The following is a 142,834-nucleotide window of genomic DNA, read 5'->3' as shown; positions in this document are numbered from 1 at the left end:
CTATATGATAACAGTCACCAAGTCTTGGTGGGAGCAAGAGACATTAGGCAACTAACTCTCTGATGTCACACCTCATGTAAATAAAGGGGAAGCCAATTTGGTTTCTATTTTATTCGTTTGCTGGGATTTAAGAAACATTTTAGATTTTTAAAAATATGTTATTGAAGTATAGTTGATTTACAATGGTGTGTTAATTTCTGCTGCACAGCAAAGTGATTCATATATACAGTATATTCATATACATATATACAGTATATTCTTTATCATATTCTTTTCCATTATGGTTTATCAGAGGATACTGAACATAGTTCCCTATGCTGTACAGTAGGACCTTGTTTTTTATTCATCCTATATATACTAGTTTGCATCTCCTGATGCTGAACTCCCAATCCTTCCCTCCCCTGCCCCCCTCCACCTGGGCAACAACAAATCTGTTCTCTATCTGTGAGTTGGTAAGAAACATTTTAGATTTTTGACTGTTTCTTTTTTCTATGTTGTCTAACACGTCAGTTTCTTAAGTAAAGCGTCTTTTGGCTTCTTTTGGATAAGATGATTGTAAGCACCTATATGTCTTTATTTATTTATTGCCATGACATGTGGCATGAAGGATCGCAGTTCTCCCACCAGGGATGAAACCTGTGCCCCCTGCAGTGGAAGTGCGGAGTCCTAACCACTGGACCACCAGGGAAGTCCCCATGGCTTTTAATTTTAAAAAATGACCTTTTTTCCTCCTTATAAAAGTGAGCTATGGCAGCAAACTGCTCATTGGATAATGTAAAAATCCCTCCCACAACAAACACCTAGACATGTTTTATAAAATATAACATCACAGGACTTCCCTGATGGTGCAGTGATTAAGAATCCACCTGCCAAGCCAAAGCAATCTTGAGAAGTAAAGATGGAGCTGGTGGAATTAGGCTCCCTGACTTCAAACTATACTACAAGGCTACAGCGATCAAGACAGTATGGTACTGGCACAAAAACAGAAATATAGATCAATGGAACAGAATAGAGAGCCCAGAGATAAACCCATGCTCATGTGGGCACCTTATCTTTAACAAAGGAGGCAAGAATAGACAATGGAAAAAAGACAGCCTCCTCAATAAGTGGTGCTGGGAAAATTGGACAGCTACTTGTAAAAGAATGAAATTAGAACACTTCCTAACACCATACACAAAAACAAACTCAAAATGGATTAAAGACCTACATGTAAGGCCAGACACTATAAAACTCTTAGAGGAAAACATAGGCAGAATACTCTATGACATACATCAAAGCAAGATCCTTTTTGACCCACCTCCTACAATAACAGAAATAAAATCAAGAATAAACAAATGGGATAGTGTGCAGGGCCCTGCGCCCGGAGGAGGCTGCCTCAGCGGGGCGAGACGCGCGGAGCCTGTGGAGGGCCACTCACCTGGGAACTGCTTTTCCTGGATGATTGCTGATAGGCAAATCCTGGTGGCAGAGACCTTAGGTAGCTTCACAATCATTCTCACTGTTCTGCTGAGGCAGCTTCCAGCAACTGATTACCACTTATAGGTAAAAACACAGAGAATGCAGAAGAATTGCAAAGGTGTCATCTAGTGACCAGTATGCTTTGAAATCTCTCTTCTGAGAGACCACATCCACAGATATCCACAGTCACTCTTAAGATCTGTCAGCCCTAGGACACCGTGGCAGCATCCTCAGCAATTAGCATTTTTCGCACCTAGTTCACCATTTATAAAGTGAAGAGTGTTGGTTTGACTCAACACTCTGCCATTAGTCTGGGGGTTGGACAGTCTTCTTTAAACCCCTTTATTGCCGGGAAAAGCAACCTCTGAAGTCTGGACTACTCCATCAGAAGTCAAGGAGGAGGCTCTGGGGAGGGAGCCCTGAATCCAGGGTGCTAGACTACTAGGGAGTCCTCAGACACAGGGAAGATTAACTGCAGGGTACTTTCACAGAGCCCTGTATCAGAGTCTAAGACCCGGCTTTGTCCAACTGTCTGCAACTGCCAGTGCTGGACACCTCACACCAAACTACAAACAAGACAGGAACACAAACCCACCCATCAGCACATATAAAGCCATATTAACCTCACAGGCACCCTAAAACACACCACCTGACATGGCCCTGCTCATCAGAGAGAAAAGACACAGAGCCACACATCGGAAAGCAGACACCACACCCCCCACCCCACCAGGAAGCCTACTCAAGACACTGGACAAACCCCACCACAGGGGGCAGAGGGCACAAACAAGAGGAATTACTACTAGGCAGCATAGGGAAAGGAGACAGCAAATCCTATAAATTAGACAAAATGAGAAAACAAGAAACACCATGCAGGCAAAGGAGCAGGAAAAAACCCACAAGACCCAAATAAATGAAGAGGAAATAAGAAAATTGCCTGAAAAAGAATTCAGAGTACTAATAGTAAAGACAATCCAAAATCTTAACAACAAAATAGAGAAAATACAAGAAACAGTTAATAAGGACTCGGAAGAACTAAAGAACAAACAAACAGTAATAGACAACAAAATAACCGAAATTAAAAATACTCTAGATGGTATAAACAGCAGAATAACTGAGGCAGAAGAATGAATAAGTGAGTTGGAAGATAGAATGGGGGAAATAACTGCCACAGAGCAGGAAAAAGAAAAAAAGAATAAAAAGAATGGAAGACAGTCTCAGAGAACTTGGTGACAACATTAAGTGCACCAACATTTGAATCATAGGCATCCCAGAAGAAGAAGAATAAAAGAAAGGGTCTGAGAAAATATTTGAAGAGGTTATAGTGGAAAACTTCCCCAACATGGGAAAGGAAATAATTAATCAAGTCCAAGAAGCTCAGAGAGTCCCATACAGAATAAACCCAAGGAGAAATACACCAAGGCACATATTAATCAAACTAAAGAAAATTAAACACAAAGAAAAAATATTAAAAGCAGCAAGAGAAATGCAACAAATAACATATCAGGGAAAACCCATACGGATAACAGCTGATCTTTCTGCAGAAACTCTGCAGGCTAGAAGGCAATGGCAGGATATACTGAAAGTCCTGAAAGAGAAAAACCTACAGCCAAGAATACTCTACCCAGCAAGAATCTCATTCAGATTCAATGGAGAAATCAAAAGCTTTCCAGACAAGCAAAAGTTAAGAGAATTCAGCACCACCAAACCAGCCTTACAACTGCTTAAGGAACTTTTTTAAGTAGGAAACACAAGAGAAGGAAAAGACCTACAAAAACAAACCCAAAACAATTAAGAAAATGGTAATTGGAACACACATGTCAATAATCACCTTCAATGTAAATGGATTAAATGCTCCAACCAAAACACACAGACTGGCTGAATGGATACTAAAACAAGACCCTTCTATATGCTGTCTACAAGAAACCCACTTCAGACCAAGGGACACATATAGACTGAGAGTAAAGGGATGGAAAAAGATATTCCATGCAAATGGAAGTCAAAAGAAAGCTGGAATAGCAATACTCATATCAGACAAATTAGACTTTAAAGTAAAGAATATTACAAGAGACAAAGAAGGACACTAACTAATGATCAAGGGATCCATCCAAGAAGAACATATAACAATTGTAAATATCTATGCACCCAACATAGGAGCCCCTCAAGACATAAGGCAAATGCTAACAGCCATAAAAGGGGACATCGACAGTAACACAATAATAGTAGGAGACTTGAACACCCCACTTACATCAATGGACAGATCATGCAAACAGAAAATAAATAAGGACACACAAGCTTTAAATGACACATTAGACCATCTCAATTTAATTGATATTTATAGGACATTCCATCCAAAAACGACAGACTACACTTTCTTCTCAAGTGCACATGGAACATTCTCCAGGATAGATCACATCTTGGGTCACAAATCAAGCCTCAGTAAATTCAAGAACATTGAAATCATATCAAGCATCTTCTCTGACCACAACACCATGAGACTAGATATCAATTACAGGAAAAAAAGTGTAAAACACACAAACACATGGAGGCTAAACAATACTATTATAGCTATTAAACAACCAAGAAATCACTAAAGAAATCAAACAATAGCTATTAAACAACCAAGAAATCACTAAAGATATCAAACAATAGCTATTAAACAACCAAGAAATCACTAAAGAAATCAAAGATGAAATCAAAAATATCTAGAAACAAATGACAATGAAAACACAACAACCCAAAACCTATGGATGCAGCAAAAGCAGTTCTAAGAGAGAATTTTATAGCAATACAGTCCTACCTTAAGAAACAAGAAAAATATCAAATCAACAACCTACCTTACACCTAAAACAATTAGAGAAAGAAGAACAAAAAAAAAAAAACCCCAAAGTGAGCAGAAGGAAAGAAATCATAAAGATCAGATAAGAAATAAATGAAAAAGAAAGGAAGGAAACAATAGCAAAGATCAATGAAACTAAAAGCTGGTTCTTTGAGAAGATAAACAAAATTGATAAACCATTAGCCAGACTCATCAAGAAAAAAAGGGAGAAGACGCAAATCAATAAAATTAGAAATGAAAAAGGAGAAGTAACAACGGACACTGCAGAAATACAAAAGATCATGAGAGATTACTGCAAGCAATGATATGCCAATAAATTGGATAACCTGGAAGAAATGGATACATTGTTAGAAAAGTACAATCTTCCAAGACTGAACCAGGAAGAAATAGAAAATATGAACAGATCAATCTCAAACACTGAAATTGAGACTGTGATTAAAAATCTCCCAACACACAAAAGCCCAGGGCCAGATGGATTCATAGGCGAATTCTATCAAACATTTAGAGAAGAACTAACACCTATCCTTCTCAAACTCTTCCAAAATAGAGCAGAAAGAAGAACACTCCCAAACTCATTCTATGAGGCCACCATCACCCAGATCCCAAAACCAGGCAAAGATGTCACAATAAAAGAAAATTACAGGCCAATATCACTGATGAATATAGATGCAAAAATGCTCAACAAAATACTAGCTAACAGAATCCAACAGCACATTAAAAAGATCATACTCGAGGATCAAGTGGGGTTTATCCCTGGAATGCAAGGATTCTTCAATATAAGCAAATCAATCAATGTGATATATCATATTAACCAATTGAAGGAGAAAACCATATAATTTCAATAGACGCAGAAAAAGCTTTTGACAAAATTCAACATCCATTTGTGATAAAAACTCTCCAGAAAATGGGCATAGAAGGAAATTACCTCAACATAATAAAAGCCATATATGAAAAACCAAAAGCCAACATCATTCTAAATGGGGAAAAACTGAAAGCATTCCCTCGAAGAACAGGAACAAGACAAGGGTGCCCACTCTCACCATTATTATTCAGCATTGTTTTGGAAGTTTTAGCCACAGCAATCAGAGAAGAAAAAGAAATAAAAGGAATTCAAACTGGAAAAGAAGAAGTAAAACTGTCACTCTTTGCAGATGACATGATATTATACATAGAAAACCCTAAAGACTCTACCAGAAAACTGCTAGCACTAACCAATGAATTTAGTAAAGTAGCAGGATACAAAATTAATGCACAGAAATCTCTTGCATTCCTATACACTAAAAATAAAAAAGCAGAAAGAGAAATTAAGGAAACTTACTCATTTACCATTGAAACAAAAACAATAAGATACCTAGGAATAAACCTGCCTAAGGAGGCAAAAGACCTGTATGCAGAAAACTATAAGACACTGATGAAACAAATCAAAGACGACACAAACAGATGGAGGGATATACCATATTCTTTGATTGGAAGAATCAACATTGTGAAAATGACTATCCTACCCAAAACAATTTACAGATTCAATGCAATCCCTATCAAATTACCAATGGCATTTTTCACAGCACTAGAGCAAGAAATCTTACAATTTGTATGGAAACACAAAAGACCCCGAATAGCCAAAGCAATCTTGAGAAGGAAAGGTGGAGTTGGTGGAATTAGGCTCCCTGAGTTCAGAGTATACTACAAGGCCATAGTGATCAAGACAGTATGGTACTGGCACAAAAATAGAAAGGAAGATCAATGGAACAGAATAGAGAACCCAGAGGTAAATCCAAGCACATATGGGCACCTTATCTTTGACAAAGGAGGCAAGAATATACCATGGAAAAAAGACAGCCTCTTCAATAAGTGGTGCTGGGAAAATTGGACAGCAACATGTAAAAGAATGAAATTAGAACACTTCCTAACACCATACACAAAAATAAACTCCAAATGGATTGAAGGCCTAAATGTAAGGCCATACACTATAAAACTCCTAGAGAAAACATAGGCAGAACACTCTATGACATACATCAAAGCAAGATCCTTTTTGACCCACTTCCTAGAATAATGCAAATAAAATCAAGAATAAACAAATGGGACTTAATGAAACTTGAAAGCTTTTGCACAGCGAAAGAAACCATAAACAAGAAAAGAAGACAACCCTCAGAATGGGAGAAAATACTTGCCAACAAAGCAACGGACAAAGGATTAATCTCCAAAATATACAAGCAGCTCCGGCAGCTTCATACCAAAAAAGCAAAAAACCCAATCCACAAATGGGCGGAAGACCTAAATAGACATTTCTCCAAAGAAGACATACAGATGGCCAACAAACACATGAAAAGATGCTCAACATCACTCATCATCAGAGAAATGCAAGTCAAAGCCACAAGGAGGTATCACCTCACACCGATCAGAATGGCCATCATCAAAAAATCTAGAAACGATGCTGGAGAGGGTGTAGAGAAAAGGGAACCATCCTGCATTGTTGGTGGGAATGTAAATTAGCATATCCACTATGGAAAGCAGTTTGGAGGTTCCTCAAAAAACTAAAAATAGAACTACCATATGACCCAGCAATCCCACTACTGGGCATATACCCTGAGAAAACCATAATCCAAAAAGATATTTGTACCACAATGTTCATTGCAGCACTGTTTACAATAGGCAGGACATGGAAGCAACTTAAATCCCCATCAACAGATGCATGGGTAAAGAAGATGTGGCACATATATACAATGGAATATTACTCAGCCATAAAAAGGAATGAAATTGAGTTATTTGTAGTGAGGTGGATGGACCTAGAGTCTGTCATACAGAGCAAAGTTAGACAGAAAGAGAAAAACAAATACCGTATGCTAACTCATATATATGGAACCTAAAAAAAATGGTAGTGATGAACCCTGTGACAGGGCAAGAATAAAGATGCAAATGTTGCAAATGGGCTTGAGGACATGGGTTGGGGGGTGAGAGGGAAACTGGGACAAAGTGAGAGAGTAGCATTGACATATATACACTACCAAATGTAAAATAGATAGCTAGTAGGAAGCTGCTGCACAAAACAAGGAGATCAACTTGATGATGGGTGATGACTTAGAGGGGTGGGATAGGGAGGGTAGGAAGGAGTAGAGGAAGGCAGGGGATATGGATAAATGTATAAATACTGTTGATTCACTTTGTGGTACAGCAAAAACTGGCACAACAGTGTAAAGCAATTATATTCCAATAAAGAGCTTTAAAAAAAAAAAAAGAATCTATCTGCCAATGCAGGGGACATGGGTTCGATCCCTGGTCCAGGAAGATCCCACATGCTGCAGAGCAACTAAACCTGTGTGCCACAATTACTGAGCCCATGTACCACAACTACTGAAGCCCATGAGGCTAGAGCCCGTGGTCTGCAACAAGAGAAGCCAGTGCAATGAGAAGCCAGTGCACGACAATGAAGAGTAGCCCCCACTTGCTACAACTAGAGAAAGCCCACGTGCAGCAGTGAAGACCCAATACAGCCAAAAACAAACAAATAAATAAATAAAATGTTAAAAATATGCAATAAACATGAATAAAATATAACATCACAAGTAGATATTTCATACCATCTCCCTTCTCCTCAAACCTCCAATTTCCTCTCTACTGTGTCACTGTTAGCAAGTGAACTTTCTTCTGATTTCACTGAAAAAATAGGAATCAGTAGAGAATATCCTCATCTCCCCTGTTGCCAAATCTGCTAAGCTCCCTGCTGCTGTTCCTCATGATCTCATCCAATATCATGGCCATGTATATGCTGATGGCTCCCATATATTTGTCTCCAACCCAAATGTCTCTAAACTCACAAATTCCATGCCCAATTATATCATGTTCTCTCCCCTCTCATATCACAAATTTAACCAAGAGTCAAAACAGGACTCTTGATTTCCATCCCCCAAACCTGCTCTTTTCCCAGAATTCCTCATCTCAGTAAAAGACATCACCACTCAATCAGTTGCTCAGGCCAGAAATAAGACTTGGGTCTATCACCTCTCTTCTCACAGCTTGCCTTGATCCTTCAGCAAATACTTTTGGCTGTACCTTCAAAATATACCTCTAATTTTACCCTTTTCTTGTCACCTCCATTACTACCATCCTAATCTGAATAACTTTCATCTCCTGCCTGGCCAACCACAGTTGTCTTCTCACTTATCTCCCCGCATCCACCATTTACTACCTTAGAGTCTATTTTCAACTCTACAGCCGAACTAGTCTTTTAAAAACTTAAGGCAGATATGACCCAGCAGTCCCACTACTGGGCATATACCCAGAGAACACCATAATTCAAAAAGACACATGCACTCCAATGTTCATTGCAGCCCTGTTTACAATAGCCAAGACATGGAAGCAACCTAAATGTCCATCAACAGATGAATGGATAAAGAAGATGTGGTACATACATACACTGGAATATTACTCAGCTGTAAAAAGCAATGAAACTGGGACATTTTTAGAGACATGGATGGACCTAGAGACTGTCATACAGAGTGAAGTGAGACAGAAAGAGAAAAACAAATACTGTATATTAACACATATATGTGGACTTTAGAAAAATGGTACAAATCAACTGGTTTGCAAGGCAGAAATAGAGACACAGATGTACAGAACAAACATATGGACACCAAGTGGGGAAAGCAGGGAGGGTTGGGGGGGGAATGAATTTGGAGTTTGGGATACCAAATTGTACACTCTAAATATATGCAGTTTATTGTAAAAAATAAAAAAAATTTAAAATAAAAAAAAAAAACACAAAAAACCAAAAAATCTTAAGGCAGGGACTTCCCTGGTGGTCCAGCAGTTGAGACTCCACACTTCCACTGCAGGGGGGACTAAGATTCCAGCATGTGGTGTGGTACAGCCACAATAAATAAATAAATAAAACTTAAGGCAGATCATGGCATGCCCGTCTGTTCAAATCTTCCAATGGCCTCTCTTCTCACTCCAATAAAAGCAAAAGCCTGTGAAGTTCTGGCAGGTACCTCTGGTGTACCACTGCTCTCTCTCTCTCTCTCTCTCTCTCTCTCTCTCTCTCTCTCTCTCTCCACTTTCCCACCATGCTCTAGCCACACAGGCCTCCTTGATATTCCTTGAACATACCATGCCTACTTTGAACTCAGGGCATTTGCACTTGCTCTTACCGCTGTTTGAAATGCTCTCACCCAAAATAACACCATAGATTTTTTCCTCATTTCATTCACCCATATGTCAGTCTTCCCTAAATTAATAACTGAAATAATAACTGCTCACCCCATTCCCAGCACTCCCCATCCTCTGAGTAAACATGCTTTACTTTTCTCCATCCCAATTCATACACTCTGACATTATTTCTGGTTTGTTTGTGGTCTGCCTCCCTCAATTAGAATATAAGCTCCATGTGGGTAGGGCTTTTATCTTTTTCACTGGTGTAACTCCTGCTCTGAAAACAATTCCTGGCTCCATAGTAGATGTTCAATAAATATTTATTGAATGGCTGTCTGAAAGGCACAGTTGAGAGTACAAGAAAATAAGGTGCCAGAAAGGGTGAGAGAAATAAAAACTAGAGAGGTATATGGATAACTTGTCACCTAACAACTTGAGATTTGACCACTGTGGCCAAGACTGTTATCCCTAAATATCCATTCTCCTCTGTATCTATAACAGAACTCCTAATCTTTAGTTGGACACAGTCACCCAGAATAAAGACTATGATGACTAAGTTCTGATCGATGGGATATAAAAGAAAATATCATTTGGAAGTTACTAAGAATCTTAAAAGACAGCTGCCATGTCCATTCTTGAATTCCTACTCTTTTCTGCTGGCTGGAATGTAAATGTGAAGGCTAGAGCTGGATCAGCCATCTTGGACCACGAGGTGACCAGAGATACAGAGGCCACAGAGGCTGGAACAACAAGATAGAAAGAGCCTAGGCACCTGAGAACATGGTAAGGATGAACACTCCATGCCAGCATGGACTGTCTTTCTCTGGACTGCTTTATGAGACAATTTTTCTCTCACTGATGCCTCTATTATTTATAAATATAAAAGAGGAAATTGACAGCAACACGATAATAGTGGAGGGCTTTAACACCCCACTTACACCAATGGACAGATGATCCACACAGAAAATTAATAAGGAAACACAAGCTTTAAATGACACAATAGATCAGATAGATTTAATTGATATTTATAGGACATTCCATCCGAAAACTGCAGATTACACTTTCTTTTCATGCACACGGAACATTTTCCAGGATAGATCACATCTTGGGTCACAAATCAAGCCTCAGTAAATTTAAGAAAATTGAAATCATATCAAGCATCTTTTCAGACCACAATGCTATGAGATTAGAAATAAGTTAAAGGACAAAAACTGTAAAAAACATAAACACATGGAGGCTAAACAATACACTACTATATAACCAAGAGATCACTGAAGAAATCTAAGAGGAAATAAAAAAATACTAGAGACAAATGACAATGAAAACACAATGATCCAAAACCTATGGGATGCAGCAAAAGCAGTTCTAAGAGGGAAGTTTATAGCAATACAATCCTACCTCAAGAAGCAAGAAAAATCCCAAATAAACAATCTAACCTTACACCTAAAGGAACTAGAGAAAGAAGAGCTAACAAAACCCAAAGTTAATAGAAGGAGCGAAATCATAAAGATCAGAGCAGAAATAAATGAAATAGGAACAAAGAAAAAATTAACAAAGATCAATAAAACTAAAAGCTGGTTCTTTGAGAAGATAAACAAAATGGATAAACTATTAGCCAGACTCATCAAGAAAAAGAGGGAGAGGACTCAAATCAATAAAATTAGAAATGAAACAGGAGAACTTACAACGGACTCCACAGAAATAAAAAGCATCATAAGAGACTACTACAAGCAACTATATGCCAATAAAATGGACAACCTGGAAGAAATGGACAAATTGGTAGAAAGGTATAACCTTCCAAGACTGAATCAGGAAGAAATAGAAAATGTGAACAGACCCATCATGAGTAATGAAATGGAAACTGTGATTAAAAATCTTTCAACAAACAAAAGTCCAGGACCAGATGGCTTCACAGGTGAACCTTACCAAACATTTAGAGAAGAGCTAACACCCATCCTTCTCAAACTCTTCCAAAAAATTGCAGAGGAACAAACACTCCCAAACTCATTCTATGAGGCCACCATCATCCTGATACCAAAACCAGACAAAGATACTACCAAAAAAGGAAATTACAGACCAATATCACTGATGAATTTAGATGCACAAATCCTCAACAAAATACTAGCAAAGAGAATCCAACAACACATTAAAAGGATCATACACCATGATCAAATGGGATTTATCCCAGGAATGCAAGTATTCTTCAATATATGCAAATCAAAATCAATGTGATACAACATATTAACAAATTGAAGAATAAAAACCATATGATCACCTCAATAGATGCAGAAAAAGCTTTTGACAAAATTCAACATCCATTTATGATAAAAACTCTCCAGAAAGTGGCATTGAGGGAACCTACCTCAACATAATAAAGGCTATATATGACAAACCCACAGCAAACATCATTCTCAATGGTGAAAAACTGGAAGCATTCCCTCTAAGATCAGGAACAAGACAAGGATGACCACTCTTGCCACTACTATTCAACATAGTTTTGGAAGTCCTTGCCACAGCAATCAGAGGAGAAAAAGAAATAAAAGGAATCCAATTTGGAAAAGAAGAAGTAAAACTGTCACTGTTCGCAGATGACCTGATACTATACATAGAAAATCCTAAAGATGCCACCAGAAAACTACTTGAGCTAATCAATGAATTTGGTAAAGTTGCAGGATATGAAATTAACACACAGAAATCTCTTGCATTTCTATACACTCACAGTGAAAGTTCAGAAAGAGAAATTAAGGAAACAATCCCATTCACCATTGCAACAAAAAGAATAAAATACCTAGGAATAAACCTAACCAAGGAGGCAAAAGACCTGTACTCAGAAAACTATAAGAGACTAATGAAAGAAATCAAAGATGACACAAACAGATGGAGAGATATACCATGTTCATGGACTGGAAGAATCAATATTGTGAAAATGACTACCCAAAGCAATCTACAGATTCAATGCAATCCCTATCAAATTACCAATGGCATTTTTCACAGAACTAGAACAAAAAAATCCTAAAATTTGTATGGAGACACAAAAGACCCCAAATAGCCAAAGCAATCTTGAGGGGAAAAAAAAAAAAAACCAGAGCTGGAGGAATCAGACTCCTTCACTTCAGACTATACTACAAAGCTACAGTAATCAAGACAATATGGTACTGGCACAAAAACAAAAACATAGATCAATGGAACAGGATAGAGAGCCCAGAGATAAACCCACACACCTATGGTCAACTAATCTATGACAAAGGAGGCAAGGATACACAATGAAGAAAAGACAGTCTCTTCAATAAGTGGTGCTGGAAAAAATGGACAGCTACATGTAAAAGAATGAAATTAGAACACTCCCTAACACCATACATAAAAATAAACTCAAAATGAATTACAGACCTAAATGTAAGGCCAGAGACTATAAAACTCTTAGAGGAAAACATAGGAAGAACACTCTTTGACATAAATCACAGAAAGATATTTTTTGACCCAACTCCTAAAGTAATGGAAATAAAAACAAAAATAAACAGGTGAGATCTAATGAAATTTAAAAGCTTTTGCACAGCAAAGGAAACTATAAACAAGATGAAAAGCAACCCTCAGAATGGGAGAAAATATTTGCAAACAAGTCAACAGACAAAGGACTAATCTCCAATATATACAAACAGTTCATGCAGCTCAATAACAAAAAAAAAAAAAAAAAAAAAAAAAAAAAAAACCAACCCAATCAACAAATGGGCAGAAGACCTGATAGACATTTCTCCAAAGAAGACATACAGATGGCCAAGAGGCACATGAAAAGCTGCTCAACATCACTGATTATAAGAGAAATGCATGGGACTTCCTAGGTGGCACAGTGGTTAAGAATCTGCCTGCCAATGCCGACATGGGTTTGATCCCTGCCCCAGGAAGATCCCACACACCATGGAGCAACTAAGTCCATGCATCACAACTATAGTGCCTGTGCTCTAGAGCTCATGAGCTACAACTATTGAGCCCATGTGCTGCAACTACTGAAACCCGCGTGCCTAGAGCCAGTGCTCCACAACAAGAGAAGCCACCACAATGAGGAGCCTGTGCACCAAAATGAAGAGTATCCCCCACTTGCTGCAACTAGGGAAAGCTTGTGTGCAGCAACGAAGAGCCAGCGCAGCCAATAAATAAATAAATAAATAAATAAATAAATTTATTAAAAAAAATAAGAGAAATGCAAATCAAAACTACAATGAGGTATCACCTCACACTGGTTAGAATGGGCATCATCAGAAAATATACAAACAATAAATGCTGGAGAGGGTATGGAGAAAAGGGAAACCTCTTGCACTGTTGGTGGGAATGTAAATTGATACAGCCACTATGGGGAACAGTATGGTGGTTCATTAAAAACTAAAAATGGAATTACCATGTGACCTAGCAATCCCACTACTGGGTTTATGCCCAGAGAAGACCATAATTCAAAAAGACACATGGACTCCAAAGTTCGTTGCAGCACTATTTACAATAGCCAGGTCATGGAAGCCACCTAAATGCCCATCAACAAATGAATGGATAAAGAAGATGTGGTACATATATATAATGGAATACTACTCAGCCATAAAATGGAACAAACTTGGTACATTTGTAGAGACATGGATGGACCTAGAGACTGTCATGCAGAGTGAAGCATGTTAGAAAGAGAAAAACAAATATCATATATTAACGCATATATGCAGAATCTAGAAAAATTGTACAGATCAACCGGTTTGCAAGGCAGAAATAGAGACACAGATGTACAGAACAAACCTATGGACTCCAAGGGGGGAAGCGGGGGGGTGGGGGGGTGGGATGAATTGGGAGATTGGGATTGCCATATTTACATTATTAATAAGAAAAAATATCAAATTGTACACTTTAAATATATGCAGTTTATTGTATGTCAATTATATCTCAATAAAATTCTTTTCTTTAAAAAGAAAACAATATATAATTAAAGGCCAAATAGGCATATGGATAATTATGAGTCCAAAGAATTGACCAAAGTTGACTGAGGTGGTTATGAACTGGGTCTTAGAAAAAAGATTTAAGTAGTTAGTCATAGGGGAAACTGAAGAACATACTGGGATGTGGGAAGTAGAAGGGAAGGAGCAAATGGTACTAATCTGGAAAAGGGCAAAAGTTTAGAATCACAGAAAAATATATATATATAATTCTGAATGACGAAAGACACCATAAAGGAAGTTAAAGACATGACACAGAATACATAAGCAACAAAGTATTAGTACAAGAAAATATGAAGAATCCTATAAATCTGTAAGAAAAAGACAACCTAGTAGAAGAACAATGGGGAAAGGACATGAGGAGGTACTTCACAAAAAAGAAAACTTTTAATGACCAACAAACCAATGAAAAAGTGTCCAACCCATATTGATAATGCAAATGATAATTAAAATAATAATGCACCTTTACTGAGACCCTACCATGTGCCAAGCAACAGTCTAAATGCTTTACATAAGATATCTTCTCACATCCAACAAAACTGGCAAAACTTTTAAAAGCACAACAAATAACTTTTGGCAAGGATGTGAAACAATGGAAACTTCCAGACACTGCTGGTGAGATTACAAGTACTTTACAGGGCAATTTAGCAATATCTGGTCAAGTTGAAGATGCAAATATCACTTCTAGATGGACATTTAGAGAAATCTGTACATATGCCCAAGACTTTTCAAGAGCAGCCCCATTTGAAAGAGCGAAAAAAAAAAATGGGAACAATATAAATGACCTCTATCAAGAAAATGGATAAGTAAACATACACATTCTGGAATTCTCTACAACAAGGAAAACGAATGAACTTGAGCTACACGTATCAACATGAATGAATCTCACAAAGTGCTGAATGAATAAGGCATTTCAGAATGATACATGTACACATTACCATTTGTATATAGCTTTAAAATATGCAAAAACCCCTATATTATTTATGAATGCCTTCATTGTAGTAGTATAGAAATATTCAAGATAATGGCACTTCTAGGGAGAGATGGTGTTGGAGAGACTGGGAAAGGTGCGTGCAGGGTGTCAACTCTGTAATATTTTAATTCTTAAGAAAGAAAATTCAAGTAAATAAGGCACAGGGTTACAGTTTAATAAAGCTAAGTAACGGGTATATGTGTGTTCACCATGTTGGTCTCTATAAAGTTCTGTCAGCTTGAAATATTAACAATAAAAATATATAAACAAATAAAAGTAAGCCAGTCGTTTTGAGAAAAATATTAGAAAGGGGTTAAAAAATGACGTAATTGCATCATCCAAAAATGTTAACATTTTAATCTAAATTTTTCACTGAACTCTAGTACTTATTGAACCCCTACTTTGTGCCCAATCAGGATACTGGACATTCTAGATACCCAGAGCCAGTAAGACTGTGACATTTCTTTTTTTGGTTTTTAATTTATTTATTTTTTATTTTTTAAATTTATCAGTTGCATTGGGTCTTTGTTGCTGCGCACAGGCTTTCTCTAGTTGTGGTGAGCGGGGGCTACTTTTCATTGTGGTGTGTGGGCCTCATTGCAGTGGCTTCTCTTGTTGTGGAGCACAGGCTTTAGGTGCATGGGCTTCAGTAGTTGCAGCACGTGGACTCAGTAGTTGTGGCTCACGGGCTTAGTTGTTCCGTGGCATGTGGAATCTTCCCGGACCAGGGATTGAACCTGTGTCCCCTGCATCGGCAGGCGGATTCTTAACCACTGTACTACCAGGGAAGCCCCAGGCTGTGACATTTCTGAACGACACCCTGCCTTATGTGTTGCCAAAATCTCCAGCGAGAGGGTTACTGCTCTGTTAAGAAATATCTTTAAAAGGTATGTTTAGGGGTTTCCCTGGTGGTCCAGTGGTTAGGACTCTGCACTTCCACTGCAGGGGACCTGGGTTCGATCCCTGGTCAGGGAACTAAGATCCCACATCCCATGGCCAAATTTAAAAAAAAAAAAAGTATGTTTACGATTTTTCTCTGGGCAAATATTCAATATTCATCAAAGGGATTACCCACACTTTTCTGGAAATGACAGTAACTAATACTTCCATTGAGCATATACTATATGCCAGGATCTGTTCAAAGCACTTTACATGTATTAACACATGGATTAACACAACAGCACTCTGAAGTAGGTGCCATTATTATTATAATCATCCCCATCTTCAACAGGAGGATGCTGAGGCACAGAGAAGTTAAGTAACTTGCACAAGGTCACACAGCTAGTAAATTATGGAGCCAGGATTCATACTAGACAGTCTGGCTCCAGAGCCCTTGCTCTTAACCACTGTGAAATCTTATTTTCAGTACCACCAATTTTACAATAATAATGCTTTCGGTTGGTTGTGTGTGGGGAGTGGACATGAGTCAATGATTGAACTCCAACATGGCATTGACTTAATCTCATTTCATGTGTATATGGCTTGTCTCCTTAATCAGAGAGCAAGCTTCTGAAAGGCAGACACCATGTTTTTGTTTTTGTTTTGTTTTGTTTTGGGCTGCACCAGGTCCTCATTGCTGCACACGGGCTTTTCTCTGGTTGTGGTGAGCAGTGGCATCTCTTGTTGCGGAGCACAGGCTGTTGGTGTGTGGGCTTCAGTAGTTGTGGCACGTGGGCTCAGTACTTGTGGCACATGGGCTCTTGGGCTCAGTTGCTCTGCAGCATGTGGGATCTTCCCGGACCAGGGCTCAAACTTGTGTCCCCTGCATTGGCAGGTGGATTCTTAACCACTGTGCCACCAGGGAAGTCCCCTAGACACAATGTCTTAAGGCAATTTTTTTTTGTAAATCACTACATATCTTCAATAGTGTTATTTGCCCACAGAAAATTTCAATAAATATTTACTGAATGATTGAAGGGAAATACAGGAAACCCCATGAACTTTTCCACACAGAGGCATACAAGTTTAATTTCCTAGGTCACTCCAGAAAGATACTCCTCAAGAGTCTTTTCTATGATTTTGATTTTCATTAACCTTTTTGTTAACAAAAGGTTTATTGAACTATAACTCACTTGTTTAAAGTGAATTTAGTGATTTTCAGTATAGCCGTTGAATTGTATGACCATTACCACAACCAACTTAAAACAGGATCATCGTTCCACCTCAAAAACCATGTGTCAGGAGGGTGGGAAGGAGTCTCGGGAGGGAGGGGATATGGGGATATATGTATAAATACAGCTGATTTACTTTGTTGTATAGCAAAAACGGGCACAACAGTGTAAAGCAATTATACCCCAATAAAGAGCTAAAAAAACCCCAAACCAAACCAAACCAAACCAAAACAAACAAAAAAAGCGTGTCCATTAACTCCTTTAGCAGACTTTCCTCTTTTCCTCCCATGTCTCCTCCCAGCCCTAGGCAACCACTAAATTAGTTTCTGTCTCTATAGACTTGCCTCTGCCGGACATCTCACGTAAATGAATCCTACAATATGTGGTCTTTTGTGACTGGCTTCTCTCAGCGTAACATTTTTAAGGTCATATATCCCTACAATGAACTATTATTTGGCAATAAAAAAGAATGACTCATTAACAATTTTATGCAACCAATTTACTTATGTATTGTAAGATTTCAGACATATTTACCCTTAATTTTTAAGAACTTTTTGTGGTAAAATATTCATAACATAAACATTTCTATTTTAACCATTTTTAAGTGTACAATTCAGTGACATTAAGTGTATTCACATTGTTCTGCAACCATCACTACCAGCCATCTCCAGAACTTTTTCATCATCCCAAGCTAAAACGCTGTGTGCATTAAAAAATAGCTTCCCATTCTCCCCTCCCCCCAGCCTCTGGCAACCATCACTGTAATTTCTGTCTCTATGAATCTGACTATTCTAGATACCTTGTATGAGGGAATTAATATAGCATTTGTTCATTTGTTACTGGCTTATTTCACTTAGCATAATGTCTTCAATGTTCATCACTGTTGTAGCATGTGTCAGAATTTTGTTCCTTTTTAAGACCGAATAATATTCCATTGTAGAGATACACCACATTTTGCTTGTCCATTCAGCTGTCCCTGGATATTTGGGTTGCTTCCATGTTTCAGCTATTGTGAATAATGGGCATATAAATATTTGTTCAAGTCATTGCTTTCAATTCTTTTGGATATATACCTAGAAATAGAATTGTTGGATCATATGATAACTCTATGTTTAACTTTTTGAGGAACTGCTAGACTGTTTTCCACAGCAGCTGCACCATTTTATATTCCTATCAGCAATGCACAAGCATTCCAACTTCTCCACATCCTTGCCAAAACTTGTTCTTTTCCTTCTTTTTTTAAATAATAGCCATCCTAATGGGTGTCAAGTGGTACCTCATTGTGGTTTTGATTTGCATTTCCCTAATGATTATACCTTATTTTCCATAAATCCTATTATCCAAGAAATACCTTAAGAGATTTAAAAAATCTATTTATAAAATGAATAATCCCCACGAGTGTAATTAAATTTAGTTTGTTTAAAGTCAAATATAGGGCTTCCCTGGTGGTGCAGTGGTTAAGAATCCACCTGCCAATGCAGGGGACATGGGTTCGAGCCCTGGTCCAGGAAGATCCCATATGCAGTGGAGCAACTAAGCCCATGCACCACAACTACTGAGCCTGTGGAGCTCTCGAGCCACAACTATTGAGCCCGCGTGCTGCAACTATTGAAGCCTGTGGGCCTAGAGCAGGTGCTCTGCAACAACGGAAGCAGCCACAATGAGAAGCCCGAGTGCCGACGTAATGAGTAGCCCCAGCTCGCCACAAATAGAGAAAGCCTGTGTGCAGCAAAGAAGACCCAACTCAGCCAAAAAAAAAAAAAAAAAGATTAGACTCTCATATTTGTGTGCAGCCCATTCAAAATATGGATGTTCAACACCTTTGCTTATTTCAGTGCAAGTATGGAAACCACCAGAGAACAGAAAGACACCCAAAACGCTACCAAGTTCCAATGTTCCTCCGGACATATCTCTCTTGAAAGAGTGTCATGCTACAAAGGGCATAGAAAAAGCAAAGATCTGAAGTAAGTGGAGTGAGGAATCGTCATGGCAATCAAATACCAGATGAGAAAATGGCTTTCTTTTTGGTCTGGGGAGTTTTTGCTTTTTGGAAAGATAATGTGTTGCTTTCTCCAAGTACCGCACGCACGCGCGCATACACGCACAAAGTGCGTAGCTTGCTAAATTTAGTTGCAGTTCTGTCACAATGATGACAAAATTTCCCTCTGACCACAATGTGTTTGAGTACAAATGGTTCCTCTTTCCAGGCTCTGGTTAGTACATATACAAATTCCTAGTGAGGTGACACCTCCTCTCCCACAGCAGGACTCCTTTTTGAGAGCGGACAGTGAGGATCTGGCCATCCTCTCTAGGCAAAGGTGCAAAAGAATTAAACTGTATCCTAGCTGGCAAGTTCTGTGGCCTTATACCCATTTCACAGAAACTGATGATCGCAGTTGATCCAATTTCACTGTGGCCAGCCGAGAGCGACACGCAGTTTCGGCCGCGTGCTGGGCAGTACATTTGTCATCTTGTGGAACGGGAATCAGTGGACGAGGCACCACTGTCTCTCCTGCTGCCCCTGCTGTGCCACGCTGACTGTCATCCCCAAGGGGCTTCACCACTGCAGCTTGCACACAGAGCTGGGTTGGGGATGAAAGGGTGAGCGGAAACAGGAAATCAAATGGCAGGAAAGGAGAAATGAAAGAAAAGGGACTGAGAACAAATGGGATATTGTCAGCAGAAAGGAGAACAACAGAAGCGGAACCGCAAGAGACAAGGGAACCCTAAAGATGAAAGACTACTAGAACTTCTAATAATAGTTCCCATTTAGTAGTGCTTACGATGTGTTAGGCACTGGAAAAACATTTTGTTTCTTCATCTCATTTAATCTTTACAACAAACCCTGTGGCAGGCAGTATTATTATGCGTATTTTATGCAAAATAAAACATGCTCTTGCAATGAAAAAACACCCCCTCCTCACACACAGCATTTAAAAGAAGTCAAAAGAGAAGAGGATAAAAAGAAACAGAAAAAAATGGGACCAACAGAAAGCACAGAATCAGATGGTAGAAATAAGTATAAACATAGGAGAACTAAACCCTACCATTAAAAGACAACGATTGAGACTTCCCTGGTGGTGCAGTGGTTAAGAATCTGCCTGCCAATGCAGGGGACATGGGTTCAATCCCTGGTCTGGGAAGATCCCACATGCTGCGGAGCAACTAAGCTCGGGGCGCCACAACTACTGAAGCCTGAGCGCCTAGAGCCAGTGCTCTGCAACAAGAGAAGACACTGCACTGAGAAGCCCGCGCACCACAACCAAGAGTCGCCCCAGCTCGCCACAACTAGAGAAAGCCTGAGCGCAGCAATGAAAACCCAACACAGCCGAAAGAAAGAAATTTGCACTATGTGTCCTTTCCAGGAGCACATCTAAAATACAATAGCAGAGACGGGGAAGTAAGGATGTGGGGAAACATAGCAGGCACATACTAATCAAAAGAAAGCTTATGAAGTTATACTATATTAGTCAAAGTAGGCCCTGAGGCCAAATTAGTCAAAGTAGACCCTGAAGCCAAAAGCCTTCATAGATTAATGAAAGCTACTTCATAATGATTAATGCTTGGTTTACTGTGAAGCTATAACAGCTCTAGATTTACATGCATCTGATGAAATAATCTCAAAAATACATATATATAAAGCGAAAATCAACAGAATTATAAGGAGAACATAGTATGATGGTGGGAGATTTTAACATGTCTCAGTAACTGATAGGGCCAACAGGAAAAACAAAACAAAACAAGCAAACAAAAACCTCAGCAAGTACATGGATCTGACCAACACAACCCACAAACTTGATATAATGGACACACGTAGAACATTGGGCCCAATCTTTGCAGAATTGTTCTTTAAGCACTCATGAAACATTTACAAAATAAACTATACATTGTGTCATAAAGCAAAATTTATCAAATCTACACAAGGCTTGGTACCATCCTGGGAAGTGAGGATGCAGAGAAGTTAAGTGCCGGCCTTTGCTTCCGTGGCTGAGAAGCGGGGAGGCTGACCCAGGGTGCACACAGCCACGGCCCAGCTCCAGGAATACGACCCGCTACGTGGTCGTGCTGCAGTCATTCTGCTGTAAGCTGCACAGAGTTAGAAAAGGTAGTTCAGGTAAAAGGCTGTGGGCGATATGGCGCAATTTGGAAGCTAAATCAAGATGGGTTTTGCTGCTCCCCCGCCCTTCCCCAAGCCTGGTGTTTTCCAAGCGAAAAGGGAGCCCTCACCTCCTTGCTTGCTGAGGGAAAAGTCCAACAACCAGATAGGCAAAGTGACCTCTGGCGATGTGCAAATTAGAGAATTGATTCCGTGGGCGGTATCACAGCTATGCAAAGAGCCCGCTCCTCAGGAAGGCACCGTGGATTGAGGCAAGAAGGACTGGAGGCTTCTGTTTTCAAATGTAAATAGTAACTACCCTACACAGTCAAGACAAACAATGGAGACTTTTCAGGGTAAGAAGGTGCAAGCGACTAACATGCAAATGATGCATTTGAATCTTTAAACTAAAGAGTCCTGAGGGGTGAGGCACTTTTGAAGGCTGTGCTTGACAGTGTGGAAAAGATTGGTCCTGCCTGGGCCAGGGAAGGGATGAGGACCTAAGTAGGGTTTTACACCCAGGGTGGGGAGGGTGCAGTGAGAAGGTTGCAGGGATCCCGGTGGAGCCCTGGGGTAGCGGCCCCAGTGACAGCACCTCAACCTGAGGCCAAAGGAGGAGCCTTTGGATTGCCGATGAGGCACAGAGGCCCTTCCTCCAAAGTGTAGGAAAGCAGAACAGGTCCAGTTCCATAGAGGGAGGGTTTGTGGTCTGAAAGGAGTGAGGCCACAGAGCCCCTGAAGGGGATATTGAATGCTCTCAAGGCGGGAGAGAGAGAGAGAGTAGGGGTGCCAGGGCCCAGGTGTATGCTTTTTTGCAGCACAGCGCCCCAAGTCTTTTGGCCCAGGGAAGAATCGGCCTCACAGCCTCTACGCTCTGATGGTGGAGCCCACAGTTTGCCAGAGGCTGTCCCTATCCCTGACTGCCCAGCCTCAGTCTTTTCCCCAGCCTTCTTCCCTCTGGGCAAGAAGTAAGAAAGTCTCGATGATTCATCCTAGACAGCCAGATCTCTCAAACACCACTTTTATTATGCATGTCATCACCTTGATCATAAAAGTCTTCTTATTGCTTCTGACATCCAGCCTTAAGCTGACTGCTGTTCTCTTATGTGCTCTCTGTCCCTCCCTTCCTCCCCCCACCCCCGTTCTTTCTCTAAGTTCTGGTCATCCTTCAAGGTCTAGTTCAACTCCCATCTACTCCAAGAAGACTTCAAAAACAATTCTAACTATATTGGTCTGTTTCCCCTTTCTCTGAAACCTATGCCACAAGATAGCATTTTTGCCATTTATGTTTGTTTCCTTCTCTCTAATTGTTTTATATAGCTTTCCATAACTTAGGCTGGAAGTTTCCCAAGGGCAACAGCAAGAACTGTAGCCTTTGGTGGTTGGTGGGTTGGTATCCCTCATAGCAACCAGCAAAGTGTAATTTATTCATTCATTCAAATATATTTATTGAGTATGTGTCAGGCAGGTACAGTTCTGAGTGCTGGGGATACAGCTGGGAACAAATCAGAAAAAATTCCCCGCCCTGCTGAAGCTTACATTCGAGTGTTAGAGAGACAGATGACCCAGGAAGGGAGATAGGGAGGGTTGATGGGATTTGCAATTTTCAATGAGGTGGCCAGGGCAGGCCACAATGAAGATCTGAATGAGGTGAGGGAGTGGGGCAAGTAGCAGTGGAAATAGGCAGGGCAAAGGCCCTGAGGCAGGAGTGCACTTGGCCTGTGTGAGGAACAGCCAGGAGGTCCCTGTGACTGGAGGAGAGCGCACTGGGGGAGGGCAGTGGGGGAGAGGTTAGAAAGGTGGGATGGGAGAGAGCCTTTGAGGCCATTGGAGAGTCCTGAGCAGAGGAGTGCCCGGTTGAATTCAAGAGTCACTGTAGGGACTGCCCTGGTGGCGCAGTGGTTAAGAATCTGCCTGCCAATGCAGGGAACACGGGTTCGATCCCTGGTCCGGGAAGATCCCACATGCCACGGAGCAACCAAGCCCGTGAGCCCGTGTGCCACAACTACTGAAGCCTGCGCGCCTGTGCTCCACAACAAGAGAAGCCACCGCAATGAGAAGCCCATGCACTGCAATGAAGAGTAGCCCCCGCTCGCCGCAACTAGGGAAAGCCCGTGTGCAGCAATGAAGACCCAACACAGCCAAGAAAGAAAGAAAGAAAGAAATATATATATATATACATTTTTTTTAAAAGAGTGAATTTAAAAAATTAACTACTGTCAGATTTGAAGACGTAGAGGTGAATGGGCTTCGGGACATTGACCCAAACAGATGCGCCCAGCACTGTGCTACTCTGCCTCAGGCTAGACCCAAACAGTCCTGTCACAGGCCTCTTGTGCAAACAGCCCTCCCTTGAGTGCACCCTGCGAAACTTCTAGAAGAAAATCACTTGATGAAGAGCAAGACCCTTTAAGTCAATTAAACCCAAAGGGATCATGTTACATTCAGCTTCATATTCTCTGTGGTGCTATACAGTGTCCTCCCTCCAGCCACTCCAAATAAACCTATAACCTAGTCAGAGCAGTGTGCTTGTGTGCTGCACGCATGGCTTCCAGAGAAGTCCCCTGGTTGTTGTCCCTTCCAATCAGATTGCTGGCCCTAAGCTCATTCTAGGTAGAAATCCTGGAGTTACCCTGGATGGAGTCTCCGGCCTCCAGGAACTTGCATCAGTGGCAGAAACTGACATGTACACAAACCTCTGTATTATTTGCTATGGTAGAGGAATTTGTCAAGTGCCCTGGGCACACATACAGGAGAGACTAAACTATTTTGCACGTGGTGATTAAAGAAGCTTAAAAATTGTGACATTTGAGGAATAGAAAAGCTTTCTGAGCAAAGAGAACAGCAACAGGAAAGATTTGTATTGAGAAAATATCAGAGGTGACAAACAGGGGCCAGGCAAGTAGTGAGTAAGGGAAGCAGGCCAGGCCAGGGACCTTAGGGCCTGTGCAGACAGGAGGCCTGTGCCCTCTTGATAAGGTGGCAGCCCTGTTTGGTGCCCTTTGACAGCTGGCACAATGGAACGCAGGCCCAATGTTATCAGAACTTCTGGTTTCTTAAGAGCAGCTAAAGATCTGGGGTGTTACCCAAAATCTCCTGTTGTTTTGGTTTCTGGTTTTTTGGGTTTTTTTTTTTTTTTTCATTTTTAGCGTCTACATCGAAACCAATTCAAACATGAGGTGAACCAAACAAAATTGCCCACAAGGGACCTTCAGCCTGAAGGTGGCCCCTCAGCTAGGAGGGCTAGAGCTCCCAGGGACTTGGAAAGCCTGGCTGGAGGTGAAGCTGGGAAGAGTTTGCGGAATGGGTCAGGAAGAAACAAGCCTGCAGGCAAAGGAGTTGGGACTGCCTTTTGTGGCATTTGAGGGGAGGGGGTGTCACTGAAGAAGCTTAAGCTGGGAGTGACATGGTCAGATTTACACATTGGGAAGGTCTGTCTCCTGGAGGGTGGATTTGAAGACTGTTGTGATCTATAAGGACCTGAACAGAACAGTGGAGGTGAGGAGGGGGAAGGAGTAGATCTGAGCGATGTTTTCCCAAGTGACTGCATGGCTAATTGGTGGGGCTGGCAAACTACGTACACTAGATATAGGGAAGGGAGGTGTCAAGGGTAAGTTTAGCACTAATCTCTCACTGATTTTTGGTGGACATGGGGGCAGCTGGCTGGGTAGGGATGAAGTGCAGAAGATAACAGAGTATGCTAGCTCAGAATTTCTCAACTATTGTCATTTGTGCCAGGTAAGTCTTTGTTGTGGGGAACCATCCTGCGCATCGTAGGATGTGTCGCAGCATCCTTGGCCTCTACTCACTAGATGCTGGTAGCACACGCCCCCACATCTCAAGTCGTGACTGCCCAAAATATCTCCCGATGTTGTGTCCCCCGCAGAGGCAAAATCGCCCCTGTTTGGGAACCACTGCTCTAGGGTCAGGAGGGAAATTCCCTGTTTTGCTACTTCCCTTTTCTCTTTGCACTGCAGTCGTGGTGAGGGTCTGTTCTGGTTTTGCTTAGTAAAAGGTAGAAGACCTTTTGTGAGATTTTTGCCTAAGGAGCCAGAATTCTTGGCTAAGCCCTTGGTCTGTGCTGGGGTCTGTGTCCTTTATGAACTCAGGAGGGGGCCTTTAACTGGCTGGAAGGAGATCTGACTTTGGAAAGAGGGACATCATTCTCTCCTCCCAGATACTTTCTTGTTTGTGTCCTTTCCTAACTTCGCTTACAGAAAAGAAGAAAGCCTTGGTGAGAAGGGTAAAGATCAAGAAAGCCAACTGGAGGCTCCAGTCAGCCCAGAACTCCAGCCACACCCAGCCAAAGCGAAAGAACTGTGATTGGGAATCTCACACCCAAGCCATCAGGGCTCAATGGATTAAAGGTTAAAGCTAAACTTGACGTTGACTCATCAGGACTTTGATAACACAAAGCCCACATGAGAGCTCTTTGTTTATTGCAGTTCCTGGAAAGCCTTCCATTTTTCTTCATCTTCTTGCACTCCGAGGCAGCGGCCGAACTCAATCCAAGATCCTCTTTGAGTAAAAGTACACAGAGATTACAAATAAAAGTTTGATGTTGGAGAAACAGCATTCCTAACCCTCGCCTAGCCCTGCAAAATTTGTTTTTCAAATGTTGCTTGACGTATAGGGTCTAGAGGAAATGGAACTGACTGTAAGTCTTACTCATGACAGGAGGCCAGGACTGTCGAGGCCATGCCACCATGCTTGGTTTTCTTCCTCACAATGCCCACATTCTCAGGGCCTTTGCTGAAGGCTAATGAGAAGTCGTGAGCCTTATTTTTCTAATCATGTACTGCCATTACTGTTCATTTCATTAAGCACTCGCTTGGTCTCTGCCAGACAGTGCCCACGATGGCACTCGGCCAGTCCTCAGGGGCTCGTGTTCCAACTGGAGACTTCTTAAAAGGCAGATGACATAATCATTTTGGAAACATTATTATAAACTTATAGTATAATGTTTATAGCAAATGTCAACAAGTGTATGCGTGTGATGATGGGGGAGGGGAGATCTTAGGTTAGAGAGTGGCTGGCCTATTTGTGGGGGGATTTAGAAATAATAGCAATCTCTCTCAGTTCTGCTGTTTTCCATAGTTTACAGTATGTTCATAAACATTATTTGGTTCAGGAATATACATGGCAAGGATTTGTTCTGAACCTTGAACCACAAGACTCAATACTCAACATCTCAAAATTCAGCGCAGGCAGGCCTGCCTTCTGGAAGCCTCTCCTGCCTCTGCCCTCCCATAAATTGTCCCTTCTTTGTGTCCCACAGTTCCCTGTTCTTGCCCTATGATCACCCCTCACATTGGCTGCAGCTCTTTGTTGGCAAGGCCTGCTTTCTTTAAAAATGTATATTTATTCATTTATTTCTTTGGCTATGCCAGGTCCTAGCTGTGGCATGTGGGATAGTTACAGCATGTGGGATCTAGTTCCCTGACCAAGGATCAAACCCAGGCCCCCTGCACTGGGAGTGAGGAATCTTAGCCACTGGACCACCAGGGAAGTCCCAGGGCCTGTTTTTAATGTGTCTACCACAGTTTCTGGAAGGGCAATAACGTTTATTGAAATTGAGGGCCTTAATTCCAAGAGTGAGGTCTTTGTTTCAGATAGGTTCAACATCCCCATGCTCTTTGAGTAGGGTCTAGGCTAGGTGTATTATCAGCATTTTTATTGCTATATTTTTTTGCAACAGATTTCAGGTGTGTACATTGCCTTAATTCAACCAAAATACACCCGTTAGTGGGTTTTCTGATAACACTGGGCCTGCGTTCCACTGTGCCAGCTGTCAGAGGGCGCCAAACAGGGCTGCCACCTTATCAAGAGGGCACAGGCCTCCTGTCTGCACAGGCCCTAAGGTCCCTGGCCTGGCCTGCTTCCCTTACTTACTACTTGCCTGGCCCCTGTTTGTCACCTCTCATATTTTCTCAATACAAATCTTTCCTGTTGCTGTTCTCTTTGCTCAGAAAGCTTTTCTATTCCTCAAATGTCACATTTTTTAAGCTTCTTTAATCACCACATGCAAAACACTCTCTCCTGTATGTGTGCCCAGAGCACTTGACAAATTTCTCTACCATAGCAAATAATACAGAGGTTTGTGTACATGTCAGTTTCTGCCACTGATGCAAGTTCCTGGAGGCCAGAGACTCTGTCCAGGGTGACACCGCAACATTTTACATGACCTAATCCCAGACAACTGTGAATGTTTGTTACCTCATAAGTGACTTGGCAGTTGTGATTAAATCAAGGGTTTTTTAAAATTAATTTTTATTGGAGTATAGTTGATCTACAGTGTTGTGTTCGTTTCAGGTGTACAGCAAAGTGAATCAGTTATACATATACAAATATCCACTCTTTTTTAGATTCTTTTCCCACATAGGTCACTACAGAGTATTGAGTAGAGTTCCCTGTGCTCTACAGTAGGTTATTAGTTACAAATCAAGGATTTTGAGATAGGGAGATTATCACGGATTATCTGGTAGGTCCAATCTATTTTTCTTTCCTTTAAAATTTAAAAAAAAGTTTTTTAAATTTGTACACAATTTTAAAAGGTTACACTCCATTTAGTTATTACAAAATACTGGCTATATTCCCTGTGTTGTAGAATGCATCCTTATAGCCTATCTTACACCCAATGGTTTGTACCTCTCACTCCCCTACCCCTTTATGCCGCCCCCAACCACTAGTCCCTTCTCTATATCTGGTAGGTCCAGTCAAATCACAAGGGTTTTTATAAATGTAAAAGGAAGGCAGGAATGCCAGAGTCTGAGAAGGAGATGTGACGAGGGAAGCAGAGGTCTGAGTGGTATAGCAACCAGCCAAGGAATGCAGGCAGTCTCTAGAAGCTGGAAAAGGCAAAGAAATAGGTTCTCTCTTAGCACCTCTAGAAGGAACACAGCTCTGCCTACATCTTCATTTGTAGCCCAGTGAGACTTGTGACCTCCCGAACTCTAATATAATAAAACTTGGTTGCTTAAGTCACTAAATTCATGGTAATTTGTTACAGCAGCCACAGGAAGCTAAAGGGTTCCCGTTTTCCTCCACCCTCAGTGTCATTAATCCTCACAGTCACCCACTTGCAACGTATTCAATGTGTGTCCTTCCTGCTCACCTTCTATCTCTCAATGTATATCTGTCAAAAAGAAATCTGTAGGAAGTTGATTGTCAGCTTTAAAAAATCGAAGTACATATGGCCCTGTCCCTCATATTTAGAAATTTGCTTTTTTTTTTCCTTTGTCCTTCGACTCAACATTATGTCTCACCAGCTTTCAAATATACCTTTCGTCGCGTTCACAAGGCACGCTCCCGCCAAGACGCCTCCTTGGTCTTCCAAGTCCGCCCTGTGAGGTCAGGCCTGGGATTACTAACCCAGGAGTCAGAGTTTAGGAAACAGGGGCTCAGAGGGCAACGATCGGAAGCCGCGTCTCCAGACTCCCAGGCCAAGGCTCCTTCCCGGAGACCGTCCTGTCCCGGTGCCCGGGACACGTCCGAGGCTCCAGCAGGCTGCACAGCCCGCACCGGGCCGGGCGGCGCGGCGGCCGGGCCGCAACACGGTCGGGGAAGTTCCGTCTGGCCGGCGGTCGGCCCCCGGGGCCGCGGTGGCGGCTTGGCTGCCGGGGCCAGGTGTCGCGCCGCGGAAGCCGCCGCGTCCCGCCCCTCTGCCCTTGCCGGCCGAGCGGGGTTACCTGCGGCCGGTGGGCGGGGCTGCCCTTCCCGTCTGCGCCAGCCCCCGGGTCTCCGGGGCGGCGGAGTCGGGAAGTGGGAGAGGGAGCGAAGGAGGCGGAGACTGCCGCGGCTGCAGCCCCGCCGGGCTCCGAGCGAGGGGCTGCATGGAGCGGCCGGCGCGGCTCTGCGCACTGTGGGCGCTGCTGCTCTGCGCCGGCGGCGACGTGGTGGCCGCGCCCGCGGGTGAGTGCGGCCCCCGGGGCCCGGGGCGGCGGGGTCGGGGCCGAGAGGCCGGCCGGAGCGCCGCGGGGCCCAGGGCCGCGGCGGGGGTGGGCGCCGGGGGCCGTCCGCACGACGCCCCGCGCCCGCCGCCGTCTCCCCCGCCCGGCTAGAGGTGGGGGACCCGGAGCGGCCGGGCTTTCCCGGATCCCGGGCGGCGGGGGCGGCGGCGGGGCCGGAGGACGACGACTTGTCGCCGCACTTCCCTTGGCCGTCGGGAAGCGCCGAGGAGCCTGGCGCCGGGGCCCGGGGCCGAAACGAGTCCGTGGCGTCAGAGGGCCGCGGGGCCGGGAGCCGGAATGTCGCCGGTGCCCTCTGGAGGGGATGAGGGGCCTGGAGGCCGCGGGGACGGCGACCGAGGTCCGGGTGAGCCGGGGACGCGCCGGGGCTTCTTGCGCCGCGGGTGCAGCAAGAGGGTGGGAGTCGAAGGGACCCTCTAAAGCTGCTAGTTCCTTTAGTAGTAGGAAAAGGACGCGAGGGTCGCGGCCTCCTCTGGAGTGCAAGAAATCCGATAGGAATCCCGGAGCCACATCCACCTGGATGCCTTTCTTTTTTTCTTTTTCTTTTTTGTTTTCTTTATTAACCTTTATATTTTGGAAGAATTTTCGATTTACAGAAAAGTTGCAAAGATAGTACAGAGAGTTCTCGTATACCCCTCACACTTGTGCGGCAGTTGAAATTGATCAACCAGAGTTGCTGTGAAAAGTTGGGGGCTAATGAATTCCTCAGGGACAGCTTTTGCCATGAGCGGCCCTCTGGACATTTTTGGTGACAGTAGCTCCAGATTCGATAGGTTTTATTGTCTCATTGACACAGACACACAAGATGTGTTTATTGCATTTTCAACCAGTGTGTTGTGCTTTGAAACCCAGGTTGAAATGGTGATTAGGAAACCTCGATGTCCTCTATTGATTCAGTCAACAAAACATACGCAGACAGTGTTCTAGGGGCAGAGAATGTAGCAGTGAGCAAAACAGATCAAGTCCCTGCCCTTTGGAGCTTATATGCTGTTGGCAGTCAAAGGAAGGCAGAGTGAGTAAAATATAAGGTATGTCAGATGGTGATAAGTACTGTGAAGAAAAACAAAGCAGGGAAGGGGTTTGCCATTATAAATAGGGTGGAGTAGGAAGACCTACACTGAAAAGATGGCATTTGAATAGAGACTTGAAGGAGGTTTGAAGTTTGTCAGTGATTCAACTGCCTGCCTTGTTTAGTACTGAGCCAGGCTCTGTAGGTTGGCTTAGAGCCTTAGAGTATACTGCGTGATTGTTGCCCCCCAGGTGCCCCTCGTTCCCTTGAGGGGCCCTGATGGCCATAATCGTATGGGGAAGCTGCCCTCCACAGAAGGGAGGGGGTCACCCATCCTTCCAATCTCCTGATTTTCACAGTACTACTCCAACCCCCTCCCTCCTGCGGACTTCCTCCCCCACACACGTGGAACAACAAACAGCTGGCCCTCTAGCTAATACTGGCAACCCCCAGCTTAAGCAGTTTTGTCACAGAAGTTCATTGGTAACTTGGTTACTTAGAAATACAGAAGCTTTTTTCCCATTGGAAATATTGATAGAATTCCATGGTGAAGAAAAAAAACCCACCAACAACAGTCGGGGACTTGAGTTTTACTGATCTGACATTTCCCAGCTGTGGGACTTCAGGGCTGGTCATTTCCTCTCCCTTGTGCAGCAACTTTCTCATCTGTGACAGGAGGTTGAACTCTAAGTTTTAAGGGCTCTTCCAGCAAATCTTTTGAGTGTTTATAAAAATGATTAGGTTACCAGTTTAGTTTAGTCTATCTAGATTGGTAGTCCACATTGTGGCATGTCTTATTAACATTCATATAGTGTTTACTCTGTGCCGGGCAGTGTTCTAAGTTTTCCACTTGAACTATTTCATTTAACCTTTACAGAGAACCTCTCCTGTAGGTGCTGTTATTAGTCCTGTTTTGTATGGGAAGAAGCTGAGGCACAGCAAGGCCCAGAGCTCTCGTAGGTGATAGAGTGGAGGAGCACGGCTTCGCACCCCGGCCGCCTGGTTCCAGAGGCCATGCCCCTAACCAGTATATTCAGTGCCTCTCTCTGCAGAAGTGAGGGGAGTGCTTGGCTGAGAGAGGAGCTGGGCCCCTCCCAGAGCATCAGGGCAGGACTGGTGGGCACCCGTGCGAGTGTGTACAGGTCGTTGGTGTGAAGCGAATGATCATGTATTGGAGACTTGCTTTATAATTGCCAGACTGCATAGTCCAGACAATAAGTACTGCAGGTGTTCAGAAGAGGGGAAACTGAGGGCTGGTAGTTTCGTGGAAGAGCTAAAATTTGAGCAAGACCTTTCGGGTGGGTGGCATTTGAGTAGGTGGAGGAGACATTATTCCCAGTTTGGGGGAATAGCAGCTGCAGAGGCCCAGAAGTAGGGTGAGGGTGCACTAGGAGCCCGGCTTGGCAGGAGAGTGCATTGGCAAAATCAGTCCAGGCGGAAGGGCTTCATTTGCCCTTGAAGCTGAGCGGGGCGCAGCATGAGGGAAATGACATTGGAGGAGAAGCCAGCAAGGAGACGACTGAGTGTGCGGAATCACCAGAGTGCGAAGCTACACAAGGCTCTAGCGTTGGAGGTGGCCACCAGAAAGGTGTGCTGTGCACGCCTTCTGTCCAGGCCTCCGCCTTACTGCTGTGTGTGTGTCTGCCTGCCTCACAGGGCCCAGCAGAGCACGTTAGTGTGATGGGGATGATTAAGAGAGGTGTTGTAAAACAGCACTTAAGAGGTCCATGACTGAGTAGATGTAAAGGAAGGAGATGGATGACTCATGTATGACTCTTGTGATTTCCTTGACTTTTCCCGAAATATGCATGCTTCTGCCAGCTCCTGTGATTGAACAAGAGAGAGCAAAAACTTTTAGTTAAGCAACATGCCTTATTAGAAATAGCATCGATCATGTTAACTCCTAATTAGAATGGGATCTTGTGCCAGGTGGCCACACAGACTCACTTGAGGTTTGAAGTTTAGTTGAGGGAGCTACTTGAGCCCTTCTCGCCTTCCCTCTCCCCTTTCTGGTCAGTGATGAACCCCTAAGAAATGGTTGGAATTAGATGCCTAAGGAAAGCTTATCGGGCAGATAAGCTTGAAGGCCATGGACGCATATCAATTCCATAGAAAACCAAAGCAACTGTTTAGAACCGTTTTGTCTCGTCAAAAAGAAAGAAAGCACATAGCACACATTTACATAGCACTTGTTCTGTACCAGGCACTGTTCTGAGCTTCTTATCTGTATTAACTCATTTGAGCCTCGTAATAACCCTTTTTCGTTAGTTTATTGTTATCATCCTTATGTTATATAGGTGCAAACACTGAGGCAGAGGGAGGTTAAGTAACTTGCCAGCTAGTAAGTAGCAGAGCTGGCATATGAGCTCAAGCAGTCTGGCTCCAGAGTCCGTGCTCTTAATCACCACACTACACTGAAATGATGTGTCTTACAGATGCGTAGCTGTTAGAGACTTTTACAAGAAGCACAGTCTCCACTTATTTATGTATATATCTGGATGTATTATACCCACATACATACATTCAGATATAAACATTTGGAGATTGTATTTAGTTTCTGCGAGTGTGTGTGTTTTTTAAAGTATAGGGGGACTTCCCTGGTGGCACAGTGGTTAAGAATCCGCCGGCCAGTGCAGGGGACCCGGGATCAATCCCTGGTCTGAGAAGATCCCATATGCCATGGAGCAAGTAAGCCCGTGCGCCACCACTACTGAGCCTGCACTCTAGAGCCCGTAAGCCACAACTACTGAGCCCACGTGTTGCAGCTACTGCAGCCTGTGTACCTAGAGCCCATGCTCTACAACAAGAGAAGCCAGCCACTACACTGAGAAGCCCGTGCACCGCAACAAAGAGTAGCCCCTGCTCACTGCAACTAGAGAAATCCTGAGTGCAGCAGCAAAGACCCAAGGCAGACAAAAATTAATTAATTAATTTTAAAAAAAGTATAGGAAGTAGAAGAATCTTAGGAGAAATGGAAGGAACCATTAGGAAAAAAAAAAGGAAAAGGGTGGCAGATAGCCACAAGTAGCCTAAAATGCAAACCAGTTAGAAGATCTGACTAAAAGATACTTCAGAACAGATGGGAGAAAATGAAATCCATTTGAGAGATTGGAAACAGGGCAGGCTGTTGTTCTATTAAAATACTGAGGTTAAAAAATAGATTTAAAAAGGTCTTAAACTACCTTGAAAATTGGGGTGTGATTTAAGCGAACCATAAATAGGTAATATTTTTATTGTTAGGGCTTTAATTTCTGTGTGGGAGTGGGAGGTGGGTGGGAAGGCAGAGTGTCAGGAAGTGCTAAGCCAGCTCTCCTGGACTTCTGCTGCTGTGTTTCTGGAAACTGCACAGTAAGGGAGATAATCCTAAAGTAAACTGTAGGAACAAAGTTTTCATTAGTGACTCTGTACCTAATAAACGACTTGTGTTCGAAAATATCATTGACATGATGTTAGGCCAAAATGAAATAGCTGTACGCTCCTGTAATCACTTAAAATCCTAACTTTAATCCTAACTTAAATCACTTAAAATCCTAAGTTAAAATCACTGTCGCGTGAACCATTGGTGTTCCCTGGCACGGGCTGGGTTTTAATGCAGTGCAATAGGAACTCCCTGTTTCCATGAGGACTTGGCCTGCTGTGGGCTCCTCCTCCCCACGGTTGGGCCTTTGGTCTACCTTTCAGAAAGGCTCATGGTAGTGGGGTTAGGAAAGCAGGAGTGAATACTGAGAGCTCAGGGCCTGTGTAGGCTGCTGTGTATAAAACTGACTTTGGGGGGAATCCAACTACGTAGTGCCTGTGGGGTCGATGTTTTGGGACAAATGGCATTTTTTGTTCAGTTAAAGAGGAAGGTAATGGTATAAATATTGCAGATTATGTAAGAGGCCCAGAACACTCCAAGGTGTTGGCATAGAGTATAAAATACAACTACCGATTGATAAATTAATATAACTGTACTGCTTAAGTAATTAATAATGATTGTTTGCCGCTTTAGACAATTTCGGGGGATTGGTTTTTTTTTGTTTTTAAATATTTATTTATTTATTTGGTTATGCTGGGTCTTAGTTGTGGCAGGTGGGCTCCTTAGTTGTGTCATGTGGTCTTCTTAGTTGCGGCTCTCTGGCTTCTTACTCGTGGCATGTGAACTCTTAGTTGCGGCATGCATGTGGGATCTGGTTCCCTGACCAGGGACCGAACCCGGGCCCCCTGCATTGGGAGCGTGGAGTCTTATCCACTGTGTCACCAGAGAAACCCCAATTGTTTTTCTTTTCCTCATTTTATTTTTTTTGACATACAATAAACTGCATGTATTTAAAGTGTACAATTTTTTTTATTTCTCCATGTATTCTTTTTTTTCTTTAAGAACTTTTGAGATACAGTTGACATACAATAGACTGCATATATTTAAAGTGTACAATTTGATATTTTTTTTCTTATTAGTAATGTAGATATGGCAATCCCAATCTCACCCAATTGTTTTTTAAATTAGTTTAATACACTTTATTTTGGAATAATTTTTGACTTACAGAAAAGTTGCAAAGATAGGACAGAGAAGCCCTTATCCCTTTTCTGGGGGATGATTTTGGTAGTCCTGGCCTCAGGAGAGATTCTCGGGAAAGTTTGAAATGTTGTTTCCTTTCCTTCCTCTGTGTACTTCCCTACATATGGTAGAAGCATGAAAACTCCTTTCCCTGATCCTAGAGCTGGGTCCAAAAGAATAAAGCCAGTAAATATTTGATGGAAACAGTGGTGGGTTTTCTCCAAATGAAACACATTTTTTAAAGACACTGGTTCAGTTTCTCCTCTTCCCTCTTCAAGCTACAGTTCCAACTGTTTGGTGTCAGACCTCAGGGGAACAACAAGGGCTGTTAAATCTCTTTCTCAGTAGTTCTTTGGAAAAGTTATAAAAACAACTACCAGGTCACGTTAGCAAGCACGATTTAAGATAAGCTGCTAAAACTCACTCTCAGAACTGCTGGGATTGAAGTGTCTGTGTTGAGTGAGCCTTGGCACGCAAGTGTAGGGGACCTCAAATACCCACAGGAGGAAAACTTGGACATTTAAGACTACACTCTGCTCTGTGTTCACACTATAGCAAGTAGTTAAGAATGCGGCCTGGGAGCCACACTTTCTGGGTTTGCATCTCAGCTCTGCCATTTACTGGCCGTGAGATATGGGGCCAGTGACTCAATGTCCCTGTGTCTTGGTCGCCTCATCTTTACATGAGGCTGATAGTCCCTGTCTCATAACGTCGTGAGGACTGAGATTAACATGTGAAGAGTACTTAGAATGCTGCCTGGCTCAATAAATGTTACCTCTTGATAACTCAGTTTTATGATTCTTGGCCTCTAGGACTTGGAGGAATGGTTTAAATTAACCACTGAAAACACTGGATGATAAATTTGCTGTTGATAAATTTATGTCTTGTGCTTGATTTGAACAGAAACTCAGCCACCTGTGACGAATTTGAGCGTTTCTGTTGAAAACCTCTGCACAGTCATATGGACATGGAATCCTCCTGAGGGAGCCAGCCCGAATTGTAGTCTAAAGTATTTTAGTCATTTTGGCAACAAACAGGATAAGGTAAGTTTTCTGGAACATATTGGAGCTAAGAATAAGCCAGATTCTAATCTTACTTCAAAGTGGGATTTTTATTTTGTGCCCAAATTTTTTAACTGGGAAAATTATGGAAACAACTGTTGACAAAACTTACCATTAGAAAATATTTTCCAATCAAATACAATTGAGATTATTATTATTTTAGGAAATACTAGGTATCGTTGTCTAGTTGGCACTCAATTAATTATCTTAAAATTGGTTCCTATAGGCAGTCAGTGAATAATTAATTATGTTAAAATTGGTTTCTGCGTTGCTGCCTGAAGCCTTTGTATTTATAAAACACTTTCAATTTCTCAGGGTACTTTCACATTTACCATGTCACTAATCACATGCACAGATGGATATGCAAGAACTCTGTGACGCAAAAGCAAATGGCCATATGGAAAGTGAAAAAAATAAGATGTCAGTGGCAAGTGGGGTTGACCAGAAGGTTCCCTGGTGCTTGAGGAAAAATGAGAGAAACTTTCAGCCTTTCCAGTCAGATGTGTGACCAATTTAAGTGAATTTTTGTTAACAAGATTGGATAATTTTGAATTCTTTATGATAATCTTATTCAATGGAAGTTTCTCTTGAGCCTTATTGGTTGATAGCCCCTTCTAATTGACAGGTTCCTCAAAGCATCATATCGTCTGTTCAGAACCGTTTTATATCTTTATACAGTCCTTGGGTTCCACATCTTCGGATTCAACCAACCGCAGATAGAAAATATTTGGGGGAAAAAATTCCAGAAAGTTCCAAAAAGCAAACCATGAATGCTTCGTACTGGCAACTATTTACATGTCATACATTGTACTAGGTATTATAAGTAATTTAGAGATGATGTACAGTATAGGAGAGGATGTGCCTTGGTCATATGCAAACACTACGCCATTTTAAATAAAGGACTTGAGCACCCATGCATTTTGGTGTCTGTGGGGGGTCCTGGAAGCAATGCCCCCTGGGTGTAAGAGGGATGACTGTGTCTTCTTTCAGTGTGTGGGTAGGGGAGGTGGAGGATATTTGAGGTTGAATTTGTCCAGGATTTTGAGGAGGCCAGTGAAAAGTTGTTATTAATGACAGTACTTTGGCTCAGTGAACTGTGGAATCACCACGTTCATGCAGTTTGGTGGCAGGAAGAGTCTGGAGAACTAGTCAGTGCACCAATCAGCTAGCTCAGTGGCTTGGGGTAAGTTCCTTAACCTCTCTGAGCCTTCATTTCCTTGTGTGTAAAGTGTGGCTCTACTCACCTCTCTGGCTTGCTGGGACACCAAAAATAATGTATGGGAAACAATGAAGTGAGGATGGAATGGGCTCTTTCTCTAGAGGGAAACTTGTTAATCTGCCTTCCTGCTTTCCTGCAGAGGTGTTAGATATCATTTAGGTGTTGATTGATAAGGAACTGAGGCTGGTCAGAAGTATTTGTGTTTTAAAAGATGTCCTCCAAATGCGGAAGCCTGTGAAACTCTGGTAGGCCAGTTCCCCTTTTCACACTGTTGGCTTCCTCTTGTTCCTAAGGAGGGGCCTTAGACAGTTGGAGTCTTAGTGGCAACTTTTGGTAGTTCAGTCTTGAGAAATTCCAGGAAAGACCCTTTAGTGTGTCACCTAAGTATCTAACTGAAACCCCCAGGAGAGGTCACTGTCTTTCTAACAGGTTCTTATTCATTAGCCTGTCAGCCACGCTCAAGGATCAATCAGGTAGACATGCTGATATGCTAGCCTAGAAGTGGGGCTAATTCCTCAGTATAGTTATAGAAATTTAGACTTAAAAGTAACTTTAGGAGGCACTGGAATCAGATAGAGAATTGGGTTTGAAATTTTGTCTCTTCCCCTTTCAAGTTTGTGGCCTTGGGCAAGTCATTTAAGCTATTTGAGCCTGAACCTCCATTTCCTTGTTTGTGAAATGCTGGGGTGGTGGGGGGAAGGCTAGTAAAAGTACCTACTTCATATGAATGGTGTGTGTTTGCTAAAGGAGATGGTGTTTGTGATACACCTGGGACAGAGTTAGTGTTCAATAATTATTCGCTTTTATTATTATTACCGTCGTTAGATTGAACCATATGAAATTGTTGCCTTTAGAAGTCATATAACATGGTTCAACCTAATATTATCATTTAATTTTGGTCCCTCCATTTTGCCCCTGAAGAGACCAGATGAAGACAATAAAGGGTGGCCTCTGCCTAAGGCCTGTTCATTTATTCCAGCCATTAGACAGCGTTGAAGGCTACCAATGCAGCAGTTGTGATAAACACAGATTATTCCTTGCAGTCAGTGATGGGGGATTTCCTGTCTGGACCTTTTGAAGTTTACAATCCTGAGGCTGAGAGCCAACGGCAGGAGTGATTTTCCTTCCCTCTTTCTGTCCTTTGGACACAGCATTAATGTCATCAGACCACACTGGGCTGCATGTATGCTTTGAAGCATATCGAAGCAGTGGCGTGATAGTTTGTACATGTTACAGGGCTTTTGTGACCATCTAACGGTCCCAAATTGCTAAATGAGGTAAACCCTCGAGGTCATTTTCAATATTCAGATTGAAGAACCATTAAGATGAGAGATATGGAATCATAGATGATTTATAAAAAAAAATTTCAATATAAGACTAGCTTAAGTGGCTGCCCTCCACCATTGTTTTAGCAATATGTAATCTGGCAGTTTTTTTCTTGTTAGTCATCTATTTTGTACATATTAATGTACATGTGGCAATCCCAATCTCCCAATTCATCCCACCCCAACCCTCCCCTCTGCTTTCCCCCCTTGGTGTCCATATGTTCTCTACATCTGTGTCTCTATATCTGCCTTGCAAACCAGTTGATCTGTACCATTTTTCTAGATTCTGCATTTGTGCGTTAATATATGATATTTGTTTTTCTCTGACTTACTTCACTCTGTATGACAGTCTCTAGATCCATCCTGTAATCTGATAATTAGAAGAAGGATCTGACATCAGTTTTTAGATCTCTTTCATCACCAAGAGACAGGCAAGTCTCAGTAGGTGAATAAATTAAAAAGATGTTGTTCTGTCTAGGCTGAAGCTGAAGCTGACTCCCCTTTCCTTCTGAGAAAGAATTAGGAATTGGGAAAGCTGCGATCTAGCCAAATGAACATTGGTCTTGAGGGGGAGAGATCGGTTCAGGACTCTGGCCTTGATTTTTTTTTTAACAGACAATAAACTGCATATATTGAGAGTGTACAATTTGGTATCCCAATCTCCCAATTCATTCCCCCCCCAACCCTCCCCGCTTTCCCCACTTGGTGTCCATATGTTTGTTCTCTACATCTGTCTGGCCTTGATTTTTGTTAAATTTTCAAAGGAGCCCAGATTCTCTGAGGGGTGGAGCATGATGTCATACAGCAGCTACCAGTGGAGTGAGTCACCACAGCCAAAAGTCACATGGGAACCATCACACACACTTCATCAAGATCTGCTGGGAGGGATTTAGTTCCTTGTCTGAAACAGAGAGGTGCGCTTGACTTGGCGATCATTGGCAATTGCTGTTCCTACTTTATTCATGCCAATTTAATATTATTTGCCTTGAGCTTTGAAAGAGATTTTTTTTAAAGTATTGTATCTTTCCCCCACCATGTTTTTTCTAAGTTATTTTACCATTCATATGCCCAAAACCAAAGGTTCAGATTTAGGTACTAAAGTATGTTTTTAATTTAAGAGATTCCATTTATTAAAAATATTTCTGTAATAAAATCCTCAGCCCTCTGACTGGAGCAATATCTAATAAGAGAACTGGGATTTTTCCATGGTGATGCTAATTAATGGCATTAGACCATACATTTTCCCCAGGGTGTCCTCAAAAGGCAAATGCAGCTTCCACACCAGAATTATCAAGGATTCTTGGGTCAGGGTGGCTCCTTCAGGGGTATATGGGACTTTTGCTTAGTAAAAATGTGTGGTTGGTGAAATTTGCATTCAGAGCTTTCCTGCCACCATTACCAACGATCCTGGGACTGGTCTTCAGCTTCACAGGCTGAAAAACCTCATTTCCTCAGCACACATTCATCAATCAAGGGCCAGTTCCTTACTTCGCCATGAGAACTATAATGGTGAAACATTCTCGAGAGCCTTCTTTTGGCACAACTGGTATGTTCCATTCCTGTAGGCAGCAACTATATGGAAAGCCAAATGATAAGTAGGTTTCTTGGCAAGGAATCAGGAATTTGTTATGAAAATGTACTTGGCTCAGAATAGCTGGAGGCCCCACTGAGGGTAGGCATGGCTTTGCTGCTGGGACAAAAATACTCAACGTCCATGGAGCTGAATCACACTCTCCATTCTCACGGTCGGAATTTTGTTTGCAGACATTTCTTTTTCTTTCCTTCCAAGGCTGACCAACTAACTCCTTTTTTAGAGTGCTCTCTTGCCTGGGCCTAAGAGCTGTTGAGTCTCTATACAAAGTGTTGTTTTTACCCCCACGTCTTTGCCATGGCTCATTAATTAATGATTGGCTGGAGACCTCTCAGAGGACATCCTTGTGTCCTGGTTTTGAAAGTCTCTCACAGTTGCCCTCATGCTCAGCTGGCAGCAGGCATGTGAAATGGCAGATGAGCCCCTTAGGGTGGTAGATAGGTAACGCTGACAAAATTTCCCCTTCGTGGCCATCGGCACGTATATAAAAGGAAATGCTGTCTCCAACTTGAGTCAGAAACTATTGCAAAACAGGAAGCTCCTGGGAGCTCTGATTAAAAGCAGCTCCGTTTTCAATTATTCCAACTCTGTCACCTTGGAAAATGTTAATCTCCTGAAGAGCCCTTTGATGTCATTATTCTAAATCCTAATAACCAGGTTTGTGATCGTTATCCGTATGCTGTCTATAAGTTGGCTTTCTGTGGTTCCAGAAAGCTTATCTACCTTTCACAATAAGGGTGTGCTATACTCAGTGCATATAACGTCAGCCCTTATAATTCATGTGTGTATGTGAGATGGTCAAAATGGTCAAACAGTGCAGAAAGATGTTTCATGAAAAGTCCCTCCTCAGCCCTCAGGCTCCCCTTCTTTACCTCCTCTCCTCAGAGGTGACCAAGATTGCAAGATTCTTAAAGCGGTCCTTTTTACCTTGATCTTGATGTTATACTGCATCTCCTTGGAACTGAATTTTGATAATCTTACTGTGTTTTCTTTGAAGTTGCTCTTAGACACTTGGTGTGTTAGCAAGGTAGCTTTATAGTAGATGTCATGATGTTTATACACTGCAAATGTGGGAAGCTGTCTTTTATCTATACCAGGGTTTCTCAGCGGTGCCACTACTGACATTTGATGCAGGATACTTTTTTGTATTGGGGGAGGGGAGGCTGTCTTTTGCATTATGGGATGTTTGGCAGCATCCTTGCCCTCTACCCAGTAGATGCCAGTAGCAGCCCCCTCCCAAGTTATGACAACTAAAAATGCTCTTAGACATGAACAAATGTCCCCCAGGGATGGGAGAACAGAATCATCCCAAGCTCAGAATCGCTGAACTGTATACCTCTTGATAACTTTCCATTTTCTTTACACAAATGTTTTTCTGTGTGTTTGCTACAGCAATGCCTTTTTAAATTTCCTTACCTTAGAAAATTGCTCCAGAAACTCATCGTTCAAAAGAAGTGCCCCTGAACGAGAGGATTTGTCTGCAAGTGGGGTCCCAGTGTAGCACCAATGAAAGTGAGAAGCCTAGCATTTTGGTGGAAAAGTGCATCTCGCCCCCCGAAGGTAACAACTGAAAGCACTATCTCTTGGCATTTAGAGAATAAATCCAGATTATCCATATGCTTATGTTCAGTGTTCATTAATTTATTTAATTTTCAAACATCTGCTGAGTCTAATAAGTGTCAGGCTCTTGTACTAGATGCCGACAAGACGCTGATAACTGCAAGGACGTTCCTGCCTTCGAGGTGCTCACAGACAACTTGAATAACAATGCCTGATAGTTATAGAGCACTTAGTTTGGAAAGTGATACACACACACACACACACACACACACACACACACACACACACACACCCCTCCCCCCTAAATCGAGCTTCTCAAGCTTATTCTGTGAAATGAGCAAGGCATGTATTATTACCCGCATCCATTTTGTGAGGAAGAAGGGAACTGAGTGAGTTGCTGTGGATCTTCAGATCCCAGGTCCAGTACCTTAAAAAAATGAAAATATTGATACTATTTTACTCATTATTTAGAAAGATTAGATTGATATACAGGATATATTTGGGGAAAGATGTTAAAAAAGGAAAGTGGGCGTGCTGGCTGAGCGCTGACTCAAGACTAGCCCTAGGAAAAGCTGTCAAGTAGTCAGGTTGATCATTGTCCCCCAGCTCCCTTCCCACCCACCACCCAGTGTCCTTCTGGCTCCTGTGTTCCGTGCAGGGAGTAGCATATACTCATGAAGAGCAGGGCTACGAGAGCCCAGATGTCCAAGTTCAAATCTCAGCTCTGCCAGCTTCTAGTTGCGTGACCTTAGGCAGACCACTTGGCCACTTCCCTCTTCAGTTTCCTCATCTGTAAGAAGGGGATGATGATAGTACTTACCTCCCAGGAGTGTTGAAAGTGTTACATCAGTCAGTATACGTGAGGTGCTTAGAACAGAGCCTGGCGGAGAGTAAATGCTACATACATATTATGTGTTCACATTTTGTTGCCCTTGGGTTGGGCAGGGTCCCATCTCCTACCCCCAAACCTTAGCACTACATGACTTGCTTTCCAGACCATTCTCTCTACCTGTCTTGCACGGATCAAAAGTATGTGAAGTAATATTTGTAAAATTATAAAATTCAGTACTGCTAGGAAGCTGGAAGCATGGTTTACAACAACGTACCTCCCCTATTCTCATTTCTTGGGGGGTTTAATAATCTGAAAGAACCTAAATTGTATTATGACAAAAAGGTGGTTGGTGATTGCTCTCAGTACAGTACCTCTTTAAGGATCACGGGGGTTAACAGGTTTGAATTTTACGCATAGGCATTTAATTTAGAGACGTGATTTCTTAACAGGCTTTATAAAGATAGAGATTTCAGACCATCAGGCTTTTAGGACTGTTAAGGCCGTAACACACAATAGGCAACTACTAAGAGCTGTGTTTTGCTTACCTTTCCCCAAATTGCTTCAGGAGCAATGTTTGTTCAATCCTTAAAACAAGGTGTGTTAGTATTGCTCAGAAGACAGGAAGGTAAATTATAACTCAGTAAACTTGTTTTTTGTGTGAAGACTGTTAGATATAATGGTTGTTTATATTTTCACATTCATTTGGGAAATTCCATAGTCATTTCCTATTATTGAAATATTATTTGACCTTCAAACTCTCTCTCCAGTTAGGAATACAAGAGTTAGGGTCCCCCAGTGATAGTAAAGATAAGTTTTCTTAGTCTGAGGAGATGAGAGAGAAAGTTGTGAACAAGTTACATTTGGGGTTTCTCCCTCCTGGGTGCCTTCTGGGTCAAATGGGGTGAGAGATTAGGGATTCGTTTTCTGGAGAAGCAGCCTGAAGCACCCTCACCATCCCCCACCCCCTAGAATGATTGGCTCGCTGGCACTGCGAGGAGAGAAGAAGGGTTCTGAACTCTTGGCTGGATATTCCAGGTGATCCTGAGTCTGCTGTTACTGAGCTGCAATGCATTTGGCACAACCTGAGCTACATGAAGTGCACTTGGCTCCCTGGAAGGAATACAAGTCCTGACACTAACTATACGCTCTACTATTGGTGAGTTATGGACAGGAGACTTACTGGAAAGGGACTGGCTGTGATTGCGTTGGGAGCCTTTGGATCTAACCTAGTTAAAACAAAAATGAAAACCGAACAGCCTTTTCTTTTCTACAGTTTGCTTCGTTGGAAAATGCATCTGCTTTTGGTGTCTCATTTTTTAAAAAAACCTTAAAAAATAATTATAGATCCACAGCTATGTTGCAAAAAAATATACAGAGATCCCATGTACCCTTCACCCACTTTCTTCCAACGGTAACATCTCGTATAACCAGAGTACAATATCCAAACCAGAAAATTGAGATTGGTACAGTCCACCAACCTTATTCAGATTTCACCAGTGTTCTGTCCAGTTATTTGGGTGTGTGTGTATAAGTGTGTGTGTGTGTGTGTGTTCTATGCAGTTTTATCTTATACATAGATACAGAATAGTTCCATTGCCACAAGGATCACTTGAGTTGCCCTTTTATAGCCACACCCACCTCTCTCCTGCACCCCCTCTCCCCACACTCCTCTCCCCAAAGTCTCTAACCTCTGGCAACCACTACTCTGTTTTCCATCTGTATACTTTCGTCATTTCAAGGATGTAACTGGAATGGAATCATGCAGCATATAACTGTCTGAGGCTGACTTTATTTGTTTTAGCCTCTGCATAATACCCTGGAGAGCCATCCAAGCTGTTGTGTATATCAATCGTTCATTCCTTTTTCTTGTTGAGTAGTGTTCCATGATATGGATGTATCAGTTTGTTTAACCTTTTATTCATTGAATATTTTGCAATGAATTTTTGCAAATATGAATAAAACTGATATAAATATTCACATTCAGGTTTTTATGTGGACGTCACTTTTCAGTTCTCTGGAAAAAATGCCTTAGGGTGTAATTGCTGGGTCATATGGTAAGTGAATATTTAGTTTTATAAAAAACTGCCAAACTATTTTCTAGGGTAGCTGTACCGTTTTACGTTCCCACCAGCAATGTATCAGTGATTGGTATCTACCTTTCAAAAGGAAAACTATATCATTCCCAGGGTTAAAAAATAGTTTAGTTCCCCACAAAACAACTGACATTTCATGTTTGTGACTATATCTACAAAATTTGTTAAACTTTTCATTAATCTTTCATCATTTCCCTTCCTTTCGAGCCTAGAATTATTAACAACAGAACAGGGAAGGACGGACCAGGCTAATCAATTCAATTCAGTAAAACTTTAGCACACATTGTGCATAAAGCACTGAATGGGAGAAGAAACACACGTCTTTTCACTCCTAAAGCTTCACGTGTAGAGGAGACAGCACCAGACACAATTGCCTATATAGGAGTAAGAGTGCATGATGGAGGCTTGCAGAAGTGTAGGCAGACTCTGTGAGAAGCGACAGTGGACCTTAGGGTAGTGGAAGAGCAAGGCTAAGAGGCTTTGATGAAGGGGATGGACTGCCTGGATGGGGAGGAGGTCCCTGAGGCTGGAGGCTCACGCTGGGCAAGAGCGGTCTGAGGACTGGGGGCATTTAGTCTGTTTGATTCCAGGTGGGGAAGCGGGAGATCTCGCGTTGGCAGGCTGCCTGCACGTGCCCTTGTGCCCCTGTCTATCACTCATTCAGACTGTTTCTGAGAGAGTGGGGTGTGGAGGGCCATGTCCAGGACTTCTGAAACTGTGGGATAAGCATGGCCTTTATCCTGGAATGTCCATTTTGCTGATGACTTGATGTAAAGTGTCTTTGGTATATGAAAACACTCATGGCTATATCATGGAATAGAATGCAAAACAGTCACATGAATTTTTGAACAAAAACCTCCCAACTTGCCTGGGGGTTAGCGTTCACTCTCCACCCCTGTCCTCAGGGGTGCTCCCGGCCAAGTTGAGAAGCACTGCAGGCGGAGCCAGACGGCACTGAGACTGTGTGGCTCAGTCCCCCCTCCCCTCAATACAGATCATTCTCACTTGAGGGTTTGCAGTTTCACTTGACTGCTCGTGGTACCTGTTGTTTCTCCTTTACTTAAAACCCTTGAGTGGCTCCCTGGTGGCTGCGGGATAAAGTCCGAACTCATCAGCACAGCTGACAAAGCCTTTTATGCTTGGGCTCCTGCCTGTCTCTGTAGCCTCAGTCTCATCTCCCCCATGTACCCCCACCCCTCTTGCACCTACCACCCAGCCCACACTGAACTTCTTTCAGTTCCTCAAACTCGTTCTTCAAACACTCAAACAGAAGAGTGGCATCCAAACCCGTCATTCAGCCAGAATAGTGGAAGCATTCTGCGTTCCCTCACAGCACAGGCCTTGCCCTTTCATCTGGATCCCTCTTGTCTGTCCTTCTTATCTCAGCTCAGACATCACTTCCCTTCCAGAAAGCCTTTCTTGTGCTCTCAAGGCTAGATACATGCCCGGTCGTCATGTACCACGGTACCTTGCACTTTCCTGTGTCATAATACTCAGCACATTGTGTTGTCATTTCCTGTTTACTTAGTGGTCACCCTCCCCAGGCTCACATCCCCCTTGAAAGCAGGGGCTGTGTCTTGTTTCCCCCTGTGCCTGATACATGGTAGGTGCTTGGTAGGATCCAAAGTTAGACAACATTCAGGATTGGGGTGAGGACTTAGAAGGGAGGGATAAGCAACTCAAAAGCTTTATAGTTCAGAAATAAAAAGAGAGAAGGATTGAGTAGATCTGCCTCCCCAAAGAACCGCTAGTGAAAGGGCCCAAGAACTAAGCGTTAAAAGGAGTAGCCTGGCCCTGATGATGTTGTGGTGAAGTCTGGAGAGAGCTGTTACTATAGGCTTTTTTAAAAATTTATTTGTAATTGATGCTATGAGTTTTTGGAGCTGTAAATACTTTTTTTTGTTTTGTTTTGTTTATTTTTGGCTGTGTTGGGTCTTCGTTGCTTCACGTGGGCTTTCTGGGCTTTCTCTAGTTGTGGCGAGTAGGGGCTACTCTTCCTTGCAGTGCACAGACGTCTCATTGCGGTGGCTTCTCTTGTTGCAGAGCACAGGCTCTAGGTGCACGGGCTTCAGTAGTTGTGGTGCGCAGGCTCAGTAGTTGTGGCTAGTGGGCTCTAGAGCACAGGCTCAGTAGTTGTGGCACACGGGCTTAGTTGCTCCGCGGCTTGTGGGATATTCCCAGATCAGGGATTGAACCCGTGTCCCCTGCATTGGCAGGTGGATTCTTAACCACTGTGCCATCAGGGAAGTCCACTGTAGGCTTTTACGGTGTCCTATAACTTGGTAGGATCCCTGTGTTTATTATGCTATTAATTCCCCTTGCTTTTCCTAGAGTTGTTATTGGTAAAATCACAGGGAAAACTTTTAAAGAATCTGTCTATAGAAGGGGCAGGGAAAGGAAGGGAAGAAGTCTCAAAGTTGTATCAGTCTATGGTAGACTGTGTAGGAAAGTAACCCAAATATAGAAATCAGGGTGGCTCTGGAGGGAGATGGTGGCCTAGTCCTTGGAGTTCTTATGAAATAAAGTTAGGGAAGTGCCTTGAAGCATATACCAACACAAAATGTATCTTAGTGCTAATTAGAAAACCAGCATCCCCTCTGGATGAATAAATTATAAAAAACTGGCCCAAGTAGAAAGGCATTCTTCTCCTCTGGGCTAAAGCAGCGTCTTGCCAAAGCTGACAGCAGATGGTACTCAGGCTGACTTTTGGCCCTTAGTTCGTGCCTTGGTACAGGGGGTAATCTACAACCATGGGAGGTGGCACAAGAAGCCATCCCAAGAGGGTGGGGGTCGCAGGCATCAGGAACACCACTTCTTGTCATACACGTTCCCAGAGTCAGTCGTTTACAGGGATGAACTCTTTCTGTAATATAGACCTGTGCTGGCCAATGCAAGAGCCACTAGTCACACATGGCTGTTTACATTTTAATTTAAATTAATTAAAGTAAAATCAAATTAAAACTTCAGTTGCTCAGTCTTACTAGCCAATGTCATATATGGTTAGTGGCTCCTGTATCAGACAGCACAGATCTCAAACGTTTCCATAGTCCCAGTAAACTTTGTTGGACAGTGCTGGTATAAATTCTGTATCTCTTACCCTTACCACCCCACGGCTTATTCATTTCTGGAGCCGCACTGCCCGGGTTCAAATCCTGGCTCTCCTTCTTACTAGCAGTGTGATCTGGGGCAAGTCATTTCTCTCTGAGCCTCAGTTTTGTAATCTGTAAAATGGCGATAGTAATAATAGTGCTACTTCTTAAGGATATTGCGAGGGCTGTTATATGAAGAGTGTTTGGAGCTGTGCCTAACTGCTAATGTTTATAGAATAAGCATGCAATACCTGGTAGCTATATTGTTTTTTATTATTCATCCCCGCTCCCTTGCAGGCGTAGCCAGTACACATAGCTGGCCTCTTCCCCCTCCTCACAGAATTAACACCTAGCCCATACCTCTTCCTCCCTGCTCTCCCCTAGAGAGATCCTTTCCAATCAAAGCCACAGAAGAAAGACGCATGGCTCATTCATTATCAAGCACTCAGAATTGGTTTAGGTACCAGTTTAAATCGTGTCAAACAAACTGCCAGAGACTGTTTCCCTAATCTCCCGTCAGAAAATGTGGAGTCATTTTGAAGCCCCAGGGCAATGACTTGCAGTCCTGTAGGGATAGTCTGACATTGAAGGGAGTCTGACCTTAATAGCTACAAACTAGCCATGCCAATGAATTTTAGGGAATTTCTTACCATATTAATCATCTTCAGAGTGAGGGAAATAGTCTTTAATTTGTCCATTTCTTCCTTATGTCTGCAGTATGGTTCTGTGCCTCCTATCTTAGGGTATAATCTAATCTTTCCCATGATTTCAAAAGTTGTCTATTCAAAACCAATATTTTTCCTATTGTTTTTTCTAAAGAACAATAAAAATTTTTAAAAATTTCATATCTGGGGTCCATGAGAGTATATGAAATACTCAGGGTACAAAAGTGAAAAAGGAATCTCAGAGGTTACCAATTAGAGGAGTTCCTTTCATTATTGAAAAAAAGTTAACTTCCTATGCAGTTTTCTTTAGTTATGTAACAATAATGTCATAAGTTTCTTCAGTTTCTTATTTCTGGCTGTGGGTGGAAAACATCTCAGGCCTGTCTGATCTGAAAACTAGTCTGTAACTTAGTTTTTAAAAAACTGTTTCGTTCATGAACCACAGGGGCCTACGACTAGGAGAAAAATCTTATGTACTATCTCTTAAGGGACAAGGTCACTTTCTATATTGAAGCATTTCTTTGCACAGCCTTTGAAGAAGTAAATACATTAGATCTGAATTTTTGTTTTTTTTAAAAAGGCATTATTTAGAGCAATTCTAGGTTTACAGCAAAATTGAGAGGAAAGTGCAGAGATTTTCCGTATATTCACTGCCCTCACAATTAATAGCCTCCCCTGTTATCAACATTCTCCACCAATAATACATTTGTTGCAATTGACACATCATAATCACCCAAGGTCTCTAGCTTACATTAGGGCTCACTCTTGGTGTTCTACAGTCTATGGATTTAGACAAATGTATGACATATACCCATCATTATAATATCAAACAGTATTTTCATTGTCCTAAAAATCCTCTGTGTTCCACCGATTCATCTCTCCCCTACCCCAACCCCTGGCAACCAGTGATTTTTTTTTATTCTCCATAGTTTTGCCTTTTCCAGGATGTCATATAGTTGGAATCATACAGAATGTAGCAGTTTCAGATTGGCTTCTTTCACTTAGTAATACGCATTTAAGGTTCCTCTATGTCTTTTCAGAGCTTGATAGCTCATTTCGTTTTAGGGCTAAATAATATTTTGTTGTCTGGAGGTACCACATTTTTTTTATCCATTTACCTACTGAAGGACGTCTTGATTGCTTCCGGGCTTTGGAGATGATGAATAATGCTGCTTTAAACATTTGTGTGCAGGTTTTTGTGTCCACATAAGTTTTCAGCTCCTTTAGGTAAATACTAAAGAGCACAATTGCTAATCATATGGTAAGAATATGTTTAGTTTTGTAAGAAACTGCCAAACTGTCTTCCAAAGAGGCTGTACTGTTTTGTATTCTCACCAGCAATGAATGAGAGTTCCTGTTGCTCCACACCCTCCTCAGCATTTGGTGTTGTCAGCATTCTGGATTATGGGCATTCTAATTGGTGTGTAGTGGTATCTTGTTGCTTTAATTTGCATTTCTCTGATGACATAGGATGTGGAGCATCTTTTCATATGCTTATTTGCCATCCATATACCTTCTTTGGTGGAGTGTCTGTGAAGATCTTTGGCCCATTTTTTAGTTGGGTTGTTTGTTTTATTGTTGGGTTTTAAGGGTTCTTTGTATATTTTGAATAACAGTCCTTTATCAGATGTATCTTTTGCAAATATTTTCTCCCAGGGTGTGGCTTGTTTTCTTATTCTCTTGGTATTGTCTTTTGCAGAAGTTTTTAATTTTAATGAAAGTCAGCTTATCAATTATTTCTTTTAAAGATCACGCCTTTGATGTTGTATCTAAAAAGTCATCACCATACCCAAGATTGTCTAGGTTTTCTCCTATGTTATCTCCTAGGAGGTTTATAGTTTTGCATTTTACATTTAGGTTTGTGATCCATTGTGAGTTTAGTTTTGTGAAGAGTGTAAGGTATGTGACTAGATTCATTTTTTTGCGTGTGGATGTCCAGTTGTTCCAGCACCATTTGTTGAAGAGACTATCTTTGCTCCATTGTATTGCCTTTGCTCCTTTGTCAAAGATCAATTGACTATATTTATGGGAAAGATCTGAGTTTTATGGGAGTTTGTACAACTCCCCTTGTGATGATGATGTAAGGTTTGACTCTGTGTCTTCTGCCAGTTACTATAAAACAGAGTCCTTTGATAGTCTAGACAAAAAAAAGTGTAATGAGCGCATTCTGTCTGCTTGCATTGTGCTAGATGATCATTGGGGAAAGGTTTATGTAGAGGTTTTTGAAATGAGAAAGAAGATACCAGCATTTAGAGTCACACAGTGGAGTAAGACACTTAGAAAGCCATTGTGTCCTGGAACGTTGATCTGGCAGTGGTTGGAGGACACTAATAAAGTCAGAGAGATGAGTCTGGAGAAGACATGAAGCCTCAAGTGATTAGGACATGAAACGGGGTGAGGGGAATATCATAGGCGAGAATCCCAGAAGCTTTGCAAAGGAAGAAGTAACGGAATTTGGTGATAGAATATAGGGAAAGTGGGGGACGGAAGTGATTTCAAAGGCTCTAATCGAGGAGCCCGGAGAAAATGAGCTCAGACTGTTGGAAATTGGGACGGTTAGAAGAAAAGGCAGTTTGGCAGGAAAGAGGGGGCATTTGTTTTGGCTGTTGACTATGAGGCAAGAGTGGAACACTCAAGTGAAGCAGTTAGAAATCTGGGGCTAGCTCCAAGGCGAGAGGTCAGGATTAGGAATTCTCAGTGCAGAAATTCTAGTCAAGGGGTGGAAGTGATCATTGGGTGCATGCATGAGGGAGTAAGAAATAGAGAGGAATATGCAGGGGGCTGAGGACTGGATGTGAATCCCCTGAGAATAGGAGAAAGGAGAGGAGCAAGCCGAGAAAACAAGGAAGGAGCAGACAAAGGGACCAGAGGAGAACCATGGAATTGAGCAGATGAGGCATTTTCACAAAGCATAAAATTTCTCATCCTGGCCTCATACCATCTCCCATACAGAAGAGGAAAAAGAGTCAGGACTCTTACAGTTTCCATAACTGTTGAAAGTACCAGTATTCATGAAAAAGGAACATTCACTTCTTCTTAGAGTATGAAATGGAGCCACGTTATAAAATAGGGCTTTAGAAAAAGCTACCTTGCAAGTATGGCTTTTCGTGGACATCTTCGGTCATTTAAAAGCAAGCAAACAAATAAACTCTACCTTTGTTTCTTGACTGTCCGGTTAAAAATAATGCAGAAGGTTGTTTCATTTTATCTTGTAGGCACAGCAGCCTGGGAAAAATTCTTCAGTGTGAAAACATCTATAGAGAAGGTCAGCACATGGGTTGTTCCTTTGCTTTGACTAAGGTGAAGGATTCCAGTTTTGAACAACACAGTGTCCAAGTAATGGTCAAGGACAATGCAGGAAAAATCAGACCGTCCTTCAATATAGTGCCTTTAACTTCTCATGGTAAGTTTTAGAAGTCATCTATGACAGTGTGGATAAAAGTGTTATGTTTTTTTGAACATCAATACAGATAATAAAAAATGATGATTTTTGATTTGAAGATCTTCCCAGAAAAAAAAAGAGTACTATATTTATGTATATGTTTCTTTGCTTCTTTTTAAAGCAGCAAGCTTGGACATTCTCATATTTATTGTGCGCACATGCCACGTGCTTTAATCCTTGTTTACTTTTGAGTATGCTGAGTCAGCAGTGAGAGATTAGAACCTGGGCTCTCTGACTCAAGATCTGTTCTCTTTTACTTACACTCCAGAGGATGATACTGTAGAATAAATGTGAGTTAATATAGTTCCTGGATAATCTGTCTCTTAGTTAAAGAAAAGCTTAGGCTGGAGGTGGAGTGATCAGGGGGTGGTATTCAAACTCTTGAACATTCTGGGTGACCCAAGCACTGATCAGTCAGGACAACCAGTGCAGCCGGGTTTCAACCCATTAGAACGAGTCCTCAACTTGAAAACTTAAGAGACCTGCTTAAGGTCCTTGCTTCTTCACTTTGGACAAGGTGTATACACTCTAGGTGCTTCCTCATCTGTAAAAAGGGGGTACCAGTCCTTCTTGACCTCAAGGGATTGTCATAAGGTCCAAATGATGTGAGCTGTATAAAAGTGTTTTGTAAATCTCTAGGGCAGAGTAGTATAAGCATCATGTTTATTTATTTGTTGTGATATCCCAGTGGGGAGCTCAGATTCTGGCTAAGTGGTACACAGAAAATGTACAGGCAAATAATCATGAATTGACCAAAGTTCCCAAGTCTGTGAGCAGAACACTATGTATTGCCGCTTCAGACAGCCATGGAAGTGAATTCTCGTAGTGCAGCCAAGGCAGCTTAGTTTGTAGGCCGGGGGAGTGAGGTTGTGGAAACTTCCCAAGTGGGATCATCTGAAGCACAGCTCTTCTCTGTCCCCTACCCACCTTGCTTGGCAGATTGTCCTCAATGGACCTTTCTTAAAGCTCATTTCGCTGCTCTTCTTCCCAGAGATTAGTGGTGATAGCAAGGGAGATCCTTCTCAGCTAGAAGATGACATTGTCAAGTTGTTTCCTGTTAATTATCCATTCTCTTTTGTTGCTCGGTGTTAAGCATAGTTGACTCCTGAAAAACTGAATTGACTAGGCTAAATTTTTTTTTACTTTCTTTTAAATTGTGGTTATAATTATGTAACATTAAATATGCCATTGTAACCATTTTCAAGGGTACAGTTCAGTAGTGTTAAATATATTCACATGGTTGTGCAACAGATCTCTTGAACATTCCTATCTTGTAAAAGTGAAACTCCATGCCCATGAAACACTAATACCCCTCCCACCGTCCGCTCCCCCTCCCCCAGCCCCTGGTAACCTCCTTCTACTTTCTGTTTCTATGACTTTGACTATTTTAGATACCTCATATGAGTGGAATCATGCAGTATTGGTCCTTTTGTGATGGGTTTATTTCATTTAGCGTAACGTCCTCGAGGTTCATCCATGTTGTAGCATGTGACAAAACTATGCTCATGTTTTAATTGTGGTCTTTGATTGGCATAAGTGAGTACCGGCTGGGGAAAGCCCTCGTACCTGATGCCCCTCGGTACCCATCAGGTAGAGGCACATCTGGACCCAAGCACTTCTTTTCTTTACCCTCCTTGTTGCAGCTAGATGTCCTGATTATACCCCAGCCATGTCCTAACCAGATGCCGGTCAGAGTTCGTGTCATCTGGCAGACACCTTAGATCCATTTACTAGGCAGTTTAAAATAAGCTTCCTATATTGACTGTGGCTAATCAGAAATTCTAGAGCTGTATGTCTGATCATGTAAGGCCATTAAAAGCCTCAGCCCTATTTTGATTTAACTTTGTGACCTTCATTGTCTCTACCCATATGTGTATCTTGTCAAAATAAACTCTGGAAGCTAATTTGTATTCTTCTATTTCTATCTTTCAGTGAAACCGGATCCTCCACATATTAAAAATCTCTCCTTCCAAAATGGGGACTTATACGTGCAGTGGAAGAATCCACAGAATTTTTATAGCAGGTGCCTCTCTTATGAAGTAGAAGTCAATAACAGCCAAGCTGAGACACATGATATTTTCTACGTAAGTTTTTTTAGATAGCTGTTGTTATTTGGATATTTTTCTTTCACTTGAATTTCTTACAGTGTAATAAATTGAAACGTCAGTGAAATGTAGCTGTTAGATTCGTCCCCTGTTGGTGATGATAGCGATGATGGTGGTGGTGATGAAACTGCTCTGAAATGGGGCATGACGGAAGGCTTGGCAGTTTATGGTAGTATTGGCTGCAAGATTCCAGCCATTCCTTAAATCATTTGTTCGAGAATTTTTTATTGTGTGCCTACCATGTGCCAGGCACTGTTTTATGTGCACGTGACACCTGACAAAAAAATTTTTTCCCACGAAGCTCACCTACTGGAAGATAAATGTAAATGAGCAAGCTAATTTGAGAAAAGGAATGCTGTGCAGAAAATTAAATGGGGTGGTGGGAAGGGCTGAGGGAATATTAGGTAGGCTAATCATCCGAAGTGATGACCAGAATGGCACACAGGAGCTAGAGGGTACAGCAGGTACAAAGCCTCTGAAACAGGAATGAACTTGGCATGTGTGAGAAACAGGAGACTGGTGTGACCAAAATATAGTAGGAAGAGGTGTCTGGGCATGAAGCCGGGGTCAGAGTATGTAGATACTTGGAGGCTCCAGTACAGCCGTTCAGTTTTCTTGGAGTTTGTGGCAACTAAAGTAGGCAGTACTGAGTAGTCAGTATTTTTTGGACTATGTACACTTACGCTATTTGGAATCTAATACAAAGCATGCTAATCAGCGGTCCCTGTGGGGCACTGCGCTTAACAGGATGTGGCATAACCTCAGGGCCTCAGTCCCATTGTTAAGCTCTAGAGCAGAAGTCACGAACTCGGGTCTCAAACATTTTTGTTTGGACCACAGACAAAGTGGGGTTTTGTCTGCTTGTATATTAAATTTGATTTTTTTGCCCAGATTTACAACTATGGTACCTGAGGGTGTAGCTGCCATAAGGTGGCACCTTAAGACCACAGGGACTGCGCCACTCACTTGTGTGCCACTTGCCCGGGCCCTGTGTGCGTCTGAGTTTTAGAGGTTAGAAACCAAGTGTTTTATATTGGCTTTTAGAGGAGTCCTGTATCTCACACGTGGGCAAATTCCTGGGTCCGCTTGATTTAGCTAATCATGGAAGTTTCAAAATCTAAACTTTATCAGTGTTGACAGGCTGTAACTCTAGAGGGAGTGACCAGGTCCACAGCTGAGCAGAGCTCTTCTGGGCATTTGCAAATGAAGGCATTTGCTGAAATAGAATAATCATTATTCTTACCAGAAACCAGTCCCCAAATAATGCCGCAAAGGGAAAAAGCAAAGGGCTTCAAGTGGGGAGGGGATGAGGCTTGAATTTACAACCAAGTGAGTTATCTGGAAGCCGAATGTGCTTGGCTATTCCAGCATTTACTGCTCTCTTCTGTCTGAAATCCTGAGACACATGCTGCTTATATTACTCACTTGGCACTGAATTACGTCCTGCTAGTCACCCGTGATCTCTACTAAAAAAATATAAGCTCCTGTAGGGAGGAGTTAGGTGGTGTTTACTTTGCGCTGTTCCTGCAACTAATACCGGCTAACATGTATTAAGCAACTACTATGTATTAGCTATTTTAATAAGCACTTTATCTGAATTGTCTTATTTAGTGCTCACGATAACCCCAAGGATCTAGGTCCTGTTGTTTTGTCCCCATTTTACAGATGAGAAAACTCAGTCTCAGAGGTTACTCCTAAGGTCACATTTCTAGTAAGTGATAGAGTCAAGATTTCCACAAAAGTCTGACTCCAAAGCTTTTATTCTTAACCCCAGGGGACCACCTCAATACTTCCTCTTAATAGTAACAGCCGTCACTTATTGTTTATGATGTGTTACAAATATACTCTACTCTGTACTTCTCATACAGTATCTCATAAAAATCCACGAAATATGTTCTCTTTTAACCTACCTTTTATTGAGAAACTGAGGCTCAGAGAGGTTAAGTAACTTGCCATAGGCCATATAGCTAGTAAGTATGACTTCAGAGATTAGTCTCCATATATTAAGCTTTGACCAAGAACACTTGGTATAAGACCATGTGCATAGCCACCACTTAATAAATTCTTATTGAATTGAGTTACTTTTTTTTTTTTTACAAACTTCTCAACTGAAGAGAACACATAATACTGTGGAATTTATCCATCAAAACCAGAACTATAGTCAATTTGGAATTAACGCTGTTTATACACTTGAGTTTAATGTTCTCTCTCTTAGCAGATGTTCACCAGCTGTTTCCTCCCCTAGAATGTCATCAGTTTTTTGTGTGCTCACTGATTTTGAGCTCTGCTGGTTAGACCCCACCCCACCCCCCCCTTTTTTTTCTTTTTGCAAGACTTTTTGAGGAATTATTTTGCCTGGTGTTCTAATTACGAGGGGGGAGTAGGCTGGAACATGAACTGGTGCCATCACATGGCACTGGGTCAGAGGTAGCTCATGACAGAATCACAAAGTAAGAAGTGACTTGTCTTTGACCACCTCCATCCCTGCCAGCTATCTACTTAGTGGTCTGTGTCCTTGTTTTCCTTTTCTCCCGCAAGTATCTGAGCAGCTGATAAACCATACAAGGAGATTTACATTTGAACGAGAGCCCAGAACTATCAATTTACACAATGATTTGCTGACTTTGGAATATATATATATATCTCTGGGAGGTGGTCCAGGGGAGGGAGGACATCAGCCTACAACCTGGTCCCTCAAGTGGTAGTCGGCACTTGTGATTCCCCAGCAGGCCTCTGATTCCAAATGGCCAGCACTGGTGTACAGTAGTACGCCGAGTAGTTTTTTCTCTGCCCCTATATGAAATATTAATAAGATGGCTTTTCATCATTCAGTTGGCCTTTCACTCTTCACAAGTGCTGGTAGGAACCATTTAGTGAGTGACATTGAATGCCAAAGATCATAGTGTGTGTTCTGGTCTTTGTCCCATGTTTAAACATCTCTTTGATAGAGGTTGACTATTTTTTCCATATTTACTGAGGTATGATTGACAAGTAAAAATTATATGTATTTAGATTGTACAGTGTGATTATTTTAAGGTGTACAACATGATTTAATATACACTGTGAGATGATTATCACAAGCAAGTTAATTAACACATTCATCACCTCACAAACTTACCTTTTTTGTGTGTGTGGTAAGAACACTTAAGATCTCTCTTAGCAAATTTGAGGTATACAGTACAGTATTTTTTATTCATTTTTATTGGAATATAGTCGATTTATAATGTGTTAGTTTCTGTACAATACAGTATTAACTGTAATCATCATGCTGTACATTAAATCCCCAGAGTACATAACTGAAAGTTTGTACCCTTGACCAACGTCTTCCCATTTCCCCCACTGCCCAGCCTATGGCAATTACCATTCTACTCTCTGCTTCAGTGAATTCGACTTTTTTGGATTCCACATACAAGTGAGATCATAAAGTATTTGTCTTTCTCTGTCTGACTTATTTCACTTAGCATAATGCCCTCAAGTTTCATCCATGTTGTCACAAATGGCAGGATTTCCTTAGGACTGCTGGATCATATGGTAGTTCTATTTCTGATTTTTTGAGGAACCTCCATACTGTTTTCCCAAGTGACTGCACCAGTTTACATTCCTACCAGTAGTGCACAAGGGGCAGGGCAAGAATAAAGATGCAGATGTAGAGAACGGACTTGAGGACCTGGGGAGGGGCGAAGGGGAAGCTGGCACGAAGTGAGAGAGTAGCGTTGACATATATACACTACCAAATGTAAAATAGATAGCTACTGGGAAGCTGCTGCATAACACAGGGAGATCAACTTGATGACGGGTGATGACTTAGAGGGGTGGGATAGGGAGGGTGGGAGGGAATCGCTTGAAGGAGGGGATATGAGGATATATGTGTGGATGCAGCTGATTCACTTTGTTGTACAGCAAAACCTGGTACAACAGTGTAAGGCAATTATATTCCAATAAAGAGCTTAAAAAATTAACTAGATTAAAAAATGAACATTTAAGATGATAAAATCACAATAAATTGTGTATTTTTAAAAGCTGACAAATAAACATCACGAAATTCAAGGAAAAAAATAGCGTGTGAGGGTTTCGTTTTCTCTACACGCTCTCCAGCACTTATTATCTCTTTTATCTTTTTGACGATAGCCATTCTAATAAGTATGAGATAATATCTCATGGTTTTGATTTACATTTCGCTAGTGATTAGTGATGTTGAACATCTTTTCATGGACCTGTTGGCCAGAAGTAGACTATTTAAGCTAAGCAACAGATTTTCATATGTTGATTTTGAAATATTTACATTTTAGGAACTGGTTATTCTCTTTACATCAGACAGCGAGAGACAAATTGATTAGAGGAGAATTTTGCATTTAACTTTCTTTTCTTTAGCCCAGTCATTTTTGATGTATTATACTCTCAACAGGGGAGCATAATATTTTTCTTTGCTTAACTGTTTATTTATATATGGTATACTATAGAAAAATTGCAGAAGTCATTATGTACAGCTCAATGATTTTTCACTTCTGTAACCAGCACCCTAGAAGATCAATCATGACTCCTTTTGGTCACTACTTTCCCAGAGAACAATTATTATCCTGACTTCTAATCCCATAGATTAATTTTGTTGCCTCTTTTTAAATTTTATGTAAATGATTTATACAGAATTTACTTTTTTGTGTGTCTGCCTTCTCTTGCTCAATGTTATGTTTCTGAGATTCACTGATATTGTTGCCTGTGGTTGTAGATGGTTCACTCTCATTGCATTTGTTCCCTCATGTCCACATACCACATTTGATTTCTCCATTCTCCCACTGATACACATTTGAATAGGTTCCAGTTTGGAATTTTATGAACATTTGCACACTTGTCTCTTGGTGGACATGTGTGTACATTTCTGTTGGGCATATATGGGCCATCGGGTTACATACAATTGTCTGTAGTAGATAATACATTCTCCCAGATAGTGGTGCCGATTTACACTACTAAGAGCAGAAATTGAGAGCGCTAGTTGCTTTACATCATCACCAACACTTGGCATCGTCCGGTAGGTGTGTGTGTTGTTATCTTGTGGATTTAATATGCATTTCCCTGATAACCAGTGAAATTGAGCACTTTTCCCTATGTTTATTGGCAATTTGAATATCCTCCTGTGAAATGTCTGTTCAAGTCTTTTGCCATTTTTCTATTGGGTGGTCTGTCTTTTCCTTATTAATTTATGGGGTATATGTATGTGTGTGTATTATATATAAATACATGTTGTAATATATATGCAAGTCCTTTGTCAGAAATTGCAAATATCTTTTCTCACTCTATGCATTACCTTTTAATTTCCTTAATAGGATATCTTTTCATGAACAGAAGAAGTTTTTGATTTTAATATAGGTGATTTTGTAAAAATTTTTCCTTTATGGTTAATGTTTTTTTGGTCCTATTTAAGATATCTTTTCCTACTTTAAGGTCATGAAGATGTTCTGTGTTTTCATCTAAAAGCTTGTTGCATTTATGTATTTATTTATTCATTTATTTTAACTTTCACATTTAGATCTGCAATCCATATGAAATTGACTTAGTAAATAGTGTGAGGTGTAGGGGTCAAGATTCTTTTTTTTTTTTGCATATGGATATAGTCCACTTACTTTTAAAAACCTACCTTTTTTCACTGCACCTTGTCCTCTGATAATGGGATGAAAGAAAACTTGTTAAAACGATTAAATGATATAAAATGTGGTCTTTAAAACTTTTTAAATGTATTCATTTTTTAAAAATATCTTCAAGGTTGAAGAGGCCAAATGTCAGAATTCAGAATTTGAAGGAAACCTAGAGGTCAGTAAATTCAACTTTAGCAATTTGGGCTTAAGCTCATAGAGTAATTGGGGGTGGGGCAGGGCGAGCATATCCTAAATTTGAACTGCTTGGAGAAAAACAAACTGCTTTGTTCCGTGGATTATTGCCAATTTTCTTTTTCAGGAGTTAAAGTCAGATAATTTATTGCAATACAAAGTCTTAATCATATACAGAATTTGGCAAATAATTATATTTAGGATTCAGAAGCAGAGAAAGAGAATAAGCTTGTAATATTCCTTGTGTGCTTTTATTTTATATCTAAGGGTACAATTTGTTTCATGGTCCCTGGTGTCCTTCCTGATACTTTGAACACAGTCAGAATAAGAGTCAAAACAAATAAGTTATGCTATGAAGATGACAAACTCTGGAGTAATTGGAGTCAAGCGATGAGTATAGGTAAGAGAATGGGATTTTATTAAAATTTAAACCATTGATGCATGGAAACGAAGTTGAAGCAGAAAATAGAAAATGGTGGGAGAGGACTGTTCATTCTTGACCTCAGCCAGAGAATACTTACAATTGAAATGCATTTTCTGCTTAATTATTGTTAAATCACTCAAGGTTAATTTTCAATATGCAGCTCTGAAAATTTGCCATCCAAGTGGTGTTATCCTCTCTTCTGCCGTGTGTCTATCTTTGTTAACAACCTGAACAAACAAAAATATAGAAGGCAGGCATGATTAAACCTGTTGATTGTGCAATGCTAGAATACTATCCTATGTGCTGGTAACAGAATCAAGAGTAGGACAATGACCTTGATGACATTTTATAGAGATAAAACTGTATCTAAGTTTGAAAAAAATCAGTTTCATTTATTAATTGAGAAGCTGAGCAAGCTTTGTGCCAGGCTCAAGTACAGAATTGGAAAGACGTGCCTTATGGACGTGTGTGTTGTGGGGTGGAGGATAGGGTTTTATTTGATGGTAAGCTCAAAGTGACTCAACATCGGACCCTTAAATATCCCCCCAAAGGCATATGCAGTCATAGGCAGCAGTGATAGTGCAGCACCCAGAACAAGGGAACACTGCAGGGTGGGGCACAGTGTCCTGGCCACATCAGAAGCGTACAGTGTTCCTTCCTGGGCACCACATTGTAAGAGGTGCATTGGCAGGCTGGAATCTTCCCTTGAAAGGGTAATCAGGATGTGGAAAAATCTCAAAATTTGGGTAAGAAGAGTTAATGAAGTAAGCTTGGGGAGTCATGATTGCCGAATTCTAATATTTGAGGTATTGTCAGGTAGAAGAGGGAAGAGGCTATCTTTTCTGTGGCTCCATGGGCCAAAACAGGACCAACTTAAGAACTTTCTAACAGCTATCTAACAGTCAGAGAGACAGGTTGTTGAAATAGTCAATTCCATATCAATTGAGAGACTGAACAAGCTATATGCCAGGCAAGGTTCTATTAGTTATCTGTTATTGCATAATGAATGACTTCTAAAATTAGTGGCTTACAGAACACATATTTGGACACAACATCATAAAGCAACCATACTCCAATAAAAATGAAACAAACAGAGAAACTACACATATTTGGGAATTCCCTGGTGGTCCAGTGGTTAAGACTCCACACTTCCAATGCAGGAGGTGTGGGTTCGATTCCTGGTTAGGGAACTAAGATCCCACATGCTGTGTGGTGCGGCCAAAAATTTTTTATAAATAATTAAAAAAAATAAAAAACACACGTTTACTATCTCACAATTTCCATGGCTCAGGAATCTGGGCACAGATTAGCTCGATACCTCTGGCTCAAGTTCTCTCTCATAGAGTTCCAGTCAAGCTGTTGACTGGGACTGCAGTCTCATCTGAAGGCTTGACTGGGGCTGAATACACTTCCAAAACCATTCATATGGTCATTGGAAAACCACATTTCCACTCTGGCTGCTGGATGGAGGCTATAGCAAGTTGCATTGTGTGCCCCAAAAAGCTAAGTTCAAGTTACAACTCCTGGTACCTGTGAATGTGACCTTATTCGGAAATAGAGTTTTTGCAGATGTAATCAAGTTAAGATGAGCTCATACTGGCTTAGAGTAGGCCCCAAATCCAATGACTAGTATCCTTATCAGAAAAAGAGAGGATACACAGAAACACAGAGAAGAAGGCCATGTGAAGATGAAGGCAGAGGTTGGAGTGATGCAGCTACAAGCCAAGAAACACCAAGGATTCCTGGGAGCCACCAGAAGCTAGGAAGAGGCAAGGAGAGAGTCTACTCTAGAGCCTTCAGAGGGACTATGTCCCTGATGATACCTTGATTTTGGGTTTCTAGCTTCCAGAGCTGTGAGAGAATATATTTCTCTTGTTTTAAGCCAACCAATGTGTGGTGATTTGTTACAGCAGCTCCAGGAAACTAATACAGGGGCCTCTCTCAGTTCCTTGACATTTGGATCTCCCCACAGGGCCACCTCATGACATGGCAGCTGGCTTCCCCAAGTGCATGGTCCAAACAAGAAAGAACATTGAAAAAACACTCAATATGAAAACAACAGCTCTTTATAGCCTCATCTCAGAAGTGTTATGCCATCACTGTTGCTTTTCATACATTTAGTCCAGAGCACCCTTAAGGGGAGAGAATTACCCAAGCGTGTGAATATCAGGAGGCAGGGATCATTTGGAGTCATCTTAGAGGCTGCTTAACACAATGCTAAGCCCTGATGATGCTTTCCAGATTTTCATGCCCCAGTGGAAAAGATGAGCGTATACTGGGTTGGCCAGAAAGTTCATTCAGGTTTTCTGTAAGATGTTACAGGAAAACTCGAATGAACTTTCTGGCCAACCCAATAAATAGGCATATGCCATTCAAAGTGTTAGCTGTAGCAAGGCAGTTAATGAAAGTCTTTGGAATTGGACAGTGCTGGGTTTGAGTCTTGACTCTATCACTTACTAAACCCTCTGGACAAGCCACTAAACCTCTCTAAGCATTATACTTCTCCTCTGTATAAATGAGAAATAATATTATCTCTCTCTTTAGCATAGCTGGAAACATGCAAAATTACCTAGTATGATATCAGACATACAGTAGGTGCTCAGTTAAGAGTAGTAGTAGTAGTGGGGGATTTTCCTGGTGGTCCAGTGGTAAAGAATCTGTCCTGCAGTGCAGGGGACGCGGGTTTGATCCCTGGTTGGGGAACTAGGATCCCACAACTACTGAGCCTGGACGCCTCAAGTAGAGAAGAGAAAACCCTCACGCTGCAGCAAAGAGCCTATGCGCCACAACTAGAGAGAAGCCCACGCGCCACAATGAAGATCCTGCGTGCCGCAACTAAGACCTGATGTAGCCAAAAAATAAAAAATAAAAATGGAATAGTAGTAGTGGTAGTTGTTGTTAGGATTATTTTAGGTGTTCTAGTAGTGCTAAGTAACCAATAAGAAAAGATATGAGATGACATATTTAACAAATATAACATCCTTGTGATAGTGTCTGAAACCAGTTAAGATATCCTGTTTCAGGTAATCCTTAAGGAGCTTTTTCATCCATGGAATTTTAGGCACCAGAGCAGGACTTTTTCCCCCACTATTAAGATAATAAAAGATAAGAGAATTGAAGAGTTTGGGGAAATATGTTGGCGTAGAGGGCAGAAATATCTGTAATCTCATTAATCTAATACAACTGTTGCTTGGTTTATTTCTAAAAGGGTTTTATTTCTCATGTCTTTTTCTTTGTTTTTCATTTTCCAGGTCAGAAGGCCAATCCAACATTTTACATAACCACGTTACTCATCATTCCGGTCATCGTTGCAGCTGCAATCATAGTCCTTCTGCTGTATCTGAAAAGGTAAGGCAGCTGCCCAGGCAGGCCTGAGAGTTTCTGCTAGCCTGGTTGCTATGAGTATTCTTCTTTGTGGGTGTGTTTTGATGTTTGCCCAGTGTGTTGGAAGCATTTTGGCTATACCTGGCTTTTGGTAGTATGGCATGGCAAAGAAGTATTATTGTGCCCATTTTCTGGTAAGAAAAATGTTGGATTAGTTTCCCAGGGCTCTGCTCAGGCAGTGCTCTCTTTGTATATTTTTAGAATTGTCAATAAGACCTATGTTCACTCTACTCTTTCAAATACCTAATTGTCAACACTTGGTTGGTAGATCATAAGTTTTAGAAATGGAGACCATTACCAATTAAATGACTTGTCTAGTGTGAATGCAAAACAGGTTGCCACTTAATGCTATGGGAAAGAGAACTTCAAGTTGTCTCTAAGATACGGCATTCATTCCTTGAGAATGTTTTACTTTCTCAATTTCATCATAGGGACTAGTCTGGTGCTATTATGTGGTCTTTCAGTAAATACCTAAAGTTGGAATAAGGTTATTAAGCTGGTTCTAGAATCAACATTTTATCATTATTTCAATATTCTTTAAATATACATTTGTTGAGTGCCTATTTATGTGCCAGGCACTGTTCTAATTGCTGGGATTGTGGCAATGAACAGAGCGAAGTCCCTATCTATGGTTTCACATAGGGAGTAGTAAAGTTGTGGAGTTGGATTGAGGAGAAAGGCTAGGAAGTGATATGAGGCTCGTTTACATAGGATGCCAGGGAATGCCTCTCTGAGAAAGTGACGTTTGAGGACGGAATTAAAGGAGTAAACCAGTCAGATATTCAAAGAAAGAGCATTCTAGGCCAAAGGAACAGCAAGTGCAAAGGCCCTGAGGCTGGAATGAGCTTCGTGTGACTTGCTGGAGGAAAGCGTGCAAGGGGGAGAACAACAGGAGATGAGGCTGGAGAGGTTGGTGGGGCCAGATCATGTAGGCTGTGGCAAGGAATTGAAATGTTATCCTAATCAGGGTGGGGAAACATTAGAGAGTTTTAAGCACTGGAGGGATGGGATTGGATTTACTGTCAAAAAAGATCATTGTATTGCTGAGTGAAGACTTGACTAGGGCAAGAGTGGAAGCAGGTAGACTAGTTAGGAGGCATTACAATGTTTGGATGGAAAGATGAAGGTAGCCTAGGCCAGAAGGTTAGCAATGGAGGTAGTAAGAAGTAGTCTGATGTGGGGTATATTTTGAAGATGGAATTAATAGCACTTGCTGATGGCTGCTTGTCTTCGAAGGTGTGAGGGAAATTGAGGATTCAAGGATAACTCTTAGATTTTTGGCTTCAGCAACTGAGTGAATGCTGGAGTTGTTTACTGAGATGGAGAAGATTGGGAAGAGAGCTAGCTTTAGGGGAAAGGCGTGAGGACTTCAATTTTGAACCTGATAAGTTTGAGGTGCCTATTAGATATGTCGGTAGAGGTGCTAAATAGCTACTCGTGTACATAAATCTGGAGTATAAAGGAGAGGTTTGGGCTGGAGATAGAATTTTGGGAGTCCTCAGCATATAAATGGATTTAAAGCCCCAAGACTGGAAGAGAGCACTCATAAAGTAAGGGAGATAAAGAGGACAAAAGACAGTGCTGGGGCACATCAACATTTAGAGACCTAGGTCCACCAAAGGGTACTACTATCAGATGCAAAAATAGAGAGTCCAGACAACACTATAATTCAAAAAGATACATGCACCCCAGTGTTCAGAGCAGCACTGTTCACAACAGCCAAGACATGGAGACAACCTAAATGTCCATTGATGGATGAATGGATAAAGAAGATATGGTACATATATACAATGGAATACTACTCAGCCATACAAAAGAACGAAATAATGCCATTTGCAGCAACGTGGATGCAACTAGAGATTATCATACTAAGTGAAGTAAGCCAGAAAGAGAAAGACAAATACCATATGATATCACTTATATGTGGAATCTAAAATATGGTACAGGGACTTCCTAGGTGGTGCAGTGGTAAAGAATCCACCTGCCAATGCAGGGGACACGGGTTCGAGCCCTGCCCTGGGAAGATTCCACATGCCACGGAGCAACTAAGCCTGTGTGCCACAACTATTGAGCCTGCGCTCTAGAGCCCGTGAGCCACAACTGCTGAGCCCATGTGCCGCAATTATTGAAGTCCACGCGCCTAGAGCCCGTACTCCACAGCAAGAGAAGCCATGGCAATGAAGACTAGCCCGCGCTCGAAGCAACTAGAGGAAGCCTATGTGCAGCAATGAAGACCCAACTCAGCCAATACATAAATAAAAATAAATAAATAAAAATTAAAAAAAAAACATCTTGGATGAGTAAAATGTATAAAAAAAATAAATAAATAAAATATGGTACAAATGAACATATCTATGAAACAGAATCACAGACACAGAGAATAGACTGGGGTGGTTGCCAAGGGAGGGGGGTGGGGGAGGGATGAATTTGGAGTTTGGGATTATCAGATGCAAACTATATGTATAGAATGGATAAACAACAGGGTCTTACTGTATAGCACAGGGAACTATATTTAATATCCTGTGATAAGCCATAATGGAAAAGAATATGAAAATATATATAAAACTGAGTCACTTTGCTGTAATTAAACTAAAGTTAATTACTTTGAAGTAATTAACACAACATTGTAAATCAACTATACTTCAATTAAAATTGTTTTTCATTAAAAAAAGAGGAGACAAGTAAGAAAAAGAAAGAAAAATTAAAGAGGAATGTCCCCTGTTCCTTTTTTTTTTAGCTCTTTATTGGAATATAATTGCTTTACACTGTTATGCCAGTTTCTGAGGTACACCAAAGTGAATCAGCTGTATGTATACATATATCCCCATATCCCCTCCATCCCGTGACTCCCTCCCACCCTCCCCATCCCACCCCTCTAAGTTATCACCCATCATCGAGTTGATCTCCCTTTGTTATACAGCAGCTTCCCACTAGCTATCTATTTTGCATTTGGTAGTGCATATATGGCAATGCTACTCTTTCATTTGGTCCCAGCTTCCCCTTTACCCGCCCCACCCATGTCCTCAAGTCCATTCTCTGCATCTGCATCTTTATTCTTGCCCTGTCACTTGGTTCATCAGTACCATTTTTTTAGATTCCACATATATGAGTTAGCATACGGTATTCGTTTTCTTTCTGGCTTACTTTGCTCTGTATGACAGTCTCTAGGACCATCCACCTCACTACAAATAACTCAATTTCATTCCTTTTTATGGCTGAGTAATATTCCATTGTATATATGTGCCACATCTTCTTTATCCATTCATCTCTTGATGGACATTTAGGTTGCTTCCATGTCCTGGCTATTGTAAATAGTGCTGCAATGAACATTGTGGTACATGTTTCTTTTTGGATTATGGTTTTCTCAGGGTATATGCCCAGGAGTGGGATTGCTGGGTCATATGGTAGTTCTATTTTTAGTTTTTTGAGGAACCTCCCTACTGTTTTCCATAGTGGCTGTACCAACTTACATTCCCACCAACAGTGCAAGAGGGTTCCCTTTTCTCCACACCCTCTCCAGCATTTATTGTTTCTAGATGTTTTGATGATGGCCATTCTGACTAGTGTGAGGTGATACCTCATTGTGGCTTTCACGTGCATTTCTCTGATGATGAGTGATGTTGAGCATCTTTTCATGTGTTTGTTGGCCATCTGCGTGTCTTCTTTGGAGAAATGTCTATTTAGGTCTTCCGCCCATTTGTGGATTGGGTTATTTGCTTTTTTGATATGAAGCTGCATGTATATTTTAGAGATTAATCCTTTGTCCATTGCTTCACTGGCAAATATTTTCTCCCATCCTGAGGGTTGTCTTCTTGTCTTGTTTATGGTTTCTTTTGCTGTGCAAAAGCTTTCAAGTTTCATTAGGCCCCATTTGTTTATTTTTTATTTCCATTATTCTAGGAAGTGGATCAAAAAAGATCTTACTTACCTTGTCTAGAAGGTAAAAAAAAAAAAAAAAAAAAAAGATCTTACTTTGATTTATGTCATAGAGTGTTCCGCCTAGCCTGTTTTCCTCTGAGTTTTATAGTGTCTGGCCTTGCATTTAGGCCTTCAATCCATTTTGAGTTTATTTTTGTGTATGGTGTTAGGAAGTGTTCTAATTTCATTCTTTTACATGTAGTTGTCCAGTTTTCCCAGCATCATTTATTGAAGAGGCTGTCTTCTTTCCATTGTATATTCTTGCCTCTTTTGTTAAAGATAAGGTGCCCATATGTGCATGGGTTTATCTCTGGGTTCTCTATTCTGTTCCGTTGATCTATATTTCTGTTTTTGTGCCAGTACTATACTGTCTTGATCGCTAAAGCCTTGTAGTATAGTTTGAAGTCAGGGAGCCTGATTCTACCAGCTCCGTCTTTCCTTCTCAAGATTGCTTTGGCTATTCGGGGTTTTTTGCGTTTCCGTACAAATCGTAAAATTTCTTGTTCCAGTTCAGTGAAAAACGCTGTTGGTAATTTGATAGGGATTGCATTGAATCTGTAAATTGTTTTGGGTAGTATAGTCATTTTCACAATGTTGATTCTTCCACCCCAAGAACACGTTATATCCCTCCATCTGTTTGTATCGTCTTTGATTTCTTTCATCAGTGTCTTATAGTTTTCTGCATACAGGTTTATTTCTAGGTATTTTATTCTTTTTGTTGCAATGGTAAATGGGAGTGTTTCCTTAATTTCTCTTTCTGCTTTTTCGTTATTAGTGTATAGGAATGCAAGAGATTTCTGTGCATTAATTTTGTATCCTGCTACTTTACTAAATTCATCGGTTAGTGCTAGCAGTTTTCTGGTAGCATCTTTAGGGTTTTCTATGTATAATATCATGTCATCTGCAAAGAGGGACAGTTTTACTTCTTCTTTTCCAATTTGGATTCCTTTCATTTCGTTTTCTTCTCTGATTGCTGTGGCTAACACTTTCATAACTATGTTGAATAATAGTGGTGAGAACGGGCACCCTTGTCTTGTTCCTGTTCTTAGAGGGAATGCTTTTAGTTCTTCACCATTGAGAATGATATTGGCTGCTGATTTGTCATATATGGCTTTTATTATGTTGAGGTAATTTCCTTCTGTGCCCATTTTCTGGAAAGTTTTTATCATAAATGGATGTTGAATTTTGTCAATAGCTTTTTCTGCATCTATTAAGATGATCGTATGGTTTTTATCCTTCAGTTGGTTAATATGATGTATCACATTGATTGATTTGTGTATATTGAAGAATCCCTGCATTCCAGGGATAAACCCCACTTGATCATGTATGATCTTTTTAATGTGCTGTTGGATTCTGTTAGCTAGTATTTTGTTGAGGATTTTTGCATCTATATTCATCAGTGATATTGGCCTGTAATTTTCTTTTTTTGTTGCATCTTTGCTTGATTTTGGGATCAGGGTGATGGTGGCCTCGTAGAATGAGTTTGGGCGTGTTCCTCCTTCTGCCCTATTTTGGAAGAGTTTGAGAAGGATAGGTGTTAGCTCTTCTCTAAATATTTGATAGAATTCGCCTGTGATCCCCTGTTCTCAGATTATTTTTTTCAAAATTATAAACAGCAAGCTCCCATCTGATCTGTGATAAGCACCATTATTATTTAAATGGTAGGGTATAACACACACAGAGACCCACACACACAATTATAGCTATGTGAGGTGCTGGACATGTTATTTAGCTTGATTGTGGTGATCATTTCACAATGTACACATATATTAAAACATCACTTTGTACACCTCAAATTTATACAATTTTTGTTTCTTAAGTATATCTCAATAAAGCTTGAAAAAAATTTAAATAATAGGGTATAAGTAGTCTGTTTCTGGTGGGCCCTGTGCTTTACTCACACTTGATACTCTTAGGACATCAATTTCTCAGCTTGTTTTAGAAATTTTTTCACAACAGCATTATCACTGAAGATGACTTGTGTACCATGTCTTTTGTCCAAGCCTTCTTTTAATATGGCTGTATTTAAGTGGGCCATTTCTGTGGACTGGAAGATTTGATCAAAAATGTCTCTGTTTTCTTAAAGGCTCAAGATCATTATATTCCCTCCAATTCCTGATCCTGGCAAGATTTTTAAAGAAATGTTTGGAGACCAGAATGATGATACCCTGGTAAGCACTGACTATATGAGGTTGGAAATTGATTTTTGTGGGGAGGCTGTGGGGTTTTAAAAAATTTTTGGTAAAATATACACAACTTAAAATTTACCATTTTAACCAGTTTTAAGTATACAGTTCAGTGGCATTAAGTTCATTTACAGTGTTGTGCAACCATCCTCACTATTTCCAGAAATTTTTCATTATCCCAAACAGAAATTGTATCTGTTAGGCAATAATTCTCCATTCCCCTCAACCCCTGGTAACCTCTATTCTGCTTTCTGTCTCTGAATTTGCCTAGTCTAGTTACTCTCATATAAATGGAATCCTACAATATGTCCTTTTGTGTCTGGCTTCTTTCACTTAGCATAATGTTTTCAGAGTTCATCCATGTTGTAGCATGTGTCAGAATTTCCTTTCAAAATTGGTTATTTTAAACTACATTTTATCTAAAAGATTAAAGAAGAGCTGATATAAAATGTTGTATCTCAGGCCAAGCATATCATTTAAGAAGTTCCCGGAATACTTCGCCTGTCTCGTATCTCTGGGCTTCATTCTGTCTCTGGGGTCGGGAACATATTTGATCTAAATATGCAAGGGGAGGAGCCTCCTTTATGAAACTAAACCCATAGGCAGGTCTTCTGACTCTTGCGTAATTTTTAAAATTTGATTTGGGGAAATATAAAGACAAGGTGAACAATTGAAATAGATTTTGTTCATGCCATTGCCTGGAAAACTGGCCCCCAAAGACATGAAACTGGAAGCAAACCCACCCAAACTGTTAGAGTTAGTTGGCTGCAGGTTCTCATGCTAGAATTTGTAGCTGGAAAAGCTAAGATCTTATGGGAACAAAAGAGTTTGAAGTTTCTCTGATAAATACATTCACCCAAATAAAATAATAAAGACACTAAATGAAATAAATATCAATATTATTGTATCTATCTTAAATTAGTAATTTCAGGCATAGGGCAGTTAATTCAGGGAAGTAGTACAGCATAGTAGATAATAGCCTGCACTCTGGAGTCAGATTGTCTGGATTCAGATCTCTGCTGTGTCATTTACCATCTATTTGACCTTAGGTAACTTCCTTAGCCTCTCTGTGCCTCAGTTTTCTCACTTGTAAAGTGGAGGTAATGATGGCACCTGCCTCATGGGTTGTTATGTGGATTAAATTCATTTAATACATAGAAACTGCTTAGTGTGCCTGGCACGTTGGAGGTGCTTAGTAAATGTTACTGCTTAGTATTACTATTGATAATACTTTCCATTTATCTTTAATGCCCAGACAATTCTTGTGATAACGGGTGGTTCACAGTGGCAGTGATGATATGTGGCTAGGGAAGGTAGGCAGGGAGGCTCCCATGCTGTCAGAGGAGGAGTCATCTGGATCACTTGTTCACCAAGTCATGGTCATGGGCAGTGGGTAACTCTGCCAGATAGGGCACCACTAGCCAGGGAGGTCCAGAAGTCAGGTGCCTGATGAAGAGCTTGTATGCTGTAACTGAAGTGACTGTGGCAACTGGTGGTTGTTCAACTTTGAGTCACAGTTGACTGTAATGCTTGTAAGAATATGGAATCCTGGGCCCTACCTTCAGAAGTTCGGATTCACCAGCTCTGGGATGGGTCCCAGGAATCTGCATATTTAAAAGGAGCCCAGGGACTTCCTTGGTGGTGCAGTGGTTAAGAACACCTGCCAGTGCAGGGGACACGGGTTCAAGCCCTGATCCAGGAAGATCCCACATGCCTCAGAGCAACTAAGCCCATGCACCACAAGTACTGAGCCTGCACTCTAGAGCCCATGAGCCACAGCTGTTGAGCATGCATGCTGCAACTGCTGAATTCCACATGCCTAGAGCCCATGCTCTGCAACAAGAGAAGCCACTGAACTGAGAAGCCCACACACTGCAATGAAGAGTAGCCCCTGCTCGCCGCAACTAAAAAAAGCCTGCGTGCAGCAACGAAGACCCAATGCAGCCAATAAATAAATAAATAAATAAAAATAAATAAATTTAAAAGGAGCCCAAAGATGATTCCTATCCTAGCAAGATCATTCACGGACCACACTTTGAAAATCACCGTCATAGATATTTTCCTTAGGATCACCCTGCGTCTTCATTTTGCCAGGTATTATGATAAATGCTGGAGGTTGAGAATTATGGAAGTATTCTAACAACTCCTCTAACCGGCAATTGGAAGTCTACCATGTGTACACAGTGTATTAAGTGCTCCATTTTCATAATCACCCTGTGATGTAGTACCTTTTCTCAGATGAGGGAATGGAGACTCAGTGAGGTTAAATAACTTTACTGCAGTCACACAGCTAGTAAATAATAAGGTGAGATTTGACCTAGGAGTATCTGATTCTAGAGTTTTCTTTTTCCTTCCACTATGCTGCATTGCCTTCTGTAAGACAGAATGTTTGTCCTTAAGAACCTCTCTACCTCCTTAGAGCTCTGTATAATAGAAGTACTGGGTTGGAATAGGGGAGATCCGAGAAACATATTTGGAGTCACGTTATGGCTGGCCTTACATGAGAAGGTATTAGGAATATCATTCTTTGAAAGAAAAATGGTACAAATCAACCGGTTTGCAAGGCAGAAATAGAGACACAGATGTAGATTACAAACATAAGGACACCAGGTGGGGAAAGCGGGGGGGGCGGGGGGGGTTAGTGGGGAATGAATTGGGAGATTGGGATTGCCATATATACATTACTAATAAGAAAAAAAACATCAAATTGTACACTTTAAATATATGCAGTTTATTGTATGTCAGTTGTATCTCAATAAAAGTTCTTAAAGAGAAAAAAAGCTGACTAAAGCCACACACAAGAAAGGAATATCATTCTTTGTTTTTTTAACTTTTTATTTTATATTGGCATATAGTTGATTAACAGTTTTGTTAGTTTCAGGTGTACAGCAAAGTGATTCAGTTATACATATACATGTATCTATTCTTTTTCAAATTCTTTTCCCATTTTGTTTGTTACATGATATTGAGCAGAGTTCCCTGTGCTACATAGTAGGTCCTTGTTGGTTATCCATTTTAAATATAGCAGTGTGTACATGTCAATCCCAAACTCCCTATCTCTTCCCCCCCCAACCCTTCCCTCCTGGTAACCATAAGTTTGTTCTCTAAGTCTGTGCATCTGTCTCTGTTTTGTAAATAAGTTCATTTGTATCATTTATTTAGATTTTGCATATAAGCAATATCATATAATATTTGTCTTTGTCTGACTTACTTCATACAGTATGTATGGACAATCTCTAGGTCCATCCATGTTGCTGCAAATGGCATTCTTCCATTCTTTTTAATGGCTGAGTAATATTCCATTGTATATATGTGCCACATCTTCTTTATCCATTCCTCTGTCAATGGACATTTAGGTTACTTCCATGTCTTGGCTATTGTATACAGTGCTGCAGTGAACATTGGGGTGCATGTATCCTTTCGGACCATGTTTTTCTCCAGATATATGCCCAGGAGTGGGATTGTAGGATCATATGGTAGGTCTATTTTTAGTTTGGTTTTTTTTCACTAAATTTATTTATTTATTTATTGGCCGCATTGGGTCTTCCATGCTGCACACGGGCTTTCTCTAGTTGTGGTGAGCAGGGGCTCCTCTTTGTTGTAGTGCTTGGGCTCCTCACTGCGGTGGCTTCTCTTGCTGCGGAGCGCAGGCTCTAGGCACGTGGGCTTCAGTAGTTGCAGCACACGGGCTCAATCGTTGTGGCTCACAGGCTCTGGAGCGCAGGCTCAGTGGTTGTGGTGCACAGGCTTAGTTGCTCCGTGGCATGTGGGATCTTCCTGCAGCAGAGATCGAACCCGTTTCCCCTGCATTAGCAGGTGGATTCTTAACCACTGTGCCACCTAGGAAGTTCCTATTTTTAGTTTTTTAAGGAACCTCCATGCTGTTCTCCATAGTGGCTATACCAATTTACATTCCCACCAACAGTGTGGGAGGGTTCCCTTCTCTCCACACCTATCATTTGACAGCAACCTGGAGGGGATGGATTAGAGAGAGAGGTGCTAGCACAGTAGCAAACTGGGAACCTAGTCCTGAATTTGCCCCCACAGATGTTTTGTTTGGCCAGCATGGTGTATTTAAAATTTTTCAATTTGGGATCTTAAGCAGGGCATGCACTCTGCCAGTTCATCTCAAGCCCTACCATTCCCAATTCCCGCTTTGGTTTCACATGTTGACCTAACATGCGAGACCCCTGGAAGGCTTTTGAGTTTGCTACCCCTTTTAGCAGAATGAAGGCAGTCAAAGTGCCATGACACAAATGCCCAATATCTGTGAAAACATGTTTGGACTCACTGATATATACAGGACATGCAGTCAAAGCATTGGTGAGATATAAATTTCCAGCTTAATCAGTTTCTAAGAAGTGATAATATCCAGCGTTAACTGGATGGGTAGGGAACTGGTACTTTTCATGTATCGCTGGTGGGCCTGTGAGATGGTATGTATTCTTTCTGGAGGGCAACTTGGTAAAATGTAACAAGGGTCTTTGCTCTTGTAATTATTTCTTTAGGAATCCATTTTAGGGAAATAATCCAGCAGTGACACAAGGATGGTCAATGCAGCATTTGTTTCTAAAATGAAAAATTAGAAACCAAGGAAACATCAACAATCAAGAATAAGTTTTTTAAAAAGTTAGGTTTTCAAAGCACTGAATGTCTTAACAAAATACTTATGATGTAAGTATAAAAACCATATCATAAATGTGTAGTGTATTACAATCCTAGTTTTGTTTTTTTTTTGTTTTTTTTTTATAGTTGTGGCACATGGGCTTAGTTGCTCCATGGCATGTGGAATCTTCCCAGGGCAGGGCTCGAACCCGTGTCCCTTTCATTGGCAGGCGGATTCTTTACCACTGCGCCACCTAGGAAGTCCGCAATCCTAGTTTTTATAAAAACTGCATCAATATATACATAGAACAATGAGTGGAAGGAAATGGGTCAAAATAATCATCTCTGGGCAGAAAGATTGTGGATAATTGATATTATTCTGTCTCTACCTTTCTGAAATTTCCAAATTGCCTATAATGAGCATGTATTACTTTTATAATAAAAAGAAACCCTGTGCAAGTCATTAAGGGAAAAGAGAATATTGTGGTCATCCAGGTCTGTGAGATAATAGGGATTTGAACTTAGGTGGTAGCAGAGGAGATTGATGCAAGAGACATTACTAAAGGAAACTCATTACAACTCAGTGACTCTGTGTGGGTGATGAAAGGTGGCAAGAGTAAAAAATAATTTCAAGGTTTCAAGCCTGGGTGATAGAGTGAATGATGGTAACATTGACAGCAAAATCAGATCAATTATCTTTGTCAGAGATGGGAAAATTGCTTTTTTTCAATTTGCTGTCTAGAGGATAATACGTTGTCCTGATGAGTCAGATAATTCTGTAATTTAGTGAGGCAGATACACTGACAAGATAGACCACTAGAAGCATAAGATGTTTTTGTTTGTGGTGGTTGCAGACCATTAAGTAAAGTCAGTGTTTAAAACTAAAAGTATAATAAAAATGCCAGACAGGGTACAGGGTAATAGAACAAATTTCCATGTTTGCTTTTTAACCAAATGAATAATCTACTTTCTCCACATGGCAGCAGTTCTTGCAAATTGAACTGCATATGCAGCAGAAAGACTACTCTTTTACTTCTAGAATCATCAGATTATGGAATGAATAATTATGGAATGAACATTGCCCTAGAGGTCATCTAATGAGGTGTATGTTTACATGTTTAGTTGTCTTTAATTATAAATTTTCAAAACTGTAGATTCTAGTCCAACCTCTCACTTTAAAGATGGGGACTTTGGGGGCCATGGAGAAATTTCTCAAGGACTGTCACATAGAGAGAGAATTGCAGAACCTGAAAGAGAAGCCATTGTAGCCCAAAGTTACCAACTTCTAATCCCAAGAAATAATCCATGCCCTTTCTAAACACTTTCTTCTTCCATGCTGCACCATCAGTAGTGGTTCTTAAAAAGTGTATTTAGGTGTGGCCACCAATAAATTATATCTTCTGTAGTTTTCCTTAAGGTTTCTAGTGTTTTGACAATGTTTTGTTCATCAGTGTAGTAACGTTTTGGCCAACAGCTTTTTTTTCTCTTGCTTTGCTGTTTGCCTTTTCTGTGTGACTAATTGGGCTGCTGGCCATATTTGGGGGTGGGGGGGGGGGCTTTGCAGAGGGAATTGCTTCTCTTCTGCATCTGCATTTCTTTTTCATCCATAAAGTATTATCTATTCTTCCCCAGCTTCTTGGAAACCAATTATATTTTCACTACTGTGCCAGCTTTGAATTCCTGATAGGAAAGCAGATTTTTAACTTGGAATTGACTTCCAAATACTGCTGAATTTTTTTTTTTGACTTCAGTATCTATCTTTAAAAGCTAAGATCACTTTCCTACATAGCCAAAATAGCATGGCAGCACTTTAAAAAGTATTAATTCCTTAATATCATCTAATACTCAGTCCATATTTAAATCTTTCCAGCTGTCCCAATTGTCAGGAGACAGATAATATCCAGTTGTCTCATAATTAGTTATCGACCACTAAATTTAAGGTCATAGTAGCATGTCCCCTCTTGCCATCTACACGTTTCCTCCCCTTGCCACCTGAAGATGACCTGTGTGGTGTTATGTTAGCACCCTGTCAATTCTTCAGCTTTTTATTGGCGAATTGGTATCCTTGCTTCAATCAATAATCTCATTAGCGGTTGTGAAATGATGATTTTTCACATCTGTCATTTAATCTACATTTATAAGCTGACACTTTTCTACAAAGCACTGCTTTCAGTCATCAACTTAGGCTCCTTAGCTTTTCTGTAATTCGGTTTCTGCTAGAAAGGCAGGAAACATGTTTAATTCTTTCCTGTTAATTATCAATTTTTAAAGTGGGGGTTTGCACTGATAGCCACCTCAAATGGTACCAAATTAGTCCCCTCCACACCACACTCAACAACTTCTTTTTAAGCTGCAGTGATTTTAAGGCATGGGGATCTACAATTCATATTGAACAACTTTCTATTGTGAATGCTGCTCTGCAGAAGATGGGGGCACATAACCAGTTGACTGTTCATACAAGGCCAGTGCTTGGTGTGATGCTTAGGTGTGTGAAACCCACTTCATCTTTGTGGGCAAGTCACCGTGGGAAATAACCAAATCTTGAAAGTACTCTTAAATTGAGACTTGATGTTCCATTATTCTATGACTTTTGTTTCTTTAAAAAAAATTGTATATACATATATGTATTTTTCTAGGATGACTAACAACTAAAAGCCTGTGCTCACCACCCAAACACTGATTTTTTTTCATCTAGGATGTTTTTCATCTTTGGCCATTATCTATTGTTGATTATTTCATTTAAAAAATCGGCAGGGTAAGAATTGAATTATGGACTGTAATTTTGTGGATTTATTTTTTTTCTGCAAGTAATTTTAAAATTAGACTGACATATAATTCACAAAATTAAATAATAGATCAGAGCCTGTGCTTTTGTCCCTTTTACCTTACATGGACATGTTCCTTGAAGCAGTGCTCAGGTAAAGGCCCCGATGCTGGTGATGAGTGAAAATGAGAGTAATCAAAGTTTCAGGAATGAAAAAAGGCAATTAAAAAAATTAACGTAGTCTTAGAAGCCATTTCTGCTGCAGTGTTCTGATTGCTTTTTTCCTGTCCAACACAGCTAAGCATTGGGTCTAATGAGCAGAAACCAATGAAGTAACATTCAGGGTGCATTTTTAAAATTAAAATAATTTTTCTTTTAAAAGAAATATATATTTATTGTAGAGAAATGAGAAATAAAGGTAACCAAAAGAGAAAAATTATTCTTAATCCTATCACCCAGATATAATCATCTTTAAGGTTATGAGAACAACCGAGAGAAATGGAAATACAGTCATCTTGGTATCTGCGGGGGATTGTCTTCAGGACTCCCTCGGTTACCAGAATTCATGGATGCTCAAGTCCCTTATATAAATGATGTAGTATTTGCACATAACCTATACATATCCTCCAGAGGGCTGACTGTACTTTTATTGGTAAATGGAATAGTAGTGACAACAATAATAATAGCAGTTCATACTTACTGAACTTTTGCTATGTGTCAGACACTTTTCTAAGCACTTCCTTCATTCACTTGTCCCCATCCTGCAGTAGGTATTCTCTCTACTACACAGATGCAGAAAATGAAGCACCAGAGGGATTATGTGTAACTTGCTTGAGGTTACACGGCTGCTACCTGGCAGAGCTAGTATCTAAACTTAACTAACAGGTGTTAGAGCTGGGATCTGAACCCAGGCATCCTGATTCTCCAGTCCACACTTTTAACAAATTATATTATATACTGTGTTTTAATAAAATGCTCATATTTATCTTTATTTGAGTTTAACAGATGAGAAGGAAACAGGTGGAACTGAAGGAATTTCTGAACTTTTGACCAACTATAAAATAATTTTTAATGATTATCGAAAACAGCAATTTTTCCATGTGTTCTTCCCATTCCCTCCCCATTCTTAAAGTTGTCCAGGATCTTCATTTCCAGTGCATAAGGTCGTTATATACTATATTGTCTCCCTATAGGCACTCTTTAGTCTTAATTCTGTATGGTATGTATTTGATGCTAACCCACAATCTTTACGTTGATGTCTCTTCCAGTCATTTTGGTTTTTCAAAGCTCCAAAAGTTTTCTCAGGAAGGATTCATGGGACTAACATTTCCTGAATTATTTGCATATTGATGGATTTTCCTGCATTAATAATTGAAAGTGATTTTAGCTAGATATAAAATCCATGCCTTACATGTTCTTGCCTTGGGTATCTTAAATATGTCATCCATTTTCTTCTGGCGTAAAATGTTGTCAGAGTCTGCTGACAATATAATATTCTTTCTGTATTAAAACACTTGGTCTTTTTTGCCTGATTGTCAAAAGATTTTTTCCTTCAAAGTCCAGTAATTTTACTAGAATATGTCGGTATTAGTCAGTCCTTCTGGGTTGATTTTCCAAGGTATATAGTATGCCTTTTCAGTATGTAGTTTCAAATCTTTTTTAAAAATTTCAGTAAAAATGTCTTCACTTATAGACTTTGTTATTCTTTTCCCTTATTTTCCTTGCCTGTCTTCTATGTTTGTCACATCCTTTTGAATAATTTTCATCTACCTTTACTTCTTTTTGATTAAAAAAATCCTCCTTTTCATCTCCTGTTTCTCTTAAGGTATTATTTGTTGTGTTTATTTGCCCCTGTGTTTCCTCTAGCTAGTCTTCATTTCTGAAATGATTATTTTCTTTTACTTCTAGTTGTTTCTTGGTTTTTACCATGTCATTTCTGAGTTGTTGTTATTCTGAATTTTTATATTCGTCAATATCATGCACATTTTTCCATATCACATAACTTTTAAAATTAATTAATTAATTTGTTTATTGGCTGTGCTGGGTCTTCGCTGCTTCACAAGGGCTTTCTCTAGTTGTGGCGAGCGGGGGCTACTCTTCGTTGCGGTGCGTGGGCTTCTTATTGCCGTGGCTTCTCTTGTTGTGGAGCACTGGCTCTAGGCGTGAGGGCTTCAGTAGTTGCAGTTCTCAGGCTCAGTAGTTGTGGTTCACGGACTTAGTTGCTGTCTGGCATGTGGGATCTTCCCAGACCAGGGCTTGAACCCGTGTCCCATGCATTGGCAGGCGGATTCTTAACCACTGTGCCACCAGGAAATCCTCACATAACTTTTTCTTAATATACTTTCGCTAGTTTTGAAATATTAGATTATAATTTTTATCTGTTTTTTTTTGTGGACATCTTTCTGGCATCTTTTAATCCCGTAAGAATGTTATTCTGTTGCTTGTTTTTGCATGAAGTTAGTTTCCCTGAAGTTTTAAAAGGAGGCTTGATTTAGGATCGGTTTTTTTTTCCTATTTTCATGGTTATAGAGTTCCAACTTCTATTATTTTTGACAATTTTTCAAAACTGTAGTGAATTCCTTTCTAAAATCTGGCTCTGCATGTTCACCCCATCTACTTTTATCTGGACTTTCTATTTTGTGTCTCTTGTCTCTGTCCTAGCCCGTGTGGAGTCTGTTCCTATCAGTTTCTCTTCAGAGTGGGACTTTGCCCAAGAAGGGAGCTTTGGATGGTTTTGAGGGCCCATAGGGCCCAGGTGGCTCTCAGGCTGTTCCGTGGACTCCTTGCATTTATTTGGTCACTCTTTTGACAGTGCAAAGCCCTGCCAGACTCACTTATTGTTCATAAATTAGCTTGCTGAAGTTTGAGTGAGTTGTTCTAAAATTCTAAGACCTATCAGATGCCCCGCTGATTGCCTCTCCATACTCTCCCATAGCTAATACCATTTTGTTTTTGTAGTATCTCTAATTTGTCCCTGCGCACTTGTATTTCAGGGTTCATGGGGGCATCACTTTCATCTGGTCTTGTTGCAGATTGTGTCTGTGGATTTTGGCTTTGCTTTCCTACTTACGCTACCTACCTTTCCTACTTGGGGTTTTTATAGTGGCATCTGGGGAAATGCAAAAGCTATGCTGCCATCCACTACCTTCCTCATAGGATTTCTCTGGAAACTATGGACCATGGGCCAGCTCCTGCCTGCCAGTTGTTTGTGTACAGGCTGCAAGCTGCGAATGGTGTTTATATTATACTTTTAAGTAGTTGAAAAACTCTAAAGAAGAAAATTATATGAAATTCACATTTCAGTGTCCATAAATCAAGTTTTGTTGGAACACAGCCATGCCTATTCATTTACATATTGTCTATACATTTTAAACTCTTTGATTGTTATTGACAAATTGCCATCCAGAAAGGATTTACAGGTTAAATATCTATTAAGGATACTGGTTAAATAAATTATGGTGCAGTCATGCAATGAAATATTATATAGAGGTTAAAGAAAATGAGGTACGTCTGTTTTACTGAGGTAGTTCTATTTTACTGATGTATAAAAATATATAATATATGCTGTCAAATTAAACACTCTGTTTACATATCTAGGGTATGATTCCTTCATATGAAGGGAATGATGGCATTAGAATACACACACTTAAATATTTCACAAGAAGCATTGATTACAACGAGGTTGTATTGACTTACATGCCAACCAGTAGTATGTCTCAGGGGTTGTTTGGCCATGCTTTTGCCCACATGAATGTATCTGATTTTTTTTAAAAAAATTCTTCCCAATGTGATAGATGAGAAAAGGGCATCTTGTTTTAAATTTACCTATCAAATTTTATATTTTTTCATGTGTTCACTGGCTTGAATTAATTCTTTTGTGAAATTGTTGTTCATTGTCCATTTTTGCCCCGCAATATTTGTCTTTTCCTTGGTGGTTTGTAAAGCTCTTAATATATCAGTTAGTAATCTTTTAGTTTGTCATCAGTGTTTGCCTTTGTATTGTATTTAGGGTGATTCATGATGTACAAAAGGTTTTTTATGCAGTCAAATCTTCCTTTATTTTTTTAGGTATAGAAAGCCCTTTCCAACTACAGATTTATATAATTGTTCCTTAACACATTTTCCCAGGACTTATTTGGTTTTGGTTTTTACATATAGGTCTTTAATCCTTAAGGGGTTTATCCATGTAGGCTGTGAGGTAGGGTTTCACTTTATTTTTCAAATGTTTAGCCAGTTGTCTTAGTACCATTTATTGAATAAGACATTATTTTAAGATTATATAATTTTCGTAGATTGTTTTTTATTAGAAGTCTGTGCATTTCACATTTTTAAAAAATTAGGTTTGTTGATTTGATTTACATACCATAAATTTTACTCTTCTTAAGTGTACAGTTAGAAGAGTTCTAGCAAATGTATGCAGTTTTGTAGCCACCACTCCAATCAAGGTATAGAAAATTTCCATCATCCCCCCAATTTCCCTCATGTCCTATTGCAGTACACCCTGTTCCCTGATGCTGTACCCTTGCAACCACTGATCTGTTTTTTCTGTCCCTAAAGTTTTGCCTTTTCCAGAATATCATGGAAATGGAATTGTGCAATACACAGATTTTTGAGTCTAGCTTCTTTCACTTAGAATAATGCATTTAAGACACACCCATGTTGTTGCGTGTCATTGCTTTTTCTTGCTTAGCAGTAATTCATGATATGGCTGTACCACAGTTTATTTAACCATTCACTTGTTCAAGCGCATCATGACTATTCCCAGTTTTTGGCATTTATGAATAAAGCTGCTATAAACATTCATGTAGAGGTCTTTGTGTGGACATATTTTCATTTCTCTTGGGTTAATACCTGCAAGTGAGATTTCTGGGTCATGCAGTAAGTACATATTTTTAAAAGACATTTTATTTATTTATTTGGTTGCGCCGGGTCTTAGTTTTGGCATGTGGGCTCCTTAGTTGTGACATGTGAACTCTTAGTTGCGGCATGCGTGTGGGATCTAGTTCCCTGACCAGGGATCGAACCTGGGCCCCCTGCATTGGGAGCACTGAGTCTTATCCACTGTGCCACCAGGGAGTCCCATATATTTTGTTTTCTAAGAAACTGTCAGACTTTTCCATGGTGGTTGTGCTATTTTACATTTCCACCAATAATGTATGAGAAATCCAGTTATTCTGCATCCTTATCAGCAGTTGGAATTGTCAGTGTTTTTTATTTTAGCCATTCTACTAGGAATATCAGGGTTAAGTAATTATTTAGAATAATTTGGGTATTTTAAGCAGTGTTTCCCAACTCATCTCTCCATACATTCTCTAAGACTGGATCCTCCTGACTTGCTGAGTCCATCTCCAGTTGCACAACCTGAAGCAGCTGAATCGTCATTGTTGCTTGTTTCTGTTTTTCCTTCTTTCCATTTCCTCTTCTGGGCTTATAGAACCAGAAAACAGCAGAGCAGAAAAGGAGCTTACAAATAATCTAGTGCAGGGATTGGCAAACTTTTTCTGTAAAGAGCCAGATAATAAATATTATTGGTTTCTCAAGCCACTTGGTTTGTTACAGCAACTCAGCTCTGCTGTTGTAGCATGCAAACAGCCATAGACAATACAGAAACAAATAGGAGTGGCTGTGTTCCAATAAAACTTTATTTACAAAAACAGGCAGCCTGCTGGATTTGGCCCTTAGATGTAGTTTGCAGTCTGTTGGTTTAGTCTAAACTTTATTTTACAGATAGAGGGGACTGAGCTCACATTTCACCCTTTCCTTTGACTTGTAAGGAAGGAAGGCAAGGACCAGGATATTGGCTTTCACCATAGGAGACACACTTAAATTGAGTTCAGGATAAGCTTACCTTATATGTGTAATTCCCTGTTCTGGTAAATGATGTTACATGAAGCTGTAAATGCAAGATCTTTCAAAACTTTTAACTGCGCTAAGACTTTTGGGACATTTTATATATTGCCATTCACCTTCACGCCTTTTTGAGCCTATTAATCTCTGGAGCAGCGGTCAAATTTGAGTGGTAAAAAAATAAAGATAGAAACCGTTGACGTAAGAAAAGCATGCCACTCTTTTATTCTTCTTCAAAAGACTTTGTTTCCAATTTTGGAGGTGTCCACCTTTGTTTATCTTTTGAGATAGCTATTTAATATCACAGAACAATCCCATGGTTTTTTCACCTTTAATGTTAATTTCTGATTGTTTTGTTTAATTACTTGTTCAGATAGATGAGGATTCTTAGGTCAAAAAAAACCCCAAAACAAAACAGGAAAACATACACTCAGGGTTCCATGCACACAGACCTAAAAATAAGCACTGGCTGGGAGTACTCAGGGAAAGAACACTGTTTAGAAAAGTCATCATGTGTGTTTTTTCTTCCCTTCCAGCACTGGAAGAAGTACGACATCTATGAGAAGCAAACCAAAGAAGAAACTGACTCTGTAGTGCTCATAGAAAGCCTGAAGAGAGCCTCTCAGTGATGGGGATAATTTATTTTAACCTTCAATATGACCTTGTGAAGATTCATTCCGTGTTCCATTTGTTATCTGGGAACTTGTTAAATGGAAACCGAAACTACTGGACCCTTTGAAAACAGGCAGCTCATAAGAGCCACAGGTCTTTATGTTGAGTCGTGCACCGAAAAAACTAAAAATAATGGGCCCTTTGGAGAACAGAGTGGAGTCATTCTCGCTGAATTATAGAAGCAGACATCTTTTGCGAAGGCTTCAAACTAGGGGACAAAAGCAGAAAGTGATGATGGCAGTCGCATTAATCTTATCAAGAGTTGTGGCAACTTCCTGAGGGACCTATGCCTTCTTTGTATTCTTTGTCTCGAATAATACCAACAAATTTGATTTGTAGGAGAACTCACTTGGGGTGCAAATGGTAAAGTCAAACTTGAGTCAAAGAGAACATCTAGCAAACAAAATTGGTAAAATCTGTTGTCTATTATTTGGGATCCCATTGAGTAATGGCTGTGGCTATTAAAACTCTTTAATAGTCTGGAATCTTCATCCCCTTCAGCTTTCTTTCTGCTTTGAAAGACCCAGGCATCCATGTTGGCTGTGACTACAGAGAAAGCAGAGGAAGCTTCTTCACTGAGATCTTTCAAAGCCACTTGCAGGCTTTTAAGGGCAGTAGAGGCAGAGTGACTTATTGGGTATTAGAGTTTTAACAACACAGTGTCTAATGGTGAATTGTTTTTTCTTCACCTTTGCTACTCAAATCAAGTATTTACTCTGCGTCCAGATTGTGCTAGGCCCCCAGGTGTAAGGCACCGACTCCCTCAAAGAATTCACATTCTAGTTGGGGCACCTCCGTTCTTTCTCCCTACCAGTCATTTTCCAGACCTTTCAACTCCCCACTTCCCACCCCGATTTCCCCTTTTGCATTCTCCCTCATTCCCTTCTGTGTATGTAGTCTTTCACCTGTCATTAGCAGTTAGAATATAAATCTGCTCACCACACCTAGAGGAGCAGGGATGAATTTGCATCTCAGGAAAAGTGTGAGTAGACTGAGAAACAATGACTAATTCTTGCATATTTTGTAACTTCTGTGTGTCTGCATTTATTTGAAGGTTTTCAGCATTTACTGTTTCTATATGCATTTTCGAAACAGAAAAGAGGTATTATCTTCACCTAGAACTTTGCTATTTGCCTGAGAAAAAAAAGAATAGTTGTGTCTTTCTCTTTTCCCTTACTCCCACAAATGGTTATTACTAGGTTTTGTTTCTTATATTCATAACCAGCCATCCAAGCCTCCAACGTTTGTTTGTTTGCTTGCTTGTTTGTTTTTGCACATTAGGGCTCCATTCTCACCCATCCCCACACCGTATCCATACCCTCTACTTCTGCTTCCTCCATATTTAAAGTATGGAAATGAGATGTCCCCCTCCATTGTTTCTCTCCTCACACACATAGACTCAGATTACTGGTAGGAACTTGAGAGCTCTGTATCACAAGTTCTCCAAACATTCATGCATTGAAATTAATAAGATAATGCTACTTCCAATTCCTGCTCTTAGAGGAAGGGAGATCAGACATCCCTGCTCTTTATAGGTTTGGGCAAAAGTGGCAACATGCTTGCCCCACAGTGGAGGAGCACTGTGCCCTGGCTTTCCTGAGGAAATTGGGGTTTGTGGCAATGGCAGATGTCAAGGTGTTTCCTCCCCGTGCTTTTATATTTGAGGTCAGATTGAGGCAGGGATTTCCATTCTGTCCTGTTGTTCTCTAGAAAGAATATGTGGTTTTCCTGCATAGGGATGGGATTATTTCCTAGGCAGGTCTTATATTTCTGGGAAACAAAACACCTAAATGCCTCACCCAGAGCCATTTTTCCTGTCATCCTATTTAGGTGGCAGTGGGAGGAGGGGATGCTTTGATATTCTGATTACCCAAGGAACTACAGATGGCAACAGTCCTGCAGCCTGGGAGTGGGAAAATTGTATTTTGTTTCCATCTTGCTCTTTTAGCAGTAAAATAGTTGAGGGAAAAGTGGGCAGTGAATTATGGGAGTACCTATGGCTGTTTTATAAATGCTGAAGAGTGATCCCCAGGTCTTGAGAGCTCTTGGAAACTTTAATACATCAGTGGAATTCCCACTACCTGTAGGAAACTAGTAGATTCATGTACTATTTTATGTCTAACCTTTATGGATTTTTTTCTCCACATATCTAAGGAAACCCACTGTAAGGATGGTCATTCTTATTATTTCATTCAGATAAGTGTTTTCTTCATCTGGTACTGAAGGAGTACGTGAAACAATGTTAACATTTTTGGTAATGCCTTCAACTGGGGATCATTTTGTTTAACTTCTTACAGAAAAGCTTGAGCAAAATAAATATTGTCTTTTTGTATGTCACCAAATGTTTTCCTTTGTCCTATTTTGGGGAAAGTGTTGTGAGGAGTGGGCGGCAGAAGAAATTGGAGTTAAAAGAATATAAGTTGGGGGAAAAATTCCAAGACAGCTATTTTATCTTGCAACCATTTATCATAAGCTTCCCTACTATTCTCATCATGCCTGTGTTTTCTGATAAAGGCTTGCACTTGGCTTAATGTTAGCACAGCCTTTGCAAACAGTACCTAAAGGGACATAAGTATTTGCTAAATCACTGTTCTGACAATTAAGGGAAATGGAGAACTGGTACTTTCTAATTTTACACTTCAAATAGAGTGCAGTGCACTTAAGGAGACTGTCATGGTATATAATGATGAGGGACCTCTAGTTATGGATTAATCACATAAACAGGTTAGATTTGAGACTTAAGAAAATCAGTTTTCAATAGCTTCCCTCTTAAGAGAGGGTAATGTAGTTTCATATTTTCTGTAACTACAGCAAAATGGTTTGAATGTCAAGGAGGGTTTTTCTCATTTGTAAAGTTCTAGGAGTGTGTCTTTAGCCCGACATTTGTTAATTACCGTGCATCTTTCCAGGATCCAAGCCCTAGGGTATATGGGTAGGGGGTGCTGATCTTGGTCAGGTTACTTCTGTAACTATCTAAAATGATCAAAGAAGATTCTGGAAATCCATCTTCTGGTAAGTATAGTTTTGTTTTGAATAAGAAATTGCCTTTTGATTCTCAACACATCAACATGCTGAGTATTATGACAGAAAACACTTAACTGAGGACCCTTGAGACTGTATATCAGTATGAGATCTATGGAAAACAAATTCCTGTAGCAACAAACATGTTCACCTCATCTCAGGGCAGCGGAGCCAGAATGATCTAAGCCCATTTGCTTCACAGGGTAATTTACCATTTTGTCATTTCCATGAAGTCCTGCTCTTTTACAAGCACAACTTTGTGCTCTTGGAGCATATCATGCTACTAGAATATTGATAATTTTAGAAGAAAGTAAGGAACAACAACACTTATTTCAAAGACTCTATTTTCTTTTAAACCCTAATGATTATATCCAGCAGTAAAGTTTTTTTGTAAATACCAAAATCTTGGCATGCTTTTACTTTAAGCGAAGGAGGAGTTTCACTGACATTTGGATGTACTAGATATTTTTGACATCAGTTCCCAAGATGTTTTCTTCCTGAGGATTCTTTTGCCTTTCTCTGTCTTTTCTAACATTCATACTTCTAGTTTACCATTAGCAACAGGAAAATATTTCACTGTTAGTTTTCAGCATTTATTAGGTAGACCATTATATAAAAAAGAGAAAATTAATAGTTATTGACTAGCTACTGTGTGCCAAGTTATGTGTTATTTCACTAAATCCCCTAGTGAGGACCATGAGATAGGTTGCATTATTATCTTCACATTACAGATGAAGAAACCAAGACATAAAATGATTGAGTGTATGTGTGCAAGATCACATAGCTTGTGACTAAGAGAATTGGAAAACAAGTCAGCCTGGCTTTAGAGGCTGTATCACATAGCCAGTGATGTACTTACTTTTCCTAAGGAGGCTAAAGAAGAAGCATTTCGAATTATTGCCAAATTTCTTATCAACTGGCAGACTGACAATTTAAATTATTTAATTGCAAAGAGAGCTTTATACAGTGTCTTAGGGTTCATTTGTGCATTCATTCCTCTGTGAGCCAGGCAATGTGCTAGACACTAGGAATTTAGAAGTGAATAAGATTTGTCTTGGTATCAGGTGGTTAGTCAGGGGAGGCTACTTTGGACAGGGAAAGAAACCTGGATTAGAATTTAGGAGTTCCAAATGACCTTGGGCAGGTATCTCTTTCTATCTGCATCTGCTTCCCCATCTATAAAATGAAGATGTTAGACAGTGATTTATCATCTCATCCAAGGCTCATAACAGTGGCCATAATTTGTAGAGCTCATTTAGAAGTGAGGATCTTTGCTACATGCACTAGCAATGCCACAGGCAGGTCCCTTCCTCTCCCTGGGTATCAGTGTTCTCATCTGTAAAATGAGGAGGTTGGACTAGATTAGCTCTATTCTGACATCCTGCAGAAATTAAGATGATGACTTTTGTTTAACATATCAAGGAAACATGTTTATGGTCATCTCTTATTCTTGCCACAGGGGGTAGTTAGCCATTAGCAGTAAGTGCCAAAAATAACCAAAGTCGGCCCTTTAATACAACAGTAAGAACAAAGGAATTGATACATTGGAAGAGCCTTGCGGTTCATCCAAATCAGAATTTTCACAAGGGCCCAGCCATGGTTGTGCCTAACAATTATTTCTTAACATGCTTTGCAGACCTTAGGTCATTTTGCCTAGAAACACAAAAATGGACTTTGTATATGATACAGATTGCTTGTATAATGACTATATCTGATGCATTCTCTAAAATAGAGTACGTTTGAATTCAATACTTAAAAATTTGGTCATTGGATTTAACTTTTGGAGTTTCATTTGATCAAAATAAAACATGTACATAATTTTAAGAGTCAAAGAGTACCACAGGGCTTATAAAAAACAGTCTCCTGCCCCACCCCTCCTTACCCCTGATTTCTCCTCCCAGAAGAGATGTTCACACCCTAATCCCTGGAACCTGCGAAAATGTTACTTTACATGGCAAAAAGGAATTTGTAAATATGATTAAGATGACAGAATTTAAAATGGGGAGATCATCCTGGATTATGCGGGTGGGTCGGATCTAATCATGTGAGCCCCAAAAAGCAGAGAAATTTCTCTGGCTGGAAACAGAAGAAGAGAGATTCAAACCACAGAAAGGACCCAAAGTGCTGTGGCTGGCTTGAGGATGGAAGAGGCCATGTAGAAAGTGTCAGAGGGAACCGCATCCTGCCAGCAACCTGAACGAGCCTGAAAACAGACTCTTCCCCAGCGCCTCCAGATAGGAGCCCTGGCTGGCCAGCCCTGACCCATCGGTCATGACTTCAGCCTTGTGAGACCCTGAGCAGAGAATTCAGTCATGCTGGGCTGCACTTCTGACCTGCAGGAGTGTGAGCCAATAAATTTATTTTTTAAAAAACTGCTTTTAACGTTTTTTAGCTGTTTCTTTTGGCATATAACTCTACTTTGGAATAATGCCCTAACACTTAGTGCTACTTCTTATTTTTATTTAAGTTTAGAAATAGATAATTTCTAAACTTCTGCTATGGAAGATGAGAAACTAGCTTTCATATATGCCCCCCAACACATACACACACACCATGTGCTCTCATAATTCTCCTCCACAAATGCAACAAATTTTGGTTTAAATATTCAATATTTGCTTTATACCATATGCTTATTGCTCACAGTTGATCCGTGTAGAGTGCCATTAACTGTACTTCCTTTATTTGTTTTTCCCAAATTGTCTCTTTTGGTTTGATTTGTTTTTTTTCCTTCCAGTTTTATTGAGATATACTTGATATACAACACTGTATAAGTTCAAGGTGTACAACATAATGATTTGATTTCCATACATCATGAAATGCTTACCACAATAAGTTTAGCAAACATCCATCATCTCACATAGATACAAAATTAAAGAAATAGGAACAAATGATTTTTTTCTTGGGGTAAGAACTCTTAGAGGGACTTCCCTAATGGCACAGTGGTTAAGAAGCTGCCTGCCAATGCAGGGGACACAGGTTTGATCCCTGGTCCGGGAAGATCCCACATGCCATGGAGCAACTAAGCCCATGCTCCACAACTACTGAGCCTACACTCTAGAGCCCGCAACTCTTGAGCCCGTGTGACACAACTGCTGAAGCCTGCACACCTAGAGCCTGTGCTCTGCAACAAGAGAAGCCACCACAGTGAGAAGCCCGTGCACTGCAACGAAGAGTAACCCCACTTGCCACGACTAGAGAAAGTCCAGGCACAGCAATGAAGAACCAGTGCAGCCTAAATAAATAAATAGATAGATAAGTAAATTTGTATTAAAAAAAAAGAACTCAGGATCGACTCTTAACAACCTTCACGTATAACATACAGCCATGTTAATTATATTTATCATGTTGTACATTACATCCCTAGTACTTGTTTTATCTTAAAACTGCAAGTTTGTACTTTTTGACTGCCTTCATACAATTCCCACTCCCACCCCCCCCTGCCTCTGGCAACCACAAATCTGATCTCTTTTTCTAGGAGTTTGTTTGTTTTTGTAGTATAATTGACCTATGTTAGTTCCTGTTACACAACATAGTGATTCAGTATTTCTATACATTTCAAACTGATCACCACAATAAGTCTAGTTATAATATGTGATCATACAAAGATATCACATAGTTAGTGGCTATGTTCCCCACACTGTACATTTGGTTTGATTTGTTTTTCTATGCACCTGCCATGAGTTCAGCTTCAGACTTTGTCAGAACCATTAAACTCCACTCAGTATGGTCAAGTATATTAGGTAATCTAGGAATTCCATTTCTTTTTCTTGGTGACAACCCTAGTGGAGCTTGCTGCCCTCCTGATCCATTCTGGAATGGTTGCCTTCTAGGCCCGCTACCCAGCTATCATCCTGGGAATTCCCTTTGCTTCTCTTCTGTGTTAGATTCTGTTCCCTAGGTCTCAGGTTGTCCTCTTTCTTGCTTTATGACTTAGTTTTGCTGGACCACATCCTGCACTAGCTTCCTTAGAAAGATTGCATGGGAGGTAATTTTAATGAAACTCTTCTGTGTCTGAATATATCTTCATATATCATTAAAATTTTCACCAGGTGAAGAATTCCTAATGAGAAACAAAATCCTTTTAGAATTTTGAAAACATTATTCCAGTATATTCTTGCTTCTAGTGTTGCTTTTGAAAAGTCTGATCCTTTATTGATTTCTTTTTTTTTTTGTATGTAACTTTTTTCTGCAAGCTTTAAAAATTCTCTTTTGATCTCTAGTGTTTTAAAATTTAAGTGATATGCCTTCTTATGCATCTTCTTCCATTTACTGGGCTGGGCTTTTATAAGCCCTTTCAATCAAAAAACTCATCTTTCATTTTTGAGACATTATATTATTTCTCACATACTATCTTCTTTTTTGTTTTCTCTGTTTCTAGAACTCAGTTGGATATTGGATGTCCTGGACTGATTCTTTAATTTTCATGTCTTTCTCTCATGTTTCAGTTAATTGCCTTTTGATTCTACTTTTGTAGAGGTTTCCTTAACTTGATCTGTCTGGCCCTCAGTTCTCATCTGTAAAATGGTGATAAAAGGACCTTGCTCACAGGCTTATTTCGAAATGTCGATAAAATAAGCCATGTGAAGTGAACTTCAATAAATGATGGCTGTGATTACACGTACTGTCATTCTGGCACCAATTCTTTTTTCCTTCTTATGTGAAAATGACAATCCTAGTGGCAGCAATGTATCTTGCTTTTACAATATCTTATTATACTATTAACCTTCATTGTACTGAGTTTGTAATGGCATGACATTTTCTAATTGCACTGTTTTAGAAAAAAAGTAGGGTATAAATCTAGTTAGCAATATTAGAATCTTAGAATCTTAGAATTCAAATCTTAACTCTTATTTATCATTAAAATCAAAAGTAGTTTTTTTTCCTTTCTTTCCTTTTCTGTTTTTCTTGTTTTTTCTTTTTTTACTTTTCACGTTGTCAGAAAAAAACCCCACAGTTCCATTTTCTCCCCTCACCCCTGGGTTAGATTAAAAACTGGAAAAATGATGCTGGATATCTGCTCCTTGACAGTAAAATAGGTAGTTTGGAGTCCAACTAACCATTTTTTCAGGATGGGAGTTCAGGGCACTAAGGAGGCTAACAGGCAATCGACAAAACTCAGCCCCAAGAGGAGACTTGGATTAGCTGTGACCTTCACAGCCGAGAGCTGCTCTGCCTGCACGTAGGGGGCCCGTGGAGACCAGAACTAGAATTACAGAGGAAAAAGGCCTGTAAGTTAGGGACAATCTAACTTTGCTTTCCCTATTTATTTATTCATTTTTTTTCAACCAGCAGTGATATTAAAACTATGTGACATGGGCACCAACCAATCAGATCTTATGCCAGCTGTAATTTCTTGGTAGAGTCAAACTAGTATATACCAATCCTGGATTCAGAAGATATTTTTAAGGTTTTTAAAATAACATCTATTTCTTAAAAGTTAACAGTACATAATAGGAAACCAAAAAACACAGGACGCAAAAAACAAAGTCATCCATCATCACAAGCAGTTTGCCATTTGATGTGTCCTTCTAGGTCTGGTTTGCGTATTTACACAACTAAGCACCCATTTTTATGTAATTAAGACCATACAGTTATGTATCATGCTTTTTCACACATCATGAATATTTACCATTTCAAAGTCCCAAAGCTATTGTTGCAGAAATCGGTCTGTCAAGAAACCAAGCACCACATTCAGAGGGTTGGAGAACTCAGGTTTATTAAGCTGGCAGCCCCAGATGAGCTAACGCTCCAAAGTTCTGGGCCCCGAGCTCAGGATGAGCTTTACTTTTATAGGGGTCAGTGCACATGTTTGCAGGTAGCATGGGTAGATTGGTTACTTGGTTTACAGAGCACAGAAGTTTCCAAACAGAAACTTACAAGAGTAGGTGCAGAACATTCCATTTTTAGCAAAACATCTTATAGTTACATTGGATTGCTAGATCATGCTGTTTTTCTCAGCGCAGCAAGCATATTTTACAAAAGCAGAACAAGCATGGAGTTATTTTTAGCTGAGTGCAAGTTTCTAATTTTCCTCTTCAATCCCCCCTCTTGATGCCCCTTAAATCTTATAAGGCATCAACCTCTTGATCTTCTAAGCCCAGGGGATGATAACCTCTTAGGGCTAGGAGGTGTGCGGTGGCCCTCCTATCTGCGGTGGCCTCAGCTAGGCTGGAAACTATCCTCATGAATAATGGCAAGAGGCAAGGTAAAAGGAGACAGGTCCCAAGGAGGAGGAGGATTATTCCCACAAGCGTTTTGAATCCCCCTAGGTAAGAAAACCAACCCCCAAATAATTCTCCGGGATTCCATCCCTTCCAAGTCTGGACTGGGACATGAGCTATTTTAGTCATCTTGTTGGTTATTTCTTCTATTACCTTGCCCTTATCATCTATGTGCAGGCAGCAGTTACTGAGATTGAACTTCCCACAGATGCCTCCCTCTGCAGCCAGTAAGTAATCTAGGGTCAGGCAATTCTGATAAATAGCATTATGCAGCTTGGTTTGTTGTCCTGCCAACAAATTAAGAGCCTTGGCCGTTTCATTAGTAATGATTTCAGCCACTGCCTGGAGCCGGATAATTCTGTTAAGCATGTAAATTGGGGTTCGGTAGCCCCAGGACCCATCTTCTGCCCAAGTGGCTGGCCCATAATATTGCATTATGCGTTCAGAAGGCCACTCATCATCTTTCCAGTTTCCAATCTGTAGAGACCTGCACTTACTGGTGAGGCCTCTGCCTTCATAAACTGGGACCCCTATTGATTCACCCTGGGCTAAGGGAAGTAGGAAAAAGGAGGGGCGGATAGTCCCCAGTATGCATGCCCCTGACCAATTGGCTGGCAAAACTGAATATGTGTTAGCCCCACAAATCCAATATAATCCTTCTGGAGCAGGCCACTGGCCTTCAGTGGACAAATCATTCCATCAGGTCTTTAAATTGGGGAAGCTTGCTAGAGGGTGAGGATTAGGCTCTGTATAGTTTGGGCTTCCCCACCAGTCAGAAGTGTGAGTAGTTGTATTATAGTGTTTTTGGCCTAGGCAAGTGAGGTTTCCTACTGGAATACTGAATAATGGGCCCCACTCACAGCGCCAGGCAGTTCCTGCCGATTATGGAAGTCTTTAAATGCCAAACCCCGACTCTGGTTGTCTTGAATACCCCTGAGTTGTTGAAGGGTCTCCGGGGATCTCATTCTTTATCTTCCCAGGGCCATTGGTCTCCCATATTAGTTCCTGCACACACATAGCAAGAGGTAGTCATCAATGTCTGGGCTATGGTTTCTGCTGGGGCTGTGAATAGGTTTTTAGTTCTGACTGAAATAGGTGGAGGACCACTTTCTATCCCTTCATAAAAAGAATGGAAGAGCTTATGTGTAGAAGCCCGGAGTGGAACAGAAATACTCCTGGAACCCAACACAGCTCCTGGGTCAATACCCCACCCATTGATATAAATACCGGTGTTGAGACCGTTTTGCCATTTTGAGTCTCCTGGGTTGAAGACAGTGAAATTGATAGTGAAATACACATCCCTAGTTTGCAATTGGGGTCAACGGTTTCTTTTTGAAGGAGAGCTATCTTGCTTCGATTCTCCCAGGTTGCCCATGGGACACAACTCCAGTAAGGGCAACCAGAGCAGGTGGATGGGGCTGGGGCCTGTTCACACATATATTTGTTATCGAGTGTATACTCTTGTTCCCATGACGAGCCCCCACATTTTATAGTTGTCCAGGGGTTCTTGTTAATAGCAGCGCACACATCAAAGTGTACCGACACCAGACGTTCTAGATTTGTAATTTGTGTCCGATTGGTCAGTAGCCCTCCTTCTTGGTGCCGAACCTTTAGCCAATCTTCGCTGGGGGGGAAGTGGAGGGTCAAAACAGATATATTGGGCTGCTTGTTGACAAATAGAATAGGTCATTTCGTTATGTACACAGGTTCCTTGGACCTCCCCTGGGCAGGAGAAGTGAGGATGGTCAAGTAAGGTCCAAGTGACCCCCTGACCTGATCCCAGTGTCTTGGACAAAATCTGAACTATCTCAGACACAAAGGCTGGCCCATAGTCAGACCCTATGGAGAGAGGTAGCCCATATCTGGGGATGATGTCTCTTAGGAGGGCCTTGGCCACCTCTCGTGCCCGTTCAGTGTGCATGGGGTAGGCCTCAGCCCATCCCGAGTAGGTGCAGACGATCACAAGCAAATACTGATAGCCTCAGTAAGGCTTAACATCAGTAAAGTCCACTTCTAAATCTTCAAAGGGCAATGTCCCCACTGTCTGCACCCCTGGGCTGGGTCTTGGTCTTTGGCTGACATTGTTTCGTGCACAAGTCACGCACCTAGCACTGATCTGGGCACACAGGGTTGGGAGCTTAGGAATGAAATAGTAGCGGCTCAGTAGACTTTCTAGAGCAGTTTTCCCTAAGTGAGTTGTCTCATGGTGTTGCTTCACCAGCTGGACTGCTATAGCACTGGGAACAAAGAGTCTTTGGTCTGGAAGCTTCCGCCAGCCCTCTTTTCCTTTAGTTCCTCCCTCACCTAAAGCCCATTGATCTTCTTCTTTGGTGTATCTTGGTGATGGGGGCAATTCTGGTGCCAAGAGGACCTTAGAGATCAGTTCAGGGCCCAATGTGGGACTCAATTGGGTCGCTGCCTCCTTGGCTGCCTGGTCAGCCAACTGATTTCCTTTGCTGACTGGATCAGTTCCTTTCTGGTGGGCTTTGCAATGGATGACTGCCACCTGGGAAGGCTTCCAAATTACCGCTAACAGCTGAAGGATTTCTTCTCTGTTTTTGATCCCTTTTCCCCCCTGCTGTTAGTCATCCCCTTTCTTTATAGATGGCTCCATGCGCATGTAAAGTAGCAAAGGCATACCTTGAGTCTGTGTAGATGTTGGCTCGCTTCCCCTCGGCGTGCCTCACCGCCTGGATGAGTGCCCACAGTTCAGCCCGTTGTGCCGACCACCCCTGTGGCAAGGCCTCAGCCTTTATTATCTCATCTGTTGTTATTGCTTAGCCTGCTTTGCGTTGTCCTTCCTGGACGAAACTGCTCCCGTCAGTGAACAGTTCCAGTTCTGGGTTCTGGAGGGGTGTCCGTCAGGTCTGGCCTGCTCGAGTAGATTTCATCCAGGACCTCTTCACAGTCGTGATCAGGGGTTCCTGCCTCTGTAGGTAAGAAGGTGGCAGGATTCAGCGTCCACATAGTCTCGAGGCGGCCCCTTGGGTTTTCGCAGAGCAGTCCTTGATCGTGAGTCATTCTGGTGTTGGTCAGCCATTTATGTCCCTGGCTGTTCATCAGCGTGGTAACAGCATGGGGGACTTTTACATTTATATTCTGTCCCGGTGTAAGCTTGTCTGCTTCTCTGACCAGGACCACTGTAGCAGCTACTGCCCGGAGACATGGCGGCCATCCTGTGGCCACAGGATCCAGTTGTTTGGACAGATATGCGACCGGGCGCTGCCATGGCCCAACTGTCTGGATGAGGACCCCCAGTGCAGTATGATTTTTCTTATGCACGAAGAAGTTAAAGTCCCGTGTCACATCTGGCAGCCCTAATGCTGGAGCGCTGGTTAAGAGTCTCTTTATCTCCTTGAAGGCTTTTTCTTGTTTAGGCCCCCACTCTAGGGGGTCCTTACCAGACCCTGCCATGGCCTCGTACAACGGCTTGGCAGTTTCAGAGAAACCCAGTATCCAGATCCGGCAGAATCTGGCAGCCCCGAGGAACTCACGGACCTCTTTCTTGGTGCTTGGCCGAGGTACTGAACAGATGGTTTGCTTCCTTTCATGTCCGAGCACCTGATGCCCTCTCGATATGACAAACCCAAGGTACTTGACCTCCTGTCTGCAGATCTGAGCCTTTTTCCATGACACCTTGTACCCCATGGTGGAAAGTAGGGCCAATAGGGCTTTGGTGCCTTTCCAGCAGTCCTCTTGGGTGGGACTGGCTAGCATCAGATTATCTACATACTGGAGTAGGGGGCCGTTCAAGGCTTCTCCAGGGAAGGCAGCAAGATCCGCAGCCAGTGCTTCACCAAACAAGGTAGGTGAGTTTTTGAAGCCTTGTGGCAGTCAGGCCCAAGTCAGCTGTGTCTTTCTCCCTGTGTGTGGGTCTTCCCATTCAAAGGCAAACAAGGGCTGGCTGGCTGGTGATAGCCAGAAGTCAGGTGAACCAGCTCGCTTGGGTGAGTAAGAGGCTCAGGAGGGTGTAAGAGTTCGGGACCACTGGATGGATGGTGATCGCTGTGTTGTTGACAGCGCGGAGGTCCTGGATGGGGCAATCGTCATTCCCTCCAGACTTCTTGACTGGTAGGAGTGGAGTGTTCCAGGGAGACTGACATTCGATCAGAATTCCAGTGTCACGCAGGCGTTGGATGTGGTCCTGAATTCCCAGACGTGCCTCTCGCGGTACTCAATATTGCCTCTGCCTGACAGGAGTGGCCCTTGGCTTCAGGTTCACCACAATGGGTGCATGGGTTTTGGCCAAACCCGGGGGCCCCTTTTCTGCCCAAACATCAGGGAACTCTTCTAGCAGGCTAGTTGGATTCGTCTGTTCTCTTTCTGAAGAATAGAGATGCCATTCATCTTCCCTGGGCACGGTCACAGCCATTATCAGAGCTGGTTGGCTCCCCAGGGTGAGGCTTGTGGGATTCCCGGGGACAAAGGTGATCTGTGCCCCAAGCTTTGTCAGCACATCTCTGCCCAGCAAAGGAATGAGGCACTCCGGTAGGTACAGGAATTCACGAGTCACTAGGTGGCCTCCTAGCTGACATGAGCGGGCCTTGCAGAATGAGTGGGCAGTCCTGTCCCCTGTGGCCCCAATGATAGCTGCTGTTCGACCTGTGAGGGGAGCCACAGGTGTGGTTACCACAGTGTGTTCAGCTCCAGTGTCCACCATAAAAGTCATTGATTGGCCGCCTACTTTCATTACAACTGTAGGCTCCTGGGGGCCCAGGATCAGGGAACCCGGTTCTCCCTATCCCAATCCTACTCCGAGCAGGCTGATAAGGTCTTGGGCAGCTGGCTCAGGCTGCTACCTTCCTCTGCTGGGTTGACTGAACTTCTTTGACCCTTCAGCTGTCCCTCTACGATGGGGATATTCATTCTTCCAGTGTCCGGTCTCTCTGCAATAGGCGCACTGGTCGTGACACAGTGGCTGTCTCCTCTTGGCTTCCCCTTTCCACGGGGGAACAGTCTGCTTTACCAGACCTGGGTTCCCCAGTGCGGCGGCCAGCAGGGACACCTTCTGCTTCATGCGCTTATCAGCCACTTTTTGGGCTTCTTTGTTGCGGTTCACAAACACCTTGTTTGCGACTTCCAGCAGCTGGGTGGCATTCATTCCAGCAAAGCCCTCAAGCTTCTGAAGCTTACGGCAGATGTCAGCATGAGACTGGGCCACAAACGCCGCATTGACCATGCGTTGGTTTTCCCGTGCTTCAGGGTCAAAAGGGGTATACACCCGGAACGCCTCACACAGTCTTTCATAGAACTCCATGGATGATTCATCTGGCTTTTGGTGCACTTCTGTTGTCTTGGATGTGTTGGTTGGTTTTCTGGCGCCTGCCCTCAGTCCTTGCAGCAGGGCTTGTCGGTATTTATCAAGGGAGTCCTTCCCATCCGGGGCGTTGAAGTCCCAGTTGGGTCAATCGTCCGGTGCAGCCCCCAGGGCCCAGGCTGCAGGATCTACTGTACCAGCTGGTGCCTGTCCTTGGAGCCATTTCCATGCCTCTGACAGGATCCGACAGCGTTCCTCAGTGTTGAAGAGAGTCAGGAGGAGATGGCGACAGTCATCCCAGGTAGGTTGGTGGGTGTAAAAAATGGACTCAAGGAGGTCAATCATTGCTTGTGGCTTCTCCGAGTAAGATGGGGTGTGGTGTTTCCAGTTGAGCAGGTCGGTGGTGCTGAAGGGCTGATAATAAAGGACCGGGCATCCTGGCTGGACAGAGCCATCCTCATTGACCTGGGGTGGGCCTTGGGCCTCTTGCAAGGGCATCTGCAGGGCTGTGGGCTTTTGAGCTGGTTGGTTGGCTGAGCGGTCGCCGGGGGCTTGGAGGGTGCTCTGGATTTGGAGGCGGTGGAGACACAGATGGCGGAGGGCTGTCTGGTAAAGGGTGAGAAGGCTGAATGGGAACTGGTGGAGCAGCTGGCATATAGGGCGGAGGCACAGGGGGCTCTTCTTTGGGGTCTTCTTGGTGGATAACCTTTGCCGGCTTTTCTTTGCTTGTCCTCGGAGCTGGTTGGGCCACGAAGATCCTACACTGTCCCTGCCTATTTGCACAGAACCGAACCCAAGGAGGCAGCTGAATGGTGATTTGCAACCAGGAATCTATGTATGGAAACTGGTCTGGGTGCCCAGGGGTCCCTGTCACCACTCAGTACACAGCTCTATCCGTAGGAAGGTCTAGAGACCCTCCACGGGCCATCCCACCCCAAAGGTGGGCCATTCTAACTCGCCCAGGGTGTGGAGCTTTCCCGAGGCCACCTTAACCCCATAGTCTCCGGAAAAACCTTTCTTAAAGTTTTTAATCATACAATCCAAAACAGTCAGCTTAGAGGAACGTCCCCCCATGTTGACAAGTGTCATCTCCCTCTTTGACCAGGGAGGAGAGGGGCGCGTGTGGGAAGGACCTTGTCTTAGGGCCTTATAACCCAGGTAGTGTTGATGTCGCTACTCCTGGAAAGCCCAGTATTCCCAGACAGCACGAGTACGTGCCTCCTTGAAGAAGGCCCTGATCGTTAAATGCCTCAGGGAGACAGGGCTGAAAGGAGGTGTTTTTTTTCATAATGGGGTTTGCAGAGGAATAACTTCAGGTGGGGCTCTGGAGTGGGTCTGAGATGATTGACCCTCTTGTGGGCACTGAGCAGGTGGAGGGAGCAAGTATGCATACTCCTCGCCTAAGGGAAGAGCCTGACATCCTTGGGGAATCAGGGGATTATGAAGGAAAGGTGACAGAGGAAGGCAGCCAAGTAATGAGAATCTGAAAGTATACAAGAACACGTCAGAGTGTGCCATTCTGCACAGACTGGTCCAGGGGACCAAGAGGGAAGGAGGTACAGATCTGTCTGGCAAATGGGGCAAGTCTTTCAGGGAAAACCTAATTTCTCAATTAGCTGGCTCAAAGAGTCAGCTGATGGAAGGGAAGAGTGAGCTTTAAAATTTTAAGAAAATAATCTTGGCGGAGGGCCCTAGGGCAAAAGGGCCGTTTGGACATACACAATTTCTAAATCAAATCAGTAATAAATTGTCTCCCTACCCCCATCTATCCTGCCCTGTGTCAGTGTTGCAAAAACAAACAAGGGTGGTTGCCCCCTCAAAAGAGGAGACCATTCAGGTGCCTGCCTGTCCGCGTCCCCGTAGGGAACTTAGGTGCCTCTTAGCTTTGGTGGGCCAGTGTAAACTCCTGGCCTGGATCTGACTCTCAGGGAGGGACTGGGTCCCCCAGTGACAGACACCGCCCTGAGCCATATGAGGTCACCATGGAACCGCAGGTTAGGACCCACTTGGACTCAGTAGCCACGAAGGCCGTGGAGTCACACAATCGCCCTGGAATGAGGACGAACCAGGGTGCTCACTCACACACACATTCAGACCAGAGTTTATCACAGTACCTCCCAGCTCTGAGAAGGTCCCTAACTGGTGCTCTTTTAACTGAAGACTGTAGGAGGTGATCAAGCTTCTCTTCCATCCAGAGATGGGACCTGACTGGGTTCAGTGACCCAGGGCCTTACGTGATCCTGTGGCCATTCCTGGTCAGTTGGTCCATCCCTCCAATGAGTCCAGTCAGAGCCTGGCCGTCCAGAGAGCTAGAGCACCGGTCTGAAAGAGAACCCAGAATATCCTCAGGTGGCATGCCTCCTCGTTCGTCTTGGAGCTCCTTCGCTCCAACTCAGCCAAACCACTGGTCCAGTGGCTCAAGGGGCAGGCGTGGTTGGAATCTCCCTGGGGCTTCCAGAAATGCTGCAGAAGTCAGTCTGTCGAGAAACCAAGCACCACATTCAGAGGGTTGGAGAACTCAGGTTTATTAAGCTGGCAGCCCCAGATGAGCTAACGCTCCAAAGTTCTGGGCCCCGAGCTCAGGATGAGCTTTACTTTTATAGGGGTCAGTGCACATGTTTGCAGGTAGCATGGGTAGATTGGTTACTTGGTTTACAGAGCACAGAAGTTTCCAAACAGAAACTTACAAGAGTAGGTGCAGAACATTCCATTTTTAGCAAAACATCTTATGGTTACATTGGATTGCTAGATCATGCTGTTTTTCTCAGCGCAGCAAGCATATTTTACAAAAGCAGAACAAGCATGGAGTTATTTTTAGCTGAGTGCAAGTTTCTAATTTTCCTCTTCACTATGAGTTTTGGACAACCAAGAATACACTACACCAACTCAATCTGGAAGGAAAAAAAATGTAATCCTGCCTTTCTTAGCAACAAAAATTTCAGAAAAGACAAAAATGGCAACAGGCCTCTAGATAAAGATATTGGCAGAGTTATGATTAAAATACTACATTCCCTTAATGTTCAATTAAAACTGAGACACAGGGGGCTTCCTAGGTGGCGCAGTGGTTAAGAATCCGCCTGACAATGCAGAGGTCACGGGTTCGATCCCAGCTCCAGGAAGATCCCACATGCCATGGAGCAACTAAGCCTGTGTGCCAAAAACAAAAACAAACAAACTGAGACATAAAGTAGCAGAGTACACAAAGTATAATGTTTCTAAGAGGATTCATTATCCAATCTAAACTATTAAAGTATTAGCAAGGAGGTATGTTTCCATTAAATTATTTAACAATGTATTTCTATAGCATAGCCAAGAGATGCACACACATCAGTGGTTATCATCAAAATATAAATATGAACACATCATCACACATCCCTCCCTTTATACTTCCCTCTGCCCCTCTGCTGCCAACCTAATGAACAAATCCTGATGTACATTTCTCAGAGACAGTTTAACAATTCCATTTCCAAGATGGTGCTTTTTTATCAATTACAACAAAGATATTTACAAATTGGTTAATTTACTAGCTCTGCTTTTTATCATACATTGTCACCTCAGGACATCTAAAAAGCCTAGATGTTGCAAAATAATGAATGAACCTTGTCCATAATAAACACTGGTACTTTACAAAAATGCACATATAGACCTATGGTTATAACCTAAAACTGTATTCTAGACGTGGAGATGTTAGCCAAAAGCCCTTCCCTTCACCCTTCCTCTTACCCCTCCTCCAGTATTTCAACGACTAAGTACAAGACTACATCTAGCTGCAAGAGGTGGATTAACATGTACACTCCCAGGAGACACAGCTCTTCCTAAAAACCAACAAAAATGCATTTATTAAGGGATTATTTTACTACCTCTACTTTTAATATACTTTGGGCATTAGGACTTGCTTATTCTTTAATAACAGCAATATTAACTAAAACGCACAAGTAGAACGATGGTTAGACACTCTGTACTTGTCTAAAGACTCATGGGCACAGAACCCTTCTCTCTGCACTTCCTTCCCTGACCCCCCTCCCCCCTTCCCCACCACGGGGTGAACAATCATTTTACTCTCCAAAATTCAAGTTTAACAATTCCACTCTCAACAGATATTTTTTGAGAGCCCTACCATGTTCCCGTACTGTACGATGCTGGGCAAGTGAGTTCCTTTCTTTTAGTTTCAGTTTTCTCTCCTGTGAAAAGGAGTAAGTGATCTATAGGAGCCCCTTCAGGTCTAACCTCCACAATCAATAAAATGATAACATTTGATTGTTTTTAGAACAACAATGGAAGCAGATATAGAAAAACAGCAGCTGACCCAATACTTGTAGATTTGAAAATGTGGACAAAAACAGAAAATTATTCTACGAGTTATTGTTTCACTTGAGAATTGGACTAAGAAGGAATCCTAAATGTACTATCTCCATGATGTTTCCAAAAGCCCTAGAGGGGAGACAAAGCTAGCGCTACCCAAAAGGTGAGTTCGTTTTACAGCTTTGACATTCCAGCTGCATCCCACCAGCCCTCACCAACATGCATACACGTGATATCTTCCATCTTTTGAGTCTACCACTTTCTTCCAGCATTCTCTCTCCAGCTACTACACCCCCAAATGCTCTCTTTGAGTGGCTGGCAGTGGCTTGTCTACTCTGGCAAGAGTCCATGTTCCAGGCCTTTCCCAACTTCCTCTCTATTCAGACTTGCCCTGCCTCGTTTCCTCTTCCTTTTGGCCTCTGCCTCCTTTTAAGACATGTGATCAGTTCATCTTCATTAATGTGGTCAAGGAAGTCCAAGATGTTTGCGGATAATTATTCCTGGATAAGGTTCATATTACAAGGAGCCTCCCCCAAACCATGCTACCACTTCCATAATAGATTTTTTAAACTAATTAATTAATTAATTAATTAATTTATTATTTTTGGGGGGGTATGCCAAGTTCAATCATCTGTTTTTTTTTCTTTTTTTTTTAATTATTTTTTTGGGGGTACACCAAGTTCAATCATCTGTTTTTATACACATATGCCAGTATTCCCTCTCTTCCTTGACTCCCCCCCACCTCGAGTCCCCCCACCCTCCCCGTCCCAGTCCTCTAAGGCATCTTCCATCCTTGAGTTGGACTCCCTTTGTTATACAACAACTTCCCACTGGCTATCTATTTTACAGTTGGTAGTATATATATGTCTGTGCTACTCTCTCGCTTCGTCTCAGCTTCCCCTTCACCCCCCACCCCCTCCCAAACCTCGAATTCTCCAGTCCATTCTCTGCACCTGCGTCCTTGTTCTTGTCACTGAGTTCATCAGTACCATTTTTAGATTCCGTATATGTGAGTTAGCATACAATATTTGTCTTTCTCTTTCTGACTTACTTCACTCTGTATGACAGACTGTAGTTCTATCCACCTCATGACATGTAGCTCCATCTCATCCCTTTTTATAGCTGAGTAATATTCCATTGTATATATATGCCACATCTTCTTTAACCATTCATCTGCTGACGGGCATCTAGGTTGTTTCCATGTCCTGGCTATTGTAAATAGTGCTGCAATAAACATTATGGTACAAGTTTCTTTTGGGATTATGGTTTTCCTTGGGTATATGCCCAGGAGTGGGATTACTGGATCATATGGTAGTTCTATTTGTAGTTTTTTAAGGAACCTCCAAATTGTTTTCCATAGTGGCTGTACCAACTTACAGTCCCACCAACAGTGCAGGAGAGTTCCCTTTTCTCCACACCCTCTCCAACATTTGTTGTTTCCAGATTTTGTGATGATGGCCATTCTGATTGGTGTGAGGTGATACCTCATTGTGGCTTTGACTTGCATTTCTCTGATGATGAGTGATGTTGAGCATCTTTTCATGTGTTTGTTGGCCATCTGGATGTCTTCTTTGGAGAAATGTCTATTTAGGTCTTCTGCCCATTTGTGGATTGGGTTGTTTGCTTTTTTGGTATGAAGCTTCATGAGCTGCTTGTATATTTTGGAGGTAAATCCTTTGTCCGTTGTTTCATAGGCAACTATTTTTTCCCATTCTGAGGGTTGCCTTTTAGTCTTGTTTATGGTTTCTTTCGCTGTGCAAAAGCTTTTAAGTTTCATGAGGTCCCATTTGTTTATTCTTGATTTTATTTCCATGATTCTAGGAGGTGGGTCAAAAAGGATCTTGCTTTGATGGATGTCATAGAGTGTTCTGCCTATGTTTTCCTCTAGGAGTTTTATAGTGTCTGGCCTTACATGTAGGTCTTTAATCCATTTGGAGTTTATTTTTGTGTATGGTGTTAGGAAGTGTTCTAATTTCATTCTTTTACATGTTGCTGTCCAATTTTCCCAGCACCACTTATTGAAGAGGCTGTCTTTTTTCCATTGTACATTCGTGCCTCCTTTGTCAAAGATAAGGTGCCCATATGTGTTTGGGCTTACCTCTGAGTTCTCTATTCTATTCCATTGATCTTCCTTTCTATTTTTATGCCAGTACCATACTGTCTTGATCACTATGGCCTTGTAGTATAGTTTGAAGTCAGGAAGCCTGATTCCACCAACTCCATTTTTCCTTCTCAAGATTGCTTTGGCTATTCGGGGTCTTTTGCGTTTCCATACAAATCGTAAGATTTCTTGCTCTAGTTCTGTGAAAAATGCCATTGGTCATTTGATCGGGATTGCATTGAATCTGTAAATTGCTTTGGGTAGTACAGTCATTTTCACGATGTTGATTCTTCCAATCCAGGAACATGGTATGTCCCTCCATCTGTTTGTGTCGTCTTTGATTTCTTTCATCAGTGTCTTAAAGTTTTCTGCATACAGATCTTTTGCCTCCTTAGGCAGGTTTATTCCTAGGTATTTTATTCTTTTGGTTGCAATGGTGAATGGGAGAGTTTCCTTAATTTCTCTTTCTGCTCTTCCGTTGTTAGTGTATAGGAATGCAAGAGATTTCTGTGCATTAATTTTGTATCCTGCTACTTTACTAAACTCATCAATTAGTGCTAGCAGTTTTCTGGTAGAGTCTTTAGGGTTTTCTATGTATAATATCATGTCATCTGCAAAGAGTGACAATTTTACTTCTTCTTTTCCAATTTGGATTCCTTTGATTTCTTTTTCTTCTCTGATTGCTGTGGCTAAAACTTCCAAAACTATGTTGAATAATAGTGGTGAGAGTGGACACCCTTGTCTTGTTCCTGTTCTTAGAGGGAATTCTTCCAGTTTTTCCCCATTGAGAACGATGTTGGCTTTTGGTTTTTCATATATGGCTTTTATGATGTTGAGGTAATTTCCTTCTATGCCCATTTTCTGGAGAGCTTTTATCATAAATGGATGTTGAACTTTGTCAAAAGCTTTTTCTGCATCTATTGAGATGATCATATGGTTTTTATCCTTCAATTTGTTGATATGATGTATCACATTGATTGATTTGCGTCTATTGAAGAATCCTTGCATCCCAGGGATAAACCCCACTTGATCATGGTGTGTGATGTTTTTAATGTGCTGTTGGATTCTATTAGCTAGTATTTTGTTGAGGATTTTTGCATCTATATTCATCAGTGATTTTGGTCTGTAGTTTTCTTTTTTTGTGACATCTTTGCCTGGTTTTGGTATCAGGGTGATGGTGGCCTCGTAGAATGAGTTTGGGAGTGTTCCGCCTTCTGCAGTATTTTGGAAGAGTTTGAGAAGGATAGGTGTTAGCTCGTCTCCATAATAGATTTTTGAAAATCTTTTATTATGGAAAAGTTCAAACATGAAAGTAGAGAGATTGTTACAATAAATGACTGACCATGTACCCATCATCCTGCTTCAACAATTTATCAACATGGAAAATCTTGTTTCGTCTAAACCTCCATCCATTCTCTAACCCCTACACAATGAATTATTTTACACATTATATCATTTCATCTATAAACATATCAGTATATATCTCTAAAAACTAAGGACGCTTTTTATTTAAAAAATAACTGCAATACCATTATTACATTTTAAAAATTAATAATTGCTTAATATTACCAAATATCCCGTCAATGTTCACATTTCCCCAATTGTCTCATAATTTTTTTTTCTATAATTTGTTCAAATCAGGATCCAACAAGGACCATGGTGGATTTTTGAATACCGATGCTTTGTGATATGTAGGGGCAAGGATTTGGGAACAAACAATTGTTGGCCCTCAAAACCATACCATGTTGGCATCTAGTAATGAAAATGGCCCTGTCACCACAAAGTACCTTTCTTTTCCTTTCCAGATTGCTGTGACTAAACATAAGTTAAGTGTCCAATTGTACTCTGGAAATTCTTTCTGGCGTACATCTGTGAAATAAGTGAAAACTCAAGTTTGGCCTTGAAATTAGAAAGCTCTTACACAACCAACACATAGTTTTCCTTGGAAAAAAAAAAAAACAACACCTGCATGCTTGCAAACACACCCCCCCCACCCCCTGCCAGATACCAACTTGTACTGTGTCTAGGGAATGGTTTTGCATATGGCAGTACAAAGCATATGCGTGCTGTATCATTTTTTCTCTCAGGACAAGGGCCAATATAAGCACGTTGGAAATGTGATATTGAAAGAGCACTTCAGCATGGATCAAGATCAAACTGGTGCCACCCCTCTACGATATTTTTAAATGCACTGAAAATCTGAAAGCAGGGTAGAAGAACAGGCTTATGAGTCTGAATATTAGGCTGAGAAAAGTTATGCGTGGTTAAGTATGTGCTCCTTAAACCTGCTGAGTGTACACTTAGTCATGCAGCTTTCAATAAGTTGCTACCTTGAATACCACTGGGAAATATTGATAGACACCATGTCTATCACCAGCAGGATATAGTAGTTATATTAGAGTGAAAAAAAGCTGATTAAATTGAACCGTGGAGTCTGGGAGCAGCATTCCTGCTGCCAGTTTCTGCTCCACTCCACTTTTGAAAAAGATAAATTTATTTATTTATTTATTTATTGGCTGCGTTGGGTCTTTGTTGCTGTGTGCAGGCTTTCTCTAGTTGGGGCGAGTGGGGCTACTTTTCATTGTGGTGTGCAGGCTCCTCATTGTGGTGGCTTCTCTTGTTGTGGTGCACAGGCTCTAGGTGCACGGGCTTCAGTAGCTGTGGCACACGGGCTCAGTAGTTGTGGCTCACAGGCTTAGTTGCTCCACGGCATGTGGGATCCTCCTGGAGCAGGGATAGAACCCGTGTTCCCTGCATTGGCAGGCGGATTCTTAACCACTGTGCCACCTAGGAAGTCCCTCCATTCCACTTTTTAAATTCATTCATTCATTCAAGAAGCCTTTAAATGAGTTTAGATTATGTGCGAGGTGCTGTGGTAGATTCAAAGAATAACACATACTTTCTGTTTTAATGTTTCTTATAGTCTGGGGCAGGGATGGAAAATTTGTTTCATCTTGTGGACCAGTTCTGCCTAGAGTACTCTTTCCATAAGGATTTGAGACTGAATTTGGGCCCAGTAGGAAGACAGCTAGGATCTAATAGTGATGTCTCTTATTATGTGCTGGTGGGGGAGGATTTGAAGCATTTGTGCCACACAGTGGCCATCCTGGGCTAAGGGATGGAGGGAGATATTCATCTACATAAACAATGAATAACCTGCAAGGCAGAACGTTAAAAATTAGAGCTATAAAAAGAGGTCGAAAAAAAATGCTGTAGACAGGCAGGGGAAAGAATGATGGGGTGTTGCAGCTGGGAGGATACCTAGAAAAATTTCTTAAAGAAGGTGCTAGTTGATCTGCATGTTGAAGTGTGAGTAGAATCTGAAGAGATTAACAAAAGGGGACATGCTTATCCTTGGAGGAGTTTGAGTGAAGGCACAGATCTTGGTGCCAGGATGAGTTGTGGGAGGAAGATGATGGAGACAAGCAGATGAGTTAGGAGCTCAGTCAAGAGGTGCTGTGGTGATTTCGCTGGTACCACAGTGCTTAAGAATCCGCCTGCCCATGCAAGGGACATGGGCTCAATCCCTGGTCCAGGAAGATCCCACATGCGGCACAGCAACAAAACTTGTGCACCACGACTACTGAGCCTGCGCTCTAGAGCCTGTGAGCCACAACTACTGAGCCCATGTGCTGCAACTACTTAAGCCCCTGCACTTACAGCCCGGGCTCCAGAAGCCACTGCAATAAGAAGCCCACACACAGCAGTGAAGAGTAGCCCCCGCTCATGGCAACTAGAGAAAGCCTGCAGGCAGCAACAAAGACTCAACACAGCCAATAAACAAGTAACATTTAAAAAAAAAGAAAAGGTGCTGAGGATCTCCTGTGCCAGGCAAATTGGAGAGGAGGGTGCAGATCTGAAACACTTTAGAGGTGGACTCACCAGGAATGGATGGAAGATGTTTAAGGCGATAGAGAAAAGTGAAGACTTGAGTTTGGGGGTGGGGGATGGGGTGGATGAGAAATAAGAATTCTGTTCTGGACATGTTGACATAGATTGTTGGAGGGAACCATTGGGTCATGGCTTCCATCAGGGTGGAGGGCACTGGAGTGGCAGTGAGAGAAGAGCGACTTCAAGAGTTGGGATTGCAGGAGCCAGACACTGGGAAATGACCAATGAGGGGGGCACTCGCGGAAGAAGACGTTGCAAGCCTTCTCGGCACATGGTGAGGAAACCCCAAATCTAACCTTACTATGGGGCAGTCACGGCAAGGCCAGCAAGACAGAGCGCTTGCCAGGACCTTCCAGCTCAAGACTAACACACTGCTGCCATCTGGCGGCTACATTTAGAATTGCAGCTTTGCGAAAACCACTTAGTGACCGGACATATTTTAGAACCAGCAAGAAAAACCTCGCCTCTCAAGTCTTTTACAGTTCTTCCTCGAATTCTTTCTTTCTTTTTTTTTGGCCACAATGTGGGGTTTGCGAGATCTTGGCTCCCGGACCAGGGATTGAACCCAGGGCCACAGCAGTGAAAGCACCTAGTTCTCACCCTTGGACCGCCAGGGAAGTCCCCCCTCGAATTCTTTTTAGCCAGCTCGATTTCTCGGTCCTCAATGAAGAAACCATGGGGGCATGTGCTCTGTAGTATCCTTTCTTTCCAGAAAGGTTTGACCCTGACCACAGACTGCTTCCAGTCTGGCAGCCCAGAGCTGAATTGAGATCTTTCATGCCGCTCCTGCTATCCTGTAGCTACTGACCAAAGTTCTGGCCTGGACCACAACTCCTTGCTAGTCCCACCAAATCCCTGGTTTTGACTGAGTCACTGGCTGGCCCTGACTTTTGATACTGCTGTAGAATATCCTACTTTTTGCCTTCATCGGCACCACTTATCATTGATGTGTTCTTTTGCTAACCTCCTTTTCTGTAATAGAACTGGACCTTTATCTTTTTGTTCATTCATTCAACAGACATCTATTGAGTGGCTATAGTGTGCTAGGTACTGAGGATACACTGAGGAGCAAAAACAGTTAGGACCCCTCAAAAAGTTGTATTACAGTCTAACTGTAAAGACAGAAAAACAATCATACTAAATGTGATCATTGCTATGAAGAAAAGGTTTATGGTGCAGTAAGAGCAGGTAACAGGGGAATCTGACCTATTCTTGAAGGATAGCAAAAACTTTTCTAAGGATGTGACATTTAGGCTGAAATTTGAAGGATTAGTCAGAATTAGCTAGGAGTTAACTGTTCTCAAAAATATGAAACCCACAAGGCCAGGCAAAGAAGGAACCGTCCTCCTGGTTCCTCTATCTTCTAGAATGATAGTGCAGTAGGGAGATTCCAAGCTTTACACAGACAGTCCCTAGGAGAATCTTTAATCCTGAGTTGGCATGTCAATGAAAGTGAAAAGTATGTGTCTAAAATCAAAATAATAATTACAACCACAACAATCAGAAAATAAGGAAACATAGAAATTGAGATAAAAAAATAACTGCAAATTAGACTGCCCCTTTTGGAAAAGAATAGATATAAGCAGATAAATAAATTTTAATTTTCCTGAAGTCTTGAAATACTAGATTTTGATTTCTTTCATTTCTATTTTTCTGAGGTAAACCAATTTTTAAAATCTCCATATACACTCACTTGAATGAAAACATAACGTCTTAAATGTTCTAACACATTGAACCTGAACCAAATTAAGATACCAAAATCTAGCTGAACTTCAGATGCCTCATTGTTAAAATAGAGATAATAATAAGAGCTGCATCCTGGGGGGTTTGGGAGATGTAATGAGTTAACACATGCAAAGCACTTAAACCAGTGCCTGGCCCAGTAAGCACATAATACATGTTAGTATTATTATTTCAGGGCTGACTTGTCTATAGAACAGGTCAGGGAAATAGCTTCAGGCTAATGGAACACTGAGGCTGCTTCGACACCATGCCATGGAAGAGGCTGGCTACTCCAGCTACACAAAGGGCCAACTTGGACACTAGAAATGGTAAGTGAAAAAAAGAATCTAGCCCAGGATATTGCATGTAAGTCACCTGGTTTGCAGAAAGAGAGAGAAGCCTATTCTGCAGATTGTGTTCATAAGGGATCTCCTCTTCCCTCATTCCTAACAGGTCTTCTAGTCTCTACCTAAATACCTCCAGCAACAGAGTTCCCTATTTTTGGAGAAAGGTCATGTCATTCATTGGTAGACCATTAGAATACTTTAGATCAATCTTTATATTATATAGCCCAAAATTATATTCCTCATATATCTACCTCTTAATCTTCCTTCTGCTTTGGTGTACCAAACAGGAAAAAAAAAAAGGTCTTCCCTCACGATCAGCAAAATTGGAATAAGAACTGCAATAGTGTATCGCGTTAAACTTCCTAAATTTGATAACTGTACCGTGGTTATCCATGAGAATGTCTTGGTCCTTGGAAATTGTGTACTGAAATATTAAGGAATAAAGTAGCATGATGTATGCAACATACCTATAAATAGTTCAGAAAAAAGTAATGAGTGATAAAATGCCAAAATAGTTAAAATTGCTGGGATCTGCATAAGATGGTATATGAGAATACTTTGTAGTATTCTTGTAACTATTCTGTAACTTGGAAATTATTTCAAAATAAACAGTTAATTTAAAAAATCCTGTCTTCTGTATGACAGCTCTGCAAAGGTTTGAGAACATTTACCACATTTATTCATTTCCACATTGCTCTCTCACTTGTTCATTCATTCATTCACTCATTCTTTGACAAATACTGATTGAGCGTCTGCTTTTGGCAGGCCCAGAGCTGGGCACTGTGGCTACAGCAGAGAAGATAGTCAATTCCATCTGCTCTCATGGAACTTGGAGGCATTTAGCGAAGAGCAAAGGTAATCAAGTCATTTCAAAAACTAGTTCTATTCTTTCTAACTGTTACAAGATTACAAGGGAAAGATGGGGGTAGAAGGCAGTATAAAAGAGCCTACCAGAAGGTTCTGAACTTAGAAATGGCCCCAGCATCTAAGGTTGTAGGGATGCAAAGGGCCGAGAACCAGAGAGATTAGCACTCCTTGAGGAAAAAATCTGTTGGCTGAGGGGAGGGATTTGTGGGCGCAGGTGAGCAGCTTTGGACAAGCATTTGACAAGTTGTTCCACCTGCTCCTTTAAATGTCACAGAGCATCGAAAAGAGATTGCCTGGATTTGAATGACAGCCGCTGTGTCCCAGCAATGCAATTGTGAAAGAAATAGAACAGCCTCAGAGCCTTGGTGCAGGAGCCACAAACAGCAGGAGTCTTTAGCTGACTCCTCAGAACACTGGGGACATCCTCAGGAACCAAGAGCTCCAGCTTCTTCCCTGTCCTTGCTCTCGTCCCCATGGATCACAGCCATGCTTGAGGCACAGCCATGTCAGCTGGGCCCCTTCTCACACAATTTCCAAATTGGGTGTGAGTTGACCTTAAAAGAGTCCTGAGAATGGAAACTCCAACAGGAACCACGCCCATTCCCATACTTGGATGTGCCTTTATAGCCTAAACAAGAAAACTTTAGAGCCATTAACATGTATTTTTCCCCAAGAAAAACAGTCACTAAACATGGGGGTGAATTTGAAGATCAAGCTGAGGATGTGCCTGTAGAGCGTAGTGCCGAGAATATCATAGCCCTCGATGAATGGCAGCTGTCATTGTTTTCATGATCGGTACCAAGTGCACTGCGTGAGGGAAAACGTAGTAGCATGAGAATGCTGGATATTTAATACCTCCAGGGCACCTCTCTGTCAACAGATAAGGGACAGGGCTCCAAGTGGGAAGGTGCAAGAACTTATTTTTGCCTATCTCATAGTTTTGCTTATCACAGGCACCTAGTATTCTAAACAGTCAATACTTATAATCTAGTGGGATTTTTAAATTAATTACTTTATTTTTATTTATGGCTGCATTGGGTCTTCGTTGCTGTGCATGGGCTTTCTCTGGTTGAGGAGAGCGGGGGCTACTCTTCATTGCGGTGCATAGGGTTCTTAGTGCGGTGGCTTCTCTTGTTGTGGAGCACGGGCTCTAGGTGCGCGGGCTACAGTGGTTGTGGCTTGTGGGCTCTAGAGCACAGGCTCGTAGTTGTGGCACACGGGCTTAGTTGCTCCGCAGCATGTGGGATCTTCCCAACCCAGGGCTCAAACCTGTGTCCCCTACATTGACAGGCAGATTCTTAACCCCTGCGCCACCAGGGAAGTCCTATAATCTAGTGTTTACTGAATATTTGCTATGTGCCACTGTCCCGGGGTGCCACAGATACACAAGTGAAGAAAACAAGTAAACACACAAGCTCACATTTCTATGTAATGAGAGTTTTCACAGTGCTTTTATACCCATACTTTCATTCTATCTTCATCAGATAGGTACTCTTGTTAGTATCTCCATTTTATAGATGAGGAAACGGACACACCCAGAGATTAGGTAATTTGCCCAGGCCTCTAGGCCATAGTTTAGGGCTCCCTTCAATGCACACATCAGGAATGGCCACCAGCCTCATCTACTTCTAACCCTCCAGGCTCCCTTTGCCAGTGGGCACCCAGGGTTTTCCAGCCTGCCTTCCCACCCTGGACTCCACCCTCCTCCCTCTTTTGCTCTAGATCAGTCGGCAGGGATTTTCCAAGTGCCCAGCACTGTGACTTCATAGTAAATAGGTTCCAAAGGGCCACTTAGACTTCAGTCATCCCAGTCAATCCAGACCAGCAGGGAGGGTCTGGTCTATATTTTTTGAGGTGTTGCTGCGGTACGGATTTGCTTAGACATTTATCTGGGCCCCTCTATGGTGCTGGTCTGGGTGGGTGCTCTCCTATGTTCAGACATGGGACACAAAAATAACAGTTTTGGATGCCAGGTTCTCCATCAGGAGTTTGAGACTGGCCTCCCTCAGATTAAGTGGCCTATGCTTTCCTGTTAGTAACACATTTCCCCTGATGTGGAATCCTACCACTATATTCCCAGGGTTTGGCCAGATTTTGAAAACCTGCTAGATCATTGCAATGTAAGCAACTTCTACAAACACCTATTTACAGAATGCAAGAGATTGAAGTTTTCTCTGAAAGGGCACATTTGTACTGTATGAACTTGCCCAGTATACGAAGTGCCCAGGCTTTTGGACATGCTTTCTCCTATCAAGACATACAAATAGCTTAATGGGGACTTCTCTGGTGGCGCAGGGGTTAAGAATCTGCCTGCCAATGCAGGGGACACAAGTTCGATCCCTGGTCCAGGAAGATCCCACATGGAGCAACTTTGCCCATGCGCCACAACTACTGAGCCTTGCTCTAGAGCCAGCGAGCCACAACTACTGAACCCTGCGCCCCTAGAGCCCATGCTCCGCAACAAGAGAAGCCACCACAAAGAGAAGCCCGTGCACCGCAACGAAGGGTAGCCCCTACTTGCCGCAATTAGAGAAAGCCCATACACAGCAACAGACTCAACGCAGCCAATAAATAAATACATACATACATAAATAAATACATAAACAAACATCTAAAATGATGATCACTTATTTTAAAAAAGACATACAAATAGCTTAATAAAGCAGTGTTTGTTTTGAAAATTATTTGAAACTCCTGTGGATTCATGATTATGTTCAACCCCATGGCAACATGATGTAGTGGGAAGTGCAAGGACTTTGGACTTAGATGGGCCTGTTTTCAAAACATGACCTCATCTCTTCCAAGCTGTGCAACTTTAGGCTTCTTACTTAACCTCTCTGAGTGTCAGTTTCTATTGAATGTAGCAATTCACAGGATAGGTTTGAAGATTAAGGGAGTTGGCATATGTCTAACACCTGACGACACCTAGCACATTGAAACATTCAATAAATATTGATTCCTTTCAACTTTCTTTGGGCTGAGGAAGCAGAACCAGTGAAAGAGTGAAACGTCAGAAGTGGAGATGTTTTAAAATGAAATTTTAATATTTTCACGTATCTACGAAAAATGGAAAGTAGGACACTAGCAGACATACAACAGGGATTCAGAATTAATTTCTTCACCTTATTAAGAGCTTTAGGAAGAAATAGTAACAAATGATAGTTACTGAGCACTTGCGTGTCAAAAACCATTCTCAAGACCTTACAAGGGTTATCTCCATTAATCCTCTCGATAACATTTAAGCTAGATGCAATTACAAACTCCCTTTACAGATGTGGAAACTGAGGTACAGGAGGAGTCAGAAACTAAGAACTAAGTGGCAGATGCAGAATTTGAACCTAGTTGCTTTGGCTGCAGATCCTGGATACTTCACCACTATTACCCCATCTTTAGTGCTTTGCTCGGGACCCTTAGGAAGGTCAAATCCTCGTCTTTCCTCCTCTGCCCTACTCCCTCTCCACCTCTACGCTCTCTCTTAATCTCACGGACTCTTAATACAGCAACTGTTTTCTTTAAATATCTGGAATAAATAACCTGGCTCAGTCCACCATTTTAACAATTTAGTGTAGTCCACGTAAACTCATGTGAATGTTTAATTTTATTGTTTTATTCAAAATAGGACATTTATACAGAAATGTGCATACAGCATGTATGTACATTTTAACAAATAGAAAAAAAACCCCATGTAACCGCCAATCAAGGTCAGGAGTAAAACATTGGGGAAGCCCTCTGGAGGTTTCTTTTCAATCAAAACTCTTCCCTTTCCAGCAGGGTAATCACTATCCTGACTTCATATAATATTTATATATTTAATGTTTCCCGGCTTTCTTGTGGTTTTATCATCTCTGAATGCATGTCTAAACAATATAGTCTCACCTGTGAGCTTTATATAAATGGACCCATACCATAAGTATTCTTTTTTTTAAAACAGCTTTATTGTGATATAGTGCGCATCTATAAAATCCATCCTTTTAAGGTGCTCAATTCAGTGTTTTTTGAAATACATTCACAGTTGTACAATCATCATCACGATCATTTTAGAACATTTTCTTATCTCTGCAAAAAGAAACCCTGGGGACTTCCCTGGAGGTCCAGTGGTTAAAACTCGGCGTTTCCGCTGCAGGGGTCATAGGTTTGATTTCTGGTCTGGGAACTAAGATCCTGCATGCTGTGGCCAAAAGGGAAAGAGAGAGAGAGAGAGGGAGAGAGAGAGAGAGAGAGAGGGAGGGAGAGAGAGAAGAAAGAAAGAAGGAAGGAAGGAAGAAAGAAAGAAAGAAAAAGAAAGAAGGAAGGAAGGAAGGAAAGAAAGAAAGAAAGAAAGAAAGAAAGAAAGAAAGAAAGAAAGAAAGAAAGAAAGAAAGAAAGAAAGAAAGAAAGAAAGAAAGAAAACGAACCTGTACCCATTAGCAGTCAACTTTTTTTTCCTCCTCCCCCAACTCCCAGCAACCGTTGGTCTACTTTCAGTCTCTTCGGATTTGCCTATTCTGAACATTTCATATAAATGAAATCATACAATATGTGGCCTTTTGTGACTGGCTTCTTTCACGTAGCATAATGTTCCCAAGATTCATCCATGTTGTAGCATGTATCAGAACTTCATTCCTTTTAACTATCCATCAGTTGAGGGACATTTTGGGTTGTTTGCACTTTTTAGCTATCACTAATAATGCTGATATGAACAGCCGTGTACAAGTTTTTGTGTTGATATATGTTTTCATTTCTCTTGGGTATTTGCCTAGGAGTGGAATTTTGCATGGTATGGTAATTCTGCATTTAACTTTTTGAGGAAATTCCAGATTGTTTTCCAAAGTGGCTGTATTATTTTATATTCCCACCAGCAATATTTGAGAATTCGAATTTCTCCATATCCTTGCCAATGCGGGTTATTGTCTGTCTTCTTTATTATAGACATCTTAGTAGGTATAAAATGGTATCTCATTGTGGGTTTCTCTCTCTCTCTCTCTTTTCTCTTTATTGGAGTATAATTGCTTTCCACTGCTGTGCCAGTTTCTGCTGTACAACAAAGTGAATCAGCTGTATTTATACGTATATCCCCATATCCCCTTCCTCTTGAGCCTCCTTCCCACCCTCCCTATCCCACTCCTCTAAGGCATCACCAGTCATCGAGTTGATCTCCCTGTGTTATGCAGCAGCCTCCCACAAGCTATCTATTTTACATTTGGTAGTGTATATATGTCAGTGGCAGGGCAAGAATAAAGATGCAGGTGTAGAGAATGGACTTGAGGACATGGGGTGGTGGGGGGAAGGGGAATCTGGGACGAAGTCTCGTAGTTTTGATTTGCATTTCCCTGATGGTTAATGATGTTGAGCACCTTTTCATGTGTTTATTGGCCATTTCTATATCTTCCCTGGAGAAATGTCGATATGGATCTTTTGCCCAATTTTTAATAGCATTGTTTGTTTATTATTGAGTTATAAAATTAGTTTATATATTCTAGGTACTGATATATGATTTGCCCATATTTTCGCTCATCCTATGGATTGTCTTTTCCCATCCCTGACAGTGTCCTTTGATGCACAAAAGATTTAAACCGTGATGAGGTCTAACTTATCTATGTTTTCTAACTTATCTGTGTTGCTTGTGCTTTGGTATCATAGACGTCTTTGCCTAACTCAAGGTCACAAATATTTACTTCTATGATTTCTTCTAAGAGTTTTATCATTTTAGCTCTTCTATTTAGGTCTATGATCTATTTTGTGTTAATTCTTGTGCATGGTGTGAGATAGGAGTTCCCCCTTCATTATTTTGTATGTGGATATACAGTGGTCCCTGTGTCATTTGTTGCATAAACTATTCTCCACCCCCCCCAACCCCTGCACTGAATGATCTTGTTATTCTTGTTGAAAATCAATTGACTGTAAATGTATGGGTTTATTTCTGGACTCTCTATTCTATTCTGATCTGTATATCTATTCTCATGCCAATACCCCACAGTCTTTTTTTTAAATAAATTTATTTATTTACTTATTTATTGGCTGCATTGGGTCTTTATTGTTGCACACGGTCTTTCTCTGGTTGTGGCAAGCAGGGGCTACTCTTCACTGTGGTGCGCAGGCTTCTCATTGTGGTGGCTTCTCTTGTTGAAGAGCCGGGCTCTAGGTGCTCGGGTTTCAGTAGTTGTGGTTTGCGGGCTCTAGAGCGCAGGCTCAGTAGTTGTGGTGCACAGGCTTAGTTGCTCTGAGGCATGTGGAATCTTCCTGCACCAGGGCTCGAAACTGTGTCCCCTGCATTGGCAAGTGGATTCTTAACCACTGCGTCACCAAGGAAGTCCTATCCTGCAGTCTTGACTCTGTAGCTTTTTATAACATTTGAAATTGGGAAGTGTGAATCTTCAAACTTTATTCTTTTTTTTCCCCCAAGATTGTTTTTGCTATTCTGGGTCCCCTGCATTTCCACATGAATTTTATGATCAGTTTGTCAACTTCTACCAAGATGCCAACTGGGACTATGACAGGAATTAGATTGAATTCGTGGATCAATCTGGAGATCGCCATTTTAGCAATATTATGTCTTCCAATTCTTGAAGATGACTTTTTAACTTTCCGTTTCTTTAGATCTTTAATTTCTTTCAACAGTGTTTTGTGGTTTTCAGTGTAGGAGTCTTGCACTTCTAAAATTTATTCATAAATATTTTATTTTTGATGCTATTGTAAATTGACTTACTTTCTTAATTTCATTTTTGGATTGTTCATTGCTAGTGTACAGAAATACAATTGATTTTTGTATCTTGATCTTGTATCTTACAATCGTGCTAAACTAATTTATTCATCCTAGAAATTTTTTCGTGGTTTCCGTAGGCTTTTCTATATGCAGAATCATGTCCTCTACAAATAGAGATCATTTTACTTCTTTCTTTTCCAATCCGATGCTGTTTATTTCTTTTTCTTGCCTAATTTCCCTACAATGCTGAATAGAAGTGTTGAGAGGACATTCTTGACTTGTATTTATTGCTTTCTATGTCATGAATTTATATTCTTATCTTTATCATTTCATGTTTTCCTAATTTTGTTGGGCTTGTCTTCTTTGCTTTCTTAAATCTTGAAATGGATACTTAACTCATGAACTTTTGGCCTTTCAACATTGCTGAAAGATACTTTTCCTTCTAAACACTGCTTTAGCTACATCCCACAAGTTTTGCTATGAGTATTTCATTATTGTTCAACTACAACTGTTTTAAATTCTACTATCATTCGTCTTTGACCCATCAGTTATTTCAGAGTGTGTATCTTAATTTCCAAACATACAGAGATTTTCCAGTTATCTTTTATATTTATCGATTTGTAACTTATCTGCATTATGATCAGATTTCAATTTTTTGTAATGTATTGAGAGTTGTTTTCTGGCCTAGTACATGGTCAAATTTTATAAATGTTCTGTGTGTGTATTCTATAGTTGTTGGTGGGCAGTGTTTTATACATTGGCTATTAGCTCAAATTATTAATTATATTGTTCAAATATTCTATATCCTCAGAGACATTTTTTTCTCTCCTTGATCAGCTACTGAGAGAGGCGTGGTAAGACGTTCCATTCTTATATTTGTCTATTTCTCTTTTTAGTAAGTTAACTTTTCCTTTATGTATTTTGAGGTTTTGTTATAAGTGCGTAATCATTCCTGGTGAATTGAACCTTTTATCATTATAAAATAATGCTCTATATCTCTAATAATGCTTTCTGCTTTTAAGTGCACTTTGTCTGATACAAACACAGCTATACAAGTTTTCTATCACTTAAATGTTATTTGCATGATTTATCTCTCTCCATCTTTTTATTGTCAACCTATCTGTATCCTTATATTTTAGATTAGTCTCTCTTAAACAGCATGTGGGTGTATTTATTAATCTCTTTTGACAATACTTTTTAACTTGAGTATTTAACCCACAAACATTTAATAAAATTATTAATATATTTGGGTTTCAAGCTATCATTTTATTTTGTACTTGTATTGTTTCCACCTATTTTTTTTCACCTATTTTTTTTAACCTCTTCTTTCTTGACTTAAAAAGTTGACTCAGGATATTTTTTATTCAATTATTTTCCCTCTCTACTAGTGTGGAAATTTATATACTGTTGCTATTATTTTAATGGTTACATCCCATTATTTTCTACGTATATAATTACCTTATCAAAGTGTAAATGTGATAAATACCTAAGTCACTTTCAATATGATACAAGGCCCTTAGAAAAGTTTAACTCCATTTATGCCCCTTCTGACGTCTTTTCTTACTGTACGGTAGTTTATTTTTAAAAAACAGAATAGACGTTTTTATGATTCCTTCTGTCGTCAATGTTCGCTTACATTGTCCACGTATTATTACTTTCCTTGCTCTTCATTCTTTCCTGCATTTAGCTCTTCTAAAATCATTTTCTTCCTGAAATACATCCTTTAGAATTTCCATTAGTGCGGTCTGCTGGCGACAAACTCTCTTAGTTTTTGTTTGTTTAAAAATACCTTTATTTCACCCTCTTGTTGAAGATTTTCGTGAAAGATGCCGCCCACAGGGTCCCAGTTTATTATGGGCAGGGTCTCCTGTAAGCATCTCCATCCCAGCTTTGACTTCCGATGAGCCAAAGCCCTAGTGTGAAGTGCCTGCATGCCCTCAGCTGCTTCGATGAGAGAACAATGTCGATCTCAACAAAGTTGTCAGAGATGCTTAAATGAAATAATAGATGGAAAATTCCTGGCACAGAGGAGGAAAGCAGCCGAAGGTAGCTAATACTGTTTCAACTGAAAACTTTAGCTCCTAAACTGCAGGTTTTTAAGGTTTATGTTTTTGCAACTGGAAAATAAAATGTGGCCTCCTTAGAGCCACCAGAGTCTGAATCTTTGCAATTGGAAGTTTCCCCTGACACCCGGCAACAAGACACCAGAGATAAGGGATGCTCACTAGTCAACATTCTTCTCCTAGCCCTCCATGGAGTGACACTGTCTTTGTTCTAATGATCCCACCCAGGCATCTGATACACAATCCATTTCCTTCCAACATTTTGTCAGAGCTCTGAGATCTAGTCTTTGTCTTTTACAATGCCGCCATGTGCAACTGCAGATCACCTGATTTGGTGATGAAGCTATTTAAATTTAGAACAAGGGTGTGCTGAGCGGCTAGGGTCAGATTTCACAGCACTGGGGAGCCGAAGAAAGAGTCTGAAGGTAACCCATAAGTTATCACCAGCATCACGCTTGACTCTGCCAGGTGACCAACCTGCCTTCTCTCTACCTCCACCAGCCTCCATCCTCCGCCACCCCCCCCCCCCCCCCCACTCTTCCATCTACAAGAGAAAGGCCACAATCCTGAGATGGAAAGGGCTTCATCTCCAAATTGGGATTGTTTCCTCCAAGGCATTCTAAGTATTGGGGTTGGAAATAAGAAAGCAGAAAGGAGCAGGTGACGTACCTTAGCAGGCTAAAGAGGAATCCAACAGCGGCCGAAGGACATCAGATTGTTCACTTGCTTCCAAATGTCAGCAATCAAGAACAAGCAGCAGCAACAACTTTGCACTTGGGTAGTCCATGTGTACAGTGCTTGCTGCCACCACCCTGACCCCCTGAAGCCCCACAAGGACCTCCTAGTCACACTCTACATGAAGGAAAGGAGACATGCTTTCCCAGAACCAGAAGTGAGGGAAAATAGAGTGTTGTGAGCGGAAATGCATCCTCCCCAAAATTCATATGTGGAAGCCCCAACCCCCAGTACCTCAGAACGTGACTGTAGTTGGAGACAGGGCCTTTAAAAAGGTGATTAAGTTAAAATGAGGCTGATAGAGTGGGTCTTAATCCAAACTGACTGGGGTCCTTATAAGAAGAGGAAATTTGAACAGCAGGGACTCAAGCACACAGAGGGATGACCCTGTGAAGAGGCAACAAGAGAGCGGCCATCAGCAAGCCAAGGAGAGAGGCGGCAGGAGAAACCAATCCCTGGGGGCACCTTGATCTTGGTCTTCCAGCCTCCAGAACTGTGAGACAATAAGTAAATCTCTGATGTTTAAGCCACCAAGTCTATGATACTTTGCTATGGCAGCCCCAGCGAACTAATACACGAAGCCACTGGCTTCCTGGCCCATTCACTCCGGACAGCCCTGCGTACCATTTCCATGTAGTGACTCCTCTGAGGCCGGGGATGTCAAATCCAGTGAAGGAGAGGTCCCCTCAAGAGCTCACAGAAGGGCAACCTAGCAACCTGTCTTTGAGTTGAGGAATGGAAGAGCTATATCAGTAGTCAAGAGCTGTGTCTAGTCAAACTGTGTGTCTAGTCAACTTGTGTTTCATTTCTTGCACTTCTTCCTCAAGTACAAATGGAAGGAGGAAAATATGATTGAAAAAAGATTGTAGGGGAATGGTTTTTAACCACTATTTAAATATCTACAACGCTATGGACTCAGGAAAATACAGAGCCTGTATTAGTTGCCTATGGCTGCTCTACCTAATCACCACAAACTTGGTGGTTTAAAAGAAGAGAAATTTATTCTCTTGTAGTTCTGGAGGCCAGAAGTTCAACATCAGTTTCTCTGGGCAGAGCTGTCCTCTCTTCCTTGCCTCTTCCAGTGTTTTGCTGGCTACCAGTATTCCTTTGCTTGTGGCCACACCACTCCAATGTCCACCTCAGTCTTCACGTCACATTCTCGTATTCTGTGTGCATCAGCCTTCTCTCTTCCTCTCTCTCTTATAAGGATGCTTGTGATCAGTTTTAGAGCCCACTCAGATAATCCCGGATAATCTCCCCCACATCAAGATTCTTAATTTAACCACACTTGCAAAGACTGTTTTACTTTATAAGGTAACATGTACAGGTTCCAGGGATTAGGACTTGATGTATTTGAGTGGACATTATTCAGCCTCCTACAGAGTCCAAAATCTTTGCACACAATTTCAGGAAGATCAGGGACTCCAGGAGGAACATACGCTCTGGCATTACGTTTCAACATAGATATGCTGTGAACAGATAAGCTGGAGGCAGGTCTATTATCCACCATCCTCTTGACATCACAGAATCAACTACAGTGCTGGTTAAAAATACAAAATCCCACCCTCAGCTCTAGCCCTAGTAAGTCAGAATCTCCCAGAGGCCTGGCCCAGGAATCTGCATTTCCAACAAGCTCCCCCAAATGATTGAAGCAGCCAGCCTTGCATGCATACTTTAGTGAGTATTGGTTAAGAGCCTGAGTGCCCAAGTCCCCTCACTATTAAATGGACGTGGTACTGCCACCTCCTTCACAGAAAAAAAAAAAAAAGTCTGTGCAGGCTATTTGCACAAAGAAAGCGCTAACGCTCTTTTTCTCTCCACTCTACCTATACAAAGGTGAAGAACTTTTATTGCTTATTTGATTTCGATTCCGCCTCATGTTTAATACACCTGGCTTTAAGGCCCAGAGTTCAGCGGAGGAAGAGAGGGAGAAGGGAAGACTTCTCCAGTGACCGCAACCAAGCTGCACTTGACCTCCCGGGGACCTGCGGCTCACCGCCTCCCATCCCCACCCACACCCCGCCCCAGACGCGGGCGCATATTTGCATCCTGCCCGTTGATTGGCCGAGCCCGCCTGCTTGTTACGCTCTTTTGTCTCGGTGGGCAGAGGATAAAAGCAGCCGCGGCTGCCGTGGGAACTGTGCTGCCTCGACTCGGCTACCTCGACTCGGCTACCTCTCCCTGGGCGGCCGTGCGAAGCAGCTCCGTCAGGCGGTCCCGGGTCGCTCAGCGGCCCAGGAGGCTCCCGTCCTTTCCCCCCGCAGGGCCGCGGAGACCGCAGGCGGAATCACAGCTGTCAACGCCCGAGCGTCCGCTGCGCACCAGCCCAGTACAGGTAAAGAAACGGGGCGCGATTGCCCCGCGAGGTAAGAGGAGGGGGAAGCCCTACCAGGACTGGGCGGCTCCCCGTTTGGGGAATCGAGGACTGCGCGGCAGGGCAAGGAGTACTCCGGCGGCCCGGCTGCGCTAAGGCAGGAGGTGGGGTTCCACTGGTTGCTGCCGAGTCGGTAGGATTTGCCTGGATTGAGAGGGGGGCGTTTTCGGGGGGAAGTGGCAAGGGGTGCGTTGGTGTTGGGGGGGGAGAATCACAAGCTGTCTGCCTTGAACCCCCTTTGCATCTATCGCCTCATCTCTTCCTGGGGGAAGAATACGTGGGTGTGCGTGTCCAACTCCTATTCCCTTTCTCCGTGGCAGGCCACCAAAGCCGAATCCGAACTTGAATTCTGTGCGGCTGATTGCAGAGCTGGTAGGGCGACGATTTCCTGGGGAAAATGTAATGGGTGTGTGTGGGGGGGGGGGGTCGGCACTTGCTTTAGCTTGTATTCAGAAGGTGGGAGAAGGAATTTTCCGTCTGGGTACTGCGGAGGCCGCCGGGGGTGGGGTGGGGGGGCGGCCGGGGTGGGAGGGAGCGGGATGAGGGATGAGGCTGCTTCTGACCCTTCCCTGCCCTGCCCTGCCCTGCCCTGCCCTCTGCGGTGGCGCAGTCTTGACGCCCTGAGGTCCCGGATCGGCGACCCCCGGTGGACAGCGATCGACTGTACCCCAGAGGCGAGCTTTCTCACGGAGGCCACCGGTTGCCGAAGCTGGAAGTGAAATAAAGGCGCGCGCTTGCTCCTGAGCTCCTGTAAGAATCGGAGAAATAACGGGGCGGGGGAGGGGGCGGGGGAGGGGGGACTTTAAGAAGGGGGTGTGGTTGAGACCGGAGACCAAGAGGTTAATGAGATCTTATTTATTCCCACAAATCTGTGACGTCTGTGCTCTATTTTGAGAGCCCAATATCAGCTCCATACACTATTACACTTAGAATTAGAAGCAACAGTTGCCGTCCCTCTTGAAGGACTGGCGGGAGGGGATGGATGTATCTGTAAAAAGCATCCTGCTAACACGGAGACACCGGCTGGCTCCGTGAGGTTGTAATTGCCAGTCTCCTGGAGGATATTTTTAGGGCAGTGGGCAGATATAAAATGTACTGCAGGATATTCAGGAAGGGAGAAAATACAGCTGCAGCCGGCCCGTTATTAACCCCTCCTCCCGCTTTTTTGTTTTGTTTTGTTTCTTTTTTTTACAGTTCCTACTGAGATAGGAGGAAGGCAGAGTCCCCGGCACGCCTGCAGATTAGGCTTTTGTAAAAGGCCTGAGCATCTTGTTACATTCAGAAACGCGGTCATCGTCCGTCATGGCCAGCATCATTGCGCGCGTGGGTAACAGCCAGCGGCAGAACGCACCCTTGCCGCCTTGGGCCCATTCTATGCTCAGGTCCCTGGAGAGGAGTCTTGGTCCTTTAATGGCCAACATGGCAGAGAGAAACATGAAGTTGTTCTCGGGGAGGGTAGTGCCAGTCCAGGGGGAAGAAACCTTTGAAAACTGGCTGATCCAAGTCAATGCGGTCCTGCCAGATTGGAATATGTCTGAGGAGGAAAAGCTCAAGCGCTTGATGAAAACCCTGAGGGGCCCCGCGCGGGAGGTCATGTGTTTGCTGCAGGCGGCCAACCCCAACCTAAGCGTGGCAGATTTCTTGCACGCCATGAAATTGGTGTTTGGGGAGTCTGAAAGCAGTGTGACCGCTCATGGTAAATTTTTTAACACTCTGCAGGCACAAGGGGAGAAAGCCTCCCTTTATGTGATCCGTTTAGAGGTGCAGCTCCAGAATGCTATTCAGGCAGGGATCATAGCTCAGAAAGATGCAAACCAGACTCGCCTGCACCAGCTCCTTTTAGGGGCTGAGTTGAATGGGGACCTGCGCTTTAGGCTGAAGAATCTTCTCAGGATGTATGCAAATGAGCAGGAGCGTCTCCCCAGTTTCCTGGAGTTAATCAGGATGATTAGGGAGGAAGAGGATTGGGATGACACGTTCATTAAACGGAAGCGGGCCAAGAGATCCGAGTCAATGGTGGAGAGGGCAACTAGCCCAGTGGCATTCGGGGACTCCCCACCCATAGTGATCAGTAATGCCGACGGCAACGTGATAGAGATAGATGATACCCCCGACGACTCAGATGAGGATGTGATCCTGGTGGAGTCTCAGGACCCTCCACTTTCATTCTCGGGTTCTCCACCCCCCAGACGCAGGGCCAGACCGCGGGAACAAGTGCTAGTCATTGATTCCCCCAACAATTCCTGGGCTCAATCTCCTTCCACCAGCGGGGGTTCTGGGTATAAGAATGATGGTCCTGGGGATATGCGTAGAACCAGGAAGCGAAAATACACAATCCGCTGTTCCTACTGTGGTGAGGAGGGCCACTCAAAGGAAACCTGTGACAATGAGAGCAACAAGGCCCAGATGTTTGAGAATCTGATCATCACCCTGCAGGAGCTGACACATACCGAGGAGGAGGGGTCAAGAGAGGCCCCTGGTGAACCCAATGACCCTTGTGAGCCACAGTGAGGTGCTAGCCCCCAGCTTTAAATGAACCGTAACCTATATTCAGAGTCCAGCAATGGGAAAATGGGGGGGTGCTTCTAATCGCATGGATTAATCCACAAAGTGGCTTTCTTTTAGGATGGAGGACAAAGGGTCTTGACTATTAGCACAGTGGAGGAAGATGGCCTGACCTCCGTCCTTGCTTCCAATCCCCTGCTGCCTAAGGGTCTACCTTCTGTGTGTGCCCCTTGCCTTGATGGCTTTATTCTCTTTGTGAAAGTGGTATAATTCATTGCTAAATAGTAAAACAATAAGAAAAGTACAAAAAGTACAAGTTACCCAAACCCTCCAACCCTTAATAACAGTTGTCAACTGAATGTCCTTCTAGATATTTCCTTATACCTATGTACCCAGATTAGATATATGTATAGATAAAATGATCAAATATAAGTGCTGTTCTAAAGTCTGTATTTTTTCACCAAATAATATATGTTGTGGGCTTCTTTCTATGTCAATAAATATATATCAGCATCTCCCTTAATTGTCTCTGTGACATTATTTTAGGAAGAAGGAAAGGAAAAAAGAATAAGAAAAATATACGAGTAAAAAAGCTATAAATGGTGGGGTTATACCGAGGTGGGGTTTTATTAACTTCACCTTGCAGGTGAAGAAAAGGGAAGAAGAAATGGGCTGAAATATTCCCCAAAGGTAAATGGACAGAGCCCCTTACCACAACTGACCTGTCCCTTAGGTCACAGAGCCAAACCATGGCGCCCACTAGTTGACAATGCACTAATGCTTTCTTCTCTAACGTATCCAGAAGATTCTGACGGTGGGGTAGTCTGGTGTTAGGCTATAGCCCAAAATGAAGATCCCAGGGGCTCCATTCCTGATCACTTCGGGAAGGGGCAGCTCTCCCTCCTCCAGGTGGATTTCTGAGATCGCTGCTGCCGCTGCTTCACCACATCCTGGTCATGACTGGGACTCTCTCCTGCAGGCTGACACGGCCCTCTCCCCACTCCCCAGTTTAGGAAAGGGAGCCCAGCACCAGGAGGCTCAGCTCCTGAACCTCAACCCGGAAGCCCTGAAGCTACACGTTAGAGGACACCCGCAGCCCGAGGACCCCAAGCCAACCCCACTCAACCCAGGAACTGAGAGTAGCTGGGGAGGAATGAAAAGCAATATAGTTGCCAGGACGCACGAAGGAACAGGGGGATCAGAAAGCCCGGAAGCCCTCCACATTATTTTAGTGGAGCGGTAGGCATTCGTGGCCCAGGGAGGTGGGGAAGGGGAGGGGCGAGGAACCTTTCCAGGCACTTGCCCTGTCCCCTCTCCTGATCTCATTTTGGAGGGTGGTAAAAGGGGACATATCTCACCTCAGAACCCTGAGGGCCCCTGTGTTTCTTATAGGTGTAGAAGTCCGTACCTCTGTGAGCAGGACAGGGCTGGGGGCGGTGTGGAGGGGGACTGCATTTAAGACAGGGGTGGGATGAAATGAATGTGCACACCTGGGGACCTGAAGGAGCTGTTGTGCAGGAAATCGGTGCTCCACAGAGCCCAGAGGACAGCGCACGCATCAGTGAGAGATGGTGTGTCAGGCGCTAAGCATAGAGTAAGAGGAGGGTGGGTGAGGACCCGATGACCAGGCACACTCACTTGGAGACTGACAGGGTCGGGAAGCTTGGTAGGAATCACAGATTACAGAGTTTCATATAGAACTCTGAGCTCCGTGTACAGGAATGGCACAGGTTGAGGTGCCCAGGGAGAGATAATGGGGTTCTAATTATATTACCATTTGAGGGGAGAGGGGAAGACGCCAGGCACTGTAAGAAGCCAGCGCAGCCTTCCTGGGCTGCCAGGCCCAGAACCTGCCTTTGAAAGAGGCACCCCCCACCTCCAGCCTCTCTCTCTCTCTCTCTGTGGAGGGCGGTGGATGCTCAGCCTCCCTCGCTCTGCCATCACTCCTCCCCCACCCCCAGCAAACCAGGTTTGCCTTAAGCCTCAGCCTCCTTAACCCTCCTGGCCAGAGGGAGACTGGGAGGGCCTCTCTGCCGCGACCTGTTAGCTGAGAGCTGGCCAGGAGTGCAGACGCCAGAGGCCCTCTCCTTGCATCCATCTAGGCCACCTCTGGGACCTTGGTTGCCATCTCCATCTCTCCAGAGCCAAAGGGGACCCCTCCCTCACCTCCAGGTAAGTCAGCTCCACCCAGGCCCCCAAAGCCACAGGGACCCTCAACATTTCCCTGCTCACGTAGATTTGAACCCTTAATTCCTCTCTACCTCTCCCTTCCTGCTCATCTTTTCTTAATTTAACTTTATAAACACTTGGTGAATATTTGCTCAAAGACCCACTTTATGTTGCCATAATTTCTTTCTGGCACCAAGTAGAGGAGAAACCTGAACTAATAGATAAATAAATGCTGCGCATTTCACTACCCTCCTTTTCACGGGAGTCAGCCTGGAGTTCAGTACACACCACTGCTTTGGAAATTTGTTCTGTGATTCGCCCCCTTTTTCTTCCCTCCTCCCTCTTCTCTGTTGTATGAATTTCAGATTGTCTAAATTTTTATTCCACCACTCTGATGTAACCTGACATTTCTTTTTTGTTTCACTTTGTGTGACACTGGCTTTTTCTTTACTCAAGAAATATGTATTCTCTCTAATCAGGAGACATGGAACTGATACCTGGGCATTCAGATCAGACTAATGGGGTTAGCCTAAAAAAGGCTTCATTTCGAACTATAGGCTTATTTTCTTCCTTTCTGCCTCCATTTCTCTTTGGTCGCTAGGAGATGAAAATCACTCTTTTGTCTTGTCAGAAGAAACTGGCCTCCGAGTGCCCTTCTGTATTCTGTCTCCCTCCTTCCTGGCATTCTTTTCCCTTGGTTTCCATGACACCCCTCTCTCATGGCTTCCCCCTCCCTGACCTTCTTGGTGCCTAGTTCTCAGTCTCCTTTGCTGAATCTTCTTCCTCTTCCGGATCCTTCCATAATAGTAACCAAAATCAAAATCATTAAAACTGTGATTTATTAAGAGCTTATTGAATGCCAGGCGCCCTGTACCAAGTCCTTTAAATGCATTTGCTCCCTTAATCCTCATATCAACTCCATAAAATAGGTGTTACTATTAGCACATGTTTCAGGTGGGGACACATGCTGCAAAGTCAAGAAACTTGCACAGGGGCACGCAGCTAGTTAGTGGTGGAGCCAGAGGTCACACTCCAGGGTGAGGAGCCTATGCTTCTTACATGTCTTAGCTCTCCTGTGTTCACAGCACCCTACGATGTAGGTGTTGTTATTTGCATATGAAGCATGAAGAAACTGAGGTTTGTAAATTCAGGATAATAAGATCTGTCTTCCTCAGGTGCCCGGTGTATGAGTGATTAGCATAGGGCTGGTCCATCGTAGGCTCTCAAGAAACCGTAGCTATTATTACTCGGCTAGAATGCATTATTCTGCTGCAGAAGGAAGGACGGGGAAAATTAAATGAAGTCCATGCTACGCAGACAGTGCTTATTCAGTGTTAATCTGACACCGTGACAGTTGGGCTCCAGGAGCTACTCCAAGGCTGGCCCCTGACCGGTACAGGAGTGGATTCAGAAATGCCCGAGAGTTTAGTGATGGTGATGATGGTGATGGGATGATGAGGGAACACTTACTGAATGCTGAGGTGGATTTCTCCTTGCTTTGTGTGTCCCTAGGGGAGGTCTCCTTCCCCCACATGTCAGAGGCACTCCTATCCTTTCAGACAGCTCAAGACCAACCACGTCTTCCCCAACTCAAACAACTCCCCTGAACAGCAGATGGGAGCTAGGGGTCAGGGGAGCTGATCTCAGAGGGTCACACAGGCTCCCCAGTGTGTGGCTGGAAGGAGACATGAATGAGGTCTGAGGAGTCCTTTACAATCCAGGTAACCCCCCAAATCCCATCACTATCAGGGATCTCAGGCACAGGATAAAAGGAAGCAGAGAGAGCGGGGCTGGGTCTCCCGCCTCATCCTGACAGGATGTAGGGATCTCCAGCTGCAGCATCTCACCTCAGACCAGAGATCATGATTTATTATGGCCTCTCACAACTGCTCTCTCAGATGCGTACCACGTTCACCATCCCCATTTTACAGACCAGGACGTTGAGGCACACACGGTTATAGCACCTTGCTTAAGGTCAGACAGCTAGTAAAGGTTGGAGCTGGAAATGAACATCAGATCTGCCCCTCCCCAGAGACCGTAGTCTTTACTATTGTGCTGTAAAGTCATCCTTAAGGTAACAGGTACAAAACATCTGATCATTCTATTGGCTGTATCCTGGGTATGGATTTCTGAATTGTCATACTCACGACCTAAGCATAGTAGGATGGCCTTGGTCTCATTTCTTTTATTGAACAAGGCAGAAAAAATTATCAGTTTAGGAAACTTCCATCTCAGAGCCTGAAACCATCTTCTCCTCATGTTTATTTTTATATCCAATTTCTGGGATAAGATACTAAAAATAACAAATTGTTGGTAAGGACATGGGCAAAGAGTTTCTCTCCCACACTGCTGGCAGGACTGAGAACTGACACATTCTTTCTAAAAGGCCAAAGGGGAAATGTATCAAAGGTTGAAAGTGAAAACCTTGAATCCAGCAGTTTAACTTCCTGAAACTGATGCTAAGAAAATAACTGAACGGAGTGTAAAAATTTTTATGAACAAAGATGTTTATTCTAGCTTTTTTTTTTTTTTTTTTAATGGTGGAAAACTGGAAACAACTTGAAAGACCACAAGTGAGGTTTGGCTGACTAAATTAGGCTCCACACTTGGAATGGAATCCTATGCTTTTAAAACTCTGGGGGTGCTTTCAGATCATTGGGCCTAATCAGAGGAATGAAGAGTGGCCCCTCTAGAAATGGGCTTAGAAGACCACCAGTCCACCAGGGCTTCTGTGTTATCTTTGACTCCCAGTGTGCTGTGTCCATCAGCCTGGTCCTCCCCTTCAACCAGCAAAACTCTTGTCAAATTTCTAGTATCATCTCCAAAGGCACTCCCTTGGGGCAGCTTTCTCTGATTCCGCTAAAGGTCATTCATTATATCTTAGGTAGCACTGATCATTTCATTGTAATTGCTTGTATAATTATGTGTCCTCCCCAGTAGCCTTATAACCCCTGTGCAGAGCACAGGGAGTTTTCAATATCTTGGTGCAGAATCCAGGTACACTCTCACCTCACATGTTTGCCCTGGCTACTGTAACTCTTCCTCTAGATGTCCCTGTGCCTTGATTCCTGACCATGTTCAAGTGTTTGGTCAAATGGCACCTCCTCAGTGAGGCTGGCCCTAAACAGCCCATTTAAAACTGTGTACCTGCACCCCACAAAGTAAGATACTTAGGAATAAACCTGACCAAGGAGGTGAAAGACTTATATGCTGAGAACTATAAAACATTAATAAAGGAAACTGAAGATGATTCAAAGAAATGGAAAGATATCCCATGCTCTTGGATTGGAAGAATTAATATTTTTAAAATGGCCATACTACCCAAAGCAATCTACAGATTTAATGCGATCCCTATCAAATTACCTATGACATTCTTCACAGAACTAGAATAGATAATCCTAAAATTTATATGGAACCACAAAAGACCCAGAATTGCCAAAGCGATCCTGAAGAAAAAGAACAAAGTAGGAGGCATAATCCTCCTAGACTTCAGACAATATTACAAAGCTACAGTAATCAAAACACTGTGGTTTTAGCACAAAAACAGACATATGGATCAATGGAACAGAATAGAGAACTCAGAAATAAACCTACACACCTACAGTCAATTAACCTGTGACAAAGGAGGCAAGAATATACAATGGGAAAAAGACAGTCTCTTCAGCAAGTGGTGATGGGAAAGTTGGACAGCCACATGTAAATCAATGAAGTTAGAACACACCCTCTCATCATACACAAAAATAAACTCAAAATGGCTTAAAGACTTATAAGACATGACACCATAAAACTCCTAGAAGAGATCACAGGCAAAACATTCTCTGACATAAATCGTACCAATGTTTTCTTAGGTCAGTCTCCCAAGGCAATAGAAATAAAAACAAAAATAAACAAATGGGACCTAATCAAACTTACAAACTCTGCACAGCAAAGGAAACCATAAACAGAATGAAAAGACAACCTACAAAATGGGAAAAAATATTTGCAAATGATGTGACCAATAAGGGCTTAATTTCCAAAACATACAAACAGCTCATCCAACTCAACAACAACAACAACAACAACAAAATGGGCAGAAGACCTAAACAGACATTTCTGCAAAGAAAAAATACAAATGGCCAATAGGCACATGAAAAGATGCTCAACATCACTAATTATTAGAGAAATGCAAACCAAAACTACAATGAGGTACACCTCACACCCGTCAGAATGGCCATCATTAAAAACACTACAAATAACAAACGCTGGAGAGGGTGTGGAGAAAAGGTAACCCTCCTACATTGTTGGTGGGAATGTAAGTTGGTACATCCGCTATGGAAAACAGTATGAAAGTTCCTCAGAAAACTAAAAATAGAATTACCATATGATGCAGCAATCCCACTCCTGGGCACATATCCTGACAAAACTATAATTCAAAAAGATACATGCACCCCTATGTTCAGAGCAGCACTATTCACAATAGCCAAGACATGGAAACAACCTAAATGTCTATCGACAGATGAATGGATAAAGAAGATGTGGTGTGTGTATATATATATATATATATATATATATATATATATATATATAATGAAATATTATTCAGCCATAAAAAAGAATGAAATAATGCCATTTGAAGCAACATGGATGCAACTAGAGATTATCATACTAAGTGAAGTAAGTCAGAAATAGAAAGACATACGGAATCTAAAAATGGTACTGATGAACTCAGTGACAAGAACAAGGATGCAGATACACAGAATGGACTGGAGAACTCGAGGTATGGGAGGAGGCGGGGGGGAAGGGGAAACTGAGACGAAGCGAGAGAGTAGCACAGACATATATATACTACCAACTGTAAAATAGTCAGTGGGAAGTTGTTGTATAACAAAGGGAGTCCAACTCGAGGATGGAAGATGCCTTAGAGGACTGGGGCGGGGAGGGTGGGGGGGACTCGAGGTGGGGGGAGTCAAGGAAGGGAGGGAATACGGGGATATGTGTATAAAAACAGATGATTGAACCTGGTGTACCCCCCCCCAAAAAAAAAAAGAAATAGAAAGACAAATACCATATGATATGACTTATATGTGGAATCTAAAATATGACACAGGGACTTCCCTGGTGGCGCAGTGGTTAAGAATCCGCCTGCCAATGGAGGGGACACGGGTTCGATCCCTGGACCAAGAACATTCCACATGCCGTGGAGCAGCTAAGCCCATGCACCACAACTACTGAGGCTGTGCTCTAGCCAGCGAGCCACAACTACTGAGCCCACGTGACACAACTACTGAAGCCCGTGTGCCTAGAGCCTATGCTCCACAACAAGAGAAGCCACGGCAATAAGAAGCCTGTGCACCACAACAAAGAGTAGCCCCCACTCTCCACAGCTAGAGAAAGCCCACACATAGCAATGAAGACCCAACACAGCCAATAAATAAATAGATAAATAAATAAAATAAAATTTATTAAAAAAAATGAAATATGACACAAACGAACCTATCTATGAAACAGAAACAGACTCATGGACATAGAGAACGGACTGGTGTTGCCAAGAGGGAGGGGGTTGGGGTAGGGATGGAGGAGGAGGTTGGGGTTAGCAGATGTAAGCTATTACATATGGAATGGATAAAGAACAAGCTCCTACTGCATAGCACAGAGAACTATATTCAGTATCTTATGATAAACCATAATGGAAAAGAATATATAAAAAAGAATTATATATAACTGAATCATTTTGCTGTACAGCAGAAATTAACACAACTTTGTAAATTATACTTCAATAAAAAAATAAATAGAACTGCACACCTGGACCAGCATTCTCATTCCCCTTTCCCTGCTCTGTTTGCCCATCACATGCCTCTCTTCTAGCATACTACATAATCTACTGATTTATCATATTAATTGTTTATTCCTGTCTCTCCCCACTAGACTATAAACATTTTAGTCTGCTTAGTTACAGTGGTGTATCCGCAGCTCCTAGAACACTGCCTGGAACATAAGCTGGATCTCAGTAAATGTTTGTGGCTGGAATGAATGAGTGCACACAGTGGGCACTCAGTGAATGGCAGCCTTTATTATTGCTACTCTCCTGAAACAGATGTTACTGGAGGGGAATCAGTCAAGGAGAGAACAGTGTACACTGCTGAACCACCAACCATCTAGTTGAGATCAGAAACCTGGGAGACATTCTAGAACAACTGCTTGCTTCTCACTCCCCCAGGCTGTCACTTATTAGTTGGACCATTCACTCTTAGCATGGCAGAAAGTGAGAGATGGGTTTCTTTGGAGCTTCATCCATGTAACATCATCAGACCTTAGGTTTTGGTGTTTAAAATTCCCAATCACTCCATATGCATTTGTAAATATTAAAGATAACTGCCCTATAAAATATGAATGTTTTGGGTACTGTTTGCTATTTCACTTTTATTAAAGAATAATCAAGAATAATAATTACGTGGTGCAGTCATTATGGAAAACTGTATGGAGTTTCCTTAAAAAACTAAAAATAGAGTTACCGTATGATCCAGCAATCCCACTCCTGGGCAGGTATCCAGAAAAGAGGAAAACTATAATTCAAAAATATACATGCACACCAATGTTTACAGCAACACTGTTTACAATAGTCAAGACATGGAAATAACTCAAGTGCTCATCAATAGATGACTGGCTTAAGAAAATGTGGTATATCTATACATATACAACGGGATATTACTCAGCCATAAAAAATAATGAAATATTGCCATTTGCAGAAACACGGATGGACCTAGAGAATATCATCTGAAGTGAAGTAAGTCAGACAAAGACAAATACTACGTGATATCACTTATGTGTGGAATCTAAAAAATAGTACAAATGAGCTTATTTACAAAATAGAAACAGACTTACAGACATAGAAAGCAAACTTATGGTTACCAAAGGGGAAAGGGAGGAGGGAGGAATAAATCAGGAGTATGGGATCAACAGATATAAGCTACTATACATAAAATAGATAACCAACAAGGATTTACTCGGTAACACAGGGAACTATATTCAATATCTTGTAATAACCTATAATGGAAAACAATCTGAAAAAAATATATATAATTGAGTCACTTGCTGTACACTTGAAACTAACACAATATTATAAATTAACTATACCTCAATAAAAATATGTAAGACTTGCATGCATAACAAAAAAATAACCTAAGATGTAAAAAAAAAAGAGTAAAATAATGAATAGTATTTTCATTTGCTATGTGTTGAACATGTCAATAATATAGTAAGAATTATTAACCCCATTTTAGAGGAGATAAATAGGTCTCAGTAAGGGACAGCAACAGGATTAAGGTGTTATATGCCAGTAAACAGATGGTAAGCCTGGCACCAAACCCTGTGAACTTTCCATCATATAGTTGAAGTAAAAGTGTTGACATTAATGAGAAAAACTGTATCACCGTGGAAAATCAGTTATTGGGGCAGGGGTACCAGGCAGATATGAACATCTGATCAATTTCTGGTTCATCTAGCACAGGTTAAAGCTAATTGAAAATCTGTAAGTAAAAGAACTTAAATTTTTCCAGAGGGAACATGATGGAGGTTGATTTTAAATATCCTGAATGGACTAAGATCTAATTTAGCTCAGGGAAATATAACTGAAAATAGAATCTCTTTAGTATCACTGATCTCTGAAACCCAAGAAATGACACATAAACTTTTCCCTTCTCTGTCTGTCAGAATATTTGGTAAAACTATTTTATTCTCTAAATAATTTTAGAGTTGTTATAAAAGTAGAATATTTAGAATGTCACAAAACTATACAAAAGATTTTATATGGTTAATATTTAAATAGACATAAAATATACAGAAAGAAAAAAATAAACCATAGATAAATACTGAACATTTTTGTATACTTCTTTTAAATCCTGTTTCTAACTTTGTGAATGTGAGTGTAGATATATGTATAATTTATTGAGTAAAATTTTTTTCTATTAATAAGTGCAATAATTTCAAAAGGAAAAAATAAAGATTGGCAAAAAGAGAAGTAAGGGTTATACAAAAACATACCAAAAAAAATCCTACAAGAAATAAACTCTGTGCTATTACTGGCTGACAAATAATGATCATTAATTATAGTAAGTATGATTATTTTCATAGACAAAGCAAAAGAATTGGTGGAAATGTTTCTGAAAATAAAATGAGGGACATTAATGTAATATCTGAAAGACTTAGGAAAAGAAAATAAAACTCTTTTTACCATGAGAAGATATGAATGAAAGGAGAGAACTCAAGCTTAGCTAGAGGATGGTGGGTGAGAGTGGTGGCTGCAGAGAGGAAGACATTATCATAAAACCACCCAGGCCCCAGCCATATCACAGGCTGACCTCAGAATTACAATGCAGGAATCCTCTGTCCCACTTGGCTTACTATTAAGTGCAGTAACTTATTGGAGTAAAACAAAGAGTGGTGAGAGCCATGTCAGGAGTGAGCCAGGGGACAGTTGGAACACAGAAGAGGGCCCTATAATCCAAGGGGTCATGTGTAGGCCTTAGGACTAGTATCCTCAGCAACTGGGAGCTCAAAGGAATCAGAGCTCTAATCAAAGTGAAACCTACGTACCTTACCATTGTGGTCAGAGAGCCCCAAGCAGGAAGTCCAAGAGGCCAGAGGAGCACACTGTTTCCAAGTTGAAGGTCTTGAGCTGTGGTGCTGTCTCAGGGGCACTGGATGTCAGTGGGGACTTCAAAACCGTCAAGTGCTGGCTCCCCAAATATCACCAACATACCTGTTCATATGACAAAGTTGAATTTATTGCTTCCCTCTGTAAGGGAGAACCCCCACCTCACAAAGCTTTGCCAGTGTTTCAGGGAGGAAGGAAAGGACAGAATTTATTGAGAAATCAAAGCATGGTTTAAGGCAGAGGGTCTTTCAACTCTGGGACTTGACTAGGATTGGGCAAGGATCGTGATACCAACAGTCTAGAATGGGTGGAAGCTTCAAGGGGAGGATTTTGAGGAGAGGGACTTAAAGAATTTCAGAGAGCAATCTGTCAATGCTTTCCATTGAAGAGTTGATGGATTTTTGGGGACGTTGCTGTAGTGAAGAAACTATTCGCCTAGATGGAGGAGTCCAGGAAAAGTAATGCCAATGAAGACAGTGAACTAGCAAAGCCACATTTATGTACCTAGTAAGGCATGATCTCGTTTCTCAGGCTGAGTGTGGGGAAGGACTGTTTTAATTCTCATATACAAAACATTTTTATGAATAATTCACCTTAGGTATGCGTTAATTTTGTAGTGTTAAAATCCTTTCGTTTCCCTAAATCCCGAGGAAAGATGACACCTACTCTTATTAGGAGTTTGCTAAGCCCTGAGAAACAAACTAAAGAGCTAGCTTTAACTGTCTGCTAAACCCTTTAGGTGGATTATTTTATTTAATCCTCACAAACACCTTGTGAAGTTGGCACTATTACCCCTATTTTATAAGAGGAGGAAACTGAGGCTAAGGGAGGTAATAATTAGCTCACATCCATGCGGCTACAAATACATTTTTTCGGAACATCAACAAAACCATCTTCAACATAGCTGCCTTATTCTGTTGCGTTTTTGCAGAAGGGAACTGGGATCCAGGTTCGAGATAATTATTTAAGCATTCTGCCCTTTTCGGAGTCCTTCTCCCAAAGGGAGATGGAAGGAAGGGGTGGAGGCCGCCTCCACCTACTCCACTTAGGGTCTGGGTCAGCGCCCCTCGGCATCGCAGCGGCGAGGCCATTTCCGCCGCAGAGCCCGCGGCCTCGGCTTGGGCTGTCCCGCGGACCGGAAGCCACCCGCCCGCCCGCGCATGCTCCGACCAGCTGGTGCCCGCCGCGCCGGTATTGCCAGCTTCCGGCGACCAGGGGGCGCTACGACACAATCGTGCGTGCGGGGAGGGGAGGCGGCCACGTGGTCAGGGAGCCGCGCGCTGGGGTCTAGGGGACCGCGGCTTGGAACTCGAGACAGCTGCAAGCCTGCTCAGGCTGCTTTCCTTCCTCCATCGCCGCCTCCTTTCGCTGTGCGCGGACCACACGGTGGGACTGTAGCGGCGAAAGCGACTGAAGTCCGGGCGCACTTAATCTGTAACCTCCTGGCGACCCTGACAGGCAGCCGCGTGAGTTTCCCGGGCACCAGGAGGCTCTGGGAGGAAGACACCTCACCCTGACTTTGTGACAGTTTTTGCCCATTCCGCGACGCAAAGGAGGGACTTGCTTCCAGTCTTTCCCCTAGCTCGCAGAGGTGCTGTCCATCCCTGGCAGCTCCCCATCGCCCTTGGATAGGTGTGCTTTCCTCTGGAGTATCCCAGGGGGCGGGCCTAGGGTGGTGGAGTTAGTATCTTTCGGCTGCTCTGGCAGGACATCCTTGCCCAGTAAGCAGTGACCAAATTGCAAAAAAAAAACCCAAAACAAACCAAAACCACTAACATTTTCACAGATATGCTGTAATAGAACAATTCACCTGGTTGTGAACAGGGCTTGAGAGTTGCAAGAAGTGAATTTGTTACCTGACTACAGTTTATTGCTTGGAGTAGGGGCCTTGGCACACTCACACTTAAACCGGCAGACCACGGATTGTCCAGATTATACACTGGGATCACCCAACTGGAAACGCATTGTACACCGCAGCGGACAATATTCAGAGATGCTGACTTTGATGTTTCTGTCAGCACAACCCCAAGCCCCAACCGACAAAAATGCCTCAGAAACTTCATTTACCACAATTCTTACCAGGTCTTGTCATGGAGGAAAAAAGTTAACTTAGAAACTAACTAATGTAATAGATTGAGGAATTTTTTTTAAAAGAGCTTTAAACTTTACATATCATTAAATTCACTCATTTTAAGTGTACATTTGTTTTTAGTAAACTCATGAAGTTGTGCAGCCATCACTGCAATCCAGTTTTAGTGCATTTTTATCACCCTCCCCCAGATCACCAAAAGAATATTTGTAGTTAATCTCTCCTCCCACCTCCAGTCCTAAGCAATCAGGTAACTGCATTCTGTCTCCATAGTTGCTTTTTCTGAACAGTTCATGTGAATGGAATCATACAATATGTGGCCTTTGTGAATGGCTTCTTTCACTTAGCATGATGTTTTCCAAGTTCATCCATATTGTAGCATGGTATCAGTACCTCATTGCTTTTTATGGTCGAATAATATTCCATGGTATGGATATATCACATTTGTTTATCCATTTATTGTTTGATGGACATTTCCACTTTTTCGTTATCATGAGTAATCCTATTGTGAACATTTGTGAGGACTTATGTTTTCAGTTCTCTTGATTTCACTGCCCTGTCGGGTGCTGCTGTAGCACCCTTAGCAGCCCTCTGTCATAACACTTAACACGCTGCCCTATAAGCCTGGGTTCATTCTCTGTCTCTCCGCTAGAGAGGGCAAGACCATGTTCACTTGTTCCCTGGTCTAGCAGTGGGATTTCTGGGTCATAAGGTGACTGCATGTTTAACTTCTTTAGGAATTTCCAGACTGTTTTCTAAAGTGGCTGCACCATTTAATATTCCCATTGGTAAATGTATGAAGGTTCCAGTTTCTCCACATCCTCACCAACACTTGTTTTGTCTTTTTGTTTGGTATCTCATTGTGATGTTAGTTTGCCTAGACTGAGTGGTATTTAGGTAGTTTCACTTCACTTGTGTGTGTGTGTGTGTGTGTTTTAAGCTTTTTTTTTTGGAATATAATTGCTTTACACTGTTGTGTCAGTTTTTGCTGTACAACAAAGTGAATCAGCTGTATTTATACACATATCCCCATATCCCCTCCCTCCAGCGACTCCTTCTCACCCTACCTATCCCAGCCCTCTAAGTCATCACCCATCATCGAGTTGATCTCCCTGTGTTATGCAGCAGTCACTTCACTTTAATGAATACCTATTTTAATATTTTAATCTAGGAGCTGAAATGGATAATACATGGTCCCTCCTTGCAAGGAGCTCATACATAGTTCCCTCAGGGAGAAAGGTAGAGAAACAGATAATTACAGTACTGTGTGGTAAGTGCTCTGATGGAGTTGAGCAAGGGATGCTGTGGGGAGCAGAGAAGAGGGACGCCTAACCTAGGCTGCCAGGGGCCAGTGGGGGATGGAGGAAAGTATTCTTTTTTAAATTGGAGTATAGCTGATTTACAATAGTGTTAGTTTCAGGTGTACAGCAAGGTGATTCAGTTATATATATATTCTTTTTCAAATTCTTTCCCATTATAGGTTATTACAAGATGTTGAATATAGTTCCCTGCGCTATACAGTAAGTCCTTGTTTTTTATCATTTTATATTTAGTAGTTTGTATCTGTTAATCCCGTACTCCTAATTTATTCCCCCCCCTTCCCCTTTGGTAACCATAAGTTTGTTTTCTATGTCTGTGAGTCTGTTTTGTATCATTTGTATCATTGTTTTAGACTTCACATATAAGTGATATCATGTAATATTTGTCTTTCTCTGTTTGACTTACTTCACTTAGTATGATATTCTCTAGGTCCATGCATGTTGCTGTGAATGGCAATATTTCATTCTTTTCTATTGCTGAGTAATATTCCATTGTATATATATACCACATCTTCTTTATCCGTTCATCTGTCAGTGGACATTTAGGTTGCTTCCATGTCTTGGCTGTTGTAAATAGTGCTGCTGTAAACATTGAGGTGCATGTATCTTTTCGAATTATGTTTTTTTCCGGATATATGCCCAGGAGTGGGATTGCTGGATCATATGCTAAGTCTATTTTTAGTTTTTTAAGGACCCTCCAGACTGTTTTCCATAGTGGCTGCACCTATTTAAATTCCTACCAACAGTGTAGGAGGGTTCCCTTCCCTCCAGATCCTCTCCAGCATTTATTATTTGTAGATTTCTTGATGATGGCCATCCTGACCGGTGTGAGGTGATACCTCATTGTAGTTTTGATCTGCGTTTCTCTAATAATTAAGGATGTGGAGCATCGTTTCATGTGCCTGTTGGCTATCTGTATGTCTTCTTTGGAGAAATGTCTATTTAGATCTTGTGCTCATTTTTTGATTGGGTTGTTTGTTTTTTTTGATATTGAGTTGTATGAGCTGTTTGTATATTTTGGAAATTAAGCCCTTGTTTGCAAATATTTTCTCCCAGTCCGGAGATTGTCTTTTTTGTTTTGTTATGGTTTCCTTTGCTGTGCAAAAGCTTATAAGTTTGATTAGATCCCATTTGTTTATTTTTGCTTTTATTTCTTTTGCCTTGGGAGACTGACCTAAGAAAGTACTGCTACGATTTATGTCAGAAAATGTTTTGCCTATGTTCTCTCCTAGGAGTTTTATGGTGTCATATTTTATATTTAAGTCTTTAAGCCATTTTGAGTTTGTTTTTGTGTAAAGGAAAGTATTAAAGAAGACTTTTCTAAAAGGGGCTTTATTTTTTTTGAAAGTGAAGGTCATTTTATTTGAACACTTGTCTGATTATCCCTTTTGCTCTGCGTGTCAAATCTCCCACTTTTTTCTCATCTTCACTGCCACCCTTCTGGCAAGCCACCATAAGCTCCCACCTGAGATCTTAACAGAATCTTCTAAAAATTTTGTCCATTTGTAGTTGACCCCTCCTTAATCCTTTCTCCATTCCAGAGAGTAAGTAATCATTTAATGCCAAAGGGCATCGTGGAATTTCCTTGCTTAATATTCTTGATTGCTGTCACATGGCATTGAGGATGAAAACCATATGCAAGGTGCATCTTCCACAGGCCTAGGCGACGTGGTCCCTGCCCACATCTCCAGCTTCATCTCACAGAGACCCTCCTTCTCATGCTGCTCCAGCCACAGCTAGCTTCTCTCCTTCTTGCCCCAGAGAGTCTGCTCATACTTGGGATAATCTACCTCCTATTCTTTTCTTATCCACCAATGTCTAGAAAGGGCTTTAATGTGCCTCTAGTTTTCTTTTGTGTATTTTTCTCAAAATTATACGTGTACATAGTTTTAAAAAGCCAAATACTTCTACAAGGTTTGCTATATTTAAAAAGAGGAGTCCCCAGCTTTCCTCCCCATTCCCTGCTTCCCCCAAAACAGTTTCTGTTCTTTTAACTCTTTGGATATTTACCTCTATATCTTCAAATAGCATCGCATATTTTTATTTGAGAAGAGAAATTTATCAGCCCTGACATAGGCCACACAATCACCATCCTCACGTGCAGTGATTTCTCAATTGGTCAGCCCCATTAATATTAACACGTGGTTACTTGTGAAAGCCACAGTCACAATGCAACCTACTTTAGCATTGAAATGAAAGAATACAGGCGTTACCAACAGCTAGGGAACACAGGAACTGAAGTGAGACAAGATATACATTTTAAAGGAGCAGCCGAGGAGTTGTTTTCCTCATTGGTGCTTTAGTACCATATAACTTCAATAAGCCAGAACCCAATTATAGTTGTCAGTTAGGAAGAATGTTACTTTCATTCAAACTTTCAAAGACAAAGGCAAATCACAGACAAGCAGCATAGTATATGATAGAGGTTGGCAAACTGTCCCCTGCCAGCTAAGAATGTTTTTTCAGATGAACATTTACAATCAGTTTGATGATAGGAAACATTGTTTCAACCACAATGAAACAAAATATTCTTCAATTCCATTTTTCATTAATAGACCTGTATTACAAAACCGTGTAGTCAATTATTATTATATTTTGGGTTTCATAATAAAGAATTTATGGAAAATTTTTTTCTGTTGTCAAAGTACCTACATAATATCCTTGATTTTGCTTCTTCTATATAGCCTAAACTATTTACTGTCTGGCCTTAACAGAAAAAGTTTGCCAGCTCCTGGTTTAACAGAGTAAACAGAGAAATGGAAAGCAATTGCCACGTGCTTGCTGGGTGACCTTGGGAAGTCACTTTACTTCTCCGGCCTTGATTTTTATTATCTATA

The 142,834-nt window shown here is 41.8% G+C and overlaps 2 protein-coding genes and 2 non-coding genes across 5 annotated transcripts; all 4 read left to right on the top strand.

Moving 5' to 3' along the window:
• Positions 1 to 16,278: 16,278 nt before the first annotated feature.
• Positions 16,279 to 16,351, top strand: TRNAG-UCC (transfer RNA glycine (anticodon UCC)). Its single transcript has one exon. It is a non-coding gene; the product is annotated as a tRNA-Gly (tRNA).
• A 12,936-nt stretch (positions 16,352 to 29,287) lies between these two features.
• IL13RA1 (interleukin 13 receptor subunit alpha 1) lies at positions 29,288 to 86,042 on the top strand. 2 transcript variants are annotated; one of them, XM_057719164.1, is made up of 11 exons: positions 29,288 to 29,494; positions 36,000 to 36,139; positions 41,714 to 41,852; positions 43,720 to 43,840; positions 51,747 to 51,934; positions 53,906 to 54,057; positions 59,836 to 59,883; positions 60,168 to 60,300; positions 63,576 to 63,672; positions 69,713 to 69,797; positions 83,565 to 86,042. In XM_057719164.1, the coding sequence occupies exons 1-11, from the start codon at positions 29,416 to 29,418 to the stop codon at positions 83,655 to 83,657; spliced, it is 1,275 nt and encodes a 424-aa protein (XP_057575147.1). In that variant the 5' UTR covers positions 29,288 to 29,415; the 3' UTR covers positions 83,658 to 86,042. The 2 variants fall into 2 exon arrangements, with proteins under 2 accessions (XP_057575147.1, XP_057575148.1); XM_057719165.1 differs by lacking the exon at positions 29,288 to 29,494 and adding an exon at positions 29,629 to 29,890 and having other exon boundaries at positions 83,565 to 86,035.
• Positions 34,099 to 34,226, top strand: LOC130842772 (small nucleolar RNA SNORA35). Its single transcript, XR_009050565.1, has one exon. It is a non-coding gene; the product is annotated as a small nucleolar RNA SNORA35 (small nucleolar RNA).
• Positions 86,043 to 123,893: 37,851 nt separating the features above from the next.
• On the top strand, positions 123,894 to 126,300 carry ZCCHC12 (zinc finger CCHC-type containing 12). Its single transcript, XM_057718749.1, has 2 exons — positions 123,894 to 124,033; positions 124,478 to 126,300. The coding sequence occupies exon 2, from the start codon at positions 124,586 to 124,588 to the stop codon at positions 125,792 to 125,794; it is 1,209 nt and encodes a 402-aa protein (XP_057574732.1). The 5' UTR covers positions 123,894 to 124,033; positions 124,478 to 124,585; the 3' UTR covers positions 125,795 to 126,300.
• The last annotated feature ends 16,534 nt before the right edge of the window (positions 126,301 to 142,834 follow it).

Source organism: Hippopotamus amphibius, chromosome X, assembly GCF_030028045.1.
Source record: "Hippopotamus amphibius kiboko isolate mHipAmp2 chromosome X, mHipAmp2.hap2, whole genome shotgun sequence".
Taxonomy (NCBI): Eukaryota; Metazoa; Chordata; class Mammalia; order Artiodactyla; family Hippopotamidae; genus Hippopotamus; species Hippopotamus amphibius.
This window is presented reverse-complemented; position numbering and strand designations above follow the sequence as displayed.

Bases quoted from the DNA above. Each gene is read 5' to 3' on its own strand.
- ZCCHC12 (XM_057718749.1), top strand. From the start codon at position 124,586: ATGGCCAGCATCATTGCGCGCGTGGGTAACAGCCAGCGGCAGAACGCA.
- IL13RA1 (XM_057719164.1), top strand. From the start codon at position 29,416: ATGGAGCGGCCGGCGCGGCTCTGCGCACTGTGGGCGCTGCTGCTCTGC. The intron at 29,495-35,999 runs GTGAGTGCGGCC...TGATTTGAACAG, and splicing joins CGTGGTGGCCGCGCCCGCGG to AAACTCAGCCACCTGTGACG. The intron at 59,884-60,167 runs GTCAGTAAATTC...TTTATATCTAAG, and splicing joins AATTTGAAGGAAACCTAGAG to GGTACAATTTGTTTCATGGT.